This window comes from Chiloscyllium punctatum, chromosome 9 (genome assembly GCF_047496795.1).
Source record: "Chiloscyllium punctatum isolate Juve2018m chromosome 9, sChiPun1.3, whole genome shotgun sequence".
NCBI classification, from domain to species: Eukaryota; Metazoa; Chordata; class Chondrichthyes; order Orectolobiformes; family Hemiscylliidae; genus Chiloscyllium; species Chiloscyllium punctatum.
This window is the reverse complement of record NC_092747.1, coordinates 126,878,927-127,000,822: the sequence shown is the minus strand read 5'-3', so window position 1 is coordinate 127,000,822 and position 121,896 is coordinate 126,878,927. Positions and strand designations below refer to the sequence as shown.

The window sequence follows — 121,896 nt, the reverse complement described above, 5'->3', positions numbered from 1 at the left end:
ATGTATTGCACTCAGGTATCTCTAACTTTACTTGCAATTTACATGTTATATTTAAAAATTAATGTTAAGAAGTTAATAGGTGCAAACACTTCAGATTAAAAAAAAATGCATGGGATGTGGGTATTACAGGCAAAACCAACATTTCTTGTCCATCTCTAATTATCTTGGAAGTAAGTAGCCTAGTGGTCCGTTTAGGGCAGCTGAGAGTTAACCACGTATATATGCCACGAATATTGGGTAGAGGACATTAGAAAACCAGATTTTTTTTTACAACAATCAATACTAGTTAAAATACTGGATTAGTGGTGCTGGAAGAGCACAGCAGTTCAGGCAGCATCCAACGAGCAGCGAAATCGACGTTTCGGGCAAAAGCTCTTCATCAGGAATAAAGGCAGTGAGCCTGAAGCATGGAGAGATAAGCTAGAGGAGGGTGGGGGTGGGGAGAGAGTAGCATAGAGTACAATGGGTGAGTGGGGGAGGAGATGAAGGTGAGAGGTCAAGGACGAGAGGGTGGAGTGGATAGGTGGAAAAGAAGATAGGCAGGTCGGACAAGTCAAGGAGACAGTTACTGAGCTGGAAGTTTGAAACTAGGATGAGGTGGGGGAAGGGGAAATGAGGAAGCTGTTGAAGTCCACATTGATGCCCTGGGGTTGAAGTGTTCCGAGGCGGAAGATGAGGCGTTCTTCCTCCAGGCATCTGGTGGTGAGGGAGCGGCGGTGAAGGAGGCCCAGGACCTCCATGTCCTCGGCAGAGTGGGAGGGGGAGTTGAAATGTTGGGCCACGGGGCGGTTTGGTTGATTGGTGCGGGTGACCCATAGATGTTCCCTAAAGCGCTCTGCTAGGAGGCGCCCAGTCTCCCCAATGTAGAGGAGACCACATCGGGAGCAACGGATACAATAAATGATATTGGTGGATGTGCAGCTGAAACTTTGGATGTGGAAGGCTCCTTTAGGGCCTTGGATAGAGGTGAGGGAGGAGGTGTGGGCACAGGTTTTACAGTTCCTGCGGTGGCAGGGGAAAGTGCCAGAATGGGAGGGTGGGTCGTAGGGGGGTGTGGACCTGACCAGGTAGTCACGGAGGGAACGGTCTTTGCGGAAGGAGGAAAGGGGTGGGGAGGGAAATATATCCCTGGTGGTGGGGTCTGATTGGAGTTGGCGGAAATGTCGGTGGATGATTTGGTTGATGCGAAGGTTTGTAGGGTGGAAGGTGAGCACCAGGGGCGTTCTGTCCTTGTTACGGTTGAAGGGGTGGGGTCTGAGGGCGGAGGTGCGGGATGTGGACGAGATGCGTTGGAGGGCATCTTTAACCACGTGGGAAGGGAAATTGTGGTCTCTAAAGAAGGAGGCCATCTGGTATGTCCTATGGTGGAACTGGTCCTCCTGGGAGCAGATACGGCGGAGGCGGAGCAATTGGGAATACGGGATGGCATTTTTGCAAGAGGTAGGGTGGGAAGAGGTGTAATCCAGGTAGCTATGGGAGTCGGTGGGTTTGTAAAAAATGTCAGTGTCAAGTCGGTCGTCACTAATGGAGATGGAGAGGTCCAGGAAGGGGAGCGAGGTGTCAAAGATAGTCCAGGTAATCTCTGACATTTAGGCTCCAGTGACCCTTCCTGCCAAGTGGCGTTGGTATAGCAGGAGGCCAGGGCCAGCGGGTTTACTTCACACACACACCCTCCTCCTCCTCCTTTCCGCTTCGCGGCGAGGGGAATGAGAGAAGGCGGGACAGAGGGGAAACCTGAGTGAAACTAGAATTGAAACTGGGGCTTTGGCAGCTGCGGAAAGTCCCGTGTCGAGGCCAATCAGCAACTGACAACAGTTTGAAAAAAAAACCCGGTGAGTGGGCGGGAGGAGATTGTCCGTTAACGATCAGCGCGAGAGATCGAGCGGTTCCCGGAGTGTGAGGGGGAGAAAAAAAAAAGATCGAGTGATTTCTCGGAGTGTGAGGTGAATCAAGTAATTTTTGATAACGGGAGCAGTCAGAGAGACAGTGAGTATACCCAGCTGTTAATGGCGGAGTTTAAATCGGTGGTTTTTTTGTTGTTGGTTGAAATGTAAAATGGCGGCTCTGGGCCGGGCCTCGCCTCTTTCTGCACTTTCCATATTAGTCCTGGCTGCTGCTGCTGCTGCTGCTGCTGAATTCAAGGAATTTCTGACTCATTTGCAGACATTGGGTCAAACGGAGTTTTTTGGAGTTAGATCACTTGCTTGTCAGTCCTTGCCTAATCCACGTTGCGTTTAATTTTTGGTTTAACTCGGGACCAACTGTCATCGTTCGGGTAAGTCGTCTGGATCTTTCCATTTTACTTCCCAGATCCTTTCTCTGTTCGTTGTCCGACTTTTGTAGACGGGACGCGCGATTCTGGAAAGACTGTTAAAGGTATTTTATTAGTTGATCTGTTCAGAGACTGGTGTGGAACGGGTGGGGTTTGAACTTGGACCTTCTGACCTTCATGAGCACTGAACCACAGGAACCCCCTAAAACAGATTTGCCTGCTGCAGGACTCCAACTTGTTAAACTTGTGTTAATGCCCTGGAATTAGACACATTAAGATCCAGACTTGGACATATGTTGCGATTTCTTCAGTGTGGAGAAAGTGAGGATTGCAGATGCTGGAGATCTGTGGTGTGGTGTTGGAATAGCACAGCTACTTCAGTGTCACTAGACCAGTTTTATTACCTCCTTAAGGACATTGGGGTCAACCCACAGCACATGGACTGCATTAGTTTCAGAAGGCAGCTCACTCCCACCTTCTCAAGGGCAACTAGAGATGGGCAATAAATGCTAGTACAGTTGTGACGTTCACATCCCAAGAGTGAATTGAAAAAGCTTTGTGAAGCTGATTTTAAACCTTTGTGGGGAAGGGGCATGTTGGGGCAGTAATGAAGGAGGGAGAAACTGATTTTAACAGGAGCTAGGTACTGTTTTGGTACAAGCCTGTCAAACTGGAAGGGATGTTTGCACCATCATTCATTTCAAAAGCAGTCTGAATGCAAGCATGTTTAATCTTGTAGCTGAAAAAAAAAGTATCAGTCGCTATATTAATGTAACAAACTTTTAACAATGGGGTGAGATTATTTTAGGGGTTCATTTTACATGATAAAGGTAAGACACTTATCACTCAGCTTCGGAAGTATGGTTTACTGCTTATATGTAATAAAATTGCATTCTTTATGTTGAAGATCAATACACTTATAATATTTTAGTTGTTATGGAGTCATAGAAATGTACAGCGTGGAAACAGGCCCTTAGGTTCAACTTCTCCATGCCAACCAGATATCCAAAATTAATCTAATCCCATTTGTCAGCACTTGGCCCATATCCCCCAAAACCTTTCCTATTCATTTTTCTATCCTGATACCTTTTTAAATGTTGTAATTGTCCCAGCCTCCTCCACTACCTCTGGCAACTCATTAGTTCAGAGAAATTTGGCTTGTTGAAGTTTTAAGCTGTTCAGAGATTAGTCACTGACTTTAAATCAGTGTAACATTCTGTTGTTAGCATAAATGGAACTACAAAGTGTGCAAGTATTGGTTTAAAGATGGCAGCAGTTAAATTTGTAAATTCAATAAATATCTGGAATTAAGAGTCTAATGACAGTGAAACCATTGTCAATTGTCAGAACAACCCACCTGGGTTCCTTCCTTTAGGCAAGGAAACTGCCATCATTTCCTGGTCTGGCTTAAATGTAACTCCAGACCCACAGCAATGTGGACAACTGTTAACTGCCCTCTGAGATATTAGGGATGGGCAACAGATGATGGCTTAGTCAGAGGCACCTTCATCCCGTGAATGAATTTTAAAAAAGGGCTGCACCTAGGATATATTGGTTAAGTTACACTTCCTGATAAAGCCGATTTACATGATTCAAATCTAGTGTATTCCCTGAAACAGCCACTTTACTGGAAAATATTTTTCCCCTGTATATTTACAAGTGGCAATCAGACACAGTTTTGGTTATGGCAGAAATTTGGAGGAAACCTAAAAAGAATTAATTGGGATTTTTAAAAAAACCCAAAAGAACTATGGATGCTGGAAATCAGGAATGAAAACAGAAATTGCTTGGAAAACTCAGCAAGTGTGCAGAGAAAACGGAGTTGTCATTTCGGGTCCAGTGACTCTTTATTTTTTCTTTTATGACCATTTTTATTTTTGATTTTAATAAGGATGTAAGAAATCTGATTTTAAAATGACTGAAATTAGGAGAATTATTCCATTTCATGGTAAAGTCTTTAGTCCCAGAGGTCCATAGGGCTGCTTTCCTATTAGTGATACAGTTGATCGTGGTTTAACATGAGTGGTCATGCCTCATGCGAGGGGAGAGCTTGAGAAGGAATGACTTTCATGGTGTATCTTCAACCTGTGGGGGAGCTTTACTAACTTAGCAGTTCACAAGTGCTCGACTGAAAGATATGTTTTTAACTCATTGTCTGCTCACGCTTCATCCAAATTCTATTTTTATTAGCAATTTTATTAGTGGTGGTTTTGTATTGCCATCCACTTTTGACAGCGAGACAAGGAGGTAGTCCCAAGCCTTCATTAGCCAGAAAGTGACTTGAAACCATGTTGGAGCTGCATACGAGCCAATTGGCTAACCAGCTCCCATAGGTTTGCATGATTTGGAGATGCTGGTATTGAACTGGGGTGTACAAAGTTAAAAATCACACAACACTTGGGTATAGTCCAACAGGTTTAATTGGAAGCACTGGCTTTCAGAGCATTGTTCCTCCTTCATCAGGTGGTTGTAGACCACAGCTACCTGATGAAGGAGCAGCGCTCCGATAGCTCATGCTCCCTATTAAACCTTTTGGACTATAACCTGGTGTTGTGTGATTTTTAACTTTGTAACTTCCATAAGAGCTGGGCTGAACAGTTAAATTGCTTCATTGCTGTGAAAAGACTTTTCACAGGGAAAAGACTTTGTCTATTTATCCTATCCATGCCCCTCATAATTTTGTAAATCTCTATAAGGTCACCCCTCAGCCTCCGACACTGCAGGGAAAAAAGCCCCAGCCTGTTCAGCCTCTCCCTATAGCTCAAATCCTCCAACCCTGCAACATCCTTGTAAATCTTTTCTGAACCCTTTCAAGTTTCGCAACATCTTTCCGATAGGAAGAAGACCAGAATGGCACACAATATTCCAACAGTGGCCGAACCAATGTCCTGTACAACCGCAACGTGACCTCCCAACACCTGTTCTCATTACTCAGACCAATAAAAGAAAGCATACCAAACGCCTACTTCACTGTCCTATCTCCACTTTAAAGGACTCCACTTTAAAGGAGCTATAAACCTACACTCCAAGCAACACTGCCTCGGACCTTACCATTGAGTGTATAAGTCCTGATGAGATTTGCTTTCCCAAAATACAGCACCTCACATTTATCTGAATTAAACTCCATCTGCCACTTCTCAGCCCATTGGCCCATCTGGTCAAGATCCTGTTGTGATTTGAGATAACCTTCGCTGTCCACTACACCTTCAATTTTGGTGTCATCTGCAAACTTACTAACTGTACCTCTTATGCTCGCATCCAAATCATTTATTTAAATGACAAAAAGTAGAGGACCCTGCACCGATCCTTGTGGCACTCCACTGGTCACAGGCTTCCAGTCTGAAAAACAACCCTCCACCACCACCACCCTTGTATCCAAATGGCTAGTTCTTCCTGTATCCTGTGAGATCTAACCTTGCTAATCAGTCTCCCATGGGGAACCTTGTCGAATGCCTTAGTGAAGTCCATATAGATCATATCTACCACTCTGCCCTCATTAATCCTCTTTGTTATTTCTTCAAAAAACTCAATCAAGTTTGAGAGACATGATTTCCCATGCACAAAGCCATGTTGACTATCCCTAATCAGTCCTTGCCTTTCCAAATATATGTACATCCTGTCCCTCAGGATTCCCTCCAACAACTTGCCCACCACCGATGTCAGGTTCACTAGTCTATAGTTCCCTGGCTTGTTTTTTCCACCCTACTTAAACAGTGGCACCACGTTATTATTTTTGTGCAGCTATAATGAGTAGAAAATCAATCCCTTTTGATTTTCCCTGGTGAAATTAATTTTTGGCTATTTAAAAGGACAATTTGAAGCAGGTTCTTGAGAGGCATATTAGCAAATAAGACATCAAAAGAAAAGTCCTTATCTATAATAAAACAACAGTTTTCATGTTGATGCATCTTGAATGTAGAAGGACATTCCAAAATACTTCATAGTAAGATTATCAAACATAATGGACACCAAGACAAGAAAAGGATATATTGGGTAAGGAAACGGATTTTAAGGACCACGTTGGAAATAGATAGGGAGTGGAGTTGTGTGTCAGAATGAGTAATGAGATGCTGGACAAAGTTGGGTGTGGTGGAGAGAGAGGAGGTGATAGGGAGGAATTGTGTTTTTTTCCCACCCTGCTAACTTTGTGTGTTCAACCCTGTAATTTCTTCATTCTTCAAGGTTCGTTCCACCTTAAAGCTATTGATGAAATTGATTTCCACCAAGTTTCCAGCTTATATTCCAAATCCCAAACTATGAAATATTGACCCAGAAATTCTGATCCAGGTCAGAAGCCTGATTGGACTATAAAGATTTTGATCATTTCTACTCTGAAATTTCCTGAACATAAGCCTCCTATTAGGAAAACAGTTTGAGACCAATCCAGAAAACATTGCAGCCAACTGTGGAGTTAATGAGCACAGAAGCCCCTCCCCCCCCCCCCCCCCCCCCCCCCCCCCCATCAGTAAGTGTGAAGTATCCACAGTTTAAATGTCCAGCATCTACTTTAACAGCTGCTGTGAAAAGATAAGTATATAATGGAAGGAAGTGGTTGGGAGGTGGACTGGGGGTAAGGTTGTGATGGATGTTCAGTTACCCAGATTTTTAGTAAAGCGTGTTTCTACTTAAACCTCTTCTGATTGCTTTGCTTTTTTTTGATCCTGTTATCTGGAGAGAACACGTTCAGTCTAACACTTGGTTAAAACTGAACTATGCAGAAAGAATGAAAATAAAAAATTGTGGATGGCTGTACATCTGAAATGAAAACATTAAAATACTGGAGAAACTTAGATGGTCTGGAAGCATCTTTGGAGAGAGAAGCAGAGTTCTAAAGAAATCATTTGTCATGGCCTCGCTGGGTAGCACACTGGAAATCAAACCCCATTGTTCCTGGGGTTGTCACTAAAGCTTTCAAAAAATTTTTATCTAAGTATGCAAAGTTCCCCAGTTTTCCTGTCAGACTCAGATTGACAGAACATGTTGTTTAGTTTAGAAATCTGGTCCACATTTTTTTTTCATTCATGGGGTGTGGGCATCTCTGTCGAGGCCAGCATTTATTGTCCAGAGAACAGCAAGAGTCACCTACATTGCCATGGGTCTGGAGTCTCATGTAGGCAGGACCAGGTAAGGATGACACATTTCTTTGCCTAAAGGAATTAGTGAACCAGAGAATCAACAGTGGTTTCATGGTCATCATTAGACCCTCAATTCCAGATTCCTTATTGATTCAAATTCCACCACTTGTCATGGCAGGATTTGAATGCAGGTCCCTAGAATATTAGCTGAGTTTCTGGATTAATAATCTAGTAATAATACCATGAGGCCAATGCCTCCTCAATGGGCTATGAGCTGTCCATAGATAAAAATCTGATACCCTTTTAAATCCCCTATGCGTATACAGACAAGCAAAAAAAAATCTTTGTTATGGGTGGAGGGAACAATATATACTGGGTAAATAATTTGATTACACACACCCACCGGATTTGATTGAGTGTTGCTTTTGTATGCTCACAACTTCACAGGAAACATTGAGTGACTGGTTTAAAAAATTATAAAGTTTGACTTGTTGGTTAAAAGTAACAGCTCACAGCAAATGCTGGGAGAAAATAAACTGGCTTTCTTCAGACTTCAGGTTTTTTTTAAAACTAGTCTGCCTCTTCATCAGTTGGAAGGCTGATCAGTATCATTTACACCCATCCAGGAGACGATCAGACAGTTGTTGTCAGGCTGATGGCCTTTGGCATCTATAGCTGGTCACAATTCCACAAACCAGTCATCAGCCTGTTGCTGACCAAACGTCACTTTGTTCACAGTCTCCTAGAGTTGCCTATCTGCGACCATAGTCTCCTAAGGCTTGAACAAAGCAGCAGTGTGAACAGCACTTTCATTGGGTTTCAGTAACCTTTTTAAAAATAGAGTCCTTTATTATGGTCTATAATGGTCTCTATTCAGTCTACAACCAAAATCAAGTAAATTTTTTTTAAAAATGTGGTCACATGCTGGACTTGACGCATTAACTTCTCTCTGCACAAACTGAGAAATAGATTTATTCGCTTTGGTGTGGTGTTCTTATTTTGGTTAATCATTTTGTTACACGAGATACAGAAATGCAATTAAGGGGAGGTGATTCCTTGTGCAACTAATCCAGTGACTTGGGTAATGTTCTGTTGTCCATATTTCAAATCACAGTATCATTTGTATATTAATGAATGCCATGGGACTTCAATGTAAGCCCCTCTGACTAGAGTTAGTTGGAATCGGAGGGATACTCTCCACTAATTGGAGACCTATCTGGCTCAAAGAAACATGGTTGAGGTTATTGGAGGTCTATCATCTCTATTCTACAATGCCTTTGCTGCAGTTCATCAAGGTGGTGTCCTTGGCCCTGCCATCCTCAACTGGTTTGTTGATGACCTACCCTTCACTATAAGGTCCGGAGTACCATTCGTGGCCTCGGGTACTGAAACAGTCAATGCCCAAAAGCATCAAGATCTGCACAATATTTGGTTTTGTGCTGACAAGTGACAAGTAACATTCATGCCATGCAAGTGCCAAACAATCTCTCTTTCCAACAAGAGAGAATGTAGCCATCGCCCCTTAATGTTCCATGGTATCGCTATCACTGAATCCACCACTATCAACATCCTGGGGATTGCCATTGATCAGAACCAGAGCTGGACTGGTCATAAAACCAATAAGACATTGGAGTGGAAGTAAGGCTATTCAGCCCATCGAGTCCACTCCGCCATTCAATCATGGCTGATGGGCATTTCAACTCCACTTACCCGCATTCTCCCCGTAGCCCTTAATTCCTTGTGACATCAAGAATTTATCAATCTCTGCCTTGAAGACATTTAGCGTCCTGGCCTCTACTGCACTCTGCGGCAATGAATTCCACAGGCCCACCATTCTCTGGCTGAAGAAATGTCTCCGCATTTCTGTTCTGAACTTACCCCCTCTAATTCTAAGGCTGTGTCCACGGGTCCTATTCTCCTTGCCTAACGGAAACAATTTCCTAGCGTCCACCCTTTCCAAGCCATGTATTATCTTGTAAGTTTCTACTAGATCTCCCCTTAATCTTCTAAACTCCAATGAATACAATCCCAGGATCCTCAGCCGTTCCTTGTATGTTAGACCTACCATTCCAGGGATCATCCGTGTGAATCTCCGCTGGACACGCTCCAGTGCCAGTATGTCCTTCCTGAGGTGTGAGGACCAAAACTGGACACAGTACTCCAAATGGTGCCTAACCAGAGCTTTATAAAGTCTCAGTAGCTCAACGGTGCTTTTATATTCCAACCCTCTTGAGATAAATGACAACATTGCATTCGCTTTCTTAATCACTGACTCAACCTGCATGTTTACCTTTAGAGAATCCTCGACTAGCACTCCCAGATCCCTTTGTACTTTAGCTTTCTGAATTTTCTCACTGTTTAGAAAGTAGTCCATGCTTCTATTCTTTTTTTCCAAAGTGCAAGACCTCGCATTTGCTCACATTGAATTCCATTAGCCATTTCCTGGACCACTCTCCCAAACTGTTTAGATCCTTCTGCAGCCTCCCCACTTTCTCAGTACTACCTGCCTGTCCACCTAACTTCGTATCATTGGCAAACTTCACTAGAATGCCCCCAGTCCCTTCATCCAGATCATTAATATATAACGTGAACAGCTGCAGCACCAACACTGAACCCTGCGGGACACCGCTTGTCACCGGCTGCCATTCCGAAAAAGAACCTTTTATCCCAACTCTTCTGTCCGACAGCCAATCCTCAATCCATACCACTCGCTCACCTCGATCACCATGGGCCTTTACCTTGCTCAGCAGCCTCCCGTGTGGCACCTTATCAAAGGCCTTTTGGAAGTCTAGATAGACCACATCCACTGGGTTTCCCTGGTCTAACCTTATCACCTCTTCAAAGAATTCCAACAGGCTTGTCAGGCACGACCTCCCCTAAATCCATGTTGACTTGTTCTAATCCGACCCTGCTCTTCCAAGAATTTAGAAACCTCATCCTGAATGATGGATTCTAGAATTTTACCAACAACCGAGGTTAGGCTAATTGGCCTATAATTTTCCATCTTTTTTCTTGATCCTTTCTTGAACAAGGGGGTTACAACAGCGATCTTCCAATCATCCGGGACTTTCCCTGACTCCAGTGACTTTTGAAAGATCTCAACCAACGCCTCTGCTATTTCCTCAGCCACCTCCTTCAGAACTCTAGGATGTAGCCCATCGGGGCCAGGAGATTTATCTATTTTAAGACCTTTAGTTTTTCTAGCACTTTCTCTTTTGTAATGGCAACCATACTCAACTCAGCCCCCTGACTCCCTTTAATTGTTGGGATATTACTCCTGTCTTCCACTGGGAAGACTGACGCAAAGTACTTATTAAGTTCTCCAGCTATTTCCTTATCTCCCATCCACTAGGCTTCCAGCATGAGTCTGAAGTGGCCCAATGTCTACTTTTGCCTGTCGTTTGTTTCTTATGTATTGAAAGAAACTTTTACTATCATTTCTAATATTACTGGCTAGCCTACCTTCATATTTGATGCTCTCCTTCCTTATTTCTCTTTGTTATCCTCTGTTTGTTTTTGTAGCCTTCCCAATCTTCTGATTTCCCAGTGTTCTTGGCCACTTTATAGAATCTCTCTTTTTCTTTAATACATTTCCTGACTTCCTTTGTCAGCCATGGCTGTCTAATCCCTCCCTGGATAATCTTTCTTTTCTTGGGGATGAACCTCTGAACAGTGTCCTCAATTATACCCACAAACTCCTGCCATTTTTGCTCTACTGTCTTCCTCACTAGGCTCTGCTTCCAGTCTATTTTCGTCAGTTCTTCTCTCATGCCCTCATAATTACCTTTATTTAACTGTAACACCATTACATCTGATTTTGCCTTCTCTTTCAAACTGCAGACTGAACTCTACCATATTATGATCGCTGCTTCCTAAGTATTCCCTTACTTTAAGATTTTTTATAAAGTCTGGTTCGTTACATAGCACTAGGTCCAGAATAGCCTGCTCCCTTGTGGGCTCCATACAAGCTGTTCCAAAAAGCCATCCTGTAAGCATTCCATGAATTCCCTTTCTTTGGATCCACTGGCAACATTATTTACCCAGTCCACCTGCATATTGAAGTCTCCCATGATCACCGTGACCTCGCCATTTCTGACATGCCTTCTCTGTTTCCCGGTACATGTTGCACCCCTGGTTCTGACCATTGTTAGGAGGTCTGTACATAACTCCCATTATGGTTTTTTTGCCTTTGTGGTTCCTCAATTCCACCCACACAGACTCCACATCATCCGACGCTATGTCATTCGGTGCCATAGATTTAATTTTGTTCTTAACTAACAAGGCAACCCCACCCCCTCTGCCCGCCTCCCTGTCTTTTCGATAAGTTGAAAATCATTGGATGTTTAACTGCCAGTCCTGACCCCCCTGCAACCACGTCTCTCTGATGCCTGCCACATCATAATCATTCACGATGATCTGTGCCATTAGTTCATCTGCTTCAGTCATGTAAGTACTGTGGCTACAAGAGCAGGTCAGAGGCTAAGAATCAACCTAACTCATTTCTTGATTTCCCCAAAGCCTGTCTGCCATTTACATGACACAAATCAGGAGTGTGATGGAACATTCCACAGTTGCCTGGATGAGTGTGGCTTCACCAACTCGCAAGAAGCTTGATGCCATCTAGGACCAATCAGCTACCCAACTGGTACTTCGGTCACAAACATTCACTCCCTCTACCACTGATGTTCTGTAGTGTGTATGATCTATGAAAAGCACCTCAGATATTCGCCAAGGTACTTTAGACATCACATTCTAAACCCATGATCGCAACCATTTAGAATGATGGGAACAGCACCACTTGCAAGTTTCCCTCGAAGGCACTCATTATCCTGACCTAGAAGCAAATCATTATTTCTTCATTATTAATGGGTCAGAAACCTGCACTTACTCCCTAATGGCATTATGACTGTACCTGCACCAAATCAACTTCAGAAGTTCAAGTGATTGCTCATCTTTATCAAGGACAGCTGGGAATGGACAAAGAATGTTGAACCAATTAGTGATGACCACATCCTGTGAATGAATTTAAAACAAAATTTGCAGTCATTGTGAAGTGGTTAACAGCCCTGTAATTTGATAGTGAGTAATTTTGTCAAGATAAGTGCATTTCAGAATTGTAGTGTACAGAGGGGCCCTTTGGCCCACCAGTTTGTATTGCCAAAAATGTACTAGGGTCTATGCTATTCCTATGTTCCTGTACTAGGCCCATAGTTTTGAGTATTATGACATTTTTGTGCTCATCCAAGTACTTTTTAAAGATTGTGTGGGTTCTTGCCTCAACTACTCTCCCACACAGTGCCCTGTTGGTACAAAGGTTTTTCCTCAAATCCCCTGGAAAGCTCCAGGCTTTCATGTTAAAGTTATGCACCTTGCAATTGACCTTTCAGCTAAGAAGCACAGCTACTTCCCATTCACCTGGCCAATACCTCAGAACCTTGAAGTATATTGGATTATGTGTAGAGTAATGAATTTTAATAGAAACATGCTTTAAAAGTATTTTATTATGTTGTGATGCTTTTAAGAATATTTTTGTGGTAGAATCAAATTTTTTTGCTGATTATCTTTTTTTTTCCTATCATTTTCAGGTTTCTTTGAAAGATCGTGATAGGATTGCCCATTGTTGTTTTTCCGTGACATTAACTGTTCCAACTATGAAAATATACCAGTTTTAAAATTTGTAACTTAACTTCATAATGGCAGGCTAGACTCTCATGGGCTCATTACCTTTTTTGGAAGGAGCTTTGTTTCTCTTCACTATCAGTTTAATTCTTTTTTAGGGAGTACCTGCTACCATGTTAAATCATAATCCTTGCACTGATCATAGTTTATGAAATTCCTGTTTCCTGTGATCTCTTAATTTTTGCAATGCAACATTCAGTAGCATGTTAAACAAAAACCTCTTAACCTATGTTTGTCTGGTAATATAACAAATAAGAAAGAAATGAAGAAAATTAAGACATGGATTTGTATCAACAAAAAATTTTCTTCTCTTTTGGAATTAAATTCAATTACATGAGCAAAGCCATCTCATAGTTTTGAATATTAAAATGACTATTGCAACTAAGTGCACTGTCCTGAATGTTCAGATGTTCTGTTCTGAGTTTTCAGAATTTGAGGGGACTAAAAAAAGCCACAAATAGATAAAAATTAGTTTTAAATTTGTTTGAGTTTCTAAATTTTTCAACCGACACCACTAAAGCAGATCACTTGGTCCTACTCTCAGGCCTGTGGGACCTTGTCTGCCATGTTTCCCATGTTACAAATTATAACATTTCGGTGCTACTTGGGAGGATCCAAGCTTAATTACAGTTAATGAGGTATGTCAATCTTTTTCTTGGCTTTCTTCTTCTTTCTTTCACAGAATTTCCTTTTCATTATGGATCTCTTTAACTCCAAATCAATAACTCTGAATCTTAATTTGCCTTGAGCGGAAACCAGACATTGAGCTTCTAGATGTTCTTGTTTAGCATGCTGCTAACTGTGAGCAATGTGGGTTTCTCTTTTAATGGGGATATTTTAACATTCTAATGATTTGAGTTGCCTAGGTTTGGGTTGGATTCATAGCTTTACTATTTAATTGTGGTCTGGCACACACTTTAATACACACCATCCACTCCTACTTATCTGACACCCCAGTCTGACTTCAAATTTAGAAACATTTTTGTTTTGAAAAGCTGTTAACAAAGCTCCTTCCAAAAAAGGTAAGCCCTTATCCTATGAAGTACTCTTCATGAATATATTACAAAATCAGAATTTTGGCTACTTCAGAATTGGCAGAGATCAAGAACTGCAATATGATTTAACCTCAGAACTTTACCGGATTTCAACATTTGCACATTTTCCTTCAAACGCTTTGGTGTCTGAAAGGAGTCTTGCACGTGCTGGATTCTATTACACTGGTGTCAGTGATAAAGTGCAGTGTTTCAGTTGTGGAATCACTGTTGACAACTGGCAAGTGGGTGATAATGCTTTTGAAAAACACAGAAGATGCAATCCAAGCTGCAGTTTTATTCAAAGTCTGCCTTCAGTTGAGCACTTTTCAGTTCGCTCCACATTTTCTCCACCAAGTGCAACCTCTTTGCAATCATCCTTTCGTGAAAATGGAGCTCAGATTGGATTAGAGTGCAGCAATCCTAGTGATCCAGTTGTCTCCAGAAGTGTGGAAGATATTTCTCATCAATTGAGATATCCGCAGTATAGTACAGCTATGTGTAGTGAAGAAATGAGACTGCGAACCTTTCAGAATTGGCCCTCTTATTCTTCTTTAATTCCTGCAGAGCTAGCCAAAGCTGGATTTTATTATACTGGTGAAGAAGATAGGGTTGCATGTTTTGTTTGTGGTGGAAAGTTAAGTAATTGGGAACCTGGAGATCATGCGTCATCTGAACATAGAAGACATTTTCCTTCATGTCCCTTTGTTTTGGGGAATCCGATGGGCAACATTCCAATGAGTAATACAGAATCTCAAAGGCTAGAAGAAAGGCATGGAATGGTTCGAGCTGTGAATCCACGACATCCTGAGATGCAATCTTATGATACTCGACTACAGACTTTTTTGAGATGGCCTGTCAGGAACTTTATTCAACCTGAACAGTTATCCAGAGCTGGATTCTACTATGTTGGTAATTTTGCTTTTTATGATTTATTTCACTCATAAATATTGCATTTAAAAATGAAATTAGAGCATTCAAATGTGACGGAAACACTGTTTCCATTTTAGCATTTGGGTTGGGGGAGCAAAGAGGAGGCAAGATAATGTTATAAATTACTTATAATGTTATTTAATTGTTCTTAATTTGTAAATTTGTCCAGGTATATTGCCCATTTGTTTTCCATTTTTCAAAGCCTTGTTAGGAATGACAATACTTTTTACTATTTCTGATAACTTTTAAAAGTTCCTTAATAGGAAATTACTTAATTTACTGATACTGCAAAATATTCTAGAAACATAGTAGAGAATTGACTGTGTATCTTGTTTAATTCTAGGGCAAAATGATGATGTGAAGTGTTATTATTGTGATGGTGGTCTGAGGAGCTGGGAGGCTGGAGATGATCCATGGGTGGAACATGCAAAATGGTTTCCAAGGCAAGTTGCTCAGATGAGCTTTTAAACAAATGTGTAGGAACATGTTTCAAGAGAACAGATGAATATCAGTGTTGAAAAAATTATCAACATGCTACTTTATTTCATGATTGCAAATCCTACATGGATAAATTGTTTTGAGCTTAACTTTAATTTATATTTATAGATGACCTCTAATTTAAGGGGGAAAGCATTACCTCTTGCCACAAGTTAATTTCTAAGACAATAAGAATAGGAGTAGGCTATTCAACCTCTCCAGCTTGCTTTGTCTTTCAATAATATTGGTCATGATACACATCCACTTTCCTGCCTTTTTCCCCATAATTCTTGAATCTCCTATTGATCATGAATCCTCTATCTCAGTTTTAAATATACACCACGACTGTACCTCCACAACTTCCTGTGGCAAGGAATTTGAAAGATATTCAGTCTGAGAAAAAAAAAAGTTCCTCCTCATCAGTGTCTTAATTGGTGCCCCTTTATTCTGAGACTATGCTCTCTGGTCTTAGACCCTCCTATGAGGGGGAATGTCTACTTGGCATTTACTCTGTCCAACTCCTTCAGAATTTCTGGTTCAGTAAGATCACCTAAAGTCTAATGAGAAAAGACTAGGCATATTTAGCCTTTGTTCATAAGATGATCTCTCCATACCAGAGATTATCTTTGTGAACCTCGCTGAACTACCTTCAATGAAATATCTTTCCTTAAAAATAAGGGGACCAAAACTGCTCACAGACCTACAGGTGTTGTCTCACCAGCACCCGTACAGTTGCAATAAGACCTCCCTATGCATATATTACAGCCCCCTTGAAAAAACAGCCAAGATTCTGTTAGGCTTCTTGATTACTTATTTGCACTTGCATGTTAGCTTTCATGCACAAGGGATTGTGAATAGTTCAAAACTTTTTTTTTGTTAGCTCTTCAGAAATAAAGCTTAAAGCCTGAGTTTTTATGGTGATAAGCCTGTCATGATCACATTATACAGCATGCGCAAAAATTGAGGTATTGCTGTTTTAAAAAAAAAACTATTTTTTGAAAATGTTTTGTCTTGCACTCGACAGAATGATTTTCGACAGAGTGCCAGTTCAGGGAGAGACCAACATGTGTGCTGTATGAGAGCAGTATGTTGACTGGTTGGTATGTGGATTCTAGTCGAGGCATTGCCATGGTGAATGCACAAATTAATTGACAGCTGTGAAGCTTTGTTTAAATTTTAAACCAGGTTAGTTGTCATGTAAATCATAGGCTGTACACCTGAAAGACTGAGAAATCCTATCACAAAGCATATCCCTTAAGCCATCTGAAACGAACAAGGTGTGCTTGCACAAGAGTCCAAAATTAGATGTGAAGTCAACATTTGCTGAATAATCCTGTGTGCAAAGACTTGCACTGGCAAACTATTTAGGATTGTCAGTCTGGCTCACAGTGTGACAGGTGTGTACTAGATGTAACATATATTCATGCTCTTGCCCTATTTTAACTGAACAAAACAGGTGACAGCCATTCACTGGCTCATTTCTCAGGACAATGCACTTATCTTTCAAAATTTTGATTTGTTTGTGTCGCATATACCAAGATACAGTGAAAGGTATTGTTTTACGTGCTAGCTAGGTAATCATACATTACGTAAGTATATCAGGGTAATATGGTGAATATAGTGTTACAACTAAAAAGAAGATGCAGAGAAAGATCAACTCTAATATGAGAGGTCGGTTCAGAAGTCTGATAATTGTGGGGAAGAAGCTGTTCTTGAATTGGTTGCTACATGTTTTCCATCAGGCAGCAGATACAAAAGTTTGAAGCGAGTATAACTGGCTTTGATTATGTTGGCTGCTTTCCTGAAGCAATTGGAAGTATAGACAGAGTCAAGGAATGGGAAGACTGGTTTTTGTGGTGGACTGGGCTGCATTCACAATTCTCTAATTTCTCATTGCCTTCGGCAAAGCAGTCGCGAAACCAAGGTATACATCTGGATTTCTGTGGTGCACGTATAAAAATTGGTAAGAATCATTGTGGGCATGTCAAATTTCCTTAGCCTTCTGAGGAATTAGAAGCATTGGTGTGATTTCTTCTGTCAACATGGACAAGGGCAAATTGCTGGTGATGTATACTCCTGGGAAATTGAAGCTCTCGTTCATCTCCACCTCAGCAGCATTGATCCAGACAGGAATGTGTCCTACACTCTGCCACCTGAAGTTGATGACCTGCTCCTTCATTTTGCTGACGTTGTGGGAGAGATTGTTGTCTTTGCACTATGCCACTGAGTTCTCTATCTCTTTCCTGTACTCTGTCTCGCCACTGAAGTGGTGTCATCAACTGTTAAGGCATGGAGGTGAACCCCTCTTGATTAAACCAAACACCCAGAAAAGCTCACCTTGCCTCATAATCTGTTAAAATGAGTGACCGAGAAATCCCAAATTCCACTATTTAAAGAAAATAACATCAGTTTATTTTTTTAAACTCGAAAGGTGAGCATTAAACAACAACTATTCACAACTCTAAGCCCCACACTTTCTCTTAACTGCTTTATTACTTGCCTCTAACTCGATAACAATATGCTGTTCCAATAAGACACTTTTAAAAATTATATCAACTTAATTTCAAAACCACACAGCCGCTATCCTCTTCTGTGACTTTTCTGGTTGCTGAATTCCCTGGGTTGACGTCTGTCTTTTTGCTGCGAGTATGTTTCACATGAAAGGGTATCTTTGAGAGAGAGTGTTTCCTAATTTCTTGGATCTGTCTTGATGGCAGTTGCTCTCTCCAATTTTCAAAATGCCTGCATTTTCTATCCCCAACATCTGATTGTCTCATTGGTTCAATGTTGGCAAAACAATAAATTCAAACGTCATCTGGACTCAGTCGTTTTTCAAGTGTACGTTGATGACATCGACTCTGCCTTACTATTACTCTTTTGATTTCTTTACTGTTGCTAATCCAGACTGTTTATCTGCCATTCACTAGTGGGCAATCAGAAATTTCCTCCAGTTGTATATAGCGAAAGCTAAAACCATTGTTTTGAACAACACTAAGTGCCATTATTGACTGCTTCCCTTGGGATAAGAACCTGCAATAATGCCAGCCTGTTCTCAACCTGGTATTATTTCAGCTCTGAAAAAGCTTCCAACCTAATTCATCTGATTATCTAATTTCAGCTCTAAAATGATCCAACTTCATGTCTGTCCCAGAGTATCTGTTGCTGAAGCTCTAACTTAAACCTTTATTGCTGCTGCATTTAAATATTCCAATATATGACTGCCTGCTCTGCAACATTTTAATTTATGAAGCTTGGGGTGGTCCAAAACTGCTGCCCCCGTTTTCTCAGAATCCTAAATGTTTAGGTGCTTATGGAGACCATTCAGCCCATCATGTCTGTGTGGCCTCTCCAAGTGAACATCATGACTTGCATCATTCTACTGCATTTGCACATAGATGATTATTTAAATATAGAAACAAATGCCTTCTTGAATGTCTCATCGCACTTTTAGATAATGCATTCCAGTTGTGAATCATTCATTGAGTTTTTTCTCATCATATTTCCTTCTTTTTCAGATCACTTTTATAAATCTGTAACCCTTCCCCCTTTATAAGCAGAAATTTTTTCTACATATCTACCCTATCATGCCCCCTCATGATTTTTAAAACTTCTATCAGATTTTCTCTTGACCTTCTCTCTAAGTGGGGCAGGTTTGACCTTCCAATCTATCCTCAGCCAGCATTTCTCATTCTTGTGTTTTCTCCAATGTGTTTAAGTCCTTCTTATAGTGTGGTATCCAGAAAGGTACACTGTACTCCAGCTGAGATCTAATACAGGTCATTCTGCTATGAACACCAGTTGCATTCCTCCACAACCCTGTGCTATAGACACTTGCACTTTGGAAAACCCTGTAGAAAATCGTGCTATCGCAGATCATCGTGGAAAATTGCAATATCCATTTGTCCACAATGCATTATTCGTATTAGAACCAATTCGGGTTGCCAAAGCGTGTTATACCAGAACGACTTGCAAGTGTTTTGTACAAGTTCAGCATAACTTCCTTGCTTATACTTGTCCCTATTAATAATGCCCATCTCAAGAAGGAACAGCGCTCTGAAAGCTTATGATTTCAAATAAACCTTATCTGACTTTGGTTTATCTTATTCCAGATGGACTATTGTTATTTCTGCACTATCATGCTAAATCTTGAGATAAAGTTATCACTGTGATCTAAATGTTCACCCGTTGACACTGGATTTATTTGGTTCTTAAAAAAATTAGATGGACCAAGTCTATGGAGCAAAATGTTGAATCCGTTTTGATGGAGACCAGTAAGGGGGAGAAGTCACTGGTGGGAATAGTTTGTAGGCCACGCAGTAATATTTCTACAGTGGCACAGGCGATCAATCAAGAAATATCGTGACGCATGTAAGAATGGAAAGATAATAATTGTGGGGGACTTTAACAAGCGTGTTGATTGGCTGAATCAAGTTGGTAGAGGCAGTCTTGAAAAGGTGTTCATAGAGCTCATCCAAGGGAGTGTGCAGTCTTAAATCTGGTTCTGTGCAATGAGACTGGTAAAATTAATGATCACAGTATGATTCAATGGCAGGTACAAATGGGGATGAAATAGTTTCATCTAAAACCTGGGTGTTAGTCCTAAACAAGGGCGATTGGAATGGGATAAGGGAAGGAGTTGGTTAAGTTAGACTGGGAATTCAAATTATATGGTGGAACAAAAGAGACTTTTCACAGTGCTCAAGGAAAAGTATATTCCGGTCAAAAACAAAGATAGCAAGGGTAGGAAGAGCCAGCCTTGGATAACCAAGGAAATAAAGAAAGGCAGCCAGATAAAAACTCAGGCTTACAAAGTAGTCAAGAGTAGTGGGAAACAGGAAGATTGGGAAAAGTTTAAAAAGCAACAAAGAACCACAAGGTAAGCAATAAAGAGAAAGGAAAGATAGATTATGAATACAAGCTGGCACTGAACATAAAAACAAGTATGGAAAGTTTTACAAATACATAAAATGGAAAAGGTTGGTTTAGGTGATACTTTGCAGGATGAGGAAGGGGAATTAACATTGGGTAATGCTAAAATGGCTGAGGCCTTGAATAACTATTTTGTATTAGTCTTCACAGTGGAAGATGTGTCTAATGTTTCAAAGAATGATGATAAGGATATGATTGGGGGGTGGGGGTGGGATGAGGACCTCAATTCAATTGTTATCACTAAACAGGTAGTGTTGAGCAAACTTGATTAGATTACATTACAGTGTGGAAACAGGCCCTTCGGCCAACAAGTCCACACCGACCCGCCAAAGCGCAACCCACCCATACCCCTACATTTACCCCTTACCTAATACTAGGGGCAATTTAGCATGGCCAATTCACCTGACCTGCACATCTTTGGACTGTGGGAGGAAACCCAAGCAGACACTGGGAGAACGTGCAAACTCCACACAGTCCGTTGCCTGAGTCGGGAATTGAACCCGGGTCTCTGGCGCTGTGAGGCAATAGTGCCGCCCACCTAAGAGTAACCCACCCAGACCCATTTCCCTCTGACTGATGCACCTAACACTGTGGGCAATTTAACATGGCCAATTCACCTGACCTGCACATCTTTGGACTGTGGGAGCACCTGGAGGAAACCCTCGCAGACACTGGAAGAATGTGCAAACTCCACACAGACAGTCGTCTGAGGCTGGAATCGAACCTGGGACCCTGGTGCTATGAGGCAGCGGTGCTATGAGGCAGCAGTGCTAACCACTGAGCCACCATGCCATATGAGGGTCAAGAGGTCGATAAGTTCCCTGGTCCTGATGGAATGCATCCCAGCGTGCTGAAAGGAAGCAGAAGTTATAGTAGATGCGTTAGTGGTAATTTACCAAAATTCACTGGAGTGGAAGACAATGAATGTCACGCTGCTGTTTTTAAAAAAGGGTTTTGGCAAAAGCAGGTACCTCTAGGCCAGTTAGATTAACATCTGTAGGCAGGAAAATGCTCAAAGCTATCATTTAAAAATGTAGTAATAAGTCATCTGGGTGTAAAGGGTTCCATCAGGCAGAGGCAGCATCGATTCAGAAAGGGGAGGTCATATTTCAGAAACTACTGGAGTTCTTTGAGGATGTACCAAGTGCGATATTTGGAGGGGAACAGGTGAATGTTGTATACTTGGATTTCCAGAAGGCATCCATACAGTGCCATATAAAAGACTCCTCTAATTAGATAAGAATGCGTGGAGTTGTGGGGAATATACTAGCCTGGATAAGGGACTGGTTAGCCAATCAAAAGTAGAGTTCGGATAAATGGGTGTTTCTCTGGTTGGAGATCAATGGTGGGCGGAGTGCTGCAGGAGTCTGCATTGGGCTATATAAAACAAAAATTTGGAAGAGGAGACTAATTGCAACGTATCCAAGTTTGCTGATAACACTAAATTGAGTGGAACGACAAACTGTGCAGAGGATGTGGTGGGTCTGCAGAGAGGTTCAGATCAGTTAAGTGAATGGGCAAGGGTTTGGCAGATGGGAGTAATATGTTGGTAAATGTCAGGTTATCCACTTTGGAAGTAAAAATAGTAGGTCAGAGTATTTATTACTTGGATGGTGAAAGATTGCAGCATGTTGTTGTGCACTGGGACTTAGTGATTCAGAAACGAACACTCTTAAAGTAGATTTGCGATTGCAACAGGTAATCAGGAAGGCAAACGGAATATTGGCTTTCATTGCACGAGGGATTGAATTTAAAAGCAGAGAGGTTCTACTGCAATTGGACAAGGTGTTAGTGAGGCAGCACCTGGAGTATTGGGCACAGTTCTGATCTCCTTACTTGAGGAAGGATATACTGGCTTTGGAGGCAATGCAGAGGAGGTTCGCCAGGTTGATTTCTGACATGAAGGGGTTACCCTATGAGGAGAGGTTGAGCCACTTGGGACTGTACTTGCTAGAATTTAGAAGAATGAGAGGGGATCTTAGAGAAACATTAAAATTATGAAAGGGATAGAGAAGATAGAGGCGGGCAGGTTGTTTCAGCTGGTGGGTGAAACTAGGACTAGAGGACATGGCCTCAACATTAGGGGGAGTAGATTTAGGACAGGATGAGGAGGAACTGTTTTTCCCAGAGCGTACTGAATCTATGGAATTCTCTGCCCAAGGAGGCAGTAACAGCAGCTTCATTAAATCTATTCAAGACACAGTTGGATGGGTTTTTGCATCATAGGGAAATTAAGGGTTATAGGGATAATGCAGGTAGGAGGAGCTGAGACGATTGATAGATCCGCCAAGATCTTAATGAATGGCACAGCACGCTTGATGGGCCGAAAGGCCTACTTCTGCTTCTTTTATTATGATGAGTCCAAGCGTATGTTCTTTGTTGGACTGGACGTGTATTGGTTTAGGAAATTCTTCTGCATGAAATTAAGGAACGCTTGCCCCCTCTGCCCTTTACAATTCAAGTATCCTGGTCTATATTTCCGTAATTAAAGTTCCCCATTGTTATTTCTCTATATTATGGACATCCTTCTAATTTCCCTGCAGATTTGTTCTTCTGCATTCTTCCCACTTGCTGGGAGCCTGTAGACTATACTGAGTGATGTAATTGCTCCTTACCTCGAGCCACATTGATTTAGTTCTTGAATTGAGTCATACAGCATAGAAACAGATCCATTGGTCCAACCAGTCCATGTTGACCATAATCGCAAACTAAACTAGTCGCACCTGCCTGTGCTTGGCTCATATCCCTCCAAACATTTCTAATTCAAATACTTATCTAATTGTCTTTTAAACTTTGTAACAATACCCATATCCACCACTGTCTCTGGAAGTTCATTCCACACACAAACCCCTCTCCTTGTTTCTAAAAAATAATCCTCATGTCTTTTTTAAAAAATCTTCCTCCTCTCACCTTTAAAAATATCCCCTGTAGTCTTGAAAACTCACCCTATATAAAAGAGAACTGCTATTCATCTTATCTGTACCACTCCTTTATTTTGTAAACCTCTATTAAGTCAACTCTCAATCTCTTAAGTTCCAGTGGAAAAAGGTTCCAGCCTCTCTTTATAACTAAAACCCATCATTCCCAGCAACATCCTGATAAATGTTTTCTGCACTCTCTCTCTAGCTATGACAGGGTGACTAGAATTGGACCCAATATCCTCACACTCTAGCCCTACAAGGCTACTATTATCCAATTCTACCCGTCCTCCTTTCATTCCTTTCTTATACCTTGTATCTAGGAATCTTTAACACCAATTCTTGCCCTTCCTACAGTCAGATCTCCACTATCTTATTTCCACATGGTATTCAGCACTGTAACATGCCAATCTAATTTATTACACTTCATGCTTTCATATACATGCACAGTATCGTAATTTAAACTCCGTATTTTCTCCTTTATTCCAACTTCACCCATTAACTACTTGTTCTGTAAGAACAAAATGTCTCTCTTGAGTATTTGCAAACCTTGATATTCCATTATTCTCTCTAGGTTTCCACATCCCTTCTAAGTTAGCTAAAATTACACCCAGCAGCATCCCAGAAGGAAGTCAGTTCTAACCATCTTCAAATTTAACTTATCTGGCTTGTACGGGTGCCATCTTCCCCCAGATCCAGATCCAGTTCCAGGAGTTCTTCCTGCATTATCTTTCCAACCATGCATTCATCTGCCTTATTCTCTTTCTAAACTCACTTGCAAGTGGCCCTGGGATTAATCTCAAAGTTGCTACATTTGAGGTTCTGCTTGTACCCGGCTTTCTAAATTCTGATTGCAGAACTAGGTCCCTCTTTCTTTCTTACCAAATTATTGGTATCAATGTGAGCCATTATCTCTGGCTATTTACCCTCTCCCGTGAGTGTACTCTGCGTCTGCGCTGTGACATTTTTTACCCTACACCAGAGGCAACACATCTGAGAAGTCACGTCTAAGGCAACAGAAACACCAGTCTGTTGCTCTAACTAATGAATCCCTCTCACGTCCTTCCTCTTCCCCTTCTGTAGAGCCGAGCCACTTGTGGTCCCAAAAATGTAGTTCTGATTCCATTCCCTCATCAACTTCCAAAATGGAAAACTGAATTATGAGTGAAATTCTGAGGATTCCTGCATGTTTCTCTTGGATACCTGGCAGTCACCCATTCCATTTCTGCCTCCAGACCCTTGAGTTGCAGTGTGATCATGGGGATTCGCAATAATGACTTCAGCTGCTGTTCGAGCTCTGAAATCTGGAACTCCAGTTTGTGCAGCTGGCAGCACCTAGTCAGGCCGCACATTCCACTTTACCAAGCCATGTTGCCATGTTTAAATTTTAATTCCCTTACTTTAACTTTATATCGCTTGTATTTCTTTTATTTACGTTCGCCCCGACTTTCCCTTTATTGCTTGTGTTTCTCCATTAAATTCAATTATAGCTACTAACCAATGAACTTACTGGAAAAGAGTCAGAGACAAAAACTTCCTTTCTTCCCTTCACTAAACCCCTCATTCAACACGCCTTACTACTTACAGAAATCCTAATTCTCTTTCACCTGTCTGCTCAGTAATATGCAGTGGCTCCTAATCACTGCATTGAGTTTTCAAGCTCTCATATTTCTTTTCAAATCCTTACATGTTGTCAGTCTTCCTTATTTCTGTAATCTTCTCTAGTTCCACTCCCCCCAAAGTATCCCCAAATGCTATTAAATTTGGGTCTCCTGCACATCCTTACTTAGGTCACTGTGTCAGGTGGTGTAAGTCATATTTGCTGAAATAAAGCCCCTGACAACTCTTCACCCCTGCCTTGTTTTCCTTCTTGAAGACAGGACTTGAAACTTGTGTGCTTAAAATAATTTAAAATCTGCTCTAAATATCTCAGTTGGTTAGTCAGAGTCCTGCTTTATAATGCTCTTGTGAAAAGTTGTTGAACTTTTTTTTACATCAGAGGGGCTATAGATAAATCCTGAAAGCAATTTCAGCATATTTAACATATGAAATACATAGATTCTAAAAGTTCGTCTGCTTGGGGGCAAGGTATGTGTACATCTGATGTTTGTAGGAATTAAATGGTCTATTTTAATGGAGAAATTACATGGTCATACTACTTTTCAGTGTCATCCCATATTTGACATTATGTACAAATCTGGCTTAATTTGCCAATATTTTCACTTCAGATGTGAATATCTTCTTCAAGAGAAGGGCCAAACATTCGTACACCAGATCCAGACAAGGTTTCCAAATCTATTTGATCTCCAGGTAACCACATTTTATTGCAGAGTAATACCTTAAGTTTATTTTTAAAATCTGTTTGTCTCCCTTTCAAGTTTGTGAATTTTTTTCCATTTTCTTTAAAGCTGCATTCCAGTTCAGATGACATTTTGGAGGAAACTCAGACCCCAGGTAACGTGGTGAACTTTGTGAAAACAGGAAATTTTAAGTTTTTTTTAAAAAAACTGTTTGCTACAATTTAGTTCTTTTCAATTCACAACATTCCCTTGCACCTATTTTGCATCATCAGTAAATTTGGATGCATTTAATCCCAACCCACCCCACTCCCTCGATACTTTTGGGTCTTTTCCTCTTCCTAGTTTTAAACTGGTGTAGTGTATTTTTTTTCTGTATCTGTCTGCCAATGAGCACAATTTGTCGATCTACTGTCCCTAGACTACTTTGAAAGTTAGTAGTTCCAATTAAACTTGTTGGCTATAACCTGGTGTGTGATTTTTAACTTTGTCCATCCCAGTCCAACACTGGCACCTCCAAATCATAAATCATAAAAGTTCTTTTACCTGGTGTTGGGGGAGTACAGAACTAGAGGGCATTGGTTTAGGGTGAGAAGGGAAGTATATATAAAGGGACCTGAGGGCCAACATTTTCACGCAGAGGATGGTGTGTGTATGGAATGAGCTGTCAGAGGAAGTGGTGGAGGCTGGTACGATTACAGCATTTAAAAGGCATCTGGATGGGTATATGAATAGGAAGGGTTTGGAGGGATATGGGCCAAATGCTGGCAAATGGGACTAGATTAGGTTAGGGTATCTGGTCGGCATGGATGAATTGCAACAAAAGGTCCATTTCCGTGCTGTACATCTCTATGACTTTATGACTCTATAATAGGCCTCTCCCTATAGTTCAAACCCTCCGGCCTTCTAAATCTGAATCCTTTCAAATTTCACAACATCTTTCCGATAGGAAGGACACCAGAATTGCAGGCAATATTCCAAAAGTGACCTTACCAATGTCCTGTACAGCCGCAATATGACCTCTCAATCCCTATACTTCATGCTGTGATCAATAAAGAAAAGCATACCAAATGCCGTCTTAAAAGGGTTTAGAGGGACATGGGCCAAATGTTGGCAAATGGAGCTATCATATATACTCAAGTCATAGTCAGATTTTGTTGACTACTTTTTAAGGTTAAATTTATAAGGTTGACTCTTACATGGATACTCTTTTTGATGGGCTGAAATTCATGCCTGTCAAAATTCATACTGTATCATTAGCAGAAGCCTAATTGATCTCTAAATAAATAAAGAAAAACAAACATTACGGTAATTCTGAAAACTTGGAGCAGCACATGACAGCCAGCGGAATGGAAGACCAGGAGCGGAGCGGAACAATCAGCGGACTGGAAAGATGGAACGGGACGTGACGGCTGGCATATTGACTCATAAACGTTGATCTGTGAAGAACTAAGGTCGACGTTTAGATGAGATACGTGGAAAATTGCAGGTTATTTGGCCAAACATAGGGGGTTGACTTTTACGTGAGATCGACTATTACTTGAGTATATACAGTAGAATAATTTAGGATATCTGGTTGGCGTGGTCAAGTTTGATTAAAGGGTCTGTTTCCATGCTGTGCTGCTATATGACTCTAAATGTCTTGTGGAAGTGCATGTATCTTACATCCCTTGCATTACGATTCGCATTCTCTGTTACCTCATCAAAAAGTTCAATTGAGTTAGTTAAAACTGTTTCATTTATCAAATTGGTATTAACTTTACTTAAATAGTCCATATTTTGTTCTGGATTGTTTCTGATAGCTTTCCACTGCTGAGATTAAACTAGCTAGCATGTAGTTGCTGAATTCATTCTTGCACTGTTTGAATAATAGATAGCATTTTAAATTCTTCAATCCTCTTTGCTACCCCTGCATCTATGTGGGATTGGAAAATTCTGGTGCATCTCAAATTGTTGGCTGTTATTGCCTTCAGCATCCTGAGAGAGATCTGGCCTGGTGATTTCAACTACAAGTACGGCCAGCTTTTCACATATTTCCTATCCGACTTTAGCTCCTCCTTCACTGTGAAATTGGCAAGTTTTCTTGATAAAGATAAATATGCAGTATGTGTTTAGTACCTGAGAATGCTGTTTGCATCCTGTTGGCCCCATCTGTCTTTTCACTACCCTTTTACTATTTGTGCCTATATAATTTGATCCTTTTGAGTCTTTGTCACGATCTGGTGAATCTATGCTGTACTCCTTCCAAGTGCAGTCTGTGCTTTCCTAAATGTTTTGTGCCAAGATAGTGTGTTGCATTGTTTTGAAAGGCTTGAAATTCTAATTTACTTGGGATGCTTCTTGGAATTTCTTTTACTACTTGTGTTAAAAATGTACTTTACTGTGTTTAATTTTTCACAGTTGTTCATTTTGGAGCTGGGGAAAATAGATCAGAAGATGCAATCATGATGAATACGCCAGTGGTTAAGGGGGCTATGGAAATGGGTTTTGATCGAAGACTCGTAATGCAGAGTGTTCAAAGAAAAATCCTTACAAGTGGAGAGAATTATAAGTCAGTTATTGAACTTGTGACTGACTTGCTGAATGCCGAAGATGAAGAAAGACGGGAAGACAAAGAAAGAAGATTGGAGGAAGTAGCTGAAGGTATTTCAACTGTATTTGCCATGTCTCCGCTCGATTAATTAAATCATTTATATCAGACAGCTGCATCGTTTGAATCAAGAATGAATGTTTAATTATAGTTTTGCAAGTATGAAAAAGTTACAGACTACTTTACTATAATGTTGGGCTGGGGTGGACAAAGTTAGAAGTCACATTACACCAGGTTATAGTCCAACAGATTTATTTGAAATCACATGCTTTTGGAGTGCTTCTTTGTCAAGTCAAGTGAGCAGTGATCTGAAAGTTGTAGTTTTTAATAAACCTGTTGGATTATAACTTGTGTCGTTTGATTTCCGTCTTTAAATTCATAAGTATAGTTATTTATTATAAAAATCACACAACACCAAGGTTATAAAGTTTGGGAGAAGATTTGTAGCTCGGATGCTCGTTGTTGTGGTTCTGTTCGCTGAGCTGGGAATTTGTGTTGCAAATGTTTCGTCCCCTGTCTAGGTGACATCCTCAGTGCTTGGGACCCTCCTGTGAGGCGCTTCTCTGATCTTTCCTCCGGCATTTGTAGTGGCTTGTCTCTGCTGCTTCCGGTTGTCAGTTCCAACTGTCCGCTGTAGTGGCCGGTATATTGGGTCCAGGTCGATGTGTTTGTTGATAGAGTCTGTGGATGAGTGCCATGTCTCTAGGAATTCCCTGGCTGTTCTCTGTTTGGCTTGCCCTATAATAGTAGTGTTGTCCCAGTCGAATTCATGTTGCTTGTCATCTGCGTGTGTGGCTACTAAGGATAGCTGGTCGTGTCGTTCTGTGGCTAGTTGGTGATCATGGATGCGGATCGTTAGCTGTCTTCCTGTTTGTCCCATATAGTGTTTTGTGCAGTCCTTGCATGGGATTTTGTACACTACATTTTACATTTTGTAGAGAACAGCCAGGGAATTCCTAGAGGCATGGCACTCATCCACAGATTCTATCAAGAAACACATTGACCTGGGCCCAATATACCGACCACTGCAGCGGACAGCTGGAACTGGCAACCGGAAGCGGCAGAGACAAACCGCTATAAATGCCGGAGGAAACATCACAGAAGCGCTTCACAGGAGGCTCCCAAGCACTGAGGATGTCACCTAAACAGGGGACGAAATGTCTACAACACAAATTCCCAGCTCGGCGAACAGAACCACAACCAAGGTTATAGTCCAACAGGTTTATTTGGAAACACTAGCTTTTGGAGCGCTGCTCCTTCAGGTGATTATGGAATATCAGAACGTAAAATACAGAATTTATAGCAGCAGTTTAGATCATGATGCAACTGAAATTATATATTGAGTGTTTAAGTCTCACATCTTTTAAATGGCCATGTTGGTTTCGGTTCGTTCTTCTGTAAATCTCGTAACTTTTTTTTAAAAGTTACCTTCTCAAACAAGTTTTATTGGCCCAGATAATGCATTGAAGCTGTGAGGTGCCCTGTGTGAGGTCGTCTGTGCCCCAATACACGCTCTCATACTCACCCACACGCGCACCCTCTCACATACCCTCCCACATGCACGCGCACACAAGTTTTTGGGGTGAACTTGTACTTGCACAATTACATTTATTTTGCTCAAAACTGCATGAATCTATGTAAAATTCTGTAAATCCCTTTACTAGAAATAGAATCAGTCTGAATGTTGGGGCACAGACAGCCTCACACCTTCAATGCATTATCTAGGCCAGCATGGCACCTATTGTTAAAGTTCACTTGAGAATGTAGCTTTAAAAAAAATTCTGGGATTTACATATGAAAGAACTGAAACCAACATGGTCATTCTAAAAGTTGAGAGACTTAACAAACAATCCAGGTCATCTTCAATATAATTTCAGTTGCATCACACTGTAAACTTTTGCTACAAATTCTGTGTCCAGAATTACAGACATAACTAATGTCTGCAGGGACACAACTAATTACTTATCATACAACCTTTCATGCAACCTTATACTCCACAATCACCTGATGAAGGAGCAATGCTCCGAAAGCTAGTGCTTCCAAATAAACTTATTGAGCTATTGGCACCTCCAAATCAGTCGATACTTATGAATGATTTTATAATGCAATACAGTGGTTGAACTATTTCTTTCCAGGTGCATAATGGAATTTTGGTTGCTGTGTTGAAGTGTCTTAAGGATATGACCCCTATATCCAGCTATAATTTGTGCATTTTTGAATAATTATATTTATATTTTACTGTGTACAACAAGTTGTTGGTTTGTGCCACAAAGTTATGCGCAGTGTAAGAAAGCTGTTAATCTAAGATTTCAACACATTTAAGGGAACATAAATGCTTAAAATTATACCAAAATCTGTTAATTTGGTTTTCAGTTGTACTCTGAAGTATTTTCAACTTCTTTGAAGTGACAAAGTCAACTTGGACAGAGGATTTTACTGATAAAGCCATGCAGCCGTCTCACTAGGGTGGGATTGGTTTCAGATTTGATTGTCAGTCATGTTGAATCAGCTGATTTTTTTTTTCCTTCTTCATATGAGGCAATGGTAGAACACTGTTTAGCTAGGGTCATTAACTTGCATGAAAAACATTATGACTTGCTGCTTTTGCTTGCTGCTTTGGCTAAGGACAAAGGCAGATTTGATCTTGGCTTTGACATTTATGGTATACTCTTCGCCCCTCAAGCTCAAACTGGTGAAAATTTACTGTTCAAAACACAGGGAAGAGAGTGTTTGGTTAAGTTGACTCCTTCTAACATGAAACTAGAGTTGGGAGAGTATTCTTTTTGTGATTCTACTAAATTTAATGACTTTTTTTGTATATGCATACCTTGAATCCTATTAGAGCACACCGAACCTGTATTAGCTAACATAATATTTCAATGCATTTGTTCCAGTGCTGTTTTTCGAACACAATATAAGAAAGCTGTTCAGTTAAGATTGCAAAACTTAAAACTTTGAATTTCCCTTTCTCCTTTGCAGATGATGTAATGCTACTGAAGAAGAATTGTGTTGCTTTGAGTCAGAATTTGACAAAAGTAATACCCTTACTTGATGATCTAGAAACACGATCTTTAATTAACAAATCAGAAAGTGAAACAATTAAACAAAAAGCTCAGGCAAACGAACAAGCCAGAGAGCTACTTGATACAATAATTCGTAAAGGAAATGCAGCAGCTGAGGTGTTTAGAGATGTCCTTTTGGTTAATGAGCCAGAATTGCATGAAAGGTTGTATGGTAAGTAATTAGTTGTGTCCCTGCACTCATCCCAGAACATTAGTTATGTCTGTAATTCTGTTGCTCTGCGTTAAAATATAATTGAGTTTGCCTTCTGATGTGCGGGGTTATATATATTCTTGGCAATTATGGTTTTCTTAAACCGTAGTGAGATGCTGACTATATAGGGTTATTGCTGTCAAAATGTTTGCTGGCGTGACTGATGCTAGTATCCTAATAATTTAGATTTTTGTTTAAAGTGAAGTTAGTTTTTTAGCCAGGTACAATCTTTCCATTTTTCCTTTTCAGTTAAATTTGATTTGGCTAAAGTTTAATTTATTACAGAAACCAATGAATGTGAATGCTTTAGAAGGTGGAGGCTGGTCCAATTGCAATATTTAAAAGACATCTGGATAGGTATATAAATAGGAAGGGTTTAGAGGGGTATGGGCCACGTGCTGGCAAATGGGACTAGATTAGGCTGAGATATCTGGTCGGCGTGGGCGAGTTGGACCAAAAGGTCTGTTTCCGTGCTGTACGTCTCTATGATTCTAAAATTGTGAAATATGCTGTAGATCCAGCAGTTTATGCAGCAAGTGAAATCAAGTTGATGGTTTCAGGCCAATACTGAAACCTATTTTATCAGTCTGCTGCAGCCCCACTGGGCTACTTTTCTTTCACTCCTGTTGAGTCTTTTCCTACATCCAAATGTTGTGACTTTTATGTCGTGTGTAACTTTAACACCCCAATTCCTCCTTGCACACTATTTTGTTGCAGAACCTTCAGTTGGCTGTGCCTTTGTCCCCAACTCCTTTCTAAACTTTTAAAGTCCACCTTATCACTTGTTTTTGAAAAGGATACAAAAAGTGAATGTAAGTGACCCACTATGAATCCCTTTCCAACCCTGTCACTGTCCAACTTTTGAAAAAGCGATTTAGGGATATTTCTGCATCTTAGATAAGTTTCAAGTCTGTACAGGTTTGTTCTTGTTCTGTACTGTGTATAATATATATAATATCTCTAATCTGTTTCATATTTCAGTTAAAAAGAATTTGTCTTATTCAACATCAGATTTGATGGGTAAGTTTTATTTTTTCCTTCTGCACCATTGCCTTCACATTATATACAACTATACCTGTGCATTAATTATAAACAAATAGAATTTATAATTAAAAAATTGATATTAAATAATATTCAATGAAGAGTGAAGGAAGACATTCTGGGAGCCATGAGGCAGTCAAGGCAATGGGTCAAGTGCTGAGAATGTGATTAGAATTGTTAACTATTGGTTTTGACTGATACAGATTCAATGGGCCGAAGGACCTTTTTCTATGCTGTAGACCTGAGATTCTGACAGCATCAGGGATACCTAAAGCTGAAGTGCCAACCTGGCAAAGTGACAGCACAGAACTGTTTACATGCCCAACAACAGTAGGTGGGCTTTCATTCCACAACCAGTGGATCAGATGATAGTTCTGCAGTACTGCTGTCTTCATCCGTTTGTGAATGGTGGGGGACAATTAACTGAGGGCACCATTTCCCCATCTTCAATGATGAATGAGCTTAGTACATGAGTGAAGATAAGTCTGAAGTATTTGTATCATTCTTCAGCCATCAGTGCCAACTAGCTGACCCACCTTGGCCTCCTGACGTTCCTAGCATCACAGCGTTACTCGAACCATTTTAATTCGCTCCATATGGTATTAAGAAATTGCTGAAGGCAATGAATTTACACAGGCTATGGACACTAACTAAGGACACAGACACCTGACAGCACCAACTCCATCAGTAAATTAGTAACCTGTGGCTCACGATCAACTTCACCTTCAACGACAAGATCTGCAAACAAATCAATGGGATGCCTATGCGATCACCAATATCAGGACTCTTATCAGAAGCAGTTACACAGAGGTCAGAACAAACAGCCCTTCCCACAATCCAGCCCAAGCTTTGGGTCTGCTATGTGGATGACACCTTTGTCATCATGAAACATAACAAATTAACAGAAACCCATAAACACACAAACAACATCCTCACCAGTATAAAGTCCACCAAAGAGGAAGAGAACAACAACAGATTCTCCTTCCTAGATGTCACAGTAGAATGAAAAGCCAATGGAGAGCTGCAGATCAGTGTCTACAGGCAAGCTGCACACATTGACCAGATACTCAACTACAGGAGCAACCATTCCAACACCCACAAAAAGAGCTGCATCAGGACATTATTTAAATGAGGTGTGATACACTGCACCACCCAGGAACTTCAAAAAGTGGAGGGAAAACATCTGTACAATGTATTCAGGAACAGTGCATACCTGACCAGCGCAGTTCACGGATTCCTACACCACAGACCTAAACAAGGAGGCCCAACATGCCCAGTAACTCTAACCACCCAGCCATACGTTAAAGGCATCTCTGAGATGACAACCAGACTACTCTGGCCCCTCAACATCATGGTAATCCACAATGAATTGTGGATTCATCGCACACTGAAATAGCTCCTGCTGAATTTAACAGTCCACGTACCAATAATCAGCAGAACGAATGTCATATACAAGATACTCTGTAAGCACTAGCCACCAAAAAACATGACCCACTATCACTCGTATCCATATACACACACAAAAAGGGACACCAGTTCGACTGGAACAGTCCATCCATCCTGGGACAAGCTAAATAAAGGCACGCACGGGAATTCCTAGGGCCTGACGTTCAAACCAGGCAATCACTGGAGTGTTAATCCACAGACCCAGGTAATGTTCCAGGCACCTGGGCTCGAATCCCAGCATGGTAGATGATGGAATTTGAATTCAGTTACTGAAACTGAATTCAGTAAATATCTGGACCCAAAACAATGTGGTTGACTCATAACTGCTCTCTGGGCAAATAGGGATTGGCAATAAATGCTGCCTAGCCAGCGACACCCTCATCGTGTTCCAGAATAATGAAAGCCAGAACTCCATTAACAAACTTATTGATTTGGACCCCATTTACCAACCTCTCAGAAAAAGAACCTGAAGTGATATCACCCATCACAACAGACCAAAACACACAAATAAAAAGCAGGATAGAACATCCTTCGTTGGAGGCTCACTGATCATGTTACCTTGCATGTGTGATGAATTGTCTGAGAACAAATCTACCAGCTCAGCGAGCAAGCTTACAACCTGAGCTACGAATCTTCTCCAAAATCGCAAAATAATTTGTCTCCTGTCTCCCCAGTCCCTGTCCAGAACAAAACAATCCCAATTGGCTGGCACCACATCCAATCACTTATAAGTTTCTCTCCTTTCACCACAAGATGCACTCTTATCACCTAAACGTACAAGGTCAGCTGTTGCACTGGGAGGTTATCACCTACAAATTTCCCTCCAGCAGTACTCCATCCTGAATTAGGACTGCATCACGTGCCTTCATTGTCACTGTGTTAACATCCTGAAATTCTTCCAGACTGCACTAAATCCCAAGAGTTCATCATTTCACAAAGACCACTTTCCACCAGTCTTGGGCAGTTAGGGAATGGGTTAAATACTGGCCTGGTCAGCAGCATCAAACCCCGTGTGATGAATAAAATAAGTAAATCGAAGATGTTACAATTTGGGTTTTAAGAATAATGAAGAAGTTCTTCAAACATCTTTCTGAAATTCTATTCTACATGGGCTGGATTACCTAATTACAGAGGAGCCTTGATTATCCAAAGGACATGACCGGGGAGTATTTTGTTTTGTTAATTGAATGCCAGAATACATAGTTTAGCCATGCGATCTTGTTCAGATAATCCAAAATTGGGATAATTGAGTGCCGGATAATCGAGGTTTCTCTGTACTTCACTATGGAAATGCTAGGATTGTTAAATATTGTAACATTCAGACAGTGAACTGTTAGTGCATGAGTAAGTTTTTGAAACTAATGAAACTTCTGTTTTCTTTAGGCTTGACCATGGAAGAACAATTGCGAAGGTTGCAGGAAGAACGAACTTGTAAAGTATGTATGGACAAGGAGGTCTCGGTTGTGTTTATAATGTGTGGTCATTTGGTTGTTTGTACAGACTGTGCGCCATCCCTGAGGAAGTGCCCAATCTGCCGTGGTACCATCAAAGGAACAGTTAGAACATTTTTGTCCTAATCATGATATCTAGTCTCCTGATATGATCAGGAGAACAGTTGAACTGATGGGGTAAATCAAACTGGATATAAAACGTGAATTTGAGTGGCAGCATGTACAGCCTCTTCATCTTTTAGCTCAGGAATAAATTGGAGTATCTGGTTAAGTAGTCTGATTATAATGAATGCCTCTTAAGTTTGCCTTAAATTTTCTGTAGCTCATACGTTCTTCCATATTCTGATCCAAATCATTTGTATAAGTAACAAACTAAATAGGATCCAGAACTTCTCTCTGTGGAACGTCACTGGGACAAGCCTCCAGTCTGAAGAGCAACCCTCCAGCACCACTGTGCTTCTTGTCATTAAGTGGATTTTTGTATCCAATTTACGAGCTCACCCTGAATCCTATGTGACCTAACTTTACTAATTAGACTATCATTCGGAACCTTGTCAAAGGCTTTACTGATATCCAAGTAAACACGGCTATTGCCCTGCCCTCATTTATCTTTTGATAACGTCCTCAAAAAACTCAATCAAGTTTGTGAGAAGATTTTCCTCACAAACAACACTAACTACCCCTAGTCAATTTATGCCTCTCAAAATGTCCATAAATCCTATCTTTCATAATCACCTTGAACAATTTAGGGCTATAGTTCTCCAGTTTCTCCTTATGACTTTTCTGAAACAAAGCTACAACATTAGCCATCATGTCATCAGGTACCTCACCCATAACTATAGATGATACAAATATTTCAGCAAAGGGTCTCACAATTTCGTACCTTGCTTCTCACAATGTTCTGGGATACGTTAGGTCAGGTCCTGGAGATTTATCTGCCTTTATATTCTCTGAGACCTCCCAAACTTCCTGTTGATATTTTAATAAGTTCATATTACAAAATTTATTTCTCTGCATTCTCTGGACTCCAGACTTTCAAAAAATGCAAAATATTCATTTAGTATTGCTCCCATCTCCTGGGCTTCATACACAAAGGCAAAAACTTTGATCTTTAAGGGGCCCATGCCTCTCTATAGTTACCCTCTTGCTCAATATATTTGTAGAAACTCTGGATTATCCTTAACCTGATTTGTGAATGCTATTTCATGGCTCCTCTGCCTTCCTGATGTCTTTCTTAAGAATGCCCCTTCATTCTTTATATTGATTTGAATCCAGTTGTTTATATCTAAAATAAAATTCTCTTTTATTCTTGACTAGGACCTCTATCTTTATTCATCAATTTTCGTTATTCTGACCAGCCTTACCCTTCACTCTAATAAAAACAAAATGTCCCTGAATTCTCGTCATCATACTGTTGAAATCCTCCCACTTGACAGATGTCTTTTTACCAACAAACAGTCTACTCCAATCAACCTTTGAAAGTTCTTGTCTCACAATATTGGAATTTGCTTCACTCCTATTAAAAACCTTTTATGGAATTCTTATCCCTTTCCGTAACCACTTGAAATGCTTTCCATGGTGCGTCTATTTGTGTGCATAATAGCTTGGTTCAGCAACTGCTCTGCCCACAACAATAAGAAATTACAGAAGGTTATGTGCACAGGCCAGACCATTATGGAAGCCAACCTCCAATCAATAGATACAATCAACACTTCTTGTTCATAGAATCCCTAACTGTGGAAACAGGTCCTTTCTCCCAACAATCCCACACTAACATTCCGAAGAGTAACCCACCCAAACCCATTCCCCATTACTATACATTTACCTCTGACTAATGCAATTAACCTACACATCCCTGAACACTATGGGTAATTTAGTATGGCCAATTCATCTAATTGGTGGTACTTCGAATTGTGGGAGGAAACCCACGCAAACACTGGGAGAATGTGCAAACTCCACACACAGTCACCCAAGGCTGGAATCGAACCTGGGTCCCTGGTGCTGTGAAGCAGCAGTGATAACCAATCGGTCACCATGCCATGGAAAGGCTGCCAACATCATCAAAAACCCTTCTCTGTTCATACTGTCCTCCAACCTCTTCCGTCGGGCAGAAGATACAGAAGCTTGAACACGTGAACTAACAGATTTAAGACTGCTTCTTTCCTCTCATTTCAAATCTAATGTTGAATTTCTAATCTAATTTTCTCAGTAGCTTTGTATGCTACGTGTATGCACACTATGATCTATATATCTTTGTTTGCTGTGATCTACTTGTACTGCTTGCAAAACAAGATTTCACTGTACTTGGGTACATGTGACTGCAATAAATCAAATCAAAGAAAAAATGTGTTTTTATTTTGTAGTCTAGCAGAAGCAAATGCATTTCAGCATTGGTATGAGAGCCTTTTTAATTGTGCAATGCGGATGCAGATTTACTATATTGGTTGAGAACAAGATGAAACATTCTGTTGAACATACAAGTGAGTAAAAACCAAAAGAACTGCAGATGCTATAAATCAGGAATAAAAACAGAAGTAGCTGGAAAAGCTCAGCAGGTCTGGCAGCATCTGTGAAGAGAGTCATTGAGTTAACGTTTCAGGTCCGGTGAGAAAGTTCTGAGGAATGGTCATCAGATGCTGCCAGACTTGCTGAGCTTTTCCAGCTACTTCTGTTTTTATACAAGTGACTTCTGTAGAATATGGGCAGAGCCAAATCAATGGCACCATAGGCAGTTTGGACATGATAAGCACAATGTAAATGTAAGTCTTTATTAAATGAAGACTTGTGAGGAGTGTAATTATGGTAAAGGATAATCAAACAAGTCCTTTTTATTTATTCATTCTTGGGATATGGGTATCACTGACTAGGCCAGCATGTATAATTGCCCAGAGAGAAGTTAAAAATCAACGACATTGCTATAGTCTGGAGTTACATGTAGGCCAGACCAAGTAAGGATAGCAATTGCCTTCTCTAAAGGGCTTTATTGAACCAGATGGGTTTTCTGACAATCGATATTAATTTCATGGTCAACATTAGACTCTTAATTCTGAATTTTTAAATTGATTTCATATTCTGCTGTCTGCCATGGCAGGATTTGACACCAGACTCCAGAACATTAATTGGGTCTCTGGATTAATAGTCAAATGTTAATACCAGAAGGAGAAAGTGGGGACTGCAGATGCTGGAGATCAGAGTCGAGAGTATCGTGCTGGAAAAACACATTAGGTGAGGCAGCATTTGAGGATCAGGAAAATCAACGTTTCGGGCATTAGTCCTTCATCAGAAATTAATGTTTTGGCCATTCCTGATGAAGGGCTTATGCCCGAAATGTTGATTTTCCTGCTCCTTGATGCTGCCGGAGTTAATACTAGTAGGCCATTATATGATTGAACTGAAGAACAAAAAGGGCAAATTGCACTTAGAGGGTAGATTTTTAGAATCCCATACAGTTAAGTGGAGATGGGACAAATAGATAAGGGCAAGATATTGTGCTAGGAGTTGCATATCAATGATCTGTCTGTATTAACTTGAAGAGAATTAATGTGAAAGAAGCATAATTTTTTTTAACTTTCATTTGGGAAAACATTGTAGGTAGTATGTCTGTAAGTTAGCTCGCTGAGCTTGAAGGTTTGTTTTCAGATGTTTCATCACCATACTAGGTAGCATTCCTGATGAAGAGTTTTTGCCCGAAATGTCGATTTTCCTGCTCCTCGGATGCTGCCTTACCTGTTGTGCTTTTCCAGCACCACTCTAATCTTGACATCATCAGTGAGAGTCTCCGGTGAAGCACTGGTGGTATGTCCCACCTCACTATTTATAGGTCTTGGTTTCTTAAGGTGGGTGATGTCATTTCTGGTTCTTTTTTCAAGGTCATTCTTAGAGGTGTGGCACTCTAAACAGAACTCTATCACACACCGATTTAGATCCCATCTACCTTCCCTTGGGGAAAAAAACAGAAATGACATCACCCACCTTAAGAAACCAAAATCTATAATTAGAGAGGTGGGTCATATCACCAGCACCTCACTGGAGACACTCACTGTGATGTTACCTAGTTATGGTGATGAAACTTCTGAAAGCAAACCTTCAAATTCATGGAGCTAACTTACGGGCTTATCACTGACCTGAGCCACAAATCTTCTCAAAAATCACTAATTTTAGCTAGTATGTAGCAAACCTATCGAGAGAAGTCATTCTATTCTTGCGAGTGGAACTGGGCTGGCACAAAGGCTATCTGTTGGGGGTATTTTAGAAGTAATCACCATTCAGTTAGACATAAGATAGTCATGGAAAAATATAAAGATAAACCAAAAATTGAAGTTCTCTATTAGGGCAAAAGTAATTTTGTGATTAAGCTAATTTGGATGAACAGCTGCTTGGAGCAATGGGAGACATGTAAGAAACTGAGAGGTTGGAGCAAGCATGTTCCCTAGAAGGAAGAGTGAACTAAAAAAAGAAGTCCAGAGCCTCTGGGATGTAAGCTTAAAGGACAGGATAAAGAAGAAAATGGGAAGCTTATGACCGATACCGAAAGCTGTACACAGTCAAAAAAAAACAGTGTAAAAGGCAGTGGGTGAAATTTACTTGCAAGTTTAGAAAAACAAAGAGCTTGAAAAATTCCGTAAAGTGAAATCAAGAAAAAACTCATGCATAAATAACAAAAGATAGGTTGGGACAAATAAATAGTCGTGTTATAGACCATCAGGTCTTATGTGGAAGCGAGAGAGGTTGGTACAGTGTTTAAGGAATAGTTTGCATCTGGCTTCATAAGAAGGATAATACTGCAATCAAAAGGAAGGTGTATAAAGTACTAATTTGAATTAAAATTGAGGAATAATAAGTTTCTCATCTTTTAGAAATAAAAAATCTCCAGATCAAGTTTAAATGTCTCCAAGGATATTACAGACTCATGGATGTTTACAGTCTAGGAAGCTATTTGGCCCATTGTGGCAGTCAACAAAAATCTGAGAACACTGGTTCAATTACAAATTACATAGGCTGATACAGTTACAACATTTAAAAACATCTGGATGTGTACAGGAATAGGACAGGTTTAGAGGGATATGGCCCAAGTACTGGCAAATGGGACTAGATTAGGTTAGGATATCTAGGTAAAAACAATGACTGCAGATGCTGAAAACCAAATACTGGATTAGTGGTGCTGGAAGAGCACAGCAGTTCAGGCAGCATCCAACAAGCAGCGAAATCAATGTTTCGGGCAAAAGCCCTTCATCAGGAATAAAGGCAGTGAGCCTGAAGCGTGGAGAGATAAGCTAGAGGAGGGTGGGGGTGGGGAGAGAGTAGCATAGAGTACAATGGGTGAGTGGGGGAGGAGATGAAGGTGATAGGTCAAGGAGGAGAGGGTGGAGTGGATAGGTGGAAAAGAAGATAGGTCGGACAAGTCAAGGAGACAGTGCTGAGCTGGAAGTTTGAAACTAGGATGAGGTGGGGGAAGGGGAAATGAGGAAGCTGTTGAAGTACACATTGATGCCCTGGGGTTGAAGTGTTCCGAGGCGGAAGATAAGGCGTTCTTCCTCCAGGCGTCTGGTGGTGAGGGAGCGGCGGTGAAGGAGGCCCAGGACCTCAATGTCCTCGGCAGAGTGGGAGGGGGAGTTGAAATGTTGGGCCACGGGGCGGTTTGGTTGATTGGTGCGGGTGTCTCGGAGATGTTCCCTAAAGTGCTCTGCTAGGAGGCGCCCAGTCTCCCCAATGAAGAGGAGACCACATCGGGAGCAATGGACACAATAAATGATATTGGTGGATGTGCAGGTGAAACTTTGATGGATGTGGAAGGCTCCTTTAGGGCCTTGGATAGAGGTGAGGGAGGAGGTGTGGGCACAGGTTTTACAGTTCCTGCGGTGGCAGGGGAAAGTGCCAGAATGGGAGGGTGGGTCGTAGGGGGGTGTGGACCTGACCAGGTAGTCACGGAGGGAACGGTCTTTGCGGAAGGAGGAAAGGGGTGGGGGGGGAAATATATCCCTGGTGGTGGGGTCTTTTTGGAGGTGGCGGAAATGTCGGCGGATGATTTGGTTTATGCGGAGGTTTGTAGGGTGGAAGGTGAGCACCAGGGGCGTTGTGTCCTTGTTGGAGGGGTGGGGTCTGAGGGCGGAGGTGCGGGATGTGGACGAGATGCGTTGGAGGGCATCTTTAACCACGTGGGAAGGGAAATTGCGGTCTCTAAAGAAGGAGGCCATCTGGTGTGTTCTATGGTGGAACTGGTCCTCCTGGGAGCAGATACGGCGGAGGCGGAGAAATTGGGAATACGGGATGGCATTTTTGCAAGAGATAGGGTGGGAAGAGGTATAATCCAGGTAGCTATGGGAGTCGGTGGAGGTCCTGGGCCTCCCTCACCACCAGACGCCTGGAGGAAGAACGCCTTATCTTCCGCCTCGGAACACTTCAACCCCAGGGCATCAATGTGTACTTCAACAGCTTCCTCATTTCCCCTTCCCCCACCTCATCCTAGTTTCAAACTTCCAGCTCAGCACTGTCTCCTTGACTTGTCCGACCTATCTTCTTTTCCACCTATCCACTCCACCCTCTCCTCCTTGACCTATCACCTTCATCTCCTCCCCCACTCACCCATTGTACTCTATGCTACTCTCTCCCCACCTCCACCCTCCTCTAGCTTATCTCTCCACGCTTCAGGCTCACTGCCTTTATTCCTGATGAAGGACTTTTGCCCGAAACGTCGATTTCGCTGCTAGGTTAGGATATCTGTTTGGCATGGATGAGTTGGACCAAAGGGTCTGTTTCGTGTTGTATATCTCCATGACTCTCTGACTAATTACATTTTCCAGCTTTTGGCCCATAGTCCTGGAGGGACGAAATGGCCAAATGAGAATTACCTTATGGGAAATGAGAGAAGAAATAGCAAAGTCTTTGATCATCCTATTCAGAATCAGAGGCAATTTTTCTTTTAATTCATTCATAGGTTGCGAGTGATGCTGGCTAAACAACAATTTTTTGGCCATAAAAAGCAAAAACAAATTGCAGTTACTGTAAATCAGAAACAAAAACAGAAATTGCTGGAAGAGCTCAGCAGGGCTGGCAGCATGTCAGAACTGAGGAAGGGTGACTCGAACCAAAATGTTAACTCTTGATTCCTCTCCACGGGTGCTGCAAGACCTGCTGAACTTTTCCAAAAATTTCTGAATTTATTGATCATTCCTAATTGCCCTTGAAGGTGATAGTGAAATACCACTTGCCTTGCTGCTGTCCATCGGTTGGGGGTGGGACTGATGGTAGGTACATTCAGAGTGCTAGTGGGAAGAGAGTTACAGGATTTCAACAGAGCTATAGAAAGGAATGGTAATTATAGCCTGCTCCCTTAACCGTGTGGGCAAAAGAGAGAAAGTTGGGAAAAACCAGATTCTGGATGTCGAGGGGAAAAAAAATCATACTTTTCTCTTAAGGTTTAAATAGCAAGCTGTGAATTTTGCCAATTAAAAACCAACTGCCTTCTCTCCGTGTGTTTTCATCTCTGGTATTTCTCCTGCTGTTTACACACAAGTTCACCCTGACCCCGCTCCTCAGGGATTGATTTGGCTGCTGCTGTTCACCACCATCTCCAACCCCTCACCCCTAGTGCACTCTCCTTCGCTCTGTTGTTGCTGCTGTCGCTGCTCAGATTGACTTCGGTCTGGGGCCTGGTCCTTCCAATTATATTTGTGTGATACCTCCCAATCTTCAGCCTACAAATACAGCTGGGAAATGACTGATGCCTTTTTTTTCCAGATTATATCAGTTTATATGTTTCTGCCTATGATGAGAAGTGTTGTATAGGTCAGGCAATAGGATTCTGTAATGTCACTGGCAACCCCCAGATGAAGGGTATGTACATTGCACCTGGCATTGCTTTGAGAGTGCCCTATCTTCAACTTGCTCTATCTCTCTTCATCAACCAAAAAAGCTTCCAATTTGTCAATGTGCAGTTTATCTGTCACCATCAGTGCCAGATTCTGAAGATGAACATTCGAAATCTTTGATGTGGAGGTGCTGGTGTTGGATTGGGGTGGACAAAGTCCAAAATCACATAATACCAGGTTACAGTCACAGAATCATACAGGTGTAACTTGTCCATGTTGACCAGATATCCCAATCTAGTCCTATTTGCCAACACTTGGCCCATATCTCTCCAAATTCTTCCTATTCATCTACCTAATCAGATGTCTTTTAAATGTTGTAATTATACCAGCCTTCGCCACTTCCTCTGGTAACTGATTCCATACACGTACCACCCTCTGTGTGAAAAAGTTTTCCCTTTGGGTCCCTTTTACATCTTTCTCCTCTCACTCTAAACCTCTAGTTGTAGACTCCCCACTCCAGGGAAAAGACTTTGTCTGTTTATCCTATCCATCCCCCTCATGATTATATAAACTTCGATAACGTCAACCCTCAGCCTCCAACACTTCAGGGAAAACAGCCCCAGCCTATTCAGCGTCTCCTTGTAACTCAAATCCTCCAACCCTGGCAACATGTTTGTAAATCTTTTCTGAACCCTTTCAATTTTAACACCATCCTTCCAAATGAAAAGAGACCAGTACTGGATGCAATATTCCAACAGTGCCCTAACCAACATCCTGTACAGCTGCATCATGACCTCACAACTCATGTAGTCAACACTCCGACCAATAAAGGAAAGGATACCAAACGTCTTCTTCACTATTCTGCTAACCTATGACTCGGGATATGCAATAATGCAGAGAGGTCCAACAGGTTTATTTGAAACTGCAAGCTTTCAGATACCACGGTCCTTCACTTCCATACTGCTGTGGGTCTGGAGTCACAGATAGGTCAGACCAGGTAAAGATGACAGATTTTTTTCTCTAAATGGCATCAGTGAACTAGATGGGTTTTTATAACAATTGACAGTCGTTACACAGTTATCATTAAGTCAGCTCTACTCTAATTCCAGATTTTTATTGAATTCATATTTCATTGTCTATTATGATGGGATTTGAACTTGCACATTAATCTGAAGTTCTGAATTGTCAGTCCAGTGATATTGTCACTATACCATCGTTTCCCCAAAACTAAAACAAGTGGGTATTTCTTTTTCTGAGTTTTAACAGTTGGTCTCTCAATCAACGCACTTCAAAATATGGTGTCACATATTATTATGGTCGTGCACTTCAAGTCAAGCCCCACAATCCAGCAATTGTCTCAAGTTTTTAAAAAAAGTTATCAAAGTATGCAAAGTCCCCAATTAATCTGTCTGATAGACTCAAGTTAACAGAAAAAAATGGATCAGACTTTTCTATTTAACAAGAATTATTACATATTACTAATAAATATGTTTTAACTACAGTCAATCAACTATGAACTGGCAATATATAAGCTCTAAAGGCTACAGCTCTATCCCTCTTCTAAAACTCCACAACAGACATAAGCAGACATAATGCTTGGTGTTATGAGCAGAAGAGAAAAAAATGAGGATACAGTTCAATGGTGCCATCCCTCAGCATTCAATGGGGTTTTTCTTTTGTTTCTCAAATCTTCAGTGCTTTTTTCGTTTCCTTGGTTCATTCATTTTCACCGGATGTACAGTGACTGGTTCACAAATTATAATGTCTCTGACTTACTGGTTAAAAGCCACAGCTTACAGCAACTAGTAGGTGAAAATAAACTGGCTTTCTTCAGACTTTAGTTTTTTTTAATGGACAACGATGACAACATCCTTTCAGCCATCCAAAAGCTTCTGTCTGTTTTGTTCACACCCATGAAATGTTCAGCTACACAGGAGCCAATCAGATAATTGTTAGACTGGTTGCAACACTGAGGGTAACTGAAGAATGCTTTACCATAGATAGGTATAAAGCAGTGCTTCCCAACCTTTTCAGTATCAAGGTGCACTTAATGAGATAAACAATTCTGCTCACTTTTTTCAGCTGAATTGTTTGCTAATAAATGTTAGATTGACTTGTATTTACTTTGTTATGGCCTTAATAGAAAGGTTTGCAAAGTAGTCCATAAAACAAGATAGAGAAGGATCAAAAACATGAATGCTTCAAATCCACTGGCAAAAAATCAGTCTTCAATTGAGAGCACAGACACATTTTAAAAATCTCAATTGTTTCAAACTATTTGTGAACATAATAGATCAGAACAAAACACAATGTATATTTTAATTTACTGGGTTTTTGGAATTCTGTAACCTGTAGTTGTGTGCAGAGCCATTTGGTCTGGGAGGAATCTTGCTCCACGGACAAGTGCTCCGTCCTGTGGTTTTTTTTATGTACACCAATGTTGAAAATAAAGCTCACAAGATATGGTAGCACTGCTACCTCATGGTCCCAGGTTTGATTCCAACCTCAGGCAACTGCCTGTGTTGAGTTCGCACATTCTCCCCGTGTCTGCATGGGTTTTCTCCGGGTGCTCCGATTTCCTCCCACAGTCCAAAGATGTGCAGGTCAGGTGAATTGGCCATGCTAAATTGTCCATAGTGATAGGTGCATTCGTCAGAGGGAAATGGGAGGGTCAGTGTGGACTTGTTGGGCCGAAGGGCCTGTTTCCACACTGTAGGGAATCTAATCTAATCTAAAAATCACACAACAGCAGGTTATTGTCCAACAGGTTTATTTGGAAGCGCTAGCTTTCAGACCACTGCTCCTTCATCAGGTGGTTGTGAAGGAGCAGCGCTCTGAAAGCTAGTGCTTCCAATTAAACCTGTTGGACTATAACCTGGTGTTGTGTGATTTTTAACTTTGTACACCCCAGTCCAACACCAGCATCTCCAAATCATGACTACCAAAACATAAATGTTTTGTCTGTAAATGGCATCTTAACTTATTTGATAACATCGCAGTGTTTGTCAATTATTCACTGCACATTCAGGTGCGGGACAAGTTTCTGTCCATGAAACTCTAAAGGCAACTTAGCTCTCGTTACACTGTCTCTGAAAGGTTCTTGCTTCTTTTTCTTTGGGGTCAGACAGATATAGCAGAGAAATTGCCTCTTTTGAAAGAAACATATTCATTACTACTTAGAATCTAAGATTTAAATGAATGGCTTAACTAAAACAAATTTCAAAAATATTCACTTTAAAGTCCTTGCTAACTTGTAAACGTGTTCAGGTAAACAGACCAATTCACCGGCCATTTCAATTGCACTTCTTTTTACTGCAAGTGCAACTCCTTGCTGGAAATATGACATGCGATTATTGAGCATGCTCAGACGAATGTCTGGCGCTGTGGATGAGCAAGCAGACTGTATAACCGAGCACATCGTCCTTTTGCGGCACATGCATGTTGACGAACATCAGCAGATATCGCCTTCAAATATAAACAAGAGGCTCTGGTGGAATTCGGAAGCACACATGTAGTCGCGACGCTCAGGTAAAATAGTAGCGCTTCCTGAATTTTGCGACACACTTTTCACCTTGCTGCAGCACACCAGCTGAAAAGTGCTGAGAGGGAAAGGTAGGAAAGTGGAATTGAGAAATATCAGATTAACCATTTCATAACAGAGCAGACTTAATAAAACCAATAGCCTACTTCAGCTCCCACATCTTATGGTCTTATGAAAAGGGGTAATAATAAATTTTACAAAAATAAATATGTCCTATAACAAGTGTTGAGGAAGATATACAAATCAGTTAAGTTGCAACACAAGCTTAATGAGGCTATAAAAACAAATGAAACACATGGATTTACTGTTGGAGGGTCAGAAAAGTAGGAAAGTTATGTAAAAGTTATCAAACTTTAATTAGGTTAGACATTGAATTGTTGTGGTAAAATTGTGATTTTAACCCTACTGCGAATCCTCTTGTAAGGATGCCTGCCTTGAAGAAGTTTTCCTCCTCTCTCTACAAGAATCTCAGGGAGTCCCTCTCCCACTGCAACTCCCAGGTCATTTCCTCTGCTCTGAAGCTCTTCAACCATGTTGTGAAACAAACTCGGTATCACAGCCACATTTGCTTCCTCAGTGCATGCCTCCGTAACCAACTCATCCCACACGGACTCCAGATCACCTTTAAACCAGCAGAGTTTGGACCCGAACAGGACAAACAGTACAGACTACAGATTCAAAAACACCAGCAACAGTTCTCCTTCAAGATCCTCCACTCCACGCTTGCAGCAATGCGCCGTCACCTAACCTCTCTACAGTCAGCCCTGCCTCAGCTGAGGGCCACACTCTCTCAGAATTGCAAAGGACCCACTCTGTACTACATCCTCAGGAGAATTCATACTCTCAACAAACAGTATTTCAATTCCATCTCAAACATCAAAAACTGTAAGTACAACAAACTTTTATCCACCCACCTCCATAACCAGCGCTCTTCAAACATTCCAGAAGATTCCCCTGGCCTCGGAAACGCCATTAGCCATGCGGCTGACGCAGCTACCACCTCCACGCCGAGTGATGATGTCACTTCCACCCACATCATGGCCACTCCCACAGCCACTTCCGGCCCTCACATCATCGCTGATGCCACACACTCAGTGACTTCCCCTACTGCCATGGTCACCACCACTTCCGCCCCCACCAGCGCCACTCACCTGCATTCTGCTGACACGCCCCCCACAGACCCCACTGTCACTATCCCCACCCCCCAGAACCCCGAGGGGAACACTACCCCTGCTCATGCCTCCACCCCCATTCCCCCCACCATCACACCCACTCCAGGTACTGGCTCCGACCCCACTCCCAGCTCCACACCTGCACCAGATCCCAGCTCCCGGCCCTGCCGAGTTTTCACCATCCCTCCAGACCTCCCCCTCACTGAGGACGAACGATCAGTCCTCAGCAAAGGACTCACCTTCATCCCCCTCCGTCCACGCATCAATGAATTTAATACACGACGTGACATCGAACAATTCTTCCGTCACCTCCGCCTCCGAGCTTACTTTCACAATCAGGATTCCCGCCCACCTTCCGAGGACCCCTTCGCCCACCTCCAACACACTGCATCCACCTGGACACCCCGCGCTGGCCTATTACCTGCCCTCGACCTCTTCATTTCCAACTGCCGCCGGGACATTAACCGCCTCAACCTGTCGTCCCCCCTCCCCCACTCCAACCTCTCACCCTCACAACGCGCAGCCCTCCAATCCCTCTGCTCCAATCCCAACCTCACCATCAAGTCAGCGGATAAAGGGGGTGCAGTGGTAGTCTGGCGCACTGACCTCTACACCGCTGAAGCCAAACGCCAACTCGAGGACACCTCTTCCTACTGCTCCCTCGACCATGACCCCACCCCCCATCACCAAACCATCATCTCCCAGACCATACAGAACCTCATCACCTCAGGAGATCTCCCACCCACAGCTTCCAACCTCATAGTCCGGGAACCCCGCACTGCCCGGTTCTACCTCCTTCCCAAGATCCACAAGCCTGACCACCCTGGCCGACCCATTGTCTCAGCATGCTCCTGCCCCACTGAACTCATCTCTACCTACCTTGACACTGTCCTATCCCCCCTAGTCCAGGAACTCCCCACATACGTTCGAGACACCACCCACGCCCTCCACCTCCTCCAAGATTTCCGTTTCCCTGGCCCCCAACGCCTTATCTTCACCATGGATATCCAATCCCTCTACACCTCCATTTGCCATGACCAAGGCCTCCAAGCCCTCCGTTTTTTCCTCTCCAGACGTCCCCAACAGTACCCTTCCACTGACACTCTCATTCGTTTGGCCGAACTGTTCCTCACCCTTAACAATTTCTCCTTTGAATCCTCCCACTTCCTCCAGACCAAAGGTGTAGCCATGGGCACACGTATGGACCCCAGCTATGCCTGTCTCTTTGTTGGCTATGTAGAACAGTTGATCTTCCGTAATTACATCAGCACCACTCCCCACCTCTTCCTCCGCTACATTGATGACTGCATTGGCGCCACCTCGTGCTCCCGTGAGGAGGTTGAGCAATTCATCAACTTCACCAACACATTCCACCCTGACCTTAAATTTACCTGGACTATCTCTGACACCTCGCTCCCCTTCCTGGACCTCTCCATCTCCATTAGTGACGACCGACTTGACACTGACATTTTTTACAAACCCACTGACTCCCATAGCTACCTGGATTACACCTCTTCCCACCCTATCTCTTGCAAAAATGCCATCCCGTATTCCCAATTTCTCCGCCTCCGCCGTATCTGCTCCCAGGAGGACAAGTTCCACCATAGGACACACCAGATGGCCTCCTTCTTTAGAGACCACAATTTCCCTTCCCACGTGGTTAAAGATGCCCTCCAACGCATCTCGTCCACATCCCGCACCTCCGCCCTCAGACCCCACCCCCCCAACTGTAAAAGGACAGAACGCCCCTGGTGCTCACCTTCCACCCTACAAACCTTCGCATCAACCAAATCATCCACCGACATTTCCGCCACCTCCAAAAAGACCCCACCACCAGGGATATATTTCCCTCCCCACCCCTTTCCGCCTTCCGCAAAGACCGTTCCCTCCGTGACTACCTGGTCAGGTCCACACCCCCCTACGACCCACCCTCCCATTCTGGCACTTTCCCCTGCCACCGCAGGAACTGTAAAACCTGTGCCCACACCTCCTCCCTCACCTCTATCCAAGGCCCTAAAGGAGCCTTCCACATCCATCAAAGTTTCACCTGCACATCCACCAATATCATTTATTGTATCCGTTGCTCCCGATGTGGTCTCCTCTACATTGGGGAGACTGGGCGCCTCCTAGCAGAGCGCTTTAGGGAACATCTCCGAGACACCCGCACCAATCAACCAAACCGCCCTGTGGCCCAACATTTCAACTCCCCCTCCCACTCTGCCGAGGACATGGAGGTCCTGGGCCTCCTTCACCGCCGCTCCCTCACCACCCGACGCCTGGAGGAAGAACGCCTCATCTTCCGCCTCGGAACACTTCAACCCCAGGGCATCAATGTGGACTTCAACAGCTTCCTCATTTCCCCTTCCCCCACCTCATCCTAGTTTCAAACTTCCAGCTCAGTTACTGTCTCCTTGACTTGTCCTACCTGCCTATCTCCTTTTCCACCTATCCACTCCACCCTCTCCTCCTTGACCTATCACCTTCATCTCCTCCCCCACTCACCCATTGTACTCTATGCTACTCTCTCCCCACCCCCACCCTCCTCTAGCTTATCTCTCCATGCTTCAGGCTCACTGCCTTTATTCCTGATGAAGGGCTTTTGCCCGAAACGTTGATTTCGCTGCTCGTTGGATGCTGCCTGAACTGCTGTGCTCTTCCAGCACCACTAATCCAGTATTGAATTGTTGTGTACAGCTTTGGCTACCACGTAAAAATAGTGTAAGATTTAGAAGGATGACACCAAAAGTGAGTTTATAATCAGAAGCAAATTAACAGGTTCATTCTCTTTTCAAAAAGAGGCTGAAGGCTTATCTATTAGAGGTTGTTAAACTTGTGGATTCGATAGCATAGGCAAGTATCTTCTCACTGAAGGACAGGAGTAAAACTAGAGTTTATAATTATGGTACTCACCACAAAATCAAATAGGAAATTTGAAAAAAACTCCTTTATCCACAGAGTGGACAAGGTAATGATGTGAAGGGGGATAATATGGATACATTTAATGGGTAGTTAGATATTGGTGGAGAAATGAATAAAGGCAATGAATGAGGAAAGTTAGGAAGAAGTTCAAGTGGTGGATAAGTGTTGCGTGGTTGGAGCTTAAGTGCTTTATCTAGTAATATGGATCAATTTCCAAACCAAGAAAATCCACATTGTGAATAAATCTACCACCAAATGTGTGATTGCTTTATTACTGTTTTGAATCACAAATGCCATTTAGAAGGGTGTATAGAATTCTAAATGTATTTAGAATGTTGAAAATGGGCATTAAAGGAACAGGTGTGTCTTTTGTGTAAACTGCTCCCTTTCTTAGACAAATTTCTTTTTTATAATGACTTTATGCAACATGGATGTTTTCAGTGGATTTTGGAATACTTTTAGTAAATAATTTTTCACTTTATTCAGTATATAAGACCATCTAAAGTTCAGACCTGGATAATTTTGCTAGCTTTGAAAATTTGCCATCCTAACTGTTTTTAAAAATATATTCATTCATGAGATATGGGCATCACTGTTAAGACCAGCATTAATTATTCACCACAATTTGCCACTACAAAGGAACAAGGAAATGGCAGAAGAGTTGAATACGTACTTTGGATCGGTCTTCACTGGGGAAGACAAGCAATTTCCCAGATGTAGTAGTGGCTGAAGGACCAAAGGTAATGGATGAACTGAGGGGAATTTATATTAGACAGGAAATGGTGTTGGATAGACTGTTAGGTCTATCCCAGGGTACTTAAGGAGGTGGCTCTAGAAATCGTGGACACATTGGAAAATGATTACCAATGCTCCCGTGATTTAGGATCAGCTCCTGTGGATTGGAGGGTTGCCCACTTTTCAAGAAAGGAGAGAGAGAGAAAAAAAAAGAGGAAATTATAGACCGGTCAGCCTGACGTCAGAAGTGGGAAAGATGCTGGAGTCAGTTATAAAAGATGAAATTACGACTCATTTGGATAGCAGTAACAGGATAGGTCAGAGTCATGAAGGGAAAATCATGCTTGACTAATCTTCTGGACTTTTTTAAGGATGTAACTATGAAGATGGACAAGGGAGAATTATTGTGTATTGGACTTTTAGAGAGCCCTTGATAAAGACCTACATCGGGGGTTAGTGAGCAAAATTAGAGCACATGGTATTGGGGGCAAAATACTGACTTGGATTGAAAATTGGCTGGCTGATAGGAAGTAAAGAGTAGTAATAAACGGGTCCCTTTAGGAATGACAGGCAGTGACCAGTGGGATACCACAAAGGTTCAGTGCTAGGACCGCAGCTGTTTACAATATACATGAACGATAGAAGGTGAAGGTATTAAAAGTAATATTAGCAAATTTGCTGATGACACAAAGCTGGGTGGCAGGCTGAAATGTGAGGATGTTATGAAAATACAGGGTGACTTGGACAGGCTGGGTGAGTGGATGGATACATGGCAGATGCAGTTCAATGTGGACAAATGTGTGGTTATCCACTTTGGTGGCAAGAACAGGAAGGCAGATTACTATCTAAATGGAGTCAAGTTAGGTAAAGGGGAAGTATAATGAGATCTGGGTGTTCTTGTACATCAGTCAATGAAAGCAAGCATGCAGGTACAGCAGGCAGTGAAGAAAGCTAATGGTATGCTGGCCTTCATAACAAGAGGAATTGAGTATAGGAGCAAAGAGGTCCTTCTGCAGCTGTACAGGGCCCTGGTAAGACCGCACCTGGAGTATTGTGTGCACTTTTGGTCTCCAAATTTGAGGAAGGACATTCTGGCTATTAAGGGAGTGCAGCGTAGGTTCACGAAGTCAATTCCCAGAATGGCGGGACTATCATATGTTGAAAGACTGGAGTGACTGGGCTTGTATGCATGAGTTTAGAAGGATGAGAGGGGATCTGATTGAGATGTATAAGATTATTAAAGGATTGGACACTCTAGAGGCAGGAAGCAGGTTTCTGCTGATGGGTGAGTGCAGAACAGAGGATACAGTTTAAAATAAGGGGTAGGTCATTTAGAACAGAGTTGAGGAGAAACTTCTTCACCCAGAGAGCGGTGGGTGTATGGAATGCTCTGCCCCAGAAGGCAGTGGAGGCCAAGTCTCTGGATACTTTCAAGAAAGAGATAGATAGAGCTCTTAAGGATAGTGGAATCAAGGGTTATAGGGATAAGGCAGGAACAGGATACTGATTGTGAATGATCATAATGAATGGTGGTGCTGGCTCAAAGGGCTGAGTGGCCTACTCCCGCACCTATTGTCTATTGTCAAAGCTGTTCAGAGGACAAAGACTACCATAACATCTCTTGGAAAGAAAAATATCTTTTATATTGAACAAATACATATATTGTCACTCATTTTATTTTTTTTGAAGCACTGTAACATAAGTTAGTGTTGTCGACTGTTAATTACCAACCAATTAAAAATGAGATTTGGATACCCCGACTTCAGATTAGCTTTTAAAAAAACTTTAACCTCAACACTTACTTTATTCAAATGCAAGTTTTTTTAAACATTTGTTGTCAAGATGAAAGCATTAAGTATTTTAAATGTTTTCCTTTGGTTACTAATTAGTAGGTTTTAAAATAAATAAATCAAAAATCATACTGAGGATATCACCACTAGCTGGCAAGCCTGGTATTTATTCCCCATCTGTAATTGCTGAGGTGGTGGTAGAGTGTATGTGAGGTGTACACACAGCATTTTCTATTAAAATTAAACTCTATGGTCATAACCACACTTGAAGTTCAAAACTTCCTACAGATAACATTGATTTAAGTAATTTTATCTGAAAATATTTCCAGCTCTGCTTTGTGAAAATCCACAGTACATCCCTGCTACTTCTGTAGTTTGGCCAGATTTTCTCACCTACGGTTTCTTTTTCTCATCTGAATGGCTACCTGCTAATCAAATGTATGGAGAGAATCTTAAAAATATGCAGGTTGACAGCCAGTCAGAAAATGGAGCAGTTAACGATCTATCAATCTATAAGGGAACATAAGATCAGCACACTCTTCAGCCCCTCAAGCCTGTCACCTAACTCCATGTACCTGCCTTTGGCCCATAACAAAACTTATCTTCATCAGACTGAAAATTAACAACTGATTTAGCATCATGGGAGGAAATTCAAAATGTGTATCACCTTTTCTGTGTAGAAGTGCTCCCTAACATCTCTCCTGAATGTGACATTTAGGGCAAAAAAAACAATGCTCAGAACTGCCAATGCTAGAATTGGTGTCATTGGCATTGTTTACACTGGCACCAAAATGGTCACAAGGTAGACTCTACCATGCAATCTCAGCACCATGGCAAGCTAGAAAGGGTATGGTGTTTGAAACATGGCAAATTCTGTGTAATAACACAATAGAGTTAAAGAAGGCAGCCTTGAAATCAATAAAGGATCAATAAAACTTTTTAATTATTTTCACAGTCATTTTTATAAAAGTGCTTTGATTGTATAATACTTTGAGGTTGCTTGCTGATAGTGATTATAGCACCTCAGCTCACACAAGGCTCACTTAAATCTGTTGATTCCTTGTGGCAACAACACCTGCTTTTAGAAGCAGCTGAGTAAAAATACGTAAATCCAAGTTGTGTTCGTACAACGCAGTAAAAGTTTGGTCTAAAATGTTTACTGTCTTGAAACTGCAAAATATATGACATTATCCATTCATATTTATGTATGTTCATCCCAATTTGTAGATAATCCTTTTTTTTGTAAGAGTAATCTGATTCAAAATGGCTGGAATCAAGTCATTAGGAATATACATTACTAAAATAAATTTTAACAAGTTCTGTACAGGTTCTAAATAATGCAATTTTGCAACTTCAACAGTGCAAGAAACAGAGAAGGCAGCTTACACAGAAAATATTTAAACTATTATAATTTCTAACAACACACTTGCTCAAAAGAGCTCAAAGAGAATGCTTTATATGTTGCATAGTTGATAGTTTAAATAAAAACCTTTATTTTGAAACAGTGGGAATAGTTTAACACCCATCTGCCTTCTAAAAACTCAGTACAGAAAACAAAATTATTTTTAAACAAGTTAAAATTAATTTTTAAGCAATGAAACAAACAAAAACCCAGTAAAACATAGTTGAGAAACTAGAAATTATAACTGGTGTCTTTCACAAGAAATCCTTCAATATATTTTAAGTGTAGACATGACCAGTAAAATATTAAAGGAATGTTATTAAAAATCTTACGCAGTAAAATCAACAGTCATAAAACAGAAGTAATTTATTCATGTGCAGGTACAACTTAGATAGAGTTTCTCTCTGCACAAAGTTCTGTTGACATTCTGATTGCTATATATAGAGTGAACATTGGAGACAATGGCCTTGAATAAAAAAAACTAAAGCTTTGGTTTTGGACATTTCAGCCAAATGAGAAAACCTAAAGCTTGAAGGGAAACAAGAAGGTCGTCTTTGTACCAATTAGATTATATCCAAAGCAATCCATACTTTGTGCTTTCATAGTCATGACTACAACTTCAAAGTCACTAGATAACTAGTTAAGCTTAAGAGGCACTTGCAGATTTTAAAATTATATCTCATGTTTTGAAATCTAAAAACATTAATCCAATGCAACAATGCTCTTGGGTAGAAACTTTTATGGAAAAAGACAGTAATTTAATATGCAAAAATCTGAACAGACATTTTAATGAAAAGACAAATCGTGCTATCATAGATTCCAATTCATGGAAAAAGCAATGCTATCCCTTGGAGTTTTCATATTTGATGCTTAGATTATTGCCTCAGTTTCTTCACTGGAATATATAAAAAATAGTTAGTGCTTTTTAAATTATGAAGTAAACCACATTTTGAAGTAAATGTAAATTAAAACCAACAAATGAAAAAATCCACAAAGAACAAAGATTGAGGATGCTGGACACCTGAAACAAAAATGTTACTGGAGAACCTCACCAGGCCTGGCAGCATCTGTAGAGAGAGGACAGTCATTGGTTTGAGTCCAATGATTCTCCATCTACTAGATTCCAAACAATGACTCTGCTTTCTCTTCTCAGATGCTGCCAGGTTCTGCTGAGATGCTCCAGAAATTTCTGTTTTCCTTTAAGAAATCTAAGTAGTTCTGGATAAGTTCAGAAACACATTTTATGATGAGTGAGTCCTGAAATCTTGACAATGGATACAATCCTAAGGTCCCTGACTTAAGTTACCAATTCATAGGCTTTCTGCCAGACATAACTGCAGATGTTAAATGTAGTCATTCATATTTAGGCAAGATTATGAAGAGTGTATGAATAATGAACTATCATTCAGTCCATTTTCAGTCATTGACATCTGAACCCTACTAGAAAATTCTAGATGCCAGAAATGTAGCAAAGCCTGGGTGTTAAGGGAATGAACAAAATGAAAAAAGCCTTCTTACTTGATGAGATTAAATTACAAGTTTGAAATAAAAGAAATTCTGAACAAGTTATGTTTTTCTTCTCTGCAAATGCTGCAGCAATTTTTCTTCTTCATTTAGAGGGACTACACCATCAAATAGATTCAGAGATGGAAACACCAGAGGCAAGAGGTCAGACTCAAATAAAGTTTAACTTCTTTAAAACATAAAAAGTATAGTATTTGAAAAGGTAAGTCATTGACTCTATGGCAGTCACTAATTAAGGAAAACAATGATACCATTATTCATAAGCATCCTTCACATCAGCAAAATGATCTAATCACAACATACCTCACTGAACCTGTATGTCAAGAAATACAGTAAGATGGTGATATTTGTATTTAATCTGCATGTTGGTAAATTCAGCTTTGAAATTTCATTCCCCATTGTTGAAACTGACAGGAACAAACTACAGCAGATGCTGGAAACTACTGAAAACAATGAATGCTCGAGCCCTCAGTGGGTCAGATAGCATCCACGGAGAAAGAGCAAGCTAACATTGAGTCCAGATGACTATTTATCAGAGCTGAAACTCTCTTCATTTAGACTCTAAACATTAGCTTGAAACTGGCAGATTTTTTTCTTTAAAAAAGTTCTGTGATTTACATAAGGTTACATTCTCAAGTGAACTTGAGCAATAGGTTCACTTGAGAATGTAACTTTATAAAGTTGAGATTTATGAAAGAACTGAAACCAACATGGTCGTTCTTAAAGATGAGACTTAACCAACAATCCAGGTCTTTTTCAACGTATAATTTCAGTTACATCACACTGTAAACTTTTACTATAAAAGCTGTGTCTTGTGGTTTTATACTTCACAACCACCTGATGAAGGAGGTGCACTCCGAAAGCTTGTGCTTCCAAATAAACTGTTGGACTATAACCTGGTGTTGTGAGATTTTTAACTTTGTACACTGGCACCTCCAAATCTAGAAACACTGAATGGCCTGAAGGTGGATAAATCACCTGGACCAGATGGACTATACCCCAGAGTTCTAAGGGAGATAGCTGAAGAGGTAGTGGAGGCATCAGTGGTGATCTTTCAGGAATCACTAGACTGGAAAATCGCTAATGTGACATCTCTGTGTGAAAAGGGAGTAAGGCAAAAGATGGAAAATTACTGACCGATCCTGGAATCCACTATGAAGGATGAGATTTCTGAATACTTGAAAGTGTATGGTAAAAAATAAGGCAAAGTCAGCTTGGTTTTATCAAGAGGAGGCCATGCCTGACAAATCTGCTAGAATTTGTGGAAGTAACAAGCAGGTTAGACCAATGAGAGTCAACAGATGTATCCACCTTCAAGAAGGCCTTTGACAAGGTGCCACACAGAAGGCTAGTGAGTAAAATAAGGGCCCATGGTGTCAGAGGAAAGGTGCTAGAATGGATAGAAGCTTGGGTGTCTGGCAGAAAGCAGAGTGGAGATAAAAGGGTCCTTCTCAGGATGGCAGCCGGTGCCAAAAGTGGTGTTCTATAAAGCTCAGTGTTGGGACCACAACTTTTCACTTTATACATTAATGATCTAGATGAAATAACAGAGAATTCTGGCTACTTTTGCGACAACATAAAGATAGATAAAGGGACAGGTAATACTGAGGGGGCAGGGAGGCTGCAGAAGGATTTGTATAGTTGGGAGAGTGATCAAAGAAGTGGCAGATGGAGGACAACGTGGGAAAGTGTGAGGTCATGCACCTTTGTAGGAAGAATAGAGGGGCATGGACTATTTTCTAAATGGGGAGAAAATTCAGAAGTCTAAAGTGCAAAGAGACTTGGGAGTTTGAGTCGAGGATTCTCTCAAGGCAAACTTTCAGGTCAAGTCAGTAGTTAGGAAGGCAAATGCAATAATGGCATTTATTTTGAGGGGACTTGAATATAAAAGCAAGGATGTACTTCTGAGTCTCTACAAGGCCACATCAACTCAGAGGTGTACTGCATGGAAACAGACCCTTCGGACCAACCCGTCCATCAGATATCCCAATCCAATCTAGTCCCACCTGCCAGCACTTGGCCCATATCCCTCCATACCCTTCTTATTCATATACCCATCCAGATGCCTTTTAAATGTTGCAATTGTACCAGCCTTCACCACTTCCTCTGGCAGCTCATTCCATACACGTATCTGCGTGAAAACGTTGCCTCTTCGGTCTCTTTCTTCTTACCATAAACCTATGCCCTCTAGTTCTGGACACCCCCACCCCAGGAAACAGACTTTGTCTATTCACCCTATCCACGCCCCTAATGATTTTATAAACCTCTATAAGGTCACCCCTCAGCCTCCGACGCTCCAGGGAAAACAGCCCCAGCCTATTCAACCTCTCCCTATAGCTCAAATTCTCCAACTCTGGCAACATCCTTGTAAATCTTTTCTGAACCCTTTCAAGTTTCACAACATCATTCCCATAGGAAGAGAACAGAATTGCACGCAATATTCAAACAGTGATTGGAGTATTGTGTGCAGTTTTGGGCCCAATATCTCAGGAAGGATGTACTGGCCCCATAGTATGTTCAGAGGACGTTCACAAGAATAATTCCAGGAATGAAAAACTTAACATATGAGGAATGTTTGAGGACTTGATGGAATTTTGAAGAATGGGGGGATCTAATTGAACATACAGAATACAGAATGTCCTGAACAGAGTAGATGTTGGGAAGATGTTTCCGTCAGTAGGAGAGACTAGGACCCGAGGGGATAGCCTTGGAGTAAAGGGAAGACCTTTTAGAATGGTGAGTCTATGGAATTCGTGCCACAGAAGGCTGCGGAGGCCAGGTCAATGAGTATATTTAAGACTGAGATAGATAGGTTCTTGAGCATCAAGGGGATCAAGGGCTATGGGGAGAAAGCAGGAGAATGGGGTTGAGCAACTTATCAGCTATGACTGAATGGTGGGGCAGACTTGATGGGCTAAATAGCCTTTGTCTTATGCTTATGGTCTTATAGTTCACAGACCAGTGATTGAACCTGCAGCTTAAATCATATACTCACTTATTGTGTTATTGAGTTATCTTAAGGTTGGAATTTTTAACAACGCGAAGGAAGAAATCTTTAACAGCGCTATTTGTATTATACATGATATGGATTTCTTACATGGTTCTGTACCGAGTGCCACTTCTGGAAATGCAAAATCTTCGTCCAAGGTAGAAAACAGCTATGACAGCCAAAGCCAACACAATACCGCCTGTAAAGCTTCCAATATCAAAATGTGAAACAATGGACAAGGCAGTCGTAGTAATATCAGTACCTGAGAAAGCAACAGAGTAATAGCAATAGTAAGAAGGATGTTTAATAGAAACTGGCTGTGCATCTTTTTGAATAAATTGTTTTTTTATATGGCTGATCATAAAGCCAAAACTGAAGCAGTGACTCGGATCAATAAATTCAGCTTTCACAAGACATCGAGATTGTAAAGAAATGGTATGGTAAGGATTTTTAATTGTTATCATTTGAAAGGGCTCATATTATCTTAAGCCCCTAATTATTATACAAGGGCAAATATTGGCCCAGATTACAGGTTGTACAGTTCCTATTTCTAGCACTAACAAGCCTGTCATGCTCCATAATAGGGAGGGAGGGGTAAAAACGTACACACATTCCCACCTGAAATTGTACCACCCAACATATTGGAGATGGGCAGAAAAAAAGGCTACCATCAATTCCTGAATCAAATGCTTTGTATGAGAATACATGGGTTGGTACCTGGGATTTCGATGTTGTGGCCATTTCAGAGACATGGCTAGAGGAGGAACAGGAATGCAGATTCCAGGATTTAGATGTTTCAGCAAGAACCGAGTGTGTGTGCGTGCGTGTGGGGGAGGGGTGTAGCGTTGTTAATCAAGGGTAGCATTATAGCAGCTGACATAACATCTGAGGACTCATCCACTGAGGTAGTTTGGGCCGAGGTTAGAAACAGGAAAGGTGAGGTCTCCCTGTTTGGAGTTTTCTATGGGCCTCCGAATTGTTCCAGCGAAGTAGAGGAATCGAAAGCAAAGATGATTCTTGATAGGAGCGAGAGTAACAGGATAGTTGTTATGGGAGACTTTAACTTCCCCAATATTGACTGGGAATACTATAGTTCAAGTACTTTAGATGGGTCAGTTTTTGTTCAATGTGTGCAGGAGGGTTTTCTGACACAGTATGTAGACAGGCCAACAAGGGGCAATGCCATATTGGTACTGGGGAATGAACCCGGCCAGGTGTTTGATTTGGAGGTAGGTAAGCACTTTGGCGATAGTGACCATAATTTGATTATGTTTACAATAGCAATGGGCAGAGATAGGTATATACCACAGGAAAAGAGGTATAACTGGGGAAAGGCAATTATGATGTGATTAGGCAAGATTTAGGATGCATTAGATGGGGAAGGAAACTGCTGGGGATGGACACACTTTAAATGTGGAGCTTATTCAAGGAACAGCTACTGTGGGTCCTTGATAAGTAAATACCTATCAGGCAGGGAGGTAGTTGTCAACAAAGAGTCATGGTTTACTAAAGAACTGGAAACTCTTGTTCAGAGGAAGGAGGCTTATAGGAAGATGAGGCATAAAGTCTCAGTTAGGGGGCTTGAGAGTTAAGTTAGCCAGAAAAGATCTAAAGAGGGCTAAGAAAAGCCAGGAGGGGACATGAGAAGTTGTTGGCGGATAGGATCAAGGAAAACCCTAAGGCTTTCTATAGGTATATCAGAATGACTAAAGTAAGATTAGGGCCAATTAGTGGAAAGTCGTGTGTGGAATCTGAGGACATAGGAGAAACGCTTAGTGAATACTTTTCATCAGTATTCACATTGACCTTTCCAATGTTAGTGAGAATACGGAGATACAGGCTACAAGATTAGATGGGATGGAGGATGACAAAGAGGAGTTTTTAGCAATTTTGGAAGATCTTAAAATAGATTAGACCCCTGGGCTGGATGGGATTCTCTGGGAAGCCAGGGAGGAGATGGCAGAGCCTTTGGCTTTGATCGTTGTGTCATCATTGTCAACAGGAGTAGTGCCAGAAGACTGGAGGACAGCAAATGTTGTTCCCTTGTTTAAGAAGGGGAGTCGGGACAATGCTTGTAATTACAGGCCAGTGAGCCTTACTTTGGTTTTGGGCAAGATGTTGGAAAAGCTTATGAGATAGGATTTCTAATCATCTGGAAAGGAATAATTTGATTAGGGACAGTCAACAAGGTTTTGTGAAAGGTAGGTCATGCCTCACTAACCTTATTGAGTTCTTTGAGAAGATGACAAAACAGGTGGATGAAGGTAAAGCGGTTGGTGTGGTGTATGTGGACTTCAGTAAGGAGTTTGATAAGGTTCCACATGGTAAGCTACTGCACAAAATACAGAATTTCTGGATTGAAGGTGAATTAGTGGTTTGGATCAGAAATTGGCTAGCTGAATGATGATAGAGGGTGGTGACTGATGGGAAATATTCATCCTGGAATTCAGTTTCTGCAAGGATCTGTTTTGGGGCCACTGCTGTTTGTCATTTTTATAAATGATCTGCAGGTGGGTGTAGAAGGATGGGTTAGTAAATTTGCAGATGACACTAATGTAGGCAGAGCTGTGGATAGTGCCGAAGGATGTTGTGGGTTACAGAGGGACATAGATAAGATGCAGAGCTGGGCTGAGAAGTGGCAAATGGAGTTTAATGTGGAAAAGTGAGGTAGTTTACTTCAGAAGAAGTAACAGGAATGCAGAGTACTGGGCTAATGGTAAAATTCTTGGCAGTGTAGATGAACTGAGAGATCTCGGTGTCTAGGTGCATAAATTCATGAAAGTTGCCACCCAGGTTGATAGGGTTCTGAAGGCGGCATATGGGGAATTGGTGTTTATTGGGAGGGGGATTGAGTTTTGGAGCCACGAGGTCATGCTTCAGCCGTACAAGACATTGGTAAGGCTGCACCTGGAGTATTGCGTGCAGTTCGGGTCACCACATTATAGGAAGTATCTGTAAGCTTTGAAAATGGTTCAGAGGAGATTTACCAGGATGGTGCCTGGTATGAGGAAAGGCTGAGGGAACTGAGGCTGTTTTTGTTGGAGAAGGAGGAGGTTGAGAGGTGACTTAAATTGAGACGTATAAGATAATCAGAGGGTTAGAAAGGGTGGACAGCGAGTCACTTTTCCTCAGATGGTGAAGCTAACATGATGGGGCATAGCTTTAAATTGAGGGGTGATAGATTTAGGACAGATAGCAGGGGTAGTTTCTTTACTCAGAGTAGTAGGGTCATGGAACGGCCTGCCTGCAAAAGTAGAATAGTGCTGGAAAAGCACAGAAGGTCAGGCAGCATCCGAGGAGCAGGAAAAATCGATGTTTCGGGCAAAAGCCCTTCATCAGTTTCCTGATGGACTTTTGCCCGAACCATCAATTTTCCTGCTCCTCGGATGCTGCCTGACCTTCTGTGCTTTTCCAGCACCACTCTAATCTAGACTGATCTCCAGCATCTGCAGTCCTCACTTTTGTCTGCCTGCAAGAGGAGTAGACTTGCCGATGTTAAGGGCATTTAAATGGGCATTGGACATACATATGGATAATAATGGAACGATGTAGGTTATATGGGCATCCGATTAATTTCACAGGTCGGCGCAACATTGAGGGTCAAAGGGCCTGTACTGTGCTGTAACATTCTATGTCTATGTTCTAAATAACTGAACCAATGAAGTCCACATTTCAAGGCTGGTTTGGTAAGGAAAACAAGGCAGTAAGGAGACTGCCACTGGGCTTCAGCCAACAATAAACTTTTTCTGAATGAGAGGCTGGATCATTCTTCTCAAACCTCCATTTGAAACAAATCAGATCCATGCTGCTATCACTCCCACCCTTTCCCTGGACTCCAATCTTTCTACCCATGTCCATTCTCTTCCCATGTTGGCCTCTAATAACATAGGACCAATCTTCTTTCAATCATCTCATGCAGAATGTTCTTACTTGTCTGTCTGACAGAAATGAAAATGGTGCCCCATTCACACTGCCCTTGCACCGCTACTTCACTGAGCACAGCAAATTGCCTGGATCAAGATCTATATTTATCACTGTCTCAATTCAACCTTGCTACTTCATCTGCTGTCACATACACATCCACACAGCAGGTTTAAAAATTAAGTTTTTCACTTTCACTCCACTCTTTATTCAACAATTCCCTTGCAATATTTCAGCTGTTAACAAAACAATATCCAAGGAATCATTTCTTACAAACCAAACAAAATGGCAAAAAAATCCAAAAATTTTAACATAATCAATTTTGTCTAATTAGAATGTAGCTCCAAACTTTCCTCTTTAATCCTCTTTAAAGATACATACTTGTACTATTAGCAGAAGCTGCTGTGGTAGTAGTTTCCGTGCTACTCCAAGATTTGGTGGTTGCTGTTCTACCGATTGGAAGCACAGTAGTCACAGCAATTTCTGTTTTGCTGGTTGTTTGTGTAGGAGCTGTATAGTTTGGAGATTCAGTGGATAGATGCACAGTTGTGTTAGAAGTAGCTGCCAGCAAAAAAAAAAATCAATGGGTCATTATTGGATGATGCAAAGATATCCTTTATGCATTACAGAAAATACACATTAATACAATACAGATTAAAAGCTGACCCAAAGCCAAAATATTAAATATTGCAAAGTAATTGTGCCTGGAAAACTAGAAAAGTAACCCATTTAAAGACTGCTTAGTGGTTACAAAATGTCCTTCTTGGATTTGAACCTCATTGACAACAGATTTCTGCCTAAGTACAAGTCAGATTTCTGGCAGTTTAGAAATGGATAGTAATTTGTTGCTTTTTTTCCATTTAATGAACTATCAATTGTTATTTGTTTCTATCGTTTCCCCAGATAAAGTGGGAGAATGAAAGAGAAGAAGAAGGAAAAACAAAGCAGTGAGCAAAACTGAATTTTTTTCATGAAATGAAGAATGATAATAGAATCCTGACATTGTGGAAACAGGCCCTCTGGCCCAACATGTCCACATCAACCCTCCGAAGAGTAACCCACCCAAACTCATCCCCCTACCCTATATTTACCCACAACCAACACTGCCCTGAACACTATGGGCAATTTAGCATGGCCTATTCACCTAAACTGCACATTGTTGGATTGTGGGAGGAAACCGGAGCATCCGGAGCAAACCCACACAGACACAGGGAGAATGTGTAAACTCCACACACACACACACACTGAAATAGTGAAAAGGTTTAAAAAAATATATAATTAAATATTGCTCTGCGAGTTATTTTATGGCATAGTTGTGAGCTTCTAGCTGTAGATAAAATCACAAGAACACAAAACTATTAGTTAAAGAATACAAGAGACTATTTGTTGTAGGAACTAACTTATCTGCAAGATAGTGAAGGAATGATAATGATAATGCTCACAACTAAACAAAGAGGTTGTTTATTAATTGAACATCTAAGCATCCTGATAAGCCAAATGGTTCATCTTAGCAAATCCTGGGGGGGAGGGACCTATCCAGTCTTTCCCCCCCCCCCATCTCGAACACCCTTTTTTTCTCTGTCTGCATCTCTATGTCTGAAGGGACAGTTTATAAAATTAGTTTTTACTAGTACATTCATATGCAGATGGTTCATTATTATTTACCACATCTACAGTCTATCTGCAATAAATATTAATTTTTATGATGTACAGAAACCTGGTCCATGCTGTCATCCAAATACAGGCAAACTGGGAAATTCTCAAAAATCTTTAACTTTATGATAACTATGGGAATAGTGGGCAAAGGTGAGGACAGCAGATGGGAGAGGTTAGAGTTGGGAGTTGGCTGTGCTGGAAAAGCACAGCAGGTCAGGCAGCATCCAAGGAGCAGGAAAATCAATGCTTCGGGCAAAAGCCCTTCATCAGGAATCTTCCAGTGCACTCAGTGAGGCATAACAATTTTGTTCCAAATGCTACATGAATTTCAGAAAAGATCCATTAATTTTGTCTGTTTTCCATTTATTCATATTTGCTGCTGCTTTCCTATGTTTGTGCACTCTTCTTCATGTCCCACTTTGCGGTTCATCTAAATAGCTGCCTTGCTTGCATTGCTACCATAAGCGTTTGCTTTGTAAGCTCAAAATTTCCCCTCTCTCAAATCCTTCCTACATAAATTAATTTAAAATCCTCACTATAGCATTAGTTCTTTGATTTGCCAATACAAATGAACAGTCTCACCAGGACAGCTGCTTTTGACCACAGGGGATAGATTTAAGGTAAGAGAGGGAAAGTTTAAATGAGGTGTGCAAGGCAAGTTTTTTTTAAACAGTGGTAAGTGCCTGGAAAGTGGGCAGACAGCAATGTTTAAGACACATTTAGACAGATAGATGAACAGGCAGGGAACAGAGGGATATAGACCATGTGCTGGCAGACGGGATTAGTTTAGAATAACATCATGTTTGGCGCAGACATGTTGGACGGAAAACCCTGTTCCTGTGCTGTACAGTTCTATGTTCTTGTGCTAGAGTTAGAGAACAGAAACCCATTCCTTCCATACCAAACAGTATCTATCCCTGCTAATAATAATGTCTTACCAGCTTTTCAAATTATAAAATAGAAAAGCCCTCAGCATCTGCCATGTGGAAGAGCAAGGTCCTGTGTCACAGGATTGCTTGCATTTGCTTAACCCAAGCAGAGAGGGAGGATCTGTAAACCTGACTGTCTACCTTTCTACTGTTGTGTCTCATTTTCTGATGGTGACATGAAGGCAAAATTGATTGGCGATTCGCCCAGCATTGGCAGGATGATGCCATTAAAATGGTCTTAATTGCCCACTTAAGGTTCTCCACTAATGGCAGAATAGGAGTTGGGCCTTCTGGCCCAGATATAATTCTAATGTAACTGGAGAGGTGACAGAGTTGAAGTATGGTAAGAAATGCCCTTTGCACCTTCATGTTTGTCATCAGGGAGTGCAGAAAATTCTACTCATGAACAGCAATAGAAACAGACTGATGCTCAATACTAACATGGCTTTCAGTAACAGGTAGTTTGCCAATGGTCAGTTGAGGAGGGAGATTGTCAGAGGTTGTGTTTTCCAATGTCAATTATGTATTGATGGCCAGTTCCACCAAAGTTAAGGGGGAGTGGGCAGGGAATGAAAAAACAACGAGAACATCTAGTCAGGATCAAGGAACAACTGTAGGACTCATACGGTAAAGCAGTCATTTCTTTAAAGGAATTCCCTTCCCCAGATGCTGGCGCATTGGCAAGACCAAATACAGCAAAGGGTGACAAAACAGACAATAAGGACAACAAATAGCAACTATGAAAATAAACTTAAAAAGGGTAGGAAAATGAGCACCAAAAGTTTTTACAATTACATACTGAAAGAGAGAGTAGTCAGGAGCAATGTGGATCTTTAGAAAGCTAATAACAGTGATGTAGTCAATGGAAATAGGGAAATGGTGGACATGCTGAATAATTACAGCACATCAGCGTTTACAGTAAGGAACTGATTTTTCTGACAATTGACAATGGTTTCATGGTCATCATCAGTGTTTTAATTCCAGATTTTTTTTTGTTGAATTCAAATTGCACTATCTGCTGTGATGGGATTTGAACTTGGATCCTCAAAACATTAACTGGGGCTCTGGATTAACGGTCTAGTGACAGATGAGGAAAATTTGCTTCCCCTTCTGGGATAGTCTAGGATAAGAGGGCACAATCTCAGAATATGGGCTTGTACATTTGAGTGAAATATAGACAAATTTCTTTTCTCAAAAGGATAGTGAACCTTTGGAATTCTTCAGCCAATTTGATTCACTTCCATGATTTCAGGAAATAGTTGGAGACACTGGATCTACAAAGGCTATAGGCCCTGACTTTCCAAAACTAGTACTGAAGACTTGTGCTGCAGAACTTGCCACTCCATAGCTGTTCCAGTACAGTTATAATGCTGGCATCCACCTGATAATGTGGAAAATTGAAGGGGTATGTTCTGTACATCAGAACAACAAATCCAACCGCCCATCAATCTACACTTGATCAGTAAAGTGATGGAAGGTATCAAAGATGTTATTCACGCCACATCCATAAGCATCCACTCTCAGATCGATGTTCAGCAGAAGTAATTCGTATAATCCACAAGACACTGCAGAAATTCAACAAAGATCAATAAACAGCACCTTTCAACCCCACAACCACTTCTATCCAAGGTATAAGCAGACACATTGGAGCACCACCAACTCCAAGTTCCCTCCAACCCACACACAATCCTGAGATTTCCTTCATTCCTTAATGGTCACTGGGTCACAATCCTGGAATTTCCTCCCTGAGGGTCCACCTAGAGCAGATTGACTGCAGTGGTTCAAGGTAGCAGCTCACCACCATCTTCTCAAAGGACAACTGATTTGGGCAATAAATGCTGACCAGCCTGTGTTGCCCACGTCCAGTGAGTGAATTAAAAAAAAAAGAGATGGATGTTGACATTGGGTCAGTAAATATATTCACAGTTCAGATAAGCAGAATTTTAAATCAACAAATCAAGAATTATGAGGAACAGGCAAGAAAGTGTAGTTGAGGATTATTAAATCAATCATGATCTCATTGAATAGCAGGGCAGATTAAATGGGCCAAATGGTCTGGTTCTGCCTTAACTTCTTATGGTCTTAAGAAATCAGTATGCCAGATATCCGCAGGAAATTAATATTGCACTAGGGGCAAAATACACCTAAAATTAATAATAAGAATAAAGAAAACAATGGCACTTAGTTCCTCAAATATAACATGTGATTTTGTGAAGAAAATGCAAAGAAATCATTAACGACATGTCTTCCACCCGTATATAAAACTGACCTTCTTGATTTCATATTGGCCCCTCCTTTTTCCTTAATTTCATTTGTAAAACCGACCTTTCCCCAATTTAGAATGCATACTTCTGGTGCACCCTTGACTTTTTCCATAAACATTGAAAGAAAGAGTAGGAGTAGGCCAGTTAGTCTTTCAAGCATACTTTGCCATTCAACATGGTCATAGCTGACCCTCGATGTGATCAGATTCCCACTCTCTCTCTTAGAAACCTTTGGCCTCTAGAAATCTATTTCTTTCTTAAAACTATTAGGTGGCTTATCCCCAAGCATTCTGCCTTTCCAAATACTCTCCCATTCAAAAGCCTCAAGTGAACCGAGCTCCCCAGTCCCTTCAGGCCATATGTTCCAGAGCTTAATGGCAAATGTGCAAATTGCATTTTGGGATAGGAAATCAGGGCAGGACTTGAGGATCTAAAATCTGAATACAGGCTGAGGTAATCAGATGTTGTCAAGAACAACCACTTAACTAACTAGCTTTTACTAACTTAGGTGGCAATAAAATGGCTTCTCAATGCAAATAATATGACAAATGGCTTCTAGGCTGCAAATTGACAATTCTGCTAAAAGCTGCATTAAGTGGCTTTAAACCTGCATAACTGACTAACTACAGTCTGCCTCAACAAAGATTAGCAGAAAATGCTTCCTTTACATCATAGAAATAACTAGACTAGATAAGACACTACTGGCCATCCTGACTGACCTTCAAGTGCAGTTGCAAAGACTCAGTTCATAAGATAAGGGTGACTTGAGTGTTGGAAAACAAAAGTTGGTTTCCAGGAAATATCATTGGACTGAGTTGCTGTCAATAAAACTATTAGTGAAAAAGATGGTGACATCTTGCAAATCGTCCAGATTACAGAGGAGGAAGTGCTGGATGTCTTGAAACGGTTAAAGGTGGATAAATCCCCAGGGCCTGATCAGGTGTATCTGAGAACTCTGCGGGAAGCTAGAGAAGTGATTGCTGGGCCTCTTGTTGAGATATTTGTATAATCGATAGTCACAGGTGAGGTGCCAGAAGACTGGAGGTTGGCAAACGTGGTGGTACCACTGTTTAAGGAGGGCGATAAAGACAAGCCAGGGAACTATAGACCGGTGAGCCTGACCTCAGTGGCGAGCAAGTTGTTGGAGGGAATCCTGAGGGACAGGATGTACATGTATTTGGAAAGGCAAGGACTGATTAGGGATAGTCAACATGGCTTTATGCGTGGGAAATCATGTCTCACAAACTTGATTGAGTTTTTTGAAGAAGTAACAAAGAAGATTGAGGGCAGAGAAGTAGATGTGATCTATATGGACTTCAGTAAGGCATCCGACAAGGTTAGATCTCACGGAATACAGAACTGGCTCTAAGGTAGAAGACAGAGGGTGGTGGTGGAGGGTTGTTTTTCAGACTGGAGGCCTGTGACCAGTGGAGTGCCACAAGGATCGGTGCTGGTTCCTCTACTTTTTGTCATTTACATAAATGATTCGGATGTGAGCATAAGAGGTACAGTTAGTAAGTTTGCAAATGGCACCAAAATTGGAGGTGTAGTGGACAGTGAAGAGGGTTACCTTAGATTACAACAGGATCTGGACCAGATGGGCCAATGGGCTGAGAAGTGGCAGATGGAGTTTAATTCAGATAAGTGTGAGGTGCTACATTTTGGGAAAGCAAATCTTAGCAGGACTTATACATTTAATGGTAAGGTCCTAGGGAGAGTTGCTGAACAAAGAGACATTGGAGTACAGGTTCACAGCTCCTTGAAAGTGGAATCGCAGGTAGATAGGATAGTGAAGGAGGAGTTTGGTATGCATTCCTTTATTGGTCAGAGTATTGAGTACAGGAATTGGGAGGTCATGTTGCAGCTGTACAGGAGATTGGTTAGGCCACTGTTGGAATATTGCATGTAAGTCTGGTCTCCTTCCTATCGGAAAGATGTTGTGAAACTTGAAAGGGTTCAGAAAAGATTTACAAAGATGTTGCCAGGGTTCGAGGATCTGAGCTACAGGGAGAGGCTGAACAGGCTGGGGTAGTTTTCCCTGGAGCGTCTGAGGCTGAGGGGTGACCTTATAGAAGTTTACAAAATCATGAGGGGCATGGATAGGATAAATAGACAAAGTCTTTTCCCTGGGGTTGGGGAGTCCAGAACGAGAGGGCATAGGTTTAGGGTGAGAGGGGAAAGATATAAAAGAGACCGAAGAGGCAACTTTTTCATGCAGAGGGTGGTACGTGTATGGAATAAGCTGCCAGAGGATGTGGTGGAGGCTGGTACAATTGCAACATTTAACAGGCATTTGGATGGGTATATGAATAGGAAAGGGTTTGGAGGGATATGGGCCGGGAGCTGGCAGGTGGGACTAGTTTGGGTTGGGATATCTGGTGGGCCTGGATGGGTTGGACCGAAGGGTCTGTTTCCATGCTGTACATCTCTAGGACTCTAATTGATTGGTAATTGTCTGAATGTACTGTACGATTATGGCCTGTAACTTTCTTTAAGAAAAGTGTAAAAACATTTGTTTTAAGCCATGAGCGCAGCTCCTGGAAGGAGCATGGAGGTTAAACACTTTCGTGTTTTTGGACGATCTGTGCCCAGCCATATGAAAAATAATGCGTGGAGTCTTAAACGACCAGACCGATCGATAATGTTTATTGACTGATTGCTGAACCAAGAGTCACAGCCGGGGGGTTGCTGTGATGCGGATCCGGTATAGACAGATTGTGAACAGTGGTGTAAGAGCCTTGAGTCCCCCACTATTGAGTGTTGAGGAATCAGCCGACCACACGTGAGGGATTTTCCGCGTTTGGTTTTCCTCGCATTCAAGTCGCGGTTGACTTGACCCTTCGCTGTCTATCGTCTCAGTCCTGGTAAGAATTCTCTTAAAAAGAGCAGGGTCGGGGACTCCCACGAACAGGTCGAGGACCTGTGGATCTGAAACAGAGTCGGGAACTCTTAAAAAAAAAAGAGGGGTCGGGGACCCAGATTCGATCGGATTGTTGTTATCTAAATTGATTCCCAAATTGTTCTGTGAAAGACGAAGTAAGGAAGTATCGCGATGCACTATAATGAGACTAAAGAGGGTTTTGGAAAGTTGAGAAGGGTTTGCAGAAGTAATTAATTTTGTTGTGTGTTGACGGGTTGTTAAACAGTAAAGGTCTTAAGTCAGGATTATGAAAGGAAGGTTGTTTAAGATAGGCAATAATATAGACAAGATGGGAGATCCATCTTCTTCATTGGTGGAACTATGTGAGAAGTATCCGGAAAAGTCTGAAAGCCTGCAAAAGCCTTCTGGTGCCTTAAATAAGACATTGAGTGAAGAGCAGTGGCCATTGGATGGCCCTAAAAAGTATTCAGTTGGCTAAATCAGCCCAACAATTGATTTGGCAACGAAGCCTGAGCTCTAAAACAACAGAATTGATTGGACTGTGGTGACAATTCTGTTGTGAAAGCCACAAAGAATCGGTTTTGCACTCATGGCAGGATATTGCCACCAAACTGGGAAATGAATTAACTAATGATTGTACCATGAAATCTATTGAGGTCCTCAAAAATGAATGTGCTCGAGTCAAACCTACCACCCAGGTAAATAGTGCAGTGAAGAAGGCATATGGCGTACTGGCTTTTATTGGTAGAGGAATTGAGTTCCGGAGTCCTGAGGTCATGCTGCAGTTGTATAAGACTCTGGTGCGGCCGCATCTGGAATACTGTGTGCAGTTTTGGTCGCCATACTATAGGAAGGATGTGGAGGCACTGGAACGGGTACAGAGGAAGTTTACCAGGATGTTGCCTGGTATGGTAGGAAGATCCTATGAGGAAAGGCTGAGGCACTTGGGGTTGTTTTCATTGGAGAAAAGAAGGTTTAGGGGTGACTTGATAGAGGTGTACAAGATGATTAGGGGGTTAGATAGGGTTGACAGTGAGAACCTTTTTCCACGTATGGAGTCAGCTATTACAAGGGGGCATAGCTTTAAATTAAGGGGTGGTAGATATAGGACTGATGTTAGGAGTAGGTTCTTCAGTCAGCGAGTCGTAAGTTCATGGAATGCCCTGCCAGTAGCAGTGGTGGACTCTCCCTCTTTATGGGTATTTAAGTGGGCATTGGATAGGTATATGGAGGATAGTGGGTTAGTGTAGGTTAGGTGGGCTTTGATCGGCGCAACATCGAGGGCCGAAGGACCTGTACTGCGCTGTATTCTTCTATGTTCTAAACATCACAGAAACAAAAAGAACTGTGCAGTTCGATGGTTGGCCTTGGTTTGGGTGTGGGAGACAATGAAAATTCAGATTTAGATAACTGATGTTCCTCTACCGCCTCCCCACCCCCACTTAATCCACAAGCAAATCTTAATGCACCCCCGGTTATTCCAGTCCCTGCCCGATCGACAAGTCAAGTGCCCCTGTCCTAACCCCTTCCCCACAGACTGTTCAACCTCCTGCTTATCAAACTGTTGTTCCACCTAATTCTCAAATTCGTTGTTCTGTTGCACCGATCTCTGTATTTCTCCCGCCTGGATTTACCCCTACTAATGTGGTTTCTTCTCATATTCATCCGATTACTGTTAGTTCAGCAACTGCAGCTTGTCCTCAGACATACACTGCTGCCGTAGCCCCGCCTACTCCTCCGCCCCACCCAAGTTTACTATCTCTGTAGCTTGGAACACTCACAGCCAACAAAAATCAAAATCTCACCAATCTTCTAAAAAGGTCTTACCGTGCCATGCCACAACGGTCAGAAACTCCGCTGAGTTCTTCTTCTGAGGACTCAGGAGATAAAATACCTGCTCCAAGCATACCGCTTTAAGAGAACTGTCGAATCCACAGACTGGTGCTGCCGGTCAAAATGTGACTATCCTTGTCTACGGTCCCTGGAAGCCCCATGAAATTATGTCCATTCTCAGTAATGGCCAGACCGCCACAAGGTCTGTTGATTTACAGCACCATTAAAGTTTATGACGGCACTGCCCAGGACCTTTGGGCCCTTATTCAACAAATCCTTACCCGCACTGAATATGCCTGTTTCACTGAACGCATTGGTCATAATGATTTTGCTGCCCTTGCTAATGCTGTAGCTCAGAATCAGCCATGTTCTGGATAATATCCTTGCTGCTACATCCGCCATACTGGCAAAACCTATTGACCTTACTCATATCCCCGAACTTCACCCCAAAAGTAAGGAGTCCGTTAAAGATTTTCTTGAATGCTTCCAAGAAGGTTATGAGTCCTATTCTGGGGATCGAGCTTTGAATTTCCATGTTGTCAATGCTAAATATAACTGTGTTATTGAACTGTTTGCCACCGTCTGTTGTCACAGCAGTCAAGACAAATAATCTGGACTGGGTCGACGTTAATCCTAATTAACTCCATCATTCTGTTAAGGCTTTGTGGAAACATCAGAGTGAAGGCAAAGGATTGACTCACAAAGTCAGAATTTGCTGCCCAGGAGGAGACTTCACACCAAATACCCGTGCGTTGCAGTGGCGGCCCTACACCCATTCGAGGTAACGGCCGTGGACATGGTAGAGGGGTCCCCACCAGATGACTCCCTCAGAGCTGTTTCAAATGTGGCAACCCATATCACTGGGCTCGTGACTGCCCGACCCAAGGCTGCTTTAATTGTGGCCATCCTTTTCATTGAGCTAATTGCCCTAAAGAGGCAACAGGGGGCAACCAAGGAAGCGCATATGGAAATTACCCTCAGGACCCCTATGATAGCTGGAAAAATCTCCCTAAATATAATCACCCTCTGATGCAAAACAATCAGTCTTCCCAATGACGAAGTAACTTTCCTTTACAATCTGTCTTATAAGCAGGAACCTACAATCTTTCTTAAAGTTGCAAACAGATGGTATCCCTTTCTAATCGACACAGGGGCCAATGTCTTCAGTGAAATCTGACAATGAACCTTCCAATCTCTAAGAAGATCAAAAAGATTATCTGGCTTTCAAGGTGAAACCCACCATTATCCACTTTCTGATCCAGTACCTGTCTATTTCCAAGACTATTCCCTGGACCACTGCTTTGAGATTACTACCACATTAACCTACAACCTGCTGTGTGTCTTTTAAGTCAAACTCTCCTGTTCCCCTGATGGTGTCCAACTTGATTCCAACACAGTTAAACTTGTCCACTAAACCCCAATGGTGATCACTTGACCTTGACCCCCAAAGGTCTGGAAGTCATGTCACCCTTGCTTATGATCGGACAGACCAAGACCAATCCCTTGAAGATTTCTTTTAGGGATTTGATTGGTACTGAATGGAGGAGAAAGTGAGGACTGCAGATGCTGGAGATCAGAGCTGAAAATGTGTTGCTGGAAAAGCGCAGCAGGTCAGGCAGCATCCAAGGAGCAGGAGAATCGACATTTCAGGCATGAGCCCTTCTTTAGGCTCATGCCCAAAACGTCGATTCTCCTGCTCCTTGGATGCTGTCTGGTACTGAATGGATCCTAGATAAGGTCACCGGGCCTGAGGGTGAAGCAGATTATGTTCAAATACCCACTCACCTGTGGAAACAAGCAGATACCTCAGCCAGAAGGTCAATCTGCCTCATCATGCTAAAGACCTGGGCCCTTTGGTCCAATATGCAATCACCAGGGCTGACCCACACTGCTATCATCATCTGCAAACACTCCAAGGAGGGATGACTGTCCTCTACTATACAAAGCCAACCTCTCACAATGTCACACTCCTGCACCATGAAAGTTGGGATATCCTTGATTTAGTCCACCCTGAAACATCTTCCCATGTTAGACTTACTGATTATGAACCCATTCAGATTGCTCTAAAACTAAATGTTATTCGACATCCATCTCCGAATACCCACCGAAACAACAAGCGATACCGAGCCTCACTGCTCTAATTGATGCTTTCTCCACGAAGGCATTCTGGTCCCACTTTGGAATTCGCTGCCCACAGGCTGCACAGCACGTGGAATGTGGTAACCAGACTCTGAAAGCTAATCTTGCCAAGTTGACTTCTGAGACAGGACTTTCCTGGGTTGGGTTATTGCCTCTGGTATTGTTCCACCTACGGTGCACACCTTTGGGTAAAACTCACTTATCCCCAGCTGAAATAGTCTACGATCGAGTTTTCTGCACACTTTGAATGATGCCTCCTCCCCTATTTACTTCCACCACGTGACTGAGGACATGTCCTCCTATGTTCTCTCGTTGACTAACATTTTGCGAGGTCTTCACTCCTAAGTCTGTGCTGCCCATGAGAAGCTCCCCTCTCTTGACAGTGTTCCAACTGTTGAACCAGGCTCTTCGCATCGCGTCCTCCAACCTCGATGGGAAGGACTCTTCCAGGTCCTCCTCACCACACTGACTGCTGTTAAGGTCGCCAGGCACTCTTGCCTGGTTTCACCTCCATCATTACAAGGTCATCACATGAGCCCCTTCCAAGGAGCGACATGATGGAGATGGAGATGATGGGGAACTGGGAGAGGAACCAGAATCAAACCAGACTACTAAGATATAGCTGCATGCTTCGAATAGTAATTCTTATTCTTTTTTAGATATCCCAATCCTTGATCAAGAAATGACCATTATGATGAAGACTGAACTTACCCTGCTATGTGGACTCGTTGTTGCTGGCATTGGTGCTCAAGAAGAGACTGTTTACCTGTGTGATCCTTAACAACCAGAGACTGTGTACCATTTATGTCGAAAATATGTCATTGTGTGCTGAGAAACTGATTCCTTTGATGCATGGAACATTATCAAGAAATATTTTTGCAGTGGTCAACTGATCAAGTAGATCTGATAGTTCATTTACAGGACAAGTCTCAATGGTCTTTATCCTGTCAAGGTGTTTTGTGCCAGTTTGATTTCAGTTGTGCTATGGGCAGCCCTGGTAAGCTTTGCCTCTATTCAAAAGGTCTAAGTCTGCACACCGCAAACGAGAAGAGGAAATGTTATCTTTCACTAACAACTCGTTTCTTCAAAGTCACAATAAAAATTTGGCCGGATGAAGTGGTTAGCCGCGCCCTCACATCAGCAAAAACCTCTTTGACTGCTCTGCCCCTCACAAATCCCAACGAGAGAGTATGGAACGCTTCCAAGGCATTTACCGGAAGTAATGTTTCTTTTGACTATTACATATCCCCACCTGCTAGTTGCTTGTGGACTTCCTCTAATAAGTCCAGGGAACCAGTCAAAATTGTTACAACGGTAAGGAATGGAGTCGCACTTATGTGAATGTGACTAAGACTATTCCACGCACTTTGGTCAACTGTACCAACCACTACTGTTCCTCTGAGGGACCTTGCATCTCATGTGCATGCCTACTGAAGGAGTGTGTCTCTCTTATTGCTGGTATTCTGGCCCTTTGTGGTATGGGTAATGGCACCCACCTTTACTAATGAGACCTCCTAATGGCACCTCCATCTTCCCAATTGTGGTATGGAAGGAACCAATCTGGGGACAATAACTGCATCTCTTTTTACTGAGCACTTGTCAACCATACTTTGTAGCCATGGACTATCCATACATTCGGGGTAGTCACAAAGACAGGCCTGCTTCTTATTGGGAAGCCCTCTCCATTATCTATACTAAACTCGGTTATTATTTTTTCAGCCAAGGCAAAGCGACCAACTTCCTTGTTCCTGATGAAATAGGTACTCCCTGTGCTGTAGCTGTAGGGACACTTTTCCCAACTACTGTTCTCTGCCCAAATACCTGGAAATGGGGTGGGGGTTTCCCTGCCAAATGTTCAGTTTCACCTGAATTCTGTGCTCATTGGAGGTGTGTTAAGGCTTTGGGCAGTATTAAAGTTCACTCTGTGGGCTATGCATTTCTTAGTACATTTTCCTTTGGAGGATCTGCAGGAATTATTACCCATCAAAACCAAAATTATCTTATTTGTGGTCTCACCTTCTTGGGCAATGAGACAGCCTCAGCCTTAGCAGGAGTTAAGGACATGCTCTCAGAATTATGTATATTCTCCCGGCAAAACTAGTACGCCTTTGACTACCTACTCGCCAAAGAGGGTGGGGTTTGCGCCATAGTTAAAGACAAGTGTACGATGGGGGTTACTGAAGTAATCGAGAATATTACCGAGCATGTAAATAGTATAAGCACCTTCGTCAATCAAATAACAGAAGGCACTGGATGGGGAGATTGGGGTTTTGGCTCATGGTACAACTGGTTGATAAATCTGGCCATGTAAACTGGTATTATTTTAATTTGCTTCTTTGCTCGCATTGCTATTGTTAAATGTATTATTGCCAAGTTAATAACTTCTGTTGACAACATCGGTTCCACCCAGAAAATGCTTCTTCGCCGTCCAAATGAAGATGAGGAGGCGCGATTGCCCAGTCCTGCTTCCTCTGAGGTGGAGGAAGTATGGCAGTCTCTGGCATCCTTTCAATTGAACTGATCTAATCTATGCCCTGCCATCCTATGGTGTGGTCAAGAAATGACCAAAGGGAGAAGATGAGGATCTAAAATCTGAATAAAGGCTGAGGTAACAAGTTGTTGTCAGGAACAACCACTTAATACATGCTTTTACTAACTTAGGTAGCAATAAAGTGGCTTCTCAATGCAAATATGACAAAATGGCTTCTGGGCTGCAAATTGACAATTCTGCTAAAAGTTGCATAAAATGGCTTTTAACACTGTTATAGCTGCATAATTGACTAACTACAGTCTGCCTCAACAGAGATTAGTAAATAATGCTTCCTTTACATCATAGAAATAACTAGACAAGACAAGACATTACTGGCCATCCTAATTGACCTTCAAGTCCAGGTGCAAAGACTCGGTTAGTGAGATAAGGGTGGCTTGAGTGTTGGAAAACAAAGTTGGTTCCCAGGAAATATTATTGAGCTGAGTTGCTGTCAATAAAACTATTTCATTAATTGATTGGTAATTGTCTGAATGTACTATACGATAATGGCCTGTAACTTTCTTGAAGGAAAGTATAAAAATATCTTTGTTTTAAGCCATGTGCACAGCTCCTCTGAGGAACACTGATGTGTATATTTCTAGACGTTCTGTGCCTGGCCGTATGAAAAATAAAGTGTGAAGTCTTAAAGGACCAGACCGATTGTGAGCGTTTATTGACCGAACGCGGTGCGAGAGGCCCTGTCGCGGGTCGAGATCTTCAGACTTACATACTTAATGGCAAGATCCTGGGGAATGTTGCTGAATAGAGAGATCTTGGAGTGCAGGTTCATAGTTCCTTGTTCCTTGAAAGTGGAGTCGCAGGTAGCTAGGATGGTGAAGGTGGTGTTTGGCATGCTTGCCTTTATTGGTCAATGTATTAAATATGTGAGTTGGGAGGTCATGTTGCAGCTGTGCAGGACATTGGTTAGGCAACTTTTGGAATACTGCGTTCAATCCTGGTATCCCTCCTATAGGAAAAATGTTGTGAAACTTGAAAGGATTCAGAAAAGATTTACAAGGATGTTGCCAGGGTTGGATGATTTGAGTTATAGGGACAGGCTGAAGAGGCTAGGGTTATTTTCCCAGGAGCATTGATATGGAGAGTGAACTTAGAGGTTTATAAAATGAGGGGCATGGATAGGGTGAGTAGCCAAGGTCTTTTCTCTGGAGTGATGGAGTCCAAAACTAGAGGGCATAGGTTTAAGATGAGAGGGGAAAGATTTAAAATGGACCTAAGGGCAACTTTTCCATGCAGAGGGTGGTGCATGTATGGAATGAGTTGCTAGAGAAAGCGGAGTAGGCTGGTACAATTACATTTCAAAGGCATCTTCATGGATATATGAATTGCAAGGGTTTACAGGAATTATGGACCAAATGCTAGCAAATGGGACTAGATTAAGTTAGGATATCTAGTCGTCATGGACCAGTTGGATCAAAGGGTCTGTGTCCGTGCTGTACATCTCGATGACTCTGACTTGGTCGCCATAGCTCTCTCTAGTACAGAATTCCACAAGATTACCAGTTGTGAAGAAATTTTTCATCTCAATTCAAAATGGCCTACCCATATCTTGAGACTGTGACCTATTGTTCTGAACCACCTAATTAGGGAGATATTATTACTGCAATCAGTCTGTCAGAATTTTATGTTTCAATAAGATCCCGTTTTATTCGTCTAAATTACAGATCCAGTCTATCCCAAGAATTAGTCTGGTAAACCTTCTCTGCACTCCCTCCACGGCAAATGTATCTTAGAAAAAGAGACTAGAACTGCACACAATACACCTGAAGCGGTCCCACTAAGGCCAAGTGTAATTGCAATATAACTGCCATCTTCTGGTGCTTAAAAGGGGAGGCAATGGGCCAGTGATATTATTGCTGGATTGTTAATCCAAAGACCCAGATAATGTTCTGGGGACTCAGGTTCGAATCCCACCATGGCAGAGGGTGGGGTTTGAATTCAATAAAGATCTGTAATTAAGAGTTTAATGATGAGCATGAATCCATTGTGGATTGTCAGAAAAACCCATCTAAAGTCCTTTAGGCAAGGAAACTGCCATCCTTACTTGGTCTTGCCGACATGTGACTCCAGAACCAGAGCAATATGATTAATTCTTAACTGCCCTGTGGGAAGTTAGGGATGGGCAATAAATGCTGCCTCATTCTGTGAATGAATAAATTTTAAGAAAAATCATTGAATGACATTCTACCAAATGTCTCATAAATAAAAGCAAAATGCTTCCAATTCTGAAAACCTGAAACCAACAGAGAATGCTGGAAAAACACAGCAGGTCTGGTGGCACCTGTAGAGAGAGAACAAGTTAACATTTCATACAAGATATGACTCTTCGTTGGAACTGAAAGGAGTCACAAAATGGTGGGTTTTATGCTTTTAACGGAGGTGGAGGAGCAGCAGGGGCTCTAAATGCTGTGAAGGCCAGTGCAAAAGATAAAGAGATTGCTAGTTGTGGTGAAAGAGAAATAAAGAATGGATGTAATTTAAGGTGTGAAAGGGCATGCAAACAGTTAACCCAACTCCACACCCACTCAATACATGTCACTCAAATACAACGTGTGGAAAGGGGAGGGGAGAGGAGGGGGCATGGCCCAGCACTGGCAGGCCTCAATGCTGTCTCAGGGCCTGTAGTACTTACAGTGAGTCTGCTGTTCAGTAAGATTTTTTTAAAAGTTCACTGTTGAACTCTCACTTATTCCAAATTCTGAAAACCAGCTGGTCCCGAGCGTTTCGGATAAGAGATTGCATATCTGTATTAAGAGTGATGGAAAAGTGGACCAAGGAATCACAGATTCAACAGTCCCTGTGCAGTGCTGACAGTGAAAGTGAGGGGAAAATGTGCTTAGTGGTGGCACCCTGCTGGAGGCTGTAGAAATGGTAAAGGATGATCCTTTGAATGAAGAGTTGGATGGGTTGAATGGGTTGGAAAGTGAGGGAAAGGGAAATATCTTACATCGGTCTGGGAAGAAGTTGGGGCAGAAGTGCAGGTGATTGATCACACATGGCTCAAGCCCCTGTCAACCACAGTGAGAAAGGAATCCTTGGTTGAATACTGTACTAAAATAGGTGAGAAAAGTAAGAAAAATAATACATTTACAAATGAATATGGATGGGTTAGGTGTATGGGCTAAAATTTAGCAGATGATGTTTACTGTGGGTAATGTGAGGTTTTCCAATTTGGTTGGAGGAATAAAAAAGCAACTTATCTAAATTGAAAGAAACTTCAGAATTGTTCAGTGCAGAGAGACCTGGGTGTCTTTGCGCATAAATCGCAGAAAACTAGTATGCAGGCACAAAAGATAAGGAAGGCAACTGAATTTTTGGCATTATTGCTAAAGTGACAGTATAAAAATAACAAAGTGCTGCTGCAACTGTACAAGTAAGATGGCATCTGGAGTACTGCATACAATTTTGGTCGTTTTAAAAGAGACTAGGGTGAAAAATCAAAAGACATGCAATTGACAGTATTATATTTGCATGGATTGTTAATTGTTTCCTATCTGCTAACAGGAATAATCAAGAAATGGGTGTTTTTCTGAGTAAAGGGCGAACATGGAAACTCCACTGGATTAGGTCTTGGGACCTAGACATTCACAATTTATAATGAACAATTTTGATGAAAGAATCAAATTGAATCTTTCCAAGTTGCTGATGACATAACACCAGTTAGGATTGAGCACATAGAACATTACAGTGCAACATAGGCCCTTCGGCCTTCAAGGTTGCACTGATCTATGAAACCAATCTGAAACCCATCTAACCTACATCATTCCATTTTCATCTATATGCTTATCCAATAACCATTTAAATGCCCCTAAAGTTGGTGAGTCTACGACTGTTGCAGGCAGGGCAGTCACCTTTCAATCTTCTTCTCTCTAATGAAAACAGCCTCATGTTCCTCAGCCTTTCCTCATAAGTCCCTCCCTCCATACCAGGCAACATCCTAGTAAATCTCCTCTGAACCTTTTCTAATGCTTCCACATCCTCCCTATAATGCGGTGACCAGAACTGTGTGCAATGCTCCAAGTGCAGCTGCACCAGAGTTTTGTACAGCTGCAACATGACCTCATGGCTCCGAAACTCAATCCCTCTACCAATAAAAGCTAATACAATATACACCTTCTTAACAATCCTATCAATCTGGGTGGCAACTTTCAGGGATCTATATACATGGACACAGAGCTCTCTCTGCTCATCGACACTGTGAAGAATCTGATGTTAGCCCAGTAGACTTTACTCCTGTTACTCCTTCCAAAATGAATCACCTCACATTTTTCCACAACAATCTCCATTTGCCACTTCTCAGCCCAGCTCTGCAGCTTATCTTTCCAACTTCACAGACCTTAGCATAATCCGCAAATTTACTAACCCATCCTTCAATGCCTCATCAAGGTCATTTATAAAAATGACAAGCAGCAGTGGCTCCAAATCAGATCCTCGAAGTACACTACCAGTAACTGAACTCCAGGATGAACATTTCCCATCAACCACCACTCTCTATCTTCTTTCAACTAGCCAATTTCTGATCCAAACCACCAAATCACCCTCAATCACATGCCTGTCGTATTTTGTGCAATAGCCTACGGTACCATATCAACGCCTTACTGAAATCCATATACACCACATCACCTTTTTATCCTCATCCACCTATTTAGTCACCTTCTCGAAGAACTCTAAGGTTTGTGAGGCACGACCTACCCTTCACAAAACTATGTTAATTATCCCTAATCAATTTATTCCTTTCTAGAGGATTATAAATCCTCTCCCTTATAACCCTTTCCAACACTTTACCCATAATTGAAGTAAGGCTCGCCGGTCTATAATTACCATGGTTCTCTCTACTTCCCTTCTTGAACAAGGGGACATTTGCTTTCCTTCAGTCTTCTGGCACTATTCCTGTAGACAATGATGACAAAGATCAAAGCCAAAGGCTTGGCAATCTACTCTCTGGCTTCCTAGAGACTTCTAGGATAAATTCCATCCGGCCCAGGGGACTTATCTATTTTCATATTTTCCAGGATTGCTAAAACCTCCTCCTTATGAACCTCAACCCTGTCTAGTATAGTAGCCTGTATCTTTGTATTCTCCTCAACAACATTGTCTTTTTCCAGTGTGACTACTGATGAAAAATATTCATTTAGTGCTTTCCCTATCTGCTCGGACTCCATGCACAACTTCTCACTACTGTCCCGTGGTGAAGAGGGGACAGTAGAACCTTCTAGGTGTTGTAGACAAGTTGAGTAAATGGGCGAGTGTTTGGCAGATGCACTTCTTTAGGCTTCGTTCACAGTGGTATACTGTACAAAAAGAGACACATTGTGAAGAACGTATTCAAGATACTAGGTAGACCTCAGCTGGAGAACTGGGTAGTGTTCAGGGTGTCACATGATGGGAAGGATACAAATGCATTGGCAAAAGTGCAGAAGAGATTTACATAAAATGAGGCATTTAAATTATGAGCAAGGATTGGAGATGTCAGGACTGTTTTCCCTAACAGTAGAAGACTAAGAGCAGAATTTTCAGAACTTTTCAAAATATCGAGTGGTCTAGACAGGTTAGGAAGAAATTGCTCCTATTTTTCAAAGGATTGATACCAGAGGATACTACTTTAATACATTTTGCAAAAGAAATAAATGAATTGTGAGAAAAAAAAGATTTTTCACACAGCGAAGAGTTAGGATTCAGAATACACTGCCTGCAAGTGTGATGGAGGCAGATTCAACTGAGGCATTCAAGCAGGCATTGGATGATTACACAAATAGAAATAACGTGCAGGATTACAGGGAAAATGCACAGAATGCTGGTATAGATGTGATGGGTCAAATGCCATCTTTTGCACTGTAAGACATTTGTTTATTTGCCCAAATTATCCTTTTTTTCCTATATCGTCAACAGGAACCACTAGAAAATTTCGAAAATGCAATTTTATGCACTACTCATTCATAAAACTTTAGGATCAAAACATGTTTGACCGGATTGCAGCAGAACACAAAGATGAAAAGGAGCTTAAAAATGAAGTTATAAAGTCATTCAGCTCCTGGCTATGAAGCGGTTTACTTGAATATTGTCAAGATGAGGGGTTTGATGTGTCAAGGGACTAGAGATATTGGGATTTTTCTCCTCAGAACACAGAACATTTAAAAATAACTTTATAGAGCAATTCAAAATTGAGGTGTTTGGATACAGAATGAAAGCAGAAACCGTCCTCCTGGGTTTCTTCAGAGACACACAGTATGAAAATACTTAATAAAAAGCAAGGGAAAACCATATTTAAAAACAAAGCTCAGCAAATTGTTATGATCTGGAAGTTGCGTCCAAAGGATTCTAGAAGCAGTCAAAAAGGAACTCAAAGGGATCATTACTTCAATTTTTTTAACCATCCCCTCCCCAAAAGGGATCATTACTTCATTTTTTTTTAAACCATCCCCTCCCCCCATAATCTTCAATGGAAACTAATTGTTCTTTCGGCATATACACAATTTTATTAGCATAGATTCAAAATAACATAGGGTGGCACAGTAGGTAGCACTGCTGCCTCAAAGCGCTAGGATCTGGGATCAATTCCACCCTCAGTTAACTGTTTGTTGAGTTTGCGCATTCTCCGTACGTCTGCATGGTTTTCTCCACATGCTCATTTCCTCCCATAGTCCAAAGATGTGCAGTTTAGGTGGATTGGCCATGCTAAATTGCTTCAGTTTCCAGGGATGTGGAGGAAAACCACAGGAAATGAATGGTTATAGGCTAAGGAAGGTGGATCTGGGTGGGATACTCTTTGGAGGGTCACTGTGGACTCAATTGACCGAATGGCCTGCTTCCATACTGTAGGCATTCTATGATTCTATTAACTTTGCCAGGACTGCCAAGTTGCAACAGCATTTTCTGATTAAATTACATATTTCCAGCATGTGCAGTATGTTACTTTTAACTATGGTCTAAATTTTACCTCCAACGTTTCTTAAATATTTCATTTAAAATCTTGATGTATTTTATAGTCCAATTTGTCTGATGGCCCAGCAAATACAGTGAAGTACGTTTTAAGTAAGTTGGGGTTAATTGTATAAATAACATTCTTTGTTTACACTGAAAATATAGTGTTGCACAACATTCAAGTTTATTTACACAAAAGAGATGTAATCATGTAAATAAACACTTAGATGTGCTCACGTAAACGTCACCTTAGCAGTCTTGATACTAGAATGTTGTTACGGCACTAAAGCACAACTTTGGCAAGTAGGGCAACCCTATGTGCTATAAACATTAAGTGTATTAACACTGTAAAACAAGAACTATAGTAAATAAATGGATTAAGTGCCCACAGCTTCAGCCTGGAAACTGACAAAGATGGCCTAACCTTTATTCTGTTGTGGAGGAGCTGGTGTTGGACTGGGGTGGATAAAGTTAAAAACTACACAACACCAGGTCCTACCCCACCTGATGAAGGAGCAGCGCTCCGAAACCAGTGCTTTCAAATAAACCTGTTGGACTATAACCTGGAGTTGTGAGATCTTTAGCTTCACTCTGATAAAGCCTGAAGTTTCTTGTGGTGGTGACTTGACAGAAATCCTGGGATTTACACATTAATCAATCGAAATCTGCACCTCCATTCTAACCGATTAAAGCATTAGCAGTCACCTAGGTTTGTTCAATACATTGGCTCAGATTGCATGACCCTTTGATCTTGTAGTTATAAATTCTGTGGGGGCTCCTCCACATCAACGATGGAAACGTTAGAGCAAGATAGCACATCACATCCCTCCATCAAAAACAAAGTTGGGGATAAAAACTTTTCACAAACATTACGACCCTCAATATTGAGGTCTTGTTAACACTCGTACCAGAACGTCCTTCTTACTTTCCCTACCACGAAGAAAAGGTAACGTTCCTTATACCTCTGCCCCATTAAAACGTCCCGCTATCCAGCCAGGCCAGGTCCTCACAGGGAGACTCCCCTGCTCCTCTTGGAAAACAAAAATAAATAAAACACAGAGGAGAGACACCTGAGGGACGAAGCTGTGGCCACACTCACCAGAGGCAGACGACGAGCTGAAGACGGTTAGGAACAGCAGCAACGCTCCACAAATACAAAGCGCCGCCAGCTTCATGGTGCGGCCGCCCGAGCTCTCTGCCCCGCCCCCTTGCCGCTCTCGCTCTCTCTGCCCCGCCCCCTTGCCGCTCTCGCGCTCTGCCCCGCCCCCTTGCCGCTCTCGCGCTCGCGCTCTCTGACCCGCCCCCTTGCCGCTCTCGCGCTCTCTGACCCGCCCCCTTGCCGCTCTCGCGCTCTCTGACCCGCCCCCTTGCCGCTCTCGCGCTCTCTGACCCGCCCCCTTGCCGCTCTCGCACTCGCGCTCTCTGACCCGCCCCCTTGCCGCTCTCGCACTCGCGCTCTCTGCCCCGCCCCCTTGCCGCTCTCGCGCTCTCTGCCCCGCCCCCTTGCCTCGCACTCGCGCTCTGTGCTCCTCTCTCCTTGCCGCTCGCGCTCTCTGTCCCTTCCCGCCAGCGCGTGCAGTGGACACACATATCCTCGCGCCAGGTGAGCCGTCTTCGCGCCGTCGCAGCTGAACGCGGACCGCCTGAGGACCAACGGACATTTCAACCGTTGAGCAGAGCAAGAAGTTAAAACCAGATTTGTAATTTGCTGGCACGGTTAGCCGTTAAATGACGAGATTTACTGAGTTGGGAGAGATAAATGAGTGGAGGATGGGGAGGGGGATGGGGAGAGAGTAGCATAGAGTACAGTAGGTGAGTGGAGGTGGGGATGGAGGTGATAGGTCAAAGAGGAAGGTGGAATGGAGAGGTGGGAAGGAAGATAGGCAGGTAGGACAGGTCATGAGGGCGGTGCTGAGCTGGATGGTTGGAGGTGGGGGAAGGGGAAATGAGGAAGCTGTTGAAGTCCACATTGATGCCCTGGGGTTGAAGTGTTCCGAGGTGGAAGATGAGGCGTTCTCCCTCCAGGCGTCAGGTGGTGAGGGAGCGGCGGTGAAGGAGGCCCACGACCTCCATGTCCTCGGCAGAGTGGGAGGGGGAGTTGAAATGTTGGGCCATGGGTGTCCCGGAGATGTTCCCTAAAGCGCTCTGCTAGAAGGTATCCAGTCTCCCCAATGTAGAGGAGACCACATCGGGAGCAATGGATACAATAAATGATATTGGTGGATGTGCAGGTGAAACTTTGATGGATTTGGAAGGCTCCTTTGGGGCCTTGGATAGAGGTGAGGGAGGAGGTGTGGGCACAGGTTTTACAGTTCCTGCGGTGGCAGGGGAAAGTGCCAGGATGGGAGGGTGGGTCGTAGGGGGGTGTGGACCTGACCAGGTAGTCACGGAGGGAACGGTCTTTGCGGAAGGCGGAAAGGGGTGGGGAGGAAAATATATTCCTGGTGGTGGGGTCTGTTTGGAGGTGGCAGAAATGTCAGCGGGGATGATGTGGTTTATGCAAAGGTTGGTAGGGTGGAAGGTGAGCACTGGGGTCGGGGGGGAAGCTCTGTCCTTATTATGGTTGGAGGGGTGGAGTTTGAGGGCGGAGGGGCGGGATGTGGATTAGATGAGTTGGAGGGCATCTTTAACCACGTAGGAAGGGAAATTGCGGTCTCTAAAGAAGGAGGCTATTTGGTGTGTTCTGTGGTGGAACTGGTCCTCCTGGTTGCAGATACAGCGGAGGTGGAGGAATTAGGAATACGGGATTGCATTTTTGCAGGTGGTAGGGTGGGAAGAGTTGTAATCTAGGTAGCTGTGGGAGTCGGGTTTGTAAAAACTGTCAGTGTCAAGTCGGTCGTCATTAATGGAGATGGAGAGGTCCAGGAAGGGGAGGGAGGTGTCAGAGATGGTCCAGGTAAATTTACTTGTGTACCTGATTCACTCCCCACATAAGAATACTATAATACTCTTAGTTTTAAGTAGTTTTTGTAAGGTTTAATTTGTTTGATTGTTACGTGGAGATATAAAAGAGCACCTCATTTTTTGTAAGATGCATGGCCTGTTCATGTGAGAATTGAAAACTTGTATCTTCTTCTCATGTTCTGGATAATGCACATGTGTGGTCAGTTGGAGGAATTTGCACTCCAGATTTTGAAATTGAGGCAGTAGCTGACATCAGTGGATATGGCTGAGAATGGAAAAAATTAGCAATGATGAATTAATTTCATATGCTGCATCTATCAGTATCTTGGACCAAGAACTGGAAAATAAAGATTAGACTTTTCCATTGAGCATGAACACAGTGGGATAAATGGCCCTCTGGTCAGGCAACTGCGTCATTTCTGACATGGTTAGGCACCTGCTGGCCAATTTGTGAGTGTGCATTGGTGATCCCTGTTAATTATTTGTTGAGGGCAGGATCTACTATGTCAGTGTTACCAGTTCATGAACCCGAAGGAATGTCTGATCTAATATTTAAAGTGGCGGCAGAAATGTGATTATAAGTTCCATGGGCAGAAACAAGCACTCCTCTGCCCAACAACATATTGCAAAGGAATGTTGAAGGAAAGGAGATGGGGAGGAAAGTGAAGCAGAAGTACAAAAGACCGTGTATCAGAGTGATAATTCCTGTGTCAATTACATTTCCTTCTTTAGTACATAGTATACGTACAAATTATATTAGCTCCTTCTGGGTTCTTAGAGCATTTCATTTTGATCCAATAGAGCAGAGTGGAAGCAAGAACTGCTTACTGTTTGATGATGACGCCGTTTTCCTGACAGACTAAGTGATGGGATGCTCATGTTGCAACATGGGAAGAAACAACCTTGCCATCAGACCAAGCAAGTCTAGATGGAGGTGGCAAAGAAATTCGGCAGCCAGAGATCATCCAGAGATTGCTACAATGTCGGAAGAGCCTAAATGACATTCTATTCTATAAGAGCAGTTAATTTGTTTGGCAACTCAGGTGCACACATAAGGGAAGATATGTGCATGATGAATATCAAATGAGTCAATCAATGTCTATCAGTCAGGGAACAGGGAGGTGGTAGCAAGGAGAGGAAAGGCCTGTAGAAAGGTGTAATGCCAGCTGCTCGTGCAAAGTGGATTCAAACAGGAGGGCATGATGTTCACGAAAAGGATAATCTTTATTCTTCCACAGTGGATAAGTAGAAAAGTGTCCATATTGCTTGAGATAGTTGAAGTACTGATGAGCTTATGCCCTGCCCAAACATGCATCTGTGATGCTGAAGAAGAAGAATGTATTCCAGCTGTTCAGTGAACATGGGTATTGATCAAATGGTTGTACAGGCACTGGAACTGTGTCATGGTGGGGGAGTTTGCAGCTAAGAGAATAGTTGAATATGCAACAGATAATTATATTGAATTATAATGACAGTAGGAGTGAACAGTGTAATAAAGGCTGGAGGACATCAGTCCGTAATGCATTGAAAAACAAAGGATGACTCTCAGATGCTCAGAATCTTTGTTAGAAATTCATCTGAGCAGAGAAATATTGCTAAACGTAGTGTTTTATCCAACAAGGCACCAACAGCCACCACCCCGAAGGGGCCATATTGACTTCTGAGGAAATGTAGGGGTCCTCACAGTATATTATCCTTGCTCCCTTCCATTCACAAATTTGATTATGTAGAATTGGATGGATGTGAGAGACATATTGAGTTGGGCACTGCAAATGCATCAGATCACATCCTGGAAACCGATAGGCTTCTGAAACTCAGAGAATGCTAATGAGTCCTTGACCTATAGAGTTACTCCTCAGGTGATGGATACTGTATGTACTGTGGGAGGTGTGTGAAGATCTAGCAGAGATTCCAAAAGGAATGTGCACTCTGGAAAGGACACTGGAGTGGACCCTCCAGACTCTGAGTGCTGCAAACGTTCTTTTGTACGTATACATAGCCTCATCTACAGAGAGATTAATGATTCTCCTGGACAGCCACATACTACTGACCAGTCAATGAGTGCTGGAGATTTGTGCTCAATTGTTGATTCCTTGTTACATTGCACTCAAGAGCCAACAGCATAGCAAGGGGGAATGGGAGACATGCATCTGGGGTCTTCACTCAGACCCTCTGTGTCTTCCTCCCTAAGGGCATTGTGGGTTAATCTAAACCAGGTGGACTGCTGCAGTTCAAGAGGACAGCTCACCACCGCCTTTTCAAGGAATGGGCAATAAATGCTCGCCAGCCAATGACTTTCAAACACCACAAATGAATAAAAAAACTCAACACCAAGTTCAATACCTTTAGACAAAAATTTGCCAGACTCAAAACATTAACTCTGCTTTCTTCCAACAGGTACTGCCAGACCTGCTGAGTCTCATTGGCAATTTCTGTTTTTATTTCAAATGTCCAGCGTCTGCAGTTATTTCACTCAGGGCAATCCTGATGGCCTTTTTGCAGGTGACATCAGTGCCTCAAGATGCTCCAGAAATAGAGGAGACTCTTGTCATGAGCAGGAGTCTCTCACATTGCTGTGTTTCGAATTCTCAGGTGACTATAGGGTGCCTGCCAAGTTCATCAAAGTCAAGGGGGTGTCATACTCAGCAGCCTGTCTTAGAGTCCATTGATCGTGAAAGAGCATCACGTCATGGAACACAGGAAAGATTTGAAAAACCAGCACAGAGACACATGGGTGAACAGAGTGATCATCCACTTCACTTTGATGTGTGAGAGAATTTTTGAAGTATGTTCACCCATGTGTCGATAGACTGCAAGCTCCCTTATGCTTACATATTGGGTTAAAAGGCATCAATCCTACATATTAGCATCATACATTTCTTGAGAGTTTGTTTGAATGTGAGGGTTGCAATGAAGCTGCTGCTTATGACGGCCTTAAGTATTCTGAGGGATTGCCTGTAACAGGACACTGCAGTTCAGCTGCTGCTCAATTACACTCTACTACAACGTCCACATTCACTCTCCAACCTATCTAACATAGCCCTTAGCAGGGCTGGCTGGCAGGCCCCAATAATATAACAGACCTACCTTAAGTTTGGTTTCCTTACCTCTTCTTCAGGAGTTGACTGCAAATTGTTGATCAATGTGATTATTTGACAATTCCTCAAGGTAGGACCTCCTCCCCAGATGGGGGAAGAGGTCTTAACTCTGTGCCGATTAAACCCCAATATGGCCGTATTGCAGCTGGCTTTCTCATGGTTTGGCTTATAACCAACTTTTTCATCTGAGGACTAGGGAATGCATTATCCCAGAAAATTCACTGTATATTTCTATTCCAAATTTACCTGTTCTATATAAACACAGCTCCTTGAAAAACCAACGTTTTTCATCTTAAGTTTGTAATATCAGGAATCAGTTTGTGGTTCATTCTGTACTGTCTTCTTTGTGTCTTAGACAAATGTAAATATGAAAAATGTAGTCCAACCACACTACTATATAGTTTGATCTTAATTTTACATTTAACTGTTTTGGCTACTTTTTTTATTGACATTTTACTGGATATGTTGATTGTAGCCTTGCCTTGGTTACTTGCATTCAGTGGAGAATATTTTTAGGCACCCAGATCTCTTTCTAATTCATTGATAGCTCTTTCAGCATTATTCATGGGACTGCATATGGTTAAAATTTTAATATTTTGATCAGAATCTGACGATGCTATCGTTTGAATATGTCAGAGTCATTTTGAGGCCTGTGTCATATAGAACCATGAGTTATCCAATCACAAACATGTATTCCACTGCAAGTTATTAGATTCAGGACAGATGTTAGATGGCCTGTGGAATGTGTAGCTGTCAGTAAAATAAATTGCCATTTGGAAGGGGGTGGAAAGAGAGCCCAGGCTGCAATGGCTGTGATCATGGTTTGGCTTATAACCAACCTTTTCATCTGAGGACTAGGGAATGCACCCTTTTCTCTTGGACCAAAAGATTGTTTTTGGTCCTCTTGAACTATTTTGCCATCAAAACTATTCAGAGTCTGGAGGGTACAAATGGCATCCAGTTTTGTCACAAATGCATAATTAGAATGCTAGGTGTCTACATATATATTTCCATTTAGTACTTTAAATAGGTTGGTGCTTAAACAAACAATTGGTTGCCCCATTTAAAATTGACAGTGGCTGAACAGTGGTGTTTATGGAAAGTCCAACCTTCCAAAACAATCACATTAATATCAATTTAACCAAGTTAAAATCAGCTTCTAAATATTGCTTACTTTTTAAATCAAATGTGCAGATCTTTGAATTTGGCTTTCGCTGTTTTACCTGATCCCACGTACTTGCTTTGTCCAGTTTACACTCAATTTTAAGCTGAATGTTTTCTGTTTTGATTGCCAATTTAACTTTTGCAATGTAACTTTTAGTCCAGATCATTTATGTAAATTAGAAATTGTACTTGTTTGAACACTGAACCCAGGATAGCCCAATTACAACATAAACAAAGTACTACGCATGTTGGAAACTGACACTGCCTTTGCTGTTTGAAATCATGTATTGCTGGGCATCAGAGTGCATCTGGGAAAATTAACGAACAGTGAAATTCACAACTGATCTTGGAGGAACTGTTGGGCAAAGTTCACAGCACAGAATCAGATAAGTTAATCGTTGTTTTAAGTGTAGCCTACAGAAAGTCTGTAGTAATGAATAGAGTGGGTTCTTTCTTGATTATATGTTTTTTGGAGATATATCTCTTGATTAAACTTAAAATATAAGCCATAACTATTAATTTAACCTGGGGCGGTGTTTGTAGGTGAATAAGACGGTGTTATTTTCTGTATCTGTAGATTGTGAAGGAGCAAAAATGGCCTTTAGTAGAGTGATATGTACTTCTTGTCAGATGTGGGAGTTTAAAGAGAGTTTAAGGGTTACTGCAGATTATATCTGCCATAAATGCAGTTGGTTGCAAACCTTAACAGATCGAATGGATCGGTTGGAGAGACAGTTAGAGGCAATGAGGAATTTACAACAGCAACAGTATGTGATGGATGGCAGTTATAGGAAAGGGGGTGGGGTCTCAAAGTCACATAGATGGTTTAATCCAGGAAAGGTAAGAGAGGTAGGCAGCTAGTGCAGGAGTCTTTTGTGGATATACCCATTTCAAACAGGTATGCTGTTTTGGAAAAAGTAGGGGGTGATGGATTCTCAGGGGAACGGAGCACAGACAGCCAAGTTTCTGGTATTGAGACTGGCTCAAATGCAACAAGGGGTATGTCTGGTTCCAAAAGATCAATTGTGTTAGGGGATTTTCTAGTCCAAGGTACGGACAGACATTTCTGTGGCCAGCAGTGAAAAAGCAGAATGGTGTGTTGCTTCCCTAGTGCCAGGATCAAGGATATCTCAGAGATTGCAGAATATTCTCACGGGGAGAGGGGCCAGCAAGAAGTCATTGTCCACATTGGAACCAACGGCATAGGAAGGGAAAAGATTGAGATTCTGAAGGGAGATTACAGAGAGTTAGGCAGGAATTTAAAGAGGAGGTCCTCTAGAGTAGTAATATCTAGATTACTCCCAGTGCTACGAGCTAGTGAGGGCAAGAATAGGAGGATAGAGCAGATGAATGCATGGCTGAGGAGCTGGTGTATGGGAGAATTTTTGGATCATTTGAATCTCTTGTGGTAGAAGTAATCTGTACAAGAAGGATGGGTTGCATCTAAATTGGAAGGTGACTAATATACTGGCAGGGAGATTTGCTAGAGCTTCTCAGGAGGATTTAAACTAGTAAGGTTGGGGTGGGGGGGGGGGTGGTGGGACCCAGGGAGATAGTGAGGAAAGAAATCAATCTGAGACTGGTACAGTTGAGAACAGAAGCGAGTCAAACAGTCAGGGCAGGGAGGGACAAGGTAGGACTAATAAATTAAACTGCATTTATTTCAATGCAAGGAGCCTAACAGGGAAGGCAGACGAACTCAGGGCACAGATAGGAACATGGGACTGGGATATCCTAGCAATTAACGAAACATGGCTCAGGGATGGGCAGGACTGGCAGCTTAATGTTCCAGGTGATTCTAGTAACTATAGGCCAGTGAGTCTCACTTCTGTTGTGGGCAAAGTCTTAGAGAGAATTGTAAGGGATAGGATTTATGCACATCTGGATAAGAATAATGTGATCAAGGATAGTCAGCATGGTTTTGTGAAGGGCAGGTCGTGCCCTTATTGAATTCACAAACCTTATTGAATTCTTTGAGAAGGTGACTAAGGAGGTAGATGAGGGGAAAGCGGTAGATGTGGTATATATGGATTTTAGTAAGGCGTTTGATAAGGTCCCCCATGGTAGGCTACTGCAGAAAATACAGAGATATGGCATTGAGGGTGAGTTGGAGGTTTGGATTAGGAATTGGCTGGCTGGAAGAAGACAGAGGGTAGTAGTTAATGGCAAAGGTTCATCTTGGAGTGCCGTCACTAGCGGTGTTCCGCAAGGATCTGTTTTGGGACCATTGCTGTTTGTCATTTTTATAAATGACCTGGAGGAAGGGTTAGAAGGTTGGGTGAGCAAGTTTGCGGATGATACGAAAGTCGGAGGAGTTGTAGACAGTGAGGAAGGATGTGGCAGGTTACAGCGGGATATAGAGAAGCTGCAGAGCTGGGCAGAAAGGTGGCAAATGGAGTTCAATGTAGCTAAGTGTGAGGTGATTCACTTTGGTAAGAGTAACAAAAAGATGGGGTACTGGGCTAATGGTCGGATACTTGGTAGTGTGGAAGAGCAGAGGGATCTTGGTGTCCATGTACACAGATCTCTGAAAGTTGCCACCCAGGTAAATAGTGCAGTGAAGAAGGCATATGGCGTACTGGCTTTTATTGGTAGAGGAATTGAGTTCCGGAGTCCTGAGGTCATGCTGCAGTTGTATAAGACTCTGGTGCGGCCGCATCTGGAATATTGTGTGCAGTTTTGGTCGCCATACTATAGGAAGGATGTGGAGGCACTGGAACGGGTGCAGAGGAAATTTACCAGGATGTTGCCTGGTATGGTAGGAAGATCCTATGAGGAAAGGCTGAGGCACTTGGGGTTGTTTTCATTGGAGAAAAGAAGGTTTAGGGGTGACTTGATAGAGGTGTAGAAGATGATTAGGGGGTTAGATAGGGTTGACAGTGAGAACCTTTTTCTACGTATGGAGTCAGCTATTACAAGGGGGCATAGCTTTAAATTAAGGGGGGTAGATATAGGACTGATGTTAGGAGTAGGTTCTTCACTCAGCGAGTCGTAAGTTCATGGAATGCCCTGCCAGGAGTAGTGGTGGACTCTCCCTCTTTATGGGTATTTAAGCGGGCATTGGATAGGTATATGGAGGATAGTGGGTTAGCGTAGGTTAGGTGGGCTTTGATCGGCGCAACATCGAGGGCCGAAGGGCCTGTACTGCGCTGTATTCTTCTATGTTCTATGTTCTAAGGTGACAAATGCTACAGGAAGGATAGAAAGGGAGGCAAGAGAGGAGGGGGAGTGGCATTTTTGATAAGGGATTGCATTACAGCTGTGCTGAGGGAGGGTATTCCCAGAAATACATCCAGGGAAGTTATTTGGGTTGATCTGAGAAATAAGAAAGGGATGATCACCTTATTGGGATTGTATTATAGACCCTCTAACCGTCAGAGGAAAATTGAGAAGCAAATTTGTTAGGAGATCTCAGCTACCTATAAGCATAATGGGGTGGTTATGGTAGGAGATTATAACTTTCTAAACATAGACTAGAACTGCCATAGTATTAAGAGTTTAGATGGAGAGGAATTTGTTGAGTGTGTACTCCACATTCAAGGAGCTATAAACCTGCACTCCAAGGTCTCTTTGTTCAGCAACTCTCCCTAGGACCTTACCATTAAGTGTGTAAGTCCTGCTAAAATTTGCTCTCCCAATCTGAATTAAACTCCATCTGCCACTTCTTAGCCCATTGGACCATCTGGTCAAGGTCCTGTTGTAATCTCAGGTAACCCTCTTCGCTGTCCACTACATCTCCAATTTTGGTGCCATCTGCAAACTTACTCACTGTACCTCTTATGCTCGCATCCAAATAATTTATGTAAATGACAATAAGTAGAGGACCCAGCACAGATCCTTGTGGCACTCCACTGGTCACAGGCCTCTAGTTTGAAAAGCAGGTAGATAGGATAGTAAAGATGGCATATGGTATACTTTCTTTTATTGGTCAGAGTTAGGAGGTAATGTTGTGGCTGTACAGGACATTGGTTAGGCCACTGTTGGAATATTGCGTGTAATTCTGGTCTCCTTCCTATTGGAAAGATGTTGTGAAACTCGAAAGGGTTCAGAAAAGGTTTACAAGGATGTTGCCAGGGTTGGAGGATTTGAGCTGTCGGGAAAGGCTGAACAGGCTGGGGCTGTTTTCCCTGGAGCTTTAGAGGCTGAGGAGTGACCTTATAGAGATTTACAAAATTTTGAGGAGCATGGATAGGATAAATAGATAAAGTCTTTTCCCTGGGGTGGGGGAAATAGAGGGCATAGGTTTAGGGTGAGAGGGGAAAGATATAAAAGAGACTTAAGGGGCAACTTCCATCAGAGGATGGTACGTGTATGGAATGAGCTGCCAGAGGATGTGGTGAAGGCTGGTACAATTGCAACATTTAAGAAGCATTTGCATAGGTCTATGAATAGGAAGGGTTTGGAGGGAAATGGGCCAGGTGCTGGCAGGTGGGACTAGTTTGGGTTGGGATATCTGGTTGGCATGGACGGGTTGGACCGAAGGGTCTGTTTTCCATGCTGTACATCTCTATGACTGGGAAGATGTGTTAGGACCGAAGGACCCCATCCAAAAAGGTAATTAATTGTTTGGTATTCTGGTCAGCTATTTGAGCGGAAAGAATCCAAGAAGATGAACTAGGATTCATTTAGGTTTTCATTGAATGGCCATACCTGCAACAGTGTTTCATATTTAAAACAGATAGATGTGTTTTGATTGTTAAGTGGATTGAGGATTACGGGGAGAAGCAGGAGAATGGGTTAAGAAACATATCCGCCATGATTGAACAGTGGAGCAGGTTCTGTGGGCCAAATGGCCTAATTCTGCTCCTATATTTTATGCTTGTGTGGGTTTTTGTTTATTCACTGGTGGGATGTGGAGGTCACTGATTGGCTAGTGTTTATTGCCCATCCCTAGTTCCCCTTGAGAAGATGATGGTGAACTGCCTTCTTGAACCTTTGAAGTCCATGTGCTGTAGCTTGACCAACAGTACCATTAGGGTGGGAATTCTAGGATTTTGACCCGGTTGTCCAAATTAAATAAGTTATTTGAATATGATAAAGGAACACATTTCACATTGACACCATGCAATTAACATGGAAAACATCCATATATTCTGCAACAAGGAGAACCAAATGCTTTGCAATCATGAGAGAACAATTCAAATGAATGAATGATTTTATTGTCGTGTAAATTTTAGTGAGAAGAACAGTAAACTACAGTGAAAATGTTTTCCGTTTGCTGCAATCCAGCACCATTTTTAATATATTATGAATAACAAAACAGTTAGAAAGATCCAGTTTAAAGAGTGGCTATCCGTCCTCCATCGCCACGCTGTCATCTACACCAACCAATGTTGAAGTTACCATGCTTCAGACACCATCTTTTGCTGCGGGGCTGTTTTTCCACCACCACCACCTCACTGCCGTACCCACCAACATAAGAGTCACATCTTCAGCTTCTGGGCCCACCTTGTTAATGCCAGTGTGATGCCCTTCCGCCACAGCTTCAATGCCACTGGATCCAATCAACAATTAAGTTGCTGATCTTTGGCACCAGCCACTTGCCACCACCAATGCCATCTGCACTCAGGACAAGAGGTAGGTAAGGAAAAGCAGAAAAAAAATAAGAAAAAAAACAACAAAAAAGAAAAGCGTTCAAGTGTATGAGCCCCAGCTCAGGAGCCATTACTCTGCTGCCATTTTGATTGGTCATTTATGAATTAATACAGGTACAATTGATGCTATGGGTTTTAGGGAAGTGTTTAGAGGTTACATTTAGAAAAATACGCAATTCCCTATCACAAAATCTGGGTTACATATTAGGAATGGCATTTATATAGAACTCTACAGCACAGAAACAGATCATGCAATTCAACAGCTTTCTGCCAATGCTTACAGCCAAATAGGCTGTAGTCAATTCCAATCTGATTCAAGTATGAGAATGTTTCTTATAATTGTAAAAATTAAGGAATATCTAAAGGCAGCGCAGCATCAAACTGGGTGAACAAGGTTGAACGAACAGATATCGTAGCATTTTAAGAAACTAATTGGACAACTTCAAGGGTCTTCTGCCTCAGCATCAAAACTAAGTCTTAGTTATGAAATATTTGGCTCAGCAGCAAAAACAAATAGAAGAGGTAAAATGATGTGGGGCAGCAACAATAACATATTTAAAAGAACTAGTAAATACAAAGAACAAACTTGCGTTACATTGTCCCAATTATGATCTCACAATGTGTTTTACAATTAATTAAGTATTTTTTATTTATAGTCAGTGTTGGAAAGACAAAACCTGACAGCCATTTTGTGCACAATGATATTCTGCAAATAATAATGAAATTAAAATGGAGACCCTCTGTTTCGGTGATGTCAGTTTTGGAATAGTATTTAATAATAGATATTCTATTTCTATGAGCATGATACAGCCTGCCATTATGTCATAAAAAGAAATTAGAGGTAGGTGGGAACTACAAGGAAGAGTCATGTCTTGACTTGGTGCTGGCATCTGTGGAATTTGGGTGCAGGAATACATTTCTTTAAAAAATGCCCTTTGATTCTCAGTCTGTTATAAATCGACTAATTTTAACTGAGTGACAGCAGGGATGCTTAAATTGATCACACCAATTGCTCAAATGTCCTTCTGATTGTGAGCAAGGGACCTCTTATGGATTTGGCTGGGTTTTAATATCCACCCAACCATGGACACAATTACCACTCAAACAAGTTTGTATTTAACCAACCAATATTTCACAGTTTTTGGTGCTTATTATTTTGAATCCATTTATAGATGTTCATAAATAAGAAATCCTGATTGGTTAGTAGAGTTTTAAACTATCACAGGAGTAGTGTTCCTACCTGTGAGCCAAAAAGCTTGGGTTCAAGTCCTACCTATTCTAAAAGTGTGTAACAATGACTGAACAAGTTAATTAGAAAATATCTCAGCTCAAGTTCTCTTCTATCAGCTTAGTAATAATTTGATTACCTGTCTGTTTTTTTTGTTATTTAACCTATTTTCCTAATCAACCTGTTCAGAATTTTATTACACACCCATGGAGCAGGTAGCGACTTGAACTCTTGGTCCAAGGGTAGGAACATTGCACTATGACACAAGAGTCCCATCTGTCTGATTTTATCTTTTTTTCTGGTAGGGATACTACCACTGCTTCACAAGAGGGTCCTTTGATTAATGCTGTCTTTTTTTAAAATAGTAACCACCACCAGTAAAAACACCTGTGTATCCAATTGAATATTTTACATACAATGCCTGTTAACGGCACCAACTAGTCTTGTTAAATTTTTGGAAATTTTTTTATCTAACCTATTTTTCTAAACAACCTGTTCAGAGACACTGGAGTGGGTGGGACTTGAACCTTGCATCTATCTGAATTTAATCAGTCTTCATTGATTACGACCAGTTTTGGGTGACTAACAGTTCTATGTCATTCTAATTGTTATTTTCAATTCAAAGGCACCACTGCAATTAAAAAAAATAATTAGCAAGTCTTGTACCCATCCACATAACAAACACTTGTGATTTATAGCTGATCAGTCAACCATTTCTTTACATGTTCTTGGAAGTGTGATATTTATCTTTTTTAAGGAAAAAATCTGCAATGTATTCTTATAGTTTTAAATATTAGGCTGACGTCCGAAAAATGATAGAAAAGCTTCTTGCACACAAAAACAAAATTATTGAAGTGATTCAAATATTGCCTGCCTCAAGAAATCTGTAAATAACTCAATACAAACTTTTCGTTTGAAAATTTAATATAGGTACAGTGAAAAAGTGCATCAAGTGTTTATACCTATCAAGTATTTATACCAATCAAAATATTTTTGAGCTGCACAGTATCAAATTAATCTTTTATTCAAGTAGAATTCCCACCTTTTAAAAATATCCATATCTGAAACAAGCAATTACTTACATTGGCCAGGAGATGGAGTAGATCTATAAAACTTTGGTTGAAGAGACAGCATAGACTTGATTATTGATGCTTTAGAACATAGAACATTACAGAGCAGCACAGGCCCTTCGGCCTTCAATGTTGCGTCGACCTGTGAAACCAATCTGAAGCCTATCTAACCTATACTGTTCCATTCTCATCCATATGCCTATCCAATGACTACTTAAATGCCCTTAAAATTGGCGAGTCTACTACTGTTGCAAGCAGTGCGTTCCACACCCTTACTACTCTCTGAGTAAAGAAACTACCTCTGACATCTGTCCAATATCTATCACCCCTCAATTTAAATCTATGTCTCTTTATGCTAGTCATCGCCATCTGAGGAAAAGGGCTTTCACTGTCAACCCTATCTACCCTTTGATTATCTTATATGTCTCAATTAAGTCACCTCTCAACCTTCTCTCTAACGAAAACAGCCTCAGATCCTTCAGCCTTCCCTCATAAGACCTTCCCTCCATAGCAGGCAACATCCTAGTAAATCTCCTCTGAACCCTTTCTAAAGCTTTCACATCCTTCCTATAATGCAGTGCGCAATACTCCAAGAGCGGCTGCTCCAGAGTTTTGTACAGCTGCAACATGACCTCATATGCCTTTTCAACAATCCTATCAATCTGGGTGGCAACTTTCAAGGATCTATGTATGTGGACACTGAGATCTCTCTGTTCATCTACACAACCAAGAATCTTACCCTTAGTCCAGTACTGTTTATTCTTGTTGCTCCTTCCAAAGTGAATCACCTCACTCTTTTTTTCTGCATTCAACTCCATTTGCCACCTCTCAGCCCGGCTCTGCAGTTTATCTATGTCCCTCTGTAACCTGCAACATCCTTCAGCAATGTCCACAACTCCATCGACCTTAGTGTCATCCACAAATTTACTAATCCATCCTTGTATGCCCTCATCCAGGTTATTTACAAAAATGACGAACAGCAGTGGACCCAAAATAGATCCTGCGGTACACCACTAGTAACTGAACTCCAGGATGAACATTTCCCATCAACCACCACCCTCTGTCTTCTTTCAACTAGACAATTTCTGATACAAACCGCTAAATCACCCTCAATCCCATGCCTCTGTATTTTGTGCATAGCCTACTGTGGGGAACCTTATTAAATGCCTTACTGAAATCCATATACACCACATGAACCGCTCTACCCTCAAAGAACTCAATAACGTTTGTGAGGCACGACCTACCCTTCACAAAACTGTGTTGACTATCCCTAATCAACATATTCCTTTCTAGATGATTATAAATCCTATTTCTTATAACCCTTTCAATACTTTACCCACAACCGAAGTAAGGCTCACTGGTCTATAATTACCAGGGTTGTCTCTACACCCCTTCTTGAACAAGGAAACAACATTTGCTACCATCCAGTCTTCTAACACTATTCCTGTGGACAATGACGACATAAGGATCAAAGCCAAAGGCTCAGCAATCTCCTCCCTGGCTTCCCAGAGATTCCTATGATAAATTCCATCGGGCCCAGGAGACTTATCTATTTTCAGACTTTCCAGAATTGCGAACACCTCCTCCTTGTGAACCTCAATCCCATCAAATCTTGTAGTCTATATCTCAGTATTCTCCTTAACAACATGGTTTTTTTTCTAGTGTGCATACTGATGAAAAATATTCATTTAGTGCTTCCCTTATCTCCTCAGACTCCACACACAGCTTCCCACTACTATCCCTGGTTGGCCCTAATCTTTCCCTAGTCATTCTTTTATTCCTGATATGCCTATAGAAAGCCTTAGGATTTTCCTTGATCCTATCCGCCAACAACTTCTCATGCCCCCTCCTAGCTCTTCTTAGCGCTCTCTTTTGGTCTTTCCTGGCTAACTTGAAACTCTCAAGTGCCCTAACTGAGCCATCACATCTCATCCTAACATAAGCCGCCTTTTCCTCTTGACAAGAAATTCAACTTCATTAGTAAACCACGGCTGCCACGCTTGACAACTTCCTGCCTGCCTAACAGGCTTTATTGAAAGGCGAAAGTGAGGACTGAAAATGCTGGAGATTAGAATTGAGAGTGTGGTGCTGAAAAAGTATAGCGGGTCAGGCAGCATACTGATGAAGGGCTTTTGCCCGAAACATCAATTTTCCTGCTCCTCGGATGCTGCCTGACCTAATGTGCTTTTCCAGCACCACACTCTAGGCTTCATTGAAAGACTTCTTATGGTGCCTTTATCTGAAGATTATGGCAACATCACATGGACAGTTGTGAAGTGTTAAATGTATTCAACAGCTTTGTTTACCTTCATTACAGAAGGTTAAAAAAACCTTATACTTCAACACCAGTTTCAGAGTTGCTGGTTGTAATGTTATAATGCGCTGGTTACATTTTGCAGTGATAGCTGCTTTTACTCACTAGTTTGCAACATATTGGTCCACATTTTCCTTTTTGCTGTATAGTTGTTTCTGCAGCATAAATGGGAATTACATCAGGATTTTCCTCAATCCTTGACATAGCAGACTCTAAAGGAATTGGTCAGGAAATTGAATATTCCATCGAGCAATCCTCTTGGCATGCAAATCTCCAAAACTATGCATTTAATACGGATAATTCAGTGGCTTTCACTGCAGTTAAGTAAATGGTTACTTAGGAAATGTTAAGACTAATAAATACATATTCTAACTGCTGAGAAACCAATTAACAGATCCTCCAACTTTTGAAAATTCCTGAACCACACATCCCTAGACTCTCTGCACCTGGGACTCAATACATTGCCCTACAACTGGATCTAACACCACCCTGTATTGCCAGGAACTGACAACTACCCTTTTTCCCTGGGACCTAACACATCCCTTATCCATACAGAACTTGACACTGTCTTCTGTCACCATGACCTAATGGACCTCTTCCTACCCTGCACCTGACATCTAAATTTTGGTTCAGAAATTGCGGGAGAAAACTCAGCAGGTCTGAGGTTCAAAGTTCCTTGAAAGTAGAATCACAGGTAGATTGGATAGTGAAGAAGGCATTTGGTATGCTTATCTTTACTGGTCAGAGCATTGAGTATAGGAATTGGGAGGTCATGTTGTGGCTGTACAGGATGTTGTTTAGGACACTTTTGGAATATTGCATGCAATTCTGGTCTCCTTCCTGTTGGAAGGATGTTGTGAAATGTGAAAGGGTTCAGAAAATGTTTACAAGAATGTTGCTAGGGTTGGAGGATTTGAGCTATAGGGAGAGGCTGAATAGGCTGGGGCTGTTTTCCTTGGAGCATCGGAGGCTTAGGAATGACCTTATAGAGGTTTACAAAATCATGAGGGGCATGGATAGGATAAATAGACAAAGGCTTTTCCCTGGGATGGGAGAGTCCAGAACTAGAGGGCATAGGTTTAGGGTAAGAGAGGAAAGATATAAAAGGCTTGTGCATGTATGAAATGAGCTACCAGAGGAAATGGTGGAGGCTGGTACAATTGCATCATTTAAAAGGTATTTGGATGGGTATATGAATAGGAAGGGTTTGGAGGGATATGGGCCAAGCGCTGGCAATAGAACTAGATTGGTTAGGATTTCTGATCGGCATGCACGAGTTAGACTGAAGGGTCTGTTTCTGTGCTGTACATCTCTCTGACTCTGGAAGTAAATGTGGGAAGAAAGCAAAGTTAATGTTTTGAGTCCAGTTACTCTTCATCAGAACTTCTGAATGTCTGGAACCTGATATTTCCCTCTCCCTGGAAAAAAAAAGACTGGGCATCTCCCCTCTATAACCTGACAAATTCATTTCCCCCAGCATCTGACACCCCTCTCCCACCCTATACTTATGGAAACTAGGTGTTCAAAAACTACCCCCTCACCCTGATACTACCCTCTATTAACACAACCTAACAGACCCCTCCATCCCCTCCATCTGTAATCTCCTGAACCAAAATCTGAAATTGCTGGAGAAACTCTATAGAATGCACTAGCACGTTGTCTCCCCAACACCTGACATCTCCCATCCAATTTTGACAGAAGATAGCAAAGCACATCCTGAAATGTTAACTCTGCTTTTCTCTCATTTTCCTCTCTTCATAAGCATATTTCAGAATGTGACTTCTTATTTCATATTTCCAGAACCGAAGCACTTTAGTTTTGGATAATTAAATAACACCACCTTAAAATGCGTTGAAGTTAGAATAATCAATCATATATTTAAGACCCAATTTTAGTTTGAGCCCTTGTAATGTGGTATGAGGTTAAAATTTGGAATCATCAAACATTGCAATAGAAAACATGACTTATCACATTCAGTCAAATGGCTTCAGTGATGACAAGTGCAGTTACTCACTTCTGCTTTGAATTCAACTCTTATGACTATGATTCGACAAAGGCTGCAATGAGATCCAGAGTCATGTGGTCTTGGTAAAACTCAAAGTGAGCATCAGTCAGCAGTTTATTTGGAAGTATGTGTCACTTGACAGTACTGTCAGTGACATCTTCACACTTTACTATTGATTAAGAGTCAAGTGATGATGCAGAAAATGGCCATATTGGATTTTGAGAGGACACACCCAGGCACTTTTCCACTTTATCAAATTTAAGCTGTATTGAAGAGTGTAGTGCTGGAAAAGCACAGCTGGTCAGGCAGCATCTGAGGAGCAGGAGAATCGACATTTTGAGGAGAAGCTTGTTACGAAGAGGGGTGGAGAATTTACTGCTGAAAGTTCAAAGGCATTGTGGACTGAAAAAAGTTTATAAAACAGCAAGTTGTGAAAATACAAAATTGTGGAAGAAGATCAGAGATCAAACAATTATAATACATTTTAGTCTTGAGTGACAAACTTTAAAAATCTTATTTTTTTTCTGATTGATTGTGCAGCATTTTAAATTTGTTTCAATGATATCATGAGCTCAAAATCTGCAACTACACTCAACGTGCCCTTTTTCTATTAATCTCAGTATTCTAAATGTCGTGTTGATTTTAAAATTAAATATTTTGATCACAGTATCCAGCACAGCTTTACATGTTACTTCTGCTCTTTGAAAAATTTGACTGCATAATGCTAATAGATTTAGCACTACGTGCACTATTTGGAATCAAAATGGTATATGCACTCTGCACACAAACATTTGGAACAGTGCATAATTGACTTCATCTTCATGATTATGCAGCAATTTTGAGCATGTGTTGGAAATAAACAGAGTGGACAAATGGTGACATCAATATTTCCTGTTCTTGCTCCTGCCCCTTGCTTGATCATGCATTATGTATTCAGTCCATGCATTGTACATTCAGTAGCAGTAGCTATTTAAAGGGATAATCAAGAAGCATTAGCATTGCAGGTGAAAGGCTGCTGACCTTCAACTGAGTAGATTGCATACATGGCCTTGCAAGGTGCCTTTGATATCTCTGGGCCTAGCAGGTCTGTCTTCAGACTAATCCAATGGCTCATAAGGAACAGCTGGTTGATATGCAACACCAGGATCAAAACATGTGGTGAGGAGCAGGAGAGTCAATGTTTCAGGCATAAGCCCTTCATCAGGAATATGGGGGAGGAGGAAAGAGGGCTGAGATAAATAAGAGAGTGGGGTGGGGGCAAGGTAGCTGGGAAGACGATAGGTAGATGCAGGTGGTGGGTGATGGTGATAGATCTGAGATGAGGGTGGACCGGACAGATGGGAACGTAGGTGGACAGGTAGGACAGTTCGAGGGGGTGGTGCCAAGCTTGAGTGTTGGATCTGGGTGAGGTGGAGGGAGGGGAGATGAGGAAACTGGTGAAGTTGATGTTGATACTCTGTGTTTGGAGGGTCACGACAGAAGATGAGCTGCTCTTCCTCCAGTCATCAAGTAGTTTGGTTTGGTTTGGTGTTGGAGGAGCCCCAGAGCTTGCATGTCCTTTGCGGAGTGGAAGGGGGATTTGAAGTGGTTGGAAACAGGGTGGTGAGGTTGTTTGGTGCGTGTGTCCCAGAGATGTTCTCTGAAGTGTTCCACAAGTTGATGCCCTGTCTTCCCAATGTAGAGACCACATCGAGAGCTCCCACGAAGAGGTTGAACAAACACCACAAATCAACTTTACAAACACCTTCCACCCTGACATCAAGTTCACCTGGACCATCTCACACTTCCTTTCCCTTCCTGGACCTCTCTGTCTCCATCTCCAATGACTGACTCAACATGAGCATCTACTTCAAACCCACCAACTCCTACAGCTACTTGGACTATGCATCCTTCCATTCCCGCTCCTGTAAAAACACTATCCCTTACTCCCAATTCCTCTGCCTTTGCCGCATCTGCTCCTAGGAGGATCAATTTCACCATAGCACATCCCAGATGGCCGCCTATTTTAATGACTGCAATTTCCCCACTCATATGATCAACAATGCCCTCCAGCGTATCTCCTCCACTTTCTACACCTCTGCCCTTGAACTCCACCATCCAACTGCAACAAGATAGATCTTACCGGGTCCTCACCTTCCATCCCATTCTGTATATAGTGCATCATTCACTGCTATTTTTGCCACCTATAATCAGACCCCACCACCAGAGATACATTTCCCTCCCCACCCCCTATCTGCATTCCGCAGAGACCATTCCCTCTGTTAGGTCCACGGCCCCCACCAACCCACCCTCGCCTTCCCCTGCCACTGCAACAGGTGTAAAACTTGTGCCCACACCTCCGGCACGGTGGCACAGTGGTTAGCACTGCTGCCTCACAACGCCGGAGACCCGGGTTCAATTCCCGCCTCAGGCGACTGACTGTGTGGAGTTTGCACGTTCTCCCCGTGTCTGCGTGGGTTTCCTCCGGGTGCTCCGGTTTCCTCCCACACTCCAAAGATGTGCAGGTTAGGTGAATTGGCCATGCTAAATTGCCCGTAGTGTTAGGTAAGGGGTAGATGTAGGGGTATGGGTGGGTTGCGCTTCGGCGGGGCGGTGTGGACTTGTTGGGCCGAAGGGCCTGTTTCCACACTGTAAGTAATCTAATCTAATCTCCCCTCACCTCCGTCCAAGGCTCCAAAGGATCCTTCCACATCCAGCAGAGATTTTCCTGCACATCCAAACACTTCATTTACTGTGTGCGTTGCACTTGATGCAGTCTTCTCTATATTGGGGAGACAGGGTGCCAACTCAAAATATTTCAGGGAACATCTGTGGGACACTTGCACCAAACAAGGCCACCCCCCTATGGCTAACCATTTCAACTCCCCCTCCAACTCTATCAAGGATATGCAAGTCCTGGGCCTGCTCTACTGCCAAATCCAAGCCACCTGATGCCTGGAGGAAGAACACCTCATCTTCCACCTTGGGACCCTCTATAGTTATGTCAGGAATAAAAGTATGACTTGAGTAAGATTAGGGTCAGTGGGCGGCATGGTAGCACAGTGGTTAGCACTGCTGCCTCACACCACCAGAGACCCGGGTTCAATTCCCACCTCAGGCAACTGACTGTGTGGAGTTTGCACATTCTCCCTGTGTATGCATGGGTTTCCTCCGGGTGCTCTGGTTTCCTCCCACAGTCCAAAAATGTGCAGGTTAGATGAATTGGCCATGCTAAATTGTCCATAGTGTTAGATGAAGGGGTAAATGTAGGGGAATGGGTCTGGGTGGGTTGCGCTTCGGAGGGTCGGTGTGGACTTGTTGGGCTGAAGGGCCTGTTTCCACACTGTAAGTAATCTAATCTATAAAATGAACAGTTATTGGAAATTGTGCATGGAGTCTGAGAAGATAGGAGAGGCACGAAATAAATATTTTTTGTCAGTGTTCAGACTGTGAGAAGACAATATTGTCTAGGAGAATACTGGGATACAGGCTATTAGACTAGATGGGATTCAGGTTCATAAGGAGGAGGTGTTAGCAATTCTGGAGTGTGAAAATAGATAAGGTCCCTGGGCCGAATGGGATTTATCCTAGAATTTTCTGGGAAGCCAGGGAGGAAATTGCAGAGCCTTTGGCTTTGATCTTTTGGCACTAATCTTGTAGAAAATGATGACATAAAGACTGGAGGATAGCAAATGTCCCTTGTTCAAGAAGGGGATGAGAAATAACCCTGGTTATTATACACCAGTGAGCCTTATTTCAGTTGTGGGTAAAGTGTTAGAAAGGATTATAACAGACAGGATTTATAATATTCTAGAAGGGAATAATTTGATTAGGGATAGTCAACATGGTTTTGTGAAGGTGTTAGAACAAACAGTCTTACCGCAAATTCAACCCAAACTCTGGGTCAGATATGTGGATGACACCTTTGTAATCATTAAAAACACAGAAATAGAGAACACACACCGGATCATCAATGCCACACTCACAGGAATCCGATTCACTAGAGAGTAAGAAAAGGACAACCAACTCCCATTCCTAGATGTGATGGTACAGAGAACACCGAATGGAGAATTAGCCACAAAGGTTTACAGGAAAGCCACACACACAGACCAAATCCTGAACTATGAAAGCAACCACCCCAACACACACAAAAATAGTTGCATCAAGACACTATTCAAAAGGGCCACAACACATTGCAGTACACCAGAACTGCAAAAAGAGGAAGAAGAACACCTATACAATGTATTCGCCAAAAACGGATACCCCTGCAATTTCATCAACAAATGCCTAAGGGAAAGACAACGGAATGAGGACATGCTGCAACCCAAAGGACTAGCCACACTACCATACATCAAGAGCATTTCCGAACTGACAGCCAGACTACTGCGACCACTAGGACTCATAACAGCACACAAACCAACAGCCACTCTCAGACAGCAACTCACCAGTACGAAGGACCCGATACCCAGCATGAGCAAAACCAATGTAGTGTACAAAATCCCATGCAAGGACTGCACAAAACACTACATAGGACAAACAGGAAGACAGCTAACGATCCGCATCCATGATCACCAACTAGCCACGAAATGACACGACCAACTATCCTTAGTAGCCACACACGCAGATGACAAACAACATGAATTTGACTGGGACAACACTACTATTATAGGGCAAGCCAAACAGAACAGCCAGGGAATTCCTAGATTCTGGATTAGTGGTGCTGGAAGAGCACAGCAGTTCAGGCAGCATCCAAAGAGCAGCGAAATTGACGTTTCGGGCAAAAGCCCTTTATCAGGAATAAAGGCAGTGAGCCTGAAGCGTGGAGAGATAAGCTAGAGGAGGGTGGGGTTGGGGAGAAAGTGGCATAGAGTACAATGGGTGAGTGGGGGAGGGGATGAAGGTGATAGGTCAGGGAGGAGAGGGTGGAGCGGATAGGTGGAAAAGGAGATAGGCAGGTCGGACAAGTCCGGACAAGTCATGGGGACAGTGCTGAGCTAGAAGTTTGGAACTAGGGTGAGGTGGGTGAAGGGGAAATGAGGAAACTGTCCTGGCACTCATCCACATATTCAATCAATAAGCACATCGACCTGGACCCAATATACCAACCACTGCAACGGACAGCTGGAACTGACAACCGGAAGCGGCAGATTCAAATCACTACAAATGCCGGAGGAAAGATCACAGAAGCACTTCACAGGAGGCTTCCAAGCACTGAGGATGTCACCTAGACAGGGGATGAAACGTCTGCAACACAAATTCCCAACTCGGCAAACAGAACCACAACAACGAGCACCTGAGCTAGAAATCTTCCCACAAACTTTGAATTTACCAGGCTATTGCTGGGTTTGCAGGGAAGGTCCTACGAGGAAAGGCAGGGACATGAGCCTGTTTTTGTTAGAAAGAAGAAGGTTGTGAGGTGACAATAGAGACGTACAAGATGATCAGAGGATTAGATTGGGTGGACAATGAGAACATTTTTCCTCAGATGGTGATGGCTAGCAAGAGGGGACATAGCTTTAAATTGAGGGGTGATAGATATAGGACAGATGTCAGAGGTAGTTTCTTTACTCCGAGAGTAGTAAGGGCATACTACTCTCGGAGGAAAGCCCTGTCTGCAACAGTGTTAGACTCGCCAATTTTAAGGGCATTTAAATGGTATTTTGATAAACATATGGACTATAATGGAATAGTGTAGGTTAGATGGGCTTCAGATTGTTTTCACAGGTTGGCGCAACATCGAGGGCCAAAGGGTCTGTACTACGCTGTAATGTTCTAACCGCACGACGTCAACATCAACTTCACCAGTTTCCTCATCTCCCCTTCCCCCACCGCATCCTAGATCCAACCCTCCAACTTGGCATTGCCCTCTTGAACTATCCTACCTGTCCATCTTCCTTCTCACTTATCCGCTCCACCCTCACCTCTGACCTATCACCATCATCATCACCTGCATCTACCTCCCCCAAGCCCCACCCTCCTATTTATCTGTCAGCTCTCTTGCACCACCCCCCGCCCCACCCTTCACCCCAATCCTGATAAAGGGCTTATGCCTGAAACTTCAACTCTCTTGCTCCTCGGATGCTACCTGACCTGCTGTGCTTTTTGAGTGCCACACCTTATGTCTGATCTCCAACATCTGTAGTTCTCACTTTCTCTCACGCAACACCAGGGGTATTGGCAGAGTGGCAGTGGTATGAGCATAAATGCTGATACCTTGTGAAGTGACAAGTTTATGCTTCATGCTGTCACTCCCATTAGGCAGCATTTCGGGAATATTAGGGCGCTGTTAATAAGTTGGTACTTTTTCACCAAAGTTGAAGAATCCATTGATATAATGTTTACAGTTAAGTAGCTCCAGCATAAATGCCAAGCAAAAGATGAATCTCTATACTATGTTCACTGATTTGACCAAGGCCTTTGTGAAGACATTTGGAAGAAAATGGAGAAATTTATGTGGATTGAGAAATAAGAGAAAACCATTTCTGGTATTATTAATGAAATTATTGTTTGGAAACAGTGGTATAAGGGCTAATTCAATCAGAATAATAAGCTAATTAAACAGCTTGCAACATCATGTGATCTTGCTCTTTCTTGAAGCCATGTGGTAAGAATGAACGATCATAAGATTTTTTTTAGATAAAGTTATTGTTTACCTGACCTCAGCAGAACCTTTCCATATTCTATGGAATAAAACCAATAATATTATGTGATGGCAACAACTGAAAGTATAATTATGGCATTGGCTATTACCAGGAAGCTGTGAGAAGATTGCAGGTATATTTTGTATATATGTTTGTAAAACTCCATAGATGTTGCTTTCCACATTTGCCAAAGGTAAAGAAGAAAATTGACTCTTTGATAAAGCAAGATACTATTTGATTTGAGACAGAACCAACAAGCTAATGCTTACATAGATCTTTACAGGAGAGCAAAACCGTTGGATGTGAAGTTAATCTGATGTTGTCTATGGAAAGTAGCTCAGCTAAATTGGGAAACAACTCAACCTTTGGGAGGATTTGTATCAACAGACTCCAGCAGCAGAAATCTTCCAGAGCACAGTGTCAAATTTAAAAGAATGATTGCACATCGTTATATGTCACATTCATTGATCCACTCAATCACAATGTGATACAAGAGCACAAGCTGTGGTGCAACATTTAAAGGAAGCATGACTTAGCAACAAATGTGAATTCTCCTCTTCAGCTGTCAAGTCCCATAGGCATATTGTATATCTGCTGTTAGAATTGATCCATAGGAAACAAGAGAAATCAAGAATTTCCAGTTCCTTGGAATGTGACTGCATTCCAGACGTTCATGGGTATGGGAAACTAGTCAGAACAATCTTTCCATTCTAGCTGTTGTCAATAAATCACTAAATCAGCTTTACAATAAGGTTGGGAGTTATACTCTTTCAAATGTAGATGGATGTGTGTATGGATCAGTTTAAAATTGGCTCATTCACTGACAGAGATTAACACAAAGTAAAAATATTAACTATTGCATACACTTTTGAAAAGTTTGCAGACTATGTTCTTAGTCTCTATTTCAAGATAGAGCATTTGGTATGCTTGTCTTTATTGGTCAGAGCATTAAGTATAGGAGGTCACGGTGTGGCTGTACAGAACTTTGGTTAGGCTACTTTTGGAACACTTAGTCCAATTCTGGGTCTACTGGAAACATCTTCTCTGCATCCACTCTATCCAGGCCTCTCTGTATTCTTAAAAATGTGTTGCTGGAAAAGTGCAGCAGGTCAGGCAGCATCAAAGGAGAAGGAGAATCGATGTTTTGAGATTCTCCTTCTCCTTTGATGCTGCCTGACCTGCTGCGCTTTTCCTGCAATACATTTTTAAGCTCTGACCTCCAGCATCTGCAGTCCTCACTTTCTCCTCTCTGTATTCTGTAAGTTTCAATGAGATCCCTCCTCATCCTTCTACACCCTATTGAGTGCTGACCCAGAGTCCTCAACTGCTCTTCATTTGACAAGCTCTTCATTCCCAGGACTTTATTTCATTCATTTGGGGAACATGAGCGTCACTGGCTGGCCAGTGTTTGTTGTCACTGCCCCTTGACATTCAATAGTGTTATCATCACTGAATCCCCCACCATCAACATCCTTTGGGTTACTTGACTAGCAACTCAACTGGACACATCACATAAACATAGTGACTATAAGAACAATTCAGAGGCTGGGAATACTGCAGTGAGTAACTCAAATGTGAATCCCCAAAGCCTGCCCACTATCAACAAAGTACGAAAGGTGGTACGTCAGCTTGAACTGTTGCAGTCCATACCCTGTTGGTAAACCCACAAATCCCTTTGAGAGGGAATTCCAAGATTTTAACCCAGTGACAATGAAGGAATTGTGGTATACAGTAGACCCCTGTACCCGTGGGGGATACGTTCCAAGACCTACCGCGGAAGACCAAAACCATGGATAGGAGCGAACCCATTCAATTAAATGGGAAATTTACCTTGCTGGCAGCCTCCTGGTCCCTAGTTGCGGAAGGTTCCCTGTAATATGATCAGGATGCGGTAAACCATGGATAACTGAAACCGCGGAAATCGATTCCGCGGATATGGGTATAAGTCAGGATGGTGAGTGTCTTGGACGGAAAATTAGTGGAGATGTCCTCATGTGTCTGTTGCCCTTATTCTTCTAAATGGAAGTGGATTTGGAAGGTGCTGCCTAAGGACCTTTGGCCAATTTCTGCCTTGCATTTTGAAGATAGTATATATTGCTCTTACTGCTTTGCCCTAGACAGTGTTAAGCTTTTAGAGTGTTATTGAAACCCATCCAGGCAAGTGGGGAATATTTCAATGCACTCCTATGTACCTTGTTGATAGTGGGCAGGCTTTGGGGATTCACATTTGAGTTACTCACTGCAGTATTCCCAGCCTCTGAATTGTTCTTATAGTCACTATGTTTATATGACATGTCCAGTTGAGTTGCTAGTCAAGTAACCCAAAGGATGTTGATGGTGGGGGATTCAGTGATGATAACACTATTGAATGTCAAGGGACAGTGATAATATTATCTTGTACTGGACAAGGTCATTGCCTGGCATTTGTCTAGTGCAAATGTTACTTGAATCAATGAATTTGTGAAGATAATAGTAGAATAAGGTAATTGTAACTGTGTAATATGATAATCAAACAATGTATATCACAGGAAGCAATACAATGTCACATGATCTTGCTTTCCCTTGCACCTTAATGAAAAGCTGAAGCTACAGTAAGATGTTTCTTACCAAATTTTAATGTTTTCGTTTCCACAACAGGCTCTTCAAATGTTCACTCTTTGCGAAAGAAGAGAAAGAATATTGTAGAGGCTCACTTCAGAAATTGGAGACTTCATTAAGACGAATACAACTCTGCAATATATGTATTCCACCTGAAGAACTCATAAGCCAAGAAGCAAATACACATCTACTTCTGTTGCTGACCACTCACTATGCCCTAAGCCCACCACTCTTGATCATACATCAACCTGCCAGCACTGTACAATACTGGAGCAAGATCAAGATGAGCGTGAATTAAAAACGGAAACACCGGGCAGCATTTTTAACACTTTATACTCGCCTTAACTGATGTTGGTCGGCTCAGCAGCAGAATACTGTTCAATCTGGCTCAGGATCTGTCAAACTAAAATGCTAAATATCCACTTCCAGAAAGCCCTGAGGAATATTTCCAGAATTCTGAGATGAATGCAGCATGAGTGGCTGTAATGCATTTAACACATATAGAAATTGGTGGTGTAAAGGACAGTGAAGAAGGTTAAAATAGAAAGTGCTAGAAAAGCTCAGCAGGTCTGGCAGTATCTGTGGAGAGAAGTCAGAGTTAACATTTCATGCCGAGTGACCTTTCCTCAGAAGGGTGAAGGAGGTTACCTCAAAGTACAACAGGACCTTGAACAGATGGGCTGATGGACCAAGGAATGGCAGATGGGGTTTAATTTAGATAAATGTGGGGTGTTGCATTTTGGAAAGGCAAATCAGGGCAGAACATATACACTTAATGGTAGGGTCCTGGGGTGTGTTGCCGAACAAAAAGATCTTGGGATGTAGGTTCATAATTCCTTGAAGGTAGAGTCGCAGGTAGACAAGTTCGTGAAGAAGGTGGTTGGTACACTTGCCTTTATTGGTCAGTGCATTGAGTATAGGCATTGGGATACCATAACTCAGCTGTACAGGACATTCATAGAGTCTATATGTAGAATCATAAAATCCCTATATGTGGAAACAGGCCCTTTGGCCCAAGTCCACATTGACTCTCTGAAGATAACCCTCTCAGACCCATTCCGCCTATCCTATACTTGCCCCTGACTAATGCACCTAACCTACACAATATGGGCAATTTTAGCACAGCCGATTCTCCTAACCTACACATCTTTGGAGTGTTGAAGGAAACCGGAGCACCTAGAGGAAACCCACACAGACACAGGGAGAATGTGCAGACTCCATACAGACAGTTGCCAGAAGGTGGAATCGAAACCAGATCCCTGGTGCTGTGAGGCACCAGTGCTAACCACCGAGCCACCATGGCACTAATTGGTTAGGCCGCCTTTGGAATGCTATTTTCTGTTCTGAGCTCCCTGCTATAGGAAAGACGTCAAACCTGAAAGGGCTCAGAAAAGATTTACAAGGATTTTGCCGCAGTTGGAGGGTTTGGGCTATAGTGAAAAGCTGAATAGGCTTGGATTATTTTCTCTGGAGCATTGGAAGTTGAGGGACGATCTGTTTATAAAATTATGAGGGCATGGGTAAGGTGATTAGCCAAGGTCTTTTTCTCAAGGTCAGTGAGCCTAAAACTGGATGGGTACACGAGTAGAAAGGACATAGAGGAATATGGGTCAAATGCTGGCAAATGACACTAGATTAATTTAATTTAATTAATTTAAGATATCTGATCGTCATGTATAAGTTGGATCAAAGGGTCGGTTTTTGTCTCCAACTCTATGACTATGGACTATGATGTGCACAGAGGAAACAAAAACAATCAGGGATATTTCTTCATGGCTGACTATTCCATTCTTGCTTCTTTCACTTGTATTCATGTGCTTCTTCAGATTTGTCATAGCACACTATATTTTTTCTGAATAAGTTTAAAACATTGTGTAGCATGCTAGTAAAGAACTTAGAAATGTCAATGATTGATCAATGGTAATGTCGTTATTGATTGAGGTTTTGTGGGAATTTGGTCTATAAATAATGTCTGTTTGCTTTGTTAATATATTCCACAGCAACCTTATTCAAAAAGGTACATCAAAGAATCATGCAGCATGTATTTTGGAAGATAGGAGCATGCTGTATACATTGCATGAATGTTTATGGCATTCCAAGTGGCCAGGTGGGTAAAGGGTGCATATGTGAACATTTGATGAGAGCATGCTTCAGATTTCATTGATGAAAATGATATGTTTTGTTGAGAATGAATTCTCCACAGCAGTGCCTCCCTAGTCAGAGTCCTCTTGCTAACCAATCACATTTGCTTCTCAGAAAGCTGCCCATTTTCTTTTGCTATTCTTGTGAATATCCTGAAAAAGCTTCAGCAAAATGTTTTGTTTTAATAATAGTCATAGAGATGTACAGCATGGAAACAGACCCTTTGGTCCAACCTGTCCATGCTGACCAGATATCCTAACCTAATCTAGTCCCATTTGCCACCTCTTGGCCCATATCCCTCCAAACCCTTCCTACTCATATACCCATCCAGATGCCTTTTGAATGCTGTAATGTATCAGCCTCCACCACTTCCTCTGGGAGCTCATTCCATAAATATGCCACCCTCTGCGTGAAGAAGTTGCCCCTTAGGTCCCTTTTATACCTTTCCCCTGTCACCCTAAACCCATCCCCTCTAGTTCTGGACACCCTCACCCCAGGGAAAAGACCTTGTCTATTTATTCTCTCTGTGCCCCTTATGAGTTTATAAACCTCAATAAGATCACCCCTCAGCCTCCGATGCTCCAGGGAAAACAGCCCCAGCCTATTCAGCCTCTCCCTAAAGCTCAAACCCTTCAACTCTTGTAAACATTGTTGTAAATCTTTTCTGAACCCTTTCACATTTTACAACATCCTTCCGATAGGAAGGAGACCAGAATTGCACGCAAGTACTTAAGTTTTGTACTGCCAAATTGCTGCTACTTTAAATTTGCATGTGAAATGTAATGATTAAGTCTAAGGACAGCTTTGACTATAGTAGTTCTCACATATTTACAAAGACACACAAATAACATCCATGTCGGGAAGGTACTGTACAGTTGCTGCTGCCATATAACCATGTACTAATATTAATGATGCCTCTGGAAATGGAGGTTGAAAAGAAGAAAAGTTTGGAAGGAAAATAATATTGGGGCAATTTAAAGTACTTGACTGATTAATGCTTTTATTGGATCATATATGAGCATATATTGGTGATTTTTTAAAAATCCATTCAAGAAATGTGTGAGTCACTGGCTGGGTCAGCATTTATTGCCCATCCTTGTTGGCTTTGAGCAGCTGTTAATGTGCTATGTTCTTGAACCACTACAGCTGATTTGATGTCGATAGATCCACAATGCTGATAAGGTGGAGTTTCCAGGATTTAAACTCAGTGACACTGAAAGAGCAATAATATTATCCCAAGTCAAGGTGGTGAGTGGATTAGAGGGGACTCGTAGGTGGTGTGTGTTCCCCGTTGAGGCTGGTATCCTGTCACCAAGTCTCTCTTTATTTACTTGGTTAAAAATCACATAAAACCAGGTTATAGTCCAACAGGTTTGTTAGGAAGCACTAACTTTTGAAGCGCTGCTCCTTGTACACAGTACTCTGGCTATCGCCAGCCAGCTCAGAGTCAGTCCTCTGAATTGAGGGAATTCTAATCTCCTGGTTATATTTTATTTTCTTCTTCTTCCACTGGTTATCTTCTCTTTTATTCAAAATTCAAAGTTGTGGTGTCACAGACACAACACATAGCACCAGTCACTACATAACAAAACAAGTCACCAAAAGACAAAGACATCAGCATAGAACATCCTATAGAAAGACATTTCAGCTTAAGGAGTAAATTCAAAGTCCAGATAAGGTTGCAGTGTCTCACACGCGAGTCACTATACATCAAGACAACTCGCCGAAGAGCAGAGATGTTGATGTAGAACTGTACAGAAACACATCTCATTTCAAACTGTAGTACAAAATATCATAGACAAACATACATTCCCAGGGCAATTGGCCAACCAACACACAGGGCAGTTGATTTGACTTTTTTTTAAACACACATTGGTCAGCCTACGTGTGCCTACATATGGGGTGCACATGGGAACTACTTGGATGCTGCCTGGACTGCTGTGCTCTTCCAGCACCACTAATCCAGAATCTGGTTTCCAGCATCTGCAGTCACGCATGGAGGCCTGGTCCACACAGAGAGGCCCAGTCCACAAACAAGGACACGATCCAGTCATGAAGGCACTGTACACACACACAAGCTCAATCCAATACAAAGGTTCAGTCTGCGACCCACATACTAAAAGAGCAGCACAAAGACTGGGTCCCATCATCAAATCACCTTTTCTTTGACTCATACAACAATACCATTGGCTGTGGCCAGCCAGCTCATAGTCAGTCTGAAATGAGATTATTTTAATCTCCTGGTAATATAGGTCAACCAGGGCTTTTCTGATTGACCCAGGACAATACCCCAATCAAGTACCTCATAGTCAACAAGTATACCTGGTTCCAATCACTGCTGTAACTGCTGTCCTTCTAGATGGTAGTGATCATGGTTTTGGAAGATGTTATCAAAGGACCCTTGATGAATTGTTGCAGTGTATATTCAATTTGCTACATTCTGACACTGCTGTACATTGGTGATAGAAGGAGTCGATATTTACGAACGTGGCACCAATCAGGTGGGCTGCTTTGGCCTCGATGGTGTCAAGCTTCTTGAGTGTCATTGGCACGGCATTCATCCAGGCAAGTAGAGAGTGTTCCATCACATTTATGATTTATGTCTTGTAGATGGTGGATAGGATCTTAAGAGTCAGGAAGTAAGTTATGTGTTGTGGAGTTCTTAGCCTCTGACATGCTCTTGTAGTTGTAGCCTTTAGATGACTAGTCTTGTTCTGTTTCTGGTTAATGATAACTCCCAGGATGTTGATTGTGGATGATTCAGCAATGGTAATACCATTGAATGTCAAGGGATGATGATGATTAAATTCTTGGAGATGGCATTCATTGACTGGCGTTTATATGGCAAAATATTACTTGCCATTTGCTACCCCAAGTCTGGATGTTACCCAGATCTGGCTTTATTTTTGGACATGGACAGCTTTAATAGTTGGAGAGTGCTAAGGGATGTTAAACCTTGTGCTATCATCTGCAAACATCTCCATTTCTTGATGAAACTACAGAAAGGTTGTTAAGCTCAGACACCATCCTGAGGAATCTCTGTAGGGATATCCTGGAGCCAAGATGACTTACCTTCAACAATAACAATCATTCTTCCATTGGGCTAGCTGTGATTCCAACTATTGGAGACATCCCCCTCGTTCCGGTTGACTCTAGTTTTTCTATGGCCAACTTGGCCAATGTAGCCTTGATGTCAAATAGGTGATCAGTTTACCTCACCTATGAATTTCATCTCTTTTTCTCCATGTTTCAAGCAAGACTGTAATGAAATCACGGTTGGGCAGTGCTGCTGGTGGCGCTGTGAGTGACGTCAATCCAACCTGTTCACTCGTTTATTGTGTTTATTTGGGCTTCACTGTGTTTTTACTCACCTAGCATTTCACGAGGTGCGCCTACGCAGAAATGTGAACTTTTTAGGGCTGCCAGGATACAGTATTACAAATATGAAGCCAAGAATATGATAGGTTGAAAACTTTTGTGACTGCCACTAGATGGTGTGGGAGAACAGTGTTCAGACAGATCAATGTTCTGTCTGCCTGTCAAAGAGTTGTACAGCATGGAAACAGATTCTTTGGTCCAACTCTGTGAAAGTGAGGACTGCAGATGCTGGAGATAGAGTCAAGAGTGTGGTGCTAGAAAAGGAATGATGAAGGGCTTTTGCCCGAAATGTCGATTCTCCTGCTCCTCGTATGCTGCCTGACCTGCTGTGCTTTTCCAGCACCACACTCTTTGGTCCACCTCGTCCATACTGACCAGATATCCAAAATTAATCTAGTCCCATTTGCCAGCATTTGGCCCATATCCCTCTAAACCCTTCCTATTCATGTACCCATCCATATGCCTTTTCAATGTTGTAACTGGACCAGTCTCCACCACTTCCCCTTGCATTTCATTCCATACATGCACCATCCTCTGTGTGAAAACATTGCCCCTTAGGTCTCTTTTAAATCTTTTCCCTCTCACCTTATACCTACATCTAGTTTTAGACGCACCTACCCAAGCAAAAATACCATGACTATTTACCCTATTGGGCGGCACGGTGGCACAGTGGTTAGCACTGTTGCCTCACAGCGCCAGAGACCCAGGTTCAATTCCCACCTCAGGCAACTGTCTGTGTGGAGTTTGCACATTCTCCCTGTGTCTGTGTGGGTTTCCTCCAGGTGCTCTGGTTTCCTCCCACAATCCAAAGAAAATGTGCAGGTTAGGTGAATTGGCCATGCTAAATTGCCCATAATGTTAGGTGAAGGGGTAAATGTAGGGTCTGGATCAGTGGTGCTGGAAGAGCACAGCAGTTCAGGCAGCATCCAAGGAGCTTTGAAATCGACATTTCGGGCAAAAGCCCTTCATCAGGAACGAATGGGTCTGGGTGGGTTGCGCTTCGGCGGGTCGGTATAGACTTGTTGGGCTGAAGGGCCTGTTTCCACCCTATAAGTAATCTAATCTAATCTATTCATGCCTCTCATGATTTATAAGGTCATCCCTCAGCCTCTAATGCTCCAGAGAAAATAGCCCCAGCTTATTCAACTTCTCCCTATAGATCAAACCCTCAACCCTGACAACACCTTTGTAAATCTTTTCTGATCCCTTTCAACTTTAACAACATATTTCCTATAGCAAAGAGACTGGTATTAAACACAGTAATCCAAAAGTGGCCTAACCAATATCCTGTACAGCTGCATCATGACCTCCTAACTCCTTTACTCAATGCACTGACCCACAAAGGCAAAGGTACCGAATGCCTCTTCACTACCCTGTCTACTTGCAATTCTATTTTTAAGGGACTATGAACATGCACTCCAAGGTTTCTTTGTTCACTTTACCATTAAGTATGAGTCCTGCCCTGATTTGCCCAACCAAAATGCAACATTTCACATTTACCTAAGTTAAACTCTCTCAGCCTCCCCTCGGCTCTTGGCCCATCTGATTGAGATCCTCTTGTACTGTGAGATAACCTTCTTCGCTATCCACTGTACCACTAATTTTGGTGTCATCTGCAAACATACTAACCATGCCTCCTATATTCACATTCAAATCATTTATATAAATGATGAAAAGCCGTGGATTCAGCACCAGTCACAGGCACACCACTGGTCACAGGCATCCAGTCTGAAAAGCAACCCTCCGCCACCAATCTCTTCTCAATATCTTTGAGCCAATTTTGTATCCAAATGGCTAGTTCTCCCTGTATTCCATGTGATCTAACCTTATTAACCAGTCTACCATGCAGAATCTTATCAAACGACTTAATAAAGTCCATATAGACAATATCCGACCTCTATATTCAACTTGTTAATTTCCCTGTCAAGTGGTTAAACAATTTCTCACTTCTTTTCAGTACCTTTATGGTACATATGTTAAAATGTATACTCTTGTATAAAATCAACAATTGAGATTTTTTTTGCTTGTTTGTTAGACTAACAGTGGTGTAATGTGGCAGCAGTGCTGCCTCATAGACCAGGGACCCAAGTTTGATTCCAGCCTTGGATGACTGACTGTATGGAGTTTGCATATTATCCCCCAGTCTGCATAGGTTTCTGCCAGATGATCTGGTTTCCTCCCATAGTCCAAAGATGTGCAGAGTAGGAACGATTGACAATGGAAATGGAGAGTTATGGGATGGGCTTGATGGCCAAATAATCTCTTTCTGCATTGTAGGGATTCTGTAATTCTATTGTGCTTCTTGTGATCCTTCATTGCACTTTCTCCTATAACCTCGACTGTGAATGTACTATTGGCATGCCTCCTGAACCTCTGGTTCTTGTTTGCAATGTGACATTACCACAATCTCCACCATCAAGTGGTTATTGCTGCAACACATTCTACCTCTGAAGACAAGAGCATGGATGCCTCAGAGAATGCACCAATAAGGCAGCCTCTTGCACCTTCCAGCACAGATACTGACACCTTGGTGGGCATTTTATCAAGATTAGAATGGGTAGCACCTGCTGGTGACCCCTTCACTGCTACATCTCTGCAGCTGATTTTGGAAGAAGCGCCTTGCCGCTGGTACTTGGAGGACTGACTGAAAACAGATATCTGCTCTGGGCGAGGCTGAAGCGGTCCCCATGATGTCAGCAATCAGGGACGATTGACATACACAAAGAGAGACAGGAGCAGCAGAAGCATAGGTTTGGCAGGGATACTGGGAAACCTGACACAAAGATTGCAGAACTGCAGCATCACAATTGGACTCTGCTGCCTCAGACATGCATGCATTTGGCTGCTTCCTTGGAGAGTTTGGTGGCTGCAATGGAGAGCCAGGTCCACTACTCTCAGCCAGTTGGATTTAGGCACAGACCTGCACTCCATTTCTCCAGCATTGGTGCTCAGCACCAATGGCAAGTCAACAAGGGGATGAGGCACCAAGACCTCTTTCTATGGGCAGGGCATTATCTGTATTTCTGGGTCCTCTAGATGCAAACACCTCTGGGGTCGTGTAAACAGAACTTCCAAGGCCAGTGTGCTCCATCGTCAGGCAAAGCTCTTCTAGCCCAGCAGTGCAGCTTGGAACTGACATAGTGGGAGGCAAAGAAGGAAGACTTCCTGAGGGTACATATGTGGCATGAGAATTAGGTCACTGTAATTGTATTATCACTATTGCAGATATTTGTTCACTTTCTTCATCAGCTGTGTGTGCAAATATCTGTTTAACTGCAGCTATAATATTGAAGGTACAAATACTAGCTATCATAACGTTATATGTTTGATGGTCCAAGGTGTGGAGTAGTGGCTGCAGCACCGCATGCAGGAAATGGTACTTTGGAATGTGTCTACC

General features: G+C 42.1%; 2 protein-coding genes across 6 annotated transcripts; one reads left to right on the top strand and one right to left on the bottom strand.

The window, feature by feature from the left end:
* Positions 1–1,469: 1,469 nt before the first annotated feature.
* Positions 1,470–37,751, top strand: birc2 (baculoviral IAP repeat containing 2). Of its 5 annotated transcripts, none has more exons than XM_072578236.1 (9): positions 1,470–1,575; positions 12,933–14,969; positions 15,334–15,433; positions 25,543–25,624; positions 25,723–25,768; positions 28,012–28,254; positions 31,181–31,435; positions 32,456–32,494; positions 35,345–37,751. In XM_072578236.1, the coding sequence occupies exons 2-9, from the start codon at positions 14,078–14,080 to the stop codon at positions 35,536–35,538; spliced, it is 1,851 nt and encodes a 616-aa protein (XP_072434337.1). In that variant the 5' UTR covers positions 1,470–1,575; positions 12,933–14,077; the 3' UTR covers positions 35,539–37,751. The 5 variants fall into 5 exon arrangements, with proteins under 5 accessions (XP_072434337.1, XP_072434333.1, XP_072434334.1 ...); XM_072578232.1 differs by lacking the exon at positions 1,470–1,575 and adding an exon at positions 1,602–1,832; XM_072578233.1 differs by lacking the exon at positions 1,470–1,575 and adding an exon at positions 1,602–1,943.
* Positions 37,752–54,298: 16,547 nt separating this feature from the next.
* Positions 54,299–85,598, bottom strand: tmem123 (transmembrane protein 123). The gene is made up of 4 exons (XM_072578230.1): positions 85,484–85,598; positions 63,595–63,774; positions 59,401–59,554; positions 54,299–55,674 (listed from the first exon to the last, which is right to left on the bottom strand). The coding sequence occupies exons 1-4, from the start codon at positions 85,557–85,559 to the stop codon at positions 55,650–55,652; spliced, it is 435 nt and encodes a 144-aa protein (XP_072434331.1). The 5' UTR covers positions 85,560–85,598; the 3' UTR covers positions 54,299–55,649.
* Between the last annotated feature and the right edge of the window lie 36,298 nt (positions 85,599–121,896).

Coding starts and splice junctions, on each gene's coding strand:
- birc2 (XM_072578236.1), top strand. CDS start 14,078: ATGAATATATTACAAAATCAGAATTTTGGCTACTTCAGAATTGGCAGA. Junction 14,970..15,333: donor AGCTGGATTCTACTATGTTG/GTAATTTTGCTT, acceptor GTTTAATTCTAG/GGCAAAATGATGATGTGAAG. Junction 32,495..35,344: donor TTCAACATCAGATTTGATGG/GTAAGTTTTATT, acceptor TGTTTTCTTTAG/GCTTGACCATGGAAGAACAA.
- tmem123 (XM_072578230.1), bottom strand. CDS start 85,559: ATGAAGCTGGCGGCGCTTTGTATTTGTGGAGCGTTGCTGCTGTTCCTA. Junction 59,555..63,594: donor AGCTTCTGCTAATAGTACAA/GTATGTATCTTT, acceptor TTGCTTTCTCAG/GTACTGATATTACTACGACT. Junction 55,675..59,400: donor GGCACTCGGTACAGAACCAT/GTAAGAAATCCA, acceptor TATATATTCCAG/TGAAGAAACTGAGGCAATAA.